The sequence below is a fragment of the Pholcus phalangioides genome, unplaced genomic scaffold, assembly GCF_987345545.1.
Source record: "Pholcus phalangioides strain wild (caught in Gottingen) unplaced genomic scaffold, Ppha-v1.0 ptg000039l_1, whole genome shotgun sequence".
Lineage (NCBI taxonomy): Eukaryota > Metazoa > Arthropoda > Arachnida > Araneae > Pholcidae > Pholcus > Pholcus phalangioides.
In genome coordinates this window covers 24,212,902-24,333,377 of record NW_028301625.1, presented here as the reverse complement: position 1 = coordinate 24,333,377, position 120,476 = coordinate 24,212,902, and the positions used below count along the sequence as shown (strand labels likewise).

The following is a 120,476-nucleotide window of genomic DNA, read 5'->3' as shown; positions in this document are numbered from 1 at the left end:
TGACTTGTGTGGAGGGGGTAATTTAACCAATACAGTGCCGTGAAAAAGAAATAAAATCTCTGGTAATCCAGTGTTAAGCATTAGAAATGTTTCATATTTCTTGTGTTTCAAAATGAATGGCCACGAAAGGAAACAGTTTTAAAAACAATCTGGTATTAAAATATGGCACATCTGTCTACAAACTTTCATCTTTCAACATTTTTAAAATACTGCACCAAGTTGGAATTTAAAATTCAAATAGTTATAGGACCCTTTTCCAGCATGACCCAAGTCGTCTTCGACTACTTGCTTATCTCTTCATTGAGACAGAGTGGGGGTGATTGGATCCCATAGAAAAAAACAATACACTTTCAAATTTTCAAGATGTGGATATAGCTGTTTTTACCAGTTACCAGCCCACTTATATGAGAAGATATTTATATGTAACTTATATGTAAATGTCTGTTTTATGAAAAATTTTTGTTACTTATTTACTCGCTGTACTTCCATCTTGCATAAAGAACACTAAGTACGTTAAGAAACAAAATATACAGGGTGGTTTAATAATAACTGATAGCCGCTCCTCCCTTCAAGCACTTCTAGATCCAACAAATAGAAACAATAGTACGTGTATTTGCGGCGTCTAGCCACCTCGTTGGGCAATTTGCCTATTGTGGCGTTGTATTTGTATTAGATAACCCAAAAATTGTCCTAGGTTTGACTAAGGCCTGTGTAGGTAATCTTGGAAACGAAAGAGAGCAGACTCTAGCCAAAGCTGCAATCAAGCCAAAATAGGTTTAGGGCGAGACGACTCGACCTGGCCAGTTATATACATGTATGTGAATGTATGATATGTGTATTTCTCTTTCCTCTATTCAAGTTCTTCATGTATTTCATGTCCACAACACACGTGCCTACTCATATTGTCGTATTCATATTGCTCACCGAATAAGGTGCTAAGTGAGATTTCATGGGCAATCCCTAATTGTATATATTTCCCTACACAATATTTCTATTTCATATTTTTTCATCAAATCCATTAGGGCGAGTGAACTCGGCCCAATAAAACTGATGCTGGCTTCTAGTCTGCAAGTTATCAAACCCATTTGCTCACCAATAAGGTGTTAAGCAAGATGACTTACTCCTATGGATATTTTTTATATTTCACAAGATTTTCATTTTGTATCCTGTATATATAATATGGCAAGTGATAGATGAGATGGTATGGGGGTCCCCTCAATTGCTTTTAAAACATACCTCCATCCTAATATGTGTACATTCATCCGTCTTAACGAAACCCCAAAATTTTTCTCCAACTCCCAATCCCATCTTGTCTATAATCACCACAAAATTTGTTAATCGGGACAATACGCAATTGTCCGGGGAAAATATGTTGTAAAAATTTTGTATGTTCTTTTTTGACACAAAATAGTGTTCCAGACTCTGCGACGAAGCTGGGCTGGAAGAGATCTCGGCAACGGGATAAGTCCAGTAGCAAAGTTCTGGCGTTCATTCATTCAGGGTGGTAACTATTGACCACCTAATAATTACGTGATTCCTTGCAAAAAACTAATATAGAAAAGTGTTTTCCGTTTTAGGATAGGACGAATATTAAGGGAGTTATTACGTTTTTAATTTTTGTGACGTGTCTCATTTTTCTAATAGTTCTGCACCAAAGACCCAATGAAAGTAAATTTCTCTGCCAGCAGCGGGTTGCCAATTCTTGAAGATAAACTGAAATATTCGATCCCGATAGAACCCAAGTTCTGCCTTTTTCTTTCACGAATGGCGCTTTCTCCCTCAATGTAGTATAATATTACCTTGTTATTACATGTAGCTTACGTGTAATTACAAATGCAAGGCCACGAAAATGGCCAATGAGGTAGATGAGAAAAAATCCCGTGACAAATATAGATGTTATATATTTCTAAAAATACAGCAACCCAATTAAAAATGCAATCTAAAAACTAAAGGCTATATATGTGCATGATAAAATATAATACAATGCTCACAGAAAAAATATTTATGGTTGTCTTATTCTAAGTATGAATAGCTTCTCAATTTACTCCATGTTTGTATTTCTTTTTTAAACGTGTCAATTGTGTTAGAATTTATTACCCCCGGGGGTAAGCTATTCTATTTATTAGCATCCCTATTAGAGAAAAATTCCTTGACACACCACAACCTAGAATTGTCCCTTACCAAAATACTGGTGTCCCTTTGTGAAAGCAGTGTTGATTGATGGCGTATTAATTCATGGTCCATCCTATCCATTCCATTGAACACTTCGATCATATCTTCCCGACACCTGTGTTCATCTAATACAAACATATTCAAAAAATGAAGTCTCTTCATAACTCAAGCGGACTGAGAAGGTTTGTGCATTACTGCTATATAACGAGGGCCATGACCTCCGTACGCCCCTAAAAGAGCTAAGAAAGAGTTTTGAGGCCATTAAATTGAAAAATAAGTTTTATTTATATAATTGTAAGTAGCTTTAACAAAAATTAACTCGTAAATAAATCATTTTTACTATTCTCCTTTCGTCATTAACATCAACTCTTTCAGCATGTATCAGTATTAAAATATGCATATATACAAATAAAGTAGCCAGGACAGAGGACAAGGCGCATGTCTGGTTCAGTAGCAAAGAATCTGTGGAAGAGTGGAACCTCTGTGGTCTCTCCCCAGGGGCGTAGCCAGAACGAATAGCCAGACATTTCGTTCGGTGGGGGGGTCCGAAGTGATAGAACAATACATTTGGTCTTCTTTTTTCCTTTTTCGGTAATTTTCTCACATTTCGGGGCAGACCCCAAGTCTCCCCCCCCCCCATGTTTACTAAAATACTGATACCCATAATTAAGTTTACTGTACTATGAGTTTCAATCTTCCAAAACACTAGTTTAGTGCACAACGTTGGATAAAAACTTATCTGGCTTGCAATAGAAATTTTTGGCGTAGTTTCCGATTCATCGAAAAATATTGCATTACACAAAATGTATATTTTCAAGATTAGGATGAGAGAAAAAATTAGCAAGTGTTTTATAAAGCCAAAGAGGGCTCGTGGTATTTATACTACAAATTACCTTAGGCGAAAACATTTATAGGGTCCATTATCAGAAGTCCCCCCCCGCCCCCCCCCCCAGAAAAACCAAAACTTTTTTCTAATTTAAGGGGCCCAATATTTTCTTTCGTGCCCGGGCTTTGACCGACTTTAATTTGCCACTGTCCCCTCCCAATATTTGTCACCATCTCCATAACACCTTTCCTAAACATCTATAGAGATATCAGATTTGGGGCCCCCCCCCAATATATTTCAAATACATGTAACTACACTTATGTGAATTACTATATATGAATGGTTCCCCAACTGTGGGTAGCAAGCCCCCCACCCTGGTTACATTAATGAAATGAGAATATAAATATGAAACGCATTTGAAAACAAAAAGAAAAAAAAAACTCTTGGATGGCAGTGCAGTCACCATTTTATTTTGGATGAAGTTAATATTGTGGCAGGAGGAGAAGGGGGTAATCACCGATGAAGTTCTTGTCAAAAGAGGGATCATGCTTAAAAAAGTTTGGATACCCTGCTATACATAATACTACTATAACAATAGGATCGTTTAAAACATCAAGTAAAGAACGCAAATTTTTAAGGCTTGTTTGGGGAATATTACGGTTTAAGAGGAGCCATATTAAAAAAAAAAGTTAAAAAAAGAACCCCTTCATATTTTTAAACCATGAGTGCACAAAGTTTTCTGGCTGGGAGCCATATTTCATGCAAAATTACTTTTATGGGATTTATAATGTGCACATATCAATGGTAAACTCTGATAGTTCTAATTCAAATGTACAGGCATATTTTCTGTATACTTGGTTATAGCCTATCAACAAAATCAGTAATGTGTTACATAATTTCTGTACATATTATCTTTAACCGCATGTCCTAAAGTGTATTTTGAAATAAAGTACTTTTTCAAAATTGTTTCATGGACTGATTAAAATTCTCGACAAGGCCTGCCAGTGGTTTGTGCATTCATGTGATTTAAATGCTTGCATTACTTGAATATACAGAGTATCCCACAATCGAGCAGATAATAGCAAGTCCCGGTACCCTGACAGAATCACTAATTTCTGCGCCTGTCTGATTTGTTCCTACTCACATGATTACTCGTTCAGGAAGGTTTTGTCTACGAACATCTCAAACTTTGCCTAGAGCGAAAATCCCTATGGTTTGGCCTATACTGTTTCATGTGCACATTCATAACATAAATGAGATGCTGTAAAAGTTTTAAACTGTAATTGTTAGACTTCATGACAATTTGTAACTGATCGATTTCATTCAACATGCTTATTGTGTTAATCAAGTTAGTAGTATTGCAGAATTTATTTTTTAAATAACGTGATCATCACGTATTCCCAAGACATCTTTACGATCTGTCCAGGGAATTTATAAACAAATTACAATCAAAAGCTGTGATGCAACACGTAAATCTTCCAAAACATCTGAATTGGAACTGGAAAAAAAGTCTAATCTTAAAATTGTGTGTGATACTTTATTATTATTCAATTAAGGGGTTCATGATCCCTCTCTCTCTGAAGAAAATTTTTCAAACATGACTAAAAAATACTTCATTCAACTGTGAAAATTAAATTCAAAAAATTTCGTGTCAATTTTTGTTTTCAAAATAAAATTAAAAATTATAGTGTAAACCTAAACAAGAAAAAACACTTTGAACATGATTTACTCAAATTGCAGTTTTTGAGCTCATCCATTAGATTACCAAACTACTTTACTGAAAATTCTGAACTTTTATGGAAATATTTTCATGACACGTGTCAGTAAAATGAACCTCTAACTTTGATATCTGATCATTTGCTTGGATTTTATGAATTTTAAAATTTCAAAAATCAGAAAGAGAATTTAATATTAAAAAAAAATACTTTCCATGGGTCAATTTCTAAATCTGAGGTTCACTTTACTAACACATGGTGAGTAAACAATTCTGTAAAATTTCATAATTTTTTTATAGGCAGTAGTTTTTTTTTTAGTTAATAACTAAACACTGCATATAAAAATTTGAATCATGCACACACACAACAGGAGAGGCAAAAAAAAATGGTTTGCTTTCTCTATTTTCTAGGGTTATAGCATTGTTGAGTTTAAAAAACCGCTAAGTTATATGTTTGGTGAATTTGGCAAGACTTTGAAGTGACGTCATCAATTTTTAAAGCATTGTAACTCATTAATTATGGGTCAAATCAAAAAACTGATAACACTTTCCATATCAGGTTTTCACAGGGAATTATGTGTAATTATTAGCGATCTATAGTTACCACCTTGTATATTAAAAAAAAATTGAATATCATTTAAAGTTAATATCGCCAAATTAAAACTGAAACAAGTGTTTCGAAAAGTGCTTTCCAGACTGCATATTTATTGACAAAAAAAAATTGAAATGTCCTGAAAAACTAGGACATATGATTAGCCTTTGTAGGGGTGGCACTTCAAAAAGTTTGGGAAGCACTGCTTTTTAGAGAAATTTGTTGCGATTCCTCAGCTTTCCACAATACTGATACAAAAAAAAGTAGTATGGGTTATTTACCTCAAATATGTTAAGTAAAACTTATCCAAAAAATGCAATGCCTAAGGCCAAGTTTAATAAAAGTTCATTTATAAAACTTGAAACATGCAACCAATAAGCATATCGGTTGCATTCAAATGAATGTAGCCAATTGTCTCATTGGTTGTTTTTACTAGTTTTTAAATGATCTTTTATCAAATTTTTATAGTGTAGTCCCAGCCTTACTCAAGTTCTTTTTGAAATTCAACTTCATTCTTTTTATTATCTAGAACATAAACAATTTTTTCATCAGAATAAAATTCCATTACAACAAAAATTTTTTTAAACAAATGTTAAAATTTGTGAAATTAGAAATTTCTTTATAACAAAATTTCATAACGATGTGATTTTTCTGTCTCTTGGAGTTTGTTATAATGGGATTCAACTGTACAGCTTAGAGGGGACCACATTGCTCAACAGTATCAAAAAAAACTTTCATGGAGCTCTTTCATCCTGGTTTTTTCTTGCCTAATGTAAAATTTAATGGAATCGTACTACAGTAGAGAGAATGAGTTGGTTTAGGAAGGCAGGGTCTTGTCTCCAGCGGTGTATATGGTAGTGCACCTGGGTCCGATGTCTGGCCAAGACCAGATGTTTCTTTCCGAGTTTACCTTGGCATAATATATATATATTATCCAGAAAAAAGATCTATTTCCATACTACAGTAGTACCTCATTACAGCACGTGTTCCAATATTATGTGACTTTTATTAGAAACGCTGCTAAAAATTTAACTTAAGAATCTAGAGTCATTTTCTGAACAAAAGTTCTAATCAGACCAAGACCTACAGTTTGCCAATTCTGTTTGGCCTAAATGGTGATCAGTAGAGCCCAGATTATATTTTGGACTTTTTTTTAACAGTAATGCATATAAATGCATAAAATCAAAGAATTTTCAGAATTAGTGCATATTTTTGAAGGGTTATTTAAGGCTCATTCACTTTTTATAATATTTCAAATAAATATTACTCATATTATTTTCATAACACAGGTTTTTTTTTCTGCAGGTGGGATTTAGTGAATTAATAGAGATGTTTGTAATACTGTTTTTCAAAATATCAACCGTTTTATTGTGAAGCTATTTTGAGAAATATATCAAAAGTGCTGTTTTCTCTAGAAATAGTGTCCAAGTTCTTTTATTACTGGTATTTTCTTACCGAAGCATCTACAGCAAACTAGAAATTAAAAATCCCTAAACAAAAATTATGTAGAAGTTATTTCATATGGCAGTTGATCATTTCTGTATCTCACTTGTAACAGTCTGTTGCGAGGTAACTAAGCTTTCCAACAAAAGATGTTTAAATTGTTTGAGTTTTTATTGACATGTTATAATAATTACGTTTTGGAAGTGGTTTCAAAATGTGTTCTTATCTTTCATGATAAAATATATCTTAAGGAGCAAAAATATATTGAGGAATAGTCTTTCATTATAGGTCGCGTCACAATTTCCGGTCTTTATTAATATATGATTTCTGAAACATCAAAAATGTGTCTTTGTTCTTAGCAGTGAAATTTGAAAACCTTACAATACAATATACCAGGCCTTTTTATACTGTAAAAAAAAATTTTTGTCAACAATTTTTGAGAAAAACAAGTCCAAAACAATGGGTTTTTTCAACTTTTTCAGATCATAATGAATGACCCCCCCCCCCCCACCTTCAGTATATTGTTATAAATTTCAAAATTGTTTTATTGTCTTCAGACTCTTATTTGATAACACATGAAAAATTTAATTAATTTTTAAGTTTTAAATTATGCTATACTTTTAAGTTTCATTAAGCACCATTACCAATGTTTTAGTCACATAGTGACCTGGGATTTGTCAACCACCATCAAATAATGTCCTAATAACATGCCTTCCCCCCAAATAATGGAGCAGCGATCTTTAGCAGGCCCTTCTATAGAAAATTCATAGCACGAAAAAAAAAAAGGTTGTTAATTGTCCCAGACCTCGGGGCTAAAGCACTGTCAGCCTCACCCTTCTGGGGCTGTGTCTAATAATATGAATTTACATTTCAACGAGTTATTTTAGTGACATATCTGAAATAATCACACAGATATTGAATTATTTATACACTGGCAGTGTTATATAAGAAACATTCATCCTTTCAAAATTTCATACTTGTTGGTTATCAGGATGGTCATTGACACAATTTTTTAAATTGGCATGATTCAGAATGTTTTTATGGTGATCTGGAATTTCTATTCATGTCTGGAATTTCAGTAGCGACATTTTTTCAACTGCCAGAACACTTCCACATTAGACTTGGCTGGTTTTTTCATTGCCAAATGGCGGTCATTTTTATAACCGACCAGTACGTAAAATTTACTCATTAATTTGATGAAATAGTTAAAATAAAGACACCTTCTAATGATAACTCACTTTAAAAAAATATTTTTTCAACAAAACTAATATATAACATACATAAATGTGAAGTTCTTGGGTTACAGAGTCATGGTCCAAGTGAAATTAAGCCTAAAATTTGGTCTACACCTGCGGTAGAAATCTTCAGTGGTGACAAAGTTGTAATGAACATACACAATTATAGAAAATAATATAAAATGCGAAAAATGAACATTAATGATAAAAACAGCAAATTAAATACAATCAAGTTTTTGTTTGTATAATATATGTGTCAAAGTTTAACAATATATCTAGTTACAACGGCATAATTTAAAATAATAATAGTACTGTAAAACTTTGCTACAACCATACTCGATAAATCCCTCTGCAACAATATTTTCTCATGATGTACAGAATATTGATATTTTGCTGTACAATGATAGAACAATAACTTAATAATTGGTCAATAATAAATACGACATCAATTATAAATAGTTTTTCTGCAATTTTCCATCAGCAACATGCAAATACATTATTATCAAATCAGTCAGCACAGCCAGTAAATTTGTCATTCACTACAATTTATTTATGGAATTTTGAGAAATTATGGATGTATAATATAAAAAATGATATACTGATCATATAAAAATTTCCTTAAATTCACATTTCTATCCCTTGAGATTATTTACATGCTATTGCATACCAGTTCTCAGGTTCTGTTATACTGCAAAGGTGTTTTAACAGCATCAACTTGATAGCTCCACTTCTGTAATACTATTTTTAACAGCTGATGATAGGGCAAATCAACACAACAAACAAACAGATCCCCCAATTTTTCACTATTTGAATGGATACATTGATTTGCGAGTCCTACTTCTAAACCCTCAGCAAGTCTTTCTAATGATAATGAAACACTCTCTTGAGGTATATTGGTGGCACCTTTCAAAATCAAAACAACAGATTTGATTTTTTCTGCAGGCAAAGCTTCCCATCTAGTTGTGTCGCAATACTCACTCGCATTTTCCATGCATTCTAAAACTGCTACATTAAGTTTCATCAATAGATTAACATAAATATAATTTTCATAATAGACACTATCAAGAGGAGCAAGCACTGCCCATCGTAAAAGTTCTGAAATCGGACACTGAGGTCCTGAGAAGTTGAAAGTCTTCGGTATGATCATATTCAATGGTGCAAAACAGAATGACGGTTTGATTTTCATCCACAATAAAACTAATTCGATAATATGATTTGGTGGGCAACGAGCTTGATAAACACTTGATAATGATGCTAATAGGCTAGCACAAAACAGCTGAGAATTCTTTGGAAGATTTTTCATTATGTCCGTGTTCAATGTACTAGTTCGAAATCTTTCTTGATGAACATTTTTGGCTAAAAACAAAGAATACTGCGAAGAACAGCCTGCTAATTGCATCCATGTACCGATATATGTTAGAACGTTATTGTTACCTAAAGCTATAGCGAGTGATACAAGTTTATTTAAAATTGGCAATCGCTTGTCTAGCATGGTCGAGCCAAATGGAAACAGAAAAATGAATGTTGCTAGTTTTTGTTCTGGTCCTGGATCCTTGAAATAAAAGCATATCTTTTCCATTATTTGTAACTCTTTGATCGCACTTATTCTTTGGTCACGGATACGACCCCATTGGTCAACCTCGAAGAAAACAAATTCTTGAGAGAGTTCTTTCATGAGAGATAATTGCTGTGAAGTACAATCTGATAACCATAGCTTTTGCATTTGACACAAAGCATCTGGGATTACTGATGGGAAGTCTTTTTTTCGGAGATATGCTTTGATTTCACTCATCTCGTATAATGTAACTGAATTAATTATTCTAAATTTCGCCGAAATTGCCAATGAGTTATTTTGTAATAATAAGAACGGCTGTAACTGATAAGTGAAATATTAGCACTGAAATAAAAACTTCAGCGCTACTACTTACTAGCAGCAGAAGTATGAACTAATGTAGAAGGTAATAATAAACTGACCATATTTGCTTAAAAAAATACGGGAGATAGGGCTTTGAAATACTGGAAAATACGGGACATTGCCAATTATTGCCAAAAATGATGTCAATTAAAATCGAGATAATAGTGACCATACGCCCCGTATTTTTCAGGACAATCCCAATTTTTTCTGTTTTTTAGGTGTCCCGACGTTTTTTGCAAAAATGTCCTGGTTTTTCATGTGACGTATTTTAAACGAAGCCAAATTAACCATTTATTCTTCGAATCAACGATTAAAATTATCTTTGAAACTCAGAAATTGAATTACGATAATTACGACTGCAAGAATATATTCATCTCCAACATTTTTTTTTTTTAACTCACTGAAATTTGAAGTGGAGCTTCATTTCCACGATTGGCGAATTTTCTGATTTTGGCATGAGTTGGCGACTTTGCTTACTTTTGGCAATAATTGACTATGTCCCGTATTTTCCCGTATTTCGAAGCTGAATTTCCCGTATTTTCCTCGAGGAAATATGGTCAGCCTAATTAATATCTAAAAAGATTTTAGAGAAAATTTCGTCTGAAATAAATGGACGATGTTCGACAATCACGATAAAATTAAAAAAGAAATTGTCTAAATTGGTGTGTAGGTGATAGTATATCAAACTGTAGACCAAGGTTCGAATCGAGCACTTTGATTCAGTAATTTTGGTCTTTTCCCGATCTTCTAAAGTGAGTCTTCCACTTTTCCAGGGCTTAGTTCGTCCTGGATTGGAGTATGCCGTCAGGTTATAGAGACCACACTTGCAGAGGAAGGGCCATAACTAGGACTTTTGCCGTCCCCACAATTGTAAAATTCGATAATTTTGTAATCGTGTTCTTTGTCCTCACCCCTAAAACTGCCGCCTACTAAATTTTTCCGCCAGGGGCAGTTGCCTCTCCAGTTCCAGCCCTGCAGAGAGACATTGGCTTGGTCGAGGGGGTGCAGAGAAGAGCCGCGCGTGCTCTTAATGGCACACGGGGCTTAAGCTATGAAGAGAGACTGGACTTTTTTTATGTTTAAATTGGAAGAGTGCAGATGTCGGGAGAATATGATTAAGTGTTTAAAATTTTCAACGGGACATATAAAATGGACCATGGGTTATTAATATATCGTCAATCAACTGCTTCAACAAGGAAGACACCAGTATCGATTGATAAGGTTCTGACAATTCTAGGTTCTGGCGTGTGTCTCAAGGAGTTTTTCTCTGATAAGGTTGTGAATAATAAATGGAATAGCTTACTTCCAGGGGTCGTTCCAGAATTCTAACACGATTGACACGTTTAAAAAGAAATACGATAAGCATATTGGGATAAATCGAGAAGCTATCCATACTTAGATGAGACAATCATAATTTTATATATGGGCAGCATATTTATATTTTATCATAATTATTGGTTTCTATTGCTCTTATTAGAATGCTGGATTTTTGATATAGTTCAGATTCGGCATCCATAATTTTTTATGGGCTTGATTTTTCAGCCACCTCGTTGGGCATTGTTGTCTGTTGTTACCTTCGTATTTATATATATTTATGTAAATAAACATCTATCAGTATCAGTCTAAGAGTCGTCATGTCCTCACATTTTTCAGCCATCCTGTAGCTCTAATAAATGAGCACGTCTTTTTAATGAAGCTGTCTCCATTGAAATAGTAGGTACAGCTGAACTATACTCACACATACTTATACAGGGTGCATAAAAAACAGAGGATATGGCATTTTCCGACGAACCGTTGATCCCAGTGTTTCCCAAAGTAGGCTATGGGATGGTCCGGGGGGGGGGGGAGACGATAAACGCTACTGGATCCTATGGATTCACTTGAATGGGGGGGGGGGGTGATGAGAGAAAAAATTCTGTAGGGGGGGGGGCGATGGAACAAAAAGTTTGGAAAAAAATGTCCTAGTGGTATACTTCCAATTAGAAAAAGTTTCCAAATAACGTGTAGTACTCAGATATGTCATTCATGTTTCAAGGGTTGGATAGTTATTAAAATGAAAAAAAATTAAATTATTTTGTCCACGTGTGCACCAAAACCCGATTAGAAAGTTGTTGTCCTGTCTCTCCTGATGCCGACAAAAAAATTCCATGTTTCTAAGTACAATATTCATTGATATATTCGAATTCGAAAAACGGAGGAAATTTGGGAAAAAAAGCGTTAAATGTGGGTAGTACGGGGTTTCCATTTAATTCATTCTCTGTAATTCCAGGAAGACAAAGAATGAATTCAATAATGTTATTGAAGTCTTCAAAATAAATATTTTTTGTTTTCATTTCAGAAAAAAATCGTACCCATCTATCAGGTACAGAAATGTTTTTTTTCCATTCCATGCATTTAATCGAATCAAAATTATGCATCTTACAACATTCCATCAATCAAATACACGAGCCTCATCTGTTACAGTGAGTAATAAAAGTTCCTCATCCGGCTGTCTTGTATATCTTAACTTATACCATTCAGGTACCTGGTTTAACAGCACCCACTTGAACTTCTCTGAGTTACCAAAACTCTCTTTACATTTTCTGATGTATTCCAAACTTGTCTGATAAAAAAATCTCTAACAATCTAGAAGAAATACTCTTCATCAATTTCTCCAGCGTTTACTAATATTTTTAGCTGTTTTTTCTTATTTTTTACATTACTTGTTACAAATGATTCATTTTCTCTTATGTCTAAGTTGCAGACGAGCTCTTCAATTTCGTAGCTCACTTCCGTAGCTGAAATGTTTTCTTTTTCAATGCACTTTATGCGTGTTTGGAATGTTGGGATGTTACAATTTGATCTTTTACGAAAGTCAACCTCAACTTCATACAAGGATCTTCAAACAATTTTAGCAACATAACAGGACATTGAAATAGAAAATATGAACGAAGCCCATCGAACATTTTCAATATTTTCTCTATTGATGAACCCAGGGACAAGAATCTTGCGTGTCCATGTTCTAATAATTGAGTGTAGTGGTTTTCTAAAAACTCACAAAAGTTATTCAGCTCCTCTACTGTATACACCCCTTACTATACACATGAAAATATTTATATACGTATTTTCACAGCGAGGTATTCGACAGCAATAGATAGAAGTCAACAGGACTATTGAGCCAATTGTACACAATACGTGCACTACAACCAATGCCAATGATTTGCCGCTTCAGTATTTCTTTGAATTTCCGCCAAACATTATTCTTCCCTTGTCTTCTGTATCCGCCATAATTGGAGCTGCAGTTATCTGCACACGAAGCGACAATTTTGTTTTTCAAGTCATATTTATCAGTGAACTCTTTTAACATGGCACTTTTAAAAAGTCTGATATTTTGATTTGAACACGCTGAATAGGTAGGAAATACCTCACAATGATAGGATAAAGTTTGATGTTCTGCTTGTTCGATGCATCTATACTAATTACGATATTTTTGGTTTCATTCAAAACCAGCTTCACTTCGTCTAGCATTTATGGCGATAAAACATTCACAATTATAGCTTCAGATTTTGTGGAAGAAAATTTGGTCTCGTACAATTTCCTAAACTTCGTTCAAAAAACGGAAAAAACTGGACTGTCCTGGGAAATGTGGGACGTATGGTCACTACAGATACGATGTATAATATTTATCTTGACTCCCACATTTATCCTGTGGAATAATTTTTTTATGAAATACATTTGATTCACTGCATAATTTCTACCGTAAGATTGAACTTGAATGGAACCCTTTGTTTCTCGATAATTTAAATTTTTTTGATAGTTAATACAAATACAAATACAAATACAAATACAACGCCACAACAGGCAAAATGCCCAACGAGGTGGCTGAGAACTTTTGTTATTTTTTGGAACAACAATAATAAATGTTCACTTCAAGGACGATTGACAATATTGTAATCCTCTCTGATATTTTTTTACCTGCACTGAAATGTTTTTTCTCTGCGAAATTTGTAAATAAGACGAGTTTCACCATTTTTGCGTCAATATGTTCAGTAGATAAAGTTTTATGAGACATTCACATATCTTTGTCCGTTCCGATCCGTTTTTGAAAATGCCCTATTTTTTCCGTTTTTCAATATAGCTACTCCGATTGTAATCTCTACCGAAATCGTCGACGATTATAATTTCGTAATTCATATGAATACATAGGAAAGGTAATAAGTCATGAATAGTCAATTTTACAGGGGACTCGAAAAACAGTTTTTACGCTACTAAAAAAATGTTTTATTTTCAAAACAGAGTCACAGAACATCCAAACTAATTTTAAAAAATATGTTTAATTCAATTTTTTACATTTTTTTATAAAGATATCAATATTATGTACAAAGAATACGATAAAATGCATGATATTTTGGGTCCATAAATTCCAGCGTGGACAAGAGGTCTTTTTAGGATTGCTAATGATTGAGTTTCTTCCAAGTAATGGTAGAGGGTGAATTTCAGAGAGGCCTTTAATGGATTTACCCTTCTTCAAAATTTCGTGTTTCCTCAGTGGTCCCATTTCACTGAACGATGGTCTTATTTCTATGATAGGCAGATTAGCCCTCGAAATTCTTATCCAAGAAGCAAAGCTAATCTTTATTGGTGAAGTATTTCAAAAGCTATCACATACCGAGGAGAAATCATATAGAAATCTTCTCTCATCATTCCAACATTGAATGGATATACATTATTTGCTTCTGTAACCATCTTATCTATTTCCACTAGAATCATGGGTTTAGAAACTTTTCTCGATAATGCCGAAATCTCTGTCACATGGAATATATGTATGGCCCGACACTAGAAGTTTCAAATCGATATAATCGAAAAATTTTTTTACTACAGCGTAGATTAGAACCATTAGAACCATCCGGTTTATATTTTGATAGGTACAGTTGTCACACCACACAGTCAATGTTCTCTGTAGTTATATTAGACCTGATTACCTTTAGAAGAACAGAGGCAACCTCATTTCCCTCGCGGTCACCAATGCCCTCATGATACACACATGAAACTCTTACTAGTATCCCCAACATAGATGCAAAGATTAAAGTTAGACAGCTGACGACAGTAAAAAGTAATAGAGGATGTGAGCGCGGGAGTAAATAACAATTGCTGCATGTCCATGTTAATGATGCATGTGGCACTTGAGAGCATACGTGAAGAAACATTATTATTGTTCAAAAGTTACAGAGCTTTCTCGGCTTTCTTGAGATGTGACTCTTTTTTCCAAATGAAGTTGTTTTTCTAGATCCACTGTAATGTTTATTTTATTTTTCATTAAGTCACGAACAAGCGTTGGTTCGAGGATGATGGAATAAAAGTTTGGGAAATGTTTTTTTAAAACTCTTCGATGAAGTCGCTGGTTAATATTTGATTCGCGGTAGGCTTTCATAAAAGAGCGATACATCATCTGGATATTAAGATCCGGACTCAAATATTGTTTGGAAGATTTTTGCCGAGAATACTGACTTTTATTTGCCTGTTATCTTCTGTGTATTTAATTTTATGGAAATAGGATCGTGTATTTTTATCCCTATTATTAAAAAAACCACTTCCGATTTTTTTCTCAATAAGTGTGTAAACACGCTTTTGAGATAATCCTAATATACCAGTAAATGTTTTTGCGCACACTTGAACATGTCCATTCTTTGCTGGTAAACTGTAAGTTGCAGATATGTCTTCTGATCAAAGTGGAATCGTCAATTTTATGCCGCCTCCTTTGCTTTATCCTCACTATGTTCACCAAACCCAACAAAAAATTTCCTTGACTGCTTTCATTCTGGTTCCAAAAATATGAGTGAAACTTCAGTCCTTCATTTTCCTCAAAGTCACGGCAGCCATATTTGCATTTACAAAAAGCCTGCATAAAGGAAATATACATAAAGAAACCAAAATAAAAAAACAAAACTATGCATTGCCTATCTATTTAAATAAAGTATCTATATTTTCGTAGCAGAAAACAAAAGACTGACCAGTTTGTATCGAAAAGGTTTTGGAGGCATAATGACATTATATGAATACCTATAAACTGAAGAAAGTAAACGTAAACACAGCAATACACGCACAAATGAATAAAATGATGATTTAAATTTCAGTCACAGGTTAGATTGTCTTACTTCTTTCTCCATGCCAGTTCAAGCTCGCTTATCGCTAGTGCCATCTTCCGTCATTCATAGCAACTAAGTTACTCTCGACTCTGACTTATTGCTCTTTCTATGCTATTGTCTGGCATGACTTCTTACTACTTTTTCTATCATTTTCTAACCACTGGCAATTCTTTGACAACTTTAGCAATAAACTGGCAATTTTAACGAAAATAGGTATTTTTTGGTGACAATTGCATGTGTTCTGCATTTTCCAAAACCTGTAATACCAACTTCCAATATTCTCTATGAAAGATGGTCAGCTTAGTTTTGAGTATCCCAATATCCCGTTTTCATCTCTACAAGATATGGTCAATTCCCGAAAGCAGGGCTTAAAGTGGTTTGTGCTGATGAATAATGCGACCATATTTCATCGAGAAAAATTCGAGAAATTAAAATGCCAGACACGAAAAAATGTAGATTGTCAATGTCACAAAATTTCAATTATTGCTGAAATCACTAAAAAATTGCTAAAGGTGAAATTGCTAAGTAAATAAACGGCTACTTCAAATCTCAGTCAATTAAAATGCATTTCTTGTAAAATGACCGCGTTAAATATGACAAGTATGTGAGATGAAAATTTATCGCCATGAGTATAAAAAAAATAACTTGAGTTATGAATGCAGTAGTCTTCATCCCCACACAATTTCACTAAAGACCACAAATTCAGGTCAGCTTCATTTAAAGAACGATATGTTTTCATAATTCAGGAATTAATATGGAAATGCGCCGTAAAATATGGATCATATGGTCATCGAAACTATGATGTTCATAAACAAAAATGAGATTTTCTGACATTTCGGATCACTGCTGCTCGTTTCAAACGAACAGCAGTTTGTAACTCACATTCTATGATGAAAACTTATGAAAGAATTTTTTCTAATGCTCATCCTGCACCTGAAAATTTGCAGGGTAATAGAACAGGCAAAAATTGATTTTTGTCTGTTTTGTATTAACATTAAGCGTACTAACATGTTTCAATATGTTTCTGGTGAAACAGATCGGATCGCAACAAGAAAATTCAGTAGCTTATAAAAGTTTAGTAGAAAAATTCATAATTTTTAACTTTTGAAAAAAAATATTCCATCCATTTAATTAATTCCATTCTTTTTGTTAATTACTTTCTTTTTCTTCATTATTATTATTTTATTGATGGAAGTTAAATTCATTTCATCATGTGGCAAGGAAAAAGGGGAGAAGAAAACCTTTTCTTTTGTAAGTGGAAAGATGCACGTAAATCCAAGCTAAGTTTCCTAGTTTTGAAAAGGTCAAGCGGAATGTCTTGTTCATCCATGTAAAGAAGGAAGCATGTCCATGGGCTGCTTCCTTTTTGAGCAGGCAGCATGATTTTCCCATCACCAGTAAAGTAAAGGAGGAAAATTATAAGGATGATGATCCGGATGTCACCAAAAACAGTTCGAACGATAAAAACCAATTTCTCAATTGAAAAAAAAAAGGTTAGTTTTGAGTTTACATTTCGAAAATAAAGTTTTCAGTTTTTCTGCGAAATAATTTTTCAAGAAAGCGATTAATCACAATTTCGCAGGGAAAATGTGTGTGTGTGTGTGTGTGTGAGGCAACTCTAAAATCCAAAAATTTGCTTTGCTTTCAGAAGAAAGTTTTCATGCGAATGCAGTTCACTCCTTCGGAAAATGATAAAGTGTCTGGAAAAGGAAAAATATGTATCAAAAAATCAAGAAACTTTTCTAGACATAACTTAAAATTGAAATTTTAAATGGTTTTTTTCCGCATTTGATAAAACGAACGACATTCTCTTTGCGGCAAACCCTCAAATTAATCCTTCTTCGCGCACGTTTCAAGTATATATCTAAGCTATATATTGGCTTTTTTTGACAACCAACATTTATATTTTTATTTGTACATTTATATTTGTGACGCTAGTCAATTTATTCGACCACTAGATATGCGTGTAAAATAAATAGCCATGGTTGTTTGCAGTGCATTTATGGTTTAAAAAATAAAATCAAAACAACATGGGCCCCCTCCTCCAGAGCCCTAAAATTAATTAAAAAACGATTTAAGGGATATTTTAAATGATTTAAATGATTTAAGGGGCACCCATTCCTTTTAAGGGGTATTTTGGCACACAATATAAACACAAATATCAATCAATTTTTTTTTTCTTAATAGTCAGTTTTGGTTCAGGGTTGAAGAGGCTACGGTTCATAGTAATGTTCATAAAAACGTATTGAAATTTTTTTTTTGAAAAACAGATGTTAATTGGTGCTGTTAGTATATTTTTAATTGAAGCAATACATCCTCACAGCAATTTAATTAATGAGAGTGGATTTCTTAATCAGACACCATGGACAATTAAGGGTGAAGCATTCAGGTTTCCACTGTTATTTGTAAACAATTGAAATCTTGTTCGGCACAGCTCTCAAAAAATGACACCAACAAAGGGTACTCTTTATAGATAAAAACTCTTTACACATATATCTCAATGAAAAAAAAAATATTGGACTTTTATAGCCGTATTTTGTTCTGAAATAGCGCTAAAAGAGATGAATTTTCAAAAATACCAAAAAAATTTAGAAAAGAAATTGTTATAAAATGTATTTCGTGACCATGTATTTGCCATGTACATTCAAATATACACTAGACAAGCGGTTTTCAACCTTTTTGTGACCCACGGAGCCCTTTCTGGTATATAATTTCTATGGTGGAGCTCCGTGTGTAGGACTATTTTTTATTTATTCGACAAAGTTATTGACTTATTTTTATTATTAAAAAATATTTATGATTATTTTTTTTCAAATTGACTGGTTTTTTTTATTTTCCTCGATCGGTCGCGGAGCCTCTGAGAGTTCACACGGAGCCCTTAGGGCTCCGCGGTGAAGACCACCTCTCCTCCTAAGACCATAGAGGGTAAAAAAGTTATTTTATTTATTTATTTATTTATTTCCATAAGAATATTAAATATGTCAAATTATAGCTTCTAAGAATTTGCTGGTCTGATATTTTGAAAGTACCAGATACCTTGGTAAACAGTTTGGCAAAACATAACAAAAATAATTTACCTTTATTTGTTTGGGGTGTATTTAACGAATGTATGGCTACAGTTTTATAAGAGAAAGCCAGACATAGATTTTGTTAGTGAAACAATATACTGTATACAATGATCTAAATGTTTGCGATCAGAGTATGCAGTGTGGTTTGACGAGTGTGTATTATTCAAACTCATTTCCTTTGTATGAATTCTTAAAAAGATTAATTAATTTCTTTCAGATGTGTGTGTGTGATAAAAATCTTTTTAGATCTTTATCAAACACGCACATCTGTGTCAATTAAAGCAAAAGAGTATTCATTACGTACAAGCATTCATTCATGTACAAGACATTCAAGTATTTCTTGTACTGAATCTATATGAACGGGGAAGTTAACTAGTTTCCTAGAAAATTTGTCATTTTATAATAAAAACATCGTTTAATTTCAGTCACACATTTTTCTCTACTGCAACGCTCTCAGATAATATATTTAGGATAAATTATTTTGATTGAAACTTGATACGTACATCAATCAGTTCTCCAGATTTTGAAACAATTTTGGGAAACAATATTGCTAAAAATAAAACTAATTCATTTCTGGCATTAAAAAAAATTGTTCGAGTTGTGGTTGATTGTTTGTTTAGGCACTAAAAATGGTCTGAATAGGCAGGAATAAAGGTACTAAAAAATGCCTTAAATAGGTATTTAAAAGAGGCATTTATAATTTATGGAAGGAAGAAAACACTGTAGGTTATAACTAAAAACTAAGGTATTATAAGGGTCCAAAAACAAGCTGAAAAATTGGTTGCACTTGATCCGTCTACTGTTTCGATTATAGTTTATAATTGCATAAAGTATTATTTATAAAGTATTATTGCAAGTTAAATTGATTTCAAGTCCAAAATAAAATGTTATCGGAACCTCTGGATTAGGTCAATTCCACGGCCACCATTACCAGACGTGGAGCCCGAAGTTGCGAATAATTCTCGTTTATTTGTTCTATTATTTGAAATAATCCTAGTCATTTCTATAGTTGAAACATATAGCTACTTTGTTCTTTGTTGTAAAAAAAATAAATTTTTTATATTACCACATATGCGGAACTCCTTCAAGCGCGGGGCCCCGTGTGGCCGCATCTGTCGCACACCCCCTGAGGGTGACGCTAGTCAATTTATTCGACCACTAGATATGTATGTAAAATAAATAGCCATGGTTCTTTGCAGTGCATTTATGGTTTAAAAAATAAAATCAAAACAACATGGGCCCCCTCCTCCAGAGCCCTGTCTGCTCCTACCAAGGTTGTGTGAGCCACGACGTCAACTAATGACCTCTTGGGACGGCCATCGGTCAGCTATACATATACAATGCAGTCGAATGCGTGAGCGAGACATAATGTGAAGTATGTGTAAAAAACAAAAATTACTAATTTTTCTCTGCTTTTCTAACATGGACTGCGTTAATCTGAAACATAATCATACACGTCTAGCACCATCCGGTCAAAGCAAAAGTTAATGCATTGGCAACACGAAATTCTCTATCTCTCAGACAACTTATTCACGTTTAAATGGGGTAAGAAAGGGAGGGGAACGGGCTTTCTAATACTGAGAGTCGGAAAATAAAAAAAAAGCAGTTCTTTTGTTCTTAATGCTCAAAATATCCAAATTTTGCAGGTTATGGATTCTGAAATTCACTAATAAACTTAAAACTATGTTAATGTAGGCATTTATGACAAGAAAAGTTCAAGAAAGCCATTTTTACAAAAAAGTTTGAAAATAGGCAAAAAAAGGAATTTATGACATTTTTACAAAAAGTTTGAAAATAGGCAAAAAAAGGAATTTATGGCATTTTGACTGAACTTCCGGGCTCTATTCATCACACATTTTCTATATTGCAACGCTCACATCAGACAATATAGGATAAAATATTTTTGATGAAAAATTCATATACATGTATCAATCAGTTTTCCAGTTTTTGAAACCATTTTGTGAAACAGATTGTATAAATTGATAAAATGAAATAAAGTAAAATATATATATAAAACTGCTCCATTTCTCTCTCTCTCTGACATTAAAAAAATTTTGTTTGACCTGTGATTGATCGTCAAAAAATGAACGAAAGTTTCTGAAAATGATTTTTCTATAGGCTTCCACGAAGGGGGGGGGAGAGGGTTGGCAGTAGTAGATAGGAGGCCCTGAGATCAAATTTATATCTTCTTACTCCATAAATTTGAAAATTCACAAGAAAATCAATGAAAAGGGGTGCGCTAAATATAGAGGCATATAGATCGAGCTCAAGAACGTGGGACCACGGTGCTGTTCACATATCTGTAAAGTTGTTGAAGATAATTGGTAATAATTTCGTCATGAAAACAGCAACTTGTGTTATAAGTGACACTAATATTTCTATCATTATAAATAACTTTTTGTTCTTATAGGAAAATATGGCCTTATACCATTACTTTTCTGTGTATTACGTCATATTAGAACAAAAGCGGGCGAACATGTAGTCAAATAGTTTTGATACATTAGAAATGAAATTAAAATGAAAAGTTGAAAGGTACGCCATTCGGTTGTCACTGTATTACAAGTTATTGTATGTTTATATGTTGTTTATTGTTGTTATTATATGTTTCTTAAGAATTTTCTTTTCTTTCATTTAAAACAAAACAAAAACAAAAACATTTTTTTAATAATGTTTTTAATGTGAAATAAAGGATGAATATATATGTGAAGTTGTAATAATTCAAATCTGAAGTTTATCCATTGAAACTGTGTTCAAAGAAATGTAGGCAATTGGCAATGCCTGTGATGTAAACTTTTGTATCTAACTTTTTATATCAGCACTAATATAATATGGAAAGATATATGTACGTCTCCTGCATTATTTGTTTTTGTCTGTTAGTTCCAAAAAGTTCACATCAACTTCTGTTTTTGCATCTTTCTAACGACTTCAATATGAATGTTATGCTTAATTTGACTAAGTTTCAATATTAATGCAATATCAAAGAGTGAAATTAGTGAAAGAAGATTAGCATATTTTAAAAAAGCTTTCTCCGATTTGCTTTACTTATTTATTCTGTAATCAATGGAACCTTTTACCCCACTATCAAGCAAAGTAAATATCTTAAAAGGGAAAGTCAAAGCATCTTTTCTAGCCATCTTGCTTATTACAAGCGAGGGCACTTGATGCTTCAATGATCATCACATTGATCTTATCCACAAAGCCTTGCACGTGTGTAAGAGATCAAAACATCTTAACTTCGAATGACCTGGAAGATGTTCAGCGCGACCTCTTTCTTTAGTTTCATCGCATTGCAGGAGCTCAAATACCTCGTATCATATCGAAATGCTACGAATATCTGCCCAATTTTCGGATGGAAACCATTCAGCCTTAACTGAATGGTTGATGAATCCATCGAATAATTCGTCTGTTAGTCTATCCAATCGCTGAATAATTTAAAAAGTGAACTTCTATTGACATATCATTGAGATTTTCTTTCCTCCAAACAGCATTGAATACCGAGTTATACGAATACCGAAGTTCTAGACCCCTTAAAAATCTCAGTATTTGGGAAAAAATAATCGAAAAAAAAATTGACAGGAAGAATATTTGTAAAAAATTAAAAAAAAAAAAAAATCAAAAAGAAGTGAAACCATCAAATAAAAAAATTAGTTTTTAGATCATTGTGCATTACATTGAAGAGCGATTCTATAATCATGGTACCCACGAATCATTTATTTATTTTTAATTTCCAAAGCCTGCTATGATCATTTGAATAAACCAATATTAAATCGATTGAAATGGATTAAATATTATAGCGTTATAGCGTATACAATGATAAACTTCTATTCGTTATTTATCAAGCTACAAAAGAAAGTAAACCGCATGACAGTAACAGATTTCCAATTTCCGCGTTAATCCATCATTCCTGTATTTGTATGAAAAGTTCGTTAACATTCATCGAAGTACATTGACCAACCAAAAAAAAAAAAATAAATAAATAAAAATATTTCCCAAGAAACAAGAATCCTTTCACTTCAAAATATCTATCAAGTTTTAGAATATTGTATCTATAAAACTAATAAATACTATTCTGTGCAAATCAAACACTAAATAAATCAAAGTTAATTTTTTTTGCACAGATGGACAACATATTATGGTAAGAAAAAGAAAAAAAAAAGGAAACACGAGTTTATGCAAATAAAAAGGAAATTATGATATCGCTTGTATATATATATATATATATACATATAAAATTGAATTCTTTTTCTGTTAACTATATTTACCTTATCTAAGAAATATGGATGCAGTTTTTGAAAGCGGGATATGAATTCTATTTCGTAAGTTTTTTTAAACGTATACGTAATTTATTTATACGTAAATTTCTTCGTTTTTTGAATTCAAAGTTTTAGTGTTTTTAAATTGTTATTCAACGCGACAAACATGTTGTTACTGGGAATGAAAAACAAATCTCAAACGTTTATAACTGGAATCGAGGACGCGGTAAGAGTATTCAGTAAAAAAAAAAAAAAAGCCACAAAATCGCACAACCATGAAAAGATAAACGAGAGAAAAAAATTTAAACTTTAAAAAAAAAAAGGGAAATGAAATCAAGATTTAACATATGAACTTGACCTCCAACAAGATGCAATTTCACCCGATAGTCTGTCTCCATTCCATCAGGGCACGTCGCAAATCATGCGTTTCATGCTTCAAGGTAAGAAAAAAAAAAATAGTGACGACATTTTCCTCTGCAATAACGTTACGGGACGTTTCCCCGACCGCAACAAAAACGCTTTACCTTCCGTAATTATTATGAAGCATTTCTCAGATTATAACATGTCTTTAGATAACATCGAGCAGGAAGAGAACTTGAAGATTATTTGTTTCATTGCCATAACTATTATACATCTGACCTAGTTTCTGTAATTCACGGTTAATGCTTCAACTATATTATTTCTATTAAAAACAACTAATGCCGTAATATTTGGGAAAGGAAATTAAAAAAAAAAAAAACTTTTCACGAAAATTTTCCGTTATATATTTTTTTTTAAAGAAAATTAGATGTAATTGATATGTACGATAGAGAATATGGATCACTCTCATATCGGAATTTTATTCACTTTTTTTACGACATTGAGATACAGTTTATACGTCTCTTATTTATGCGAAGCGACGTTTGGCTTCGGTTGCAATCCATTCCTATATGTTTTTTAATGTTAAAATATTTCATTTATGCGTCGTAAAACCTCAATTATTCGACGTTTTCACTTCGACTTGAATCATAAATCTCTAAAAATCGATTTAATTTTTATTCGTCGAATCTACGTAACTTTTACAGGTTGTAGAGTAGATACGCGTAGCTGAAATAGTTTTTCATACATATTGTCACTGCAAAAGCTATAAGGTTGAAGGTGATTGTTGACAGATAAAAAAGTTAGCATTGAGCCGGCCTAGTCATTCCAGAATGGAAACTTATTACAAATTATTGCTTTCTTTTAGAATGCAGCAAACGTAGTGAGTCCCAAAGAAATCAATTTCTAATTTCTCAAAAAATTTAAATTGCTTGAAATGCGACTATATATGTTCTTTTAGAATTATTTTCCATTGCTCTATAGCGTTATTCTTGAATGGCAGAAAAATACTTATAGAAACATTTGGGAGTGTACAGGTCTGCTAAAAAGAAACATGTGCTTTGTATTTGTATATATATATATCGGTTCTTTCCCTTAGAAAACTTTTAAAGAACTGGACTCAAAGCATCATCTGCTGTGTTAGATAGGAAAACAGATGAGCAAAACAAATGATGATCAGACCATTTAAAAAATTTTAAATCTTGAAAGGAATAGAGGATAGGAGACTCAAGATTTTTTTAAACATCGATAATATTATGACAATTATATATATATATATATATTTTTTTTCAAGGAATTTGTAATATGATTTAAAAAAATTAAATTTCATGGGTATAGTATTTTTTCTCAGCCATGGTTTTTATATACCAAAATTTAAAATGCAATCAACTCCATTTAATTACTGTAAAATTTTCTGCGAGGTCTAGGGGAAAGAAATTATTTTCAATTTTTTTTTTCAGTTTTACGATTTTCGCATGTATACGGAGTTTTGATGTGGCTTCTTAAACGTATAAACGGGGTCTTTTTTGCATATATTTGACAACACAGTAGGCTTACAGACTTACAGTAAGTCTAGTCGGAAAACCTTTGCCCTTATCCTAAGCCAATAGAGATTAATGTCCGTAACTATCCTCAGTAACACGTGTAGTAGGATAAATCAAAGGTCGATGTACGACGTATGTCAAAGAGTATTTAAATTTTCGATGGTTTGAAATTTATTATCATAGCGTGTGGGAACGGTCGTGCTTTGAATATTACCCCACTAACAAACGCATTATTTCTAATTACGTAACAGGGAAAACCAAAGATTAAAATTCGTTGTATTCATTTTGCTTTTATATAAAATAATCGTACATCAGAGCTGAACATATATACTCACTAAGAAAGAAAAACAATTATTGAACATGATACTAGTACCTAATTTCAACACCAACCATATAGCCATAAAAAAATCTAATCTGAAAATAAAATAACAACAGCTAAAGTAACAGAAAAATAGGAAAATAATGATCATGAAAATGTCATTCATATCTCTCTCAGGTTCATACAATTCAATTTAAAATCAAAAATCATTCAAGCTCATATTGTGGATAGATATTAGTAGAAGAGAAAAATCAAATCTGAAAATATATGTTTACTGTTTTTTCGTGATGATATCAATCAGACTTATATTTTCATTCCTTCCAAAACCATGACTTATCTTTTCCTTAAACATAAAAAAAAAAAAAAAAATCATAGTAATCTCAGCGAGACATGAAATTGAAGGAAAAGCTTCAGGGGTTTCAGACATGATCATTTTATTTTCCTTTTTGCTGTTTAACTCGAATGTATATTTTTAGTTTTTTTTTATGGAATAAACTAGATTGGCATGGATAAATGGCCAACGAGGTTCTAGGAAATAGATTAAAATATATATATATATATATATATATATAAATAATTGTAAAAATAACTAAGGATGAACTTCAATTCTTTTCTCTCAAAATGAATATAAATATGAAAATGAATATTTAGTTTTCGTGAAATTTGTTTTTTTTACTTATGCGTGTGCAGATGCGCTCTTTTAAACAAGAATAAATAAGAAAATTATTTGATTCTTTGTTAAAGTTATTGTAGTTATGATAAATTACAGTTAGTATGTGGTATATGAGTACTTGACGATTTCATTGGAAGTATTTCTCGTTTTCCACCTTAAAGGTAAATGAACCTATTTTTGTTAGAAATATTGATAAAATCGAAACCACAAAGAAAGAGACAGAGAGAGAGAGAGAGAAAGAGAGAGAGAGAGTTCATCGAACAATGTCTTATGAATCAATGATAAAAATAGAAAATTTTTCTTTTCTCTCTCGTAATTGTTTCATTATAAAAATTTATTCTCATTGAAGAGAGAAAAACTGATTCTCGATATTGTTTGTGATCGAACTATATTGATGAGATTCAATGATGGTAATGACATTTTCAGGCATTTCAAAACGATTCGTTGAAGAGAACTCTAATCTTGTTTCTGATTCAAATGCTTTTAAGAAAATTATCCTTTCAAATAATTTCGTATGGTTTTTATTTTACTTAAAATGTTTCGATACTAAAGATTATAAAATAAAAATCCATAGTTTCTATCTTATGTATGCGAAGTAGACTGGAGTATCCGGATTAATGGGGCAGAAGGGCAGGCCGGACAACGGAAAAGCCGGATAGGCCAGAGTTCACTAAATGTTCACTTCTTACCCCCATGCCATCAAAAACACCCATTTTATACCAAAACCTGCTCATATTTTCTTACCTCTTAGTACAGGCCAGCATTTTATAATGTTATGTACCTACTGTACGTTTTAAAAATTTATTACAGACAAATTGAAGTCCAAGAATAAAAATATTGTACACATTTTAGGATAAATTTTACAATGCCTAACCTAATTGCAGGAAACATAAAATTCATGTACACTGTACACATTCTCGCCCCTCCCACATCCTCCAGCAAGTCCCCCAGGCTCCGATCCGTGGTGGGGCCCTTCAACAGTGAATTTATAGGGTAAAAACTAAAAATGGTAAGAATCGTTCGGGCCCCGGGCTGGAGCCCCGTCAGACCCACCCTTGGGGGGAGCCATGATTTTACATTATGAATACAAACACTTTCAAAATGAATAAAACATCGACGTAAACGTAGACATAGTGCTTAAAAAATGAATTAAACTTATTTTATTGTTCACTGATAAAAATTATGTGAAAAGGTAGGCCTAAGGGCGGGGGAAATTTGCGTTCTCATCATGTCTGAACTTGCACACAGCACATTGGAGAAATGTAGCAGATGTCCGCTTGCAACGCATTGGGAAAGAAAATTATTTCTCATTTTATTACGGAAAATTATTATTATTTTATCTAGGCCGGATAGTACAGAGGCCAGATGGTCGAGAGTCTGCTTTATATTAAAACACCTGCATATTTGTTTGTATACATACAGGGTGCCTATTTTTATCGTTGTTATAGTTCATAAGTGTTCGATAAAACTTTAAATTATAAAAAAATGTTTCAAATGTTACATATCATCCTAGAAGCAGTGCAAGTAAAAAAAATATTTATGTAGAAGATATGAAATTAAATTTTTTATACGGCTACTGGATCCTATATGTAGTAAAAATTTCTTCATGTATTGACATGTGAAACATAAAAAAAATTAATTCTCTTACGATTAAAATTGACTGGGTTATGACACGTTGAATTTTGTGAATTTGTTATTAATTTCTCATCAGAAAACGCATCATTCCGGCTAAGCTATAAGCGGCCGTGTAAAAATTTATGTGATAAAAAAAATGTAAATCGAAATTTCATTCGATGACATAGCATCGAGAGTTGCTAGGGTGAATAAAATTTTAAATTGGTCAAAATTATGTTTTTAAAATATTCTTTTGCTTGAACCCATTTCTGAATAAAAAAAAGTCGCTTCAATAATAATTAGTTATAAAACGGAAATTTTTTAGCGATTTTTTTGTTCCACATGTTAGAATTCTAACTAATGACGGAATTCTTATAGGATCCGCGCGCGGACTGTATGAAAATACAAATTTTGTAATTTTTTTTAAGAAATATTAATTTAATGACAACTTGCAACATCTGCACATATTTGGCGAGAAGATGAATTCGAGCTAGGTCATTTTTTGGTTTGATGCCGTGGATTTTTGAAAATTAGTGCGTTCTCCAGCGAATATAAAACGAAAAAATTAAAAAAAATTGGAGCGTCTCATAACACTGGTAAGAAGTATTTGAATTTATACCAGTATCAACATCACCAGTATCGATTGGTAAGGGACAACTCCTTTTTTTTAGACATCTTGCTTAGTAGTTTGCCTGTTGTGGCTTTTGTATTTGTATTTTTAAGTAATGCAAAATCTATCATAAATCATTGTATCGCTTATCACAGCAAAGATCCAGAGAAGGGAGATGGGGCGATCACTCCAAGAGCTGAATAATATGGGAAAAATTGCTGTGTCCCGTATTTTACAGAGCAATCAAACAAACCCATGCACACACGCACGCACAAAAAATCGCTTTCCAACACATTTCTCTGAATCCGCTCCTAGTTTGTCATTGTTTGGCGCAGCATGTCCTTGATGGTGCACGATGGCACGAACCAAATTTCGGTTTTAAAAAAGTGTTTGGTTTTTATTTGAGTGAGGACCCTCAAGGTTATGTTGCGTCAAACAATGACAAGCGGTATAATGTCTACGGTAAATTTTGCGTTTTTCATTGCATCATGAGGTAGCTCACCCCATTACAACCCCCTGCACCCTCGAGTTCTTGATAGCACATATCGCGGCAAATAAGTCAAAAATATGATATTTTCTTCTGGTGAAATGCTGTGTTGTGCATTCCCTTAAAACATCCTCCATCGTGTTTGATATTGTGATTCGACTGCACATTGTGTGACCAAAAATCTTGTTTAAGTGTCTTATATTACCTCTTAAAGTCAGTCTCATGAATTTAGAATTACCCTGTATTATTGAGAAGATGGCTACTAAACAACTGACATAAACAATACTAATAGCCTTTATGTCATAAATAGGGCTAAGATATTTTTATGCTCTAAAAACTTCTAAAAAATGCTCTATAAAATATGCATTTATGCTTTAAAAAACTGTAAATATGCCCTATAAAACGAAAAATAAGTCCTTAAAAATTTTTCATTCCTATCTTAACATTAGTTTTAGCAAAATAATGCGATAATGAGAAGTGTGTTGATGCAGTCTAAACTATTTTGAACCACTATTTATTGTTTGAACAGAAACTCTTCGTTTTCCTAACTAACCTCATCAAGCCAAAATTTCCCACAAAAATTTCCCTTTTAAGAAAATGTTCTGCCATCTACAGTTAAAAATACATAGCCAAGTAGTGTATTTAGCTTAAAAAAAGCACAAAATTAAAATAATAATAATAATTATTATTATTTTTATTTGATAAAAAACTCAAAATTTCCTACAAACGCTAAAAAAAAAATTCCCCTATTTACTAATTTTATTAAATTTTTCCCACGAGTTACCATCACCGACACCATTCAGATGATTAATCTATTTACAGCGCCACACACCAGTCGTTGAAGGGCTAGTATTTTTATGCTCTAACAATTGAATATCATTGCTGATTGGTTGAAAAACCTGAATTTCAAGATTTTTTACCAATCAGCAACGACGTTCCATTTTTAGTGCATAAAAATCCTAGCCCTGAAAGCTCTCGTCAGAGTCGGGAAGCGCAAAAACCAGTCTGAAGCGGGATTAGAATAGCGAAGAAAAAGTTTACTTTTTATCGAAAATCATGAAACATGCAAAATATGCCTTAAAATTTTGAAAATATGCCCCATCACGTAAAAATAACGAAGTATGCAAAAAAAATAAAAAAATATGCAAAGACAGTAATCCGAGCCCTATAGTTATAAATTACACTTTCAATAAAGAAATCAAGTCACAGTCTCAGCTATTGAAGAACGGATAACACAGTACCATTTTTTTTTTGACAAATTATAATTTATATATTTCAACTAGTTGGGTAACCTTAAATTAAGTCAGCAAAAATTCTGAACAAAGACTCAGGGTGCAACTAGGGGAAGCAGGCAGGTCTGGTGCCCCGTTCGCTAGGTCAAAGGGGCCGCCGAATTGAAATTTGGACAGTTTTTTTTCAACATTAACACAGAAGTGCCAGAATACACGAATGCCCTGGTTGACCAAGTAGCTAGTTACGGCCCTGCAAAGACTTCACGTTTTTATAAACAAACATATTTTCATTATTGACACGATCATATAGTTTTACAAACATTCATTTTTAAATCTCATATATTTAGTATATACGGATAATATGGAATAGTCGAGTAATATGAAATACCGGATTTTCTCTGCTTTCAGGTATGGCCACCAAATGGAAATGATAAAGTACTTGAAAATGAACCCATGATGCTATAGAGTCAGTGTCGGTCGCTCTGTTGTCACCATCACCATGGCTGCTATAGGAGAACATTGTTTTACTATTTCCTGAAATTTATTCAAACAAGTTTACAAAGGTGTTTATTAATTATTGGAAATGTGCCCATTAATTTGAAACTAAGCAATCACAAAGTATATCACAAGTGTTTTTTATTTTATTGTGCTGTTCTAATTTTTAGGTTGCGATTTTCTGCGGTTAGATCAGTTTCCCAAACTTTTTGTTCCATCGCCCCCTTCTTCAGAAATTTTTTTCTCTCATCGACCCCGAAATCAAGCGAACCCATAGGATCTTATGTTACACCCGTAGCTTCTATCGCCCCTCCCCGGACCATTCTATTTCCACAAGCGGGCGATATATGGTGTATCGAGTAATATGGAATACTATAAGTATTATATGAGTTGGGCTAGAATATCTCTGCAAGATGAAAAGTTTAGTAAGATAAAAGAGGAAAGGTCAATAAAAATAATGTGTGGTCTGTTGTCTGTGGGCCCACCCTGAAGGTTTTGGGGCATATTAGGAATATTGCATTTGCGACTCTTGTAAATAGAATATGACACCAGCGCATCATGAACTACAAGAAACATAAGATGAAATTTTTATTTTTCATTGTCATAAACTCATTAAATCTTGTTTCTGATCAATTCGAATTTATCATTTTGAACCCCTATTATTACCCGACTATCTCTCGTTACACCACGACAATGCTTTTTCATTAAATCACTTTTTTTTTAGTTATAATATTTATTTAAAATACGATGCGTTTATCAATGAAAAGACAAGAAACCTAATTTTATAGAAATGCATTTTTCTCTACCGTGTTTCAAATTGGAATAATCGAAAAAATAATAGTGGTATTACATATTACTCGAATGCACTGTACCCCTTACGAGTGAATTCATTTTTCAAAAATTTATTTGCTTACATATTTAATAGATTTTGAAAAATTTCATTCGTCACAGACATTTGTTCTATTTTTTTTCATTTAAAAGTCAAATCAATCTTTCATCGATTTTTTTTTTATTCATTTCACTTTGATCTCAGTATAATTGCATGGTCTCGCTCGAAAGAACCGTCCTAAACAACTTTGCATCCGTTTTTTATTGTTTTTTTTTTTTTTTTTTAAAGTAATCTTCACATATGTCTGCTATCTGAAAGATACTAGCAAGAACTAGCATCATGATAATATCGTTGCGTTTGAGTGGAAAGTGCGCGCGCTCGTTCGCACGCCACCAGAACCAGAGTGAGCAAGGCGCATAAGCAAGACCTCAAGAGAAGAGTTGAAAGAGAAGAGCGCGGGAGAATGTGAAAATAAGGCAGTTGCCGTAAGGGAACCATTCAAGCTGGTTGTCCCTTGGCTCACCTGGTGACTGACTCACTTTCATTCATTGTTGTCTTCCTTTTCTCAAATGCCTTGTTGGCTTGTACCGCTACGAAATAATGATAGTGCTTCCACGGCGGCAGTTCGCACCGATTTGCGGTAAGTTTTATTTTTTTCCCCCGCTTTCTCTATAATTAGTTTTTAAATTAAATTTATACGTCATATTTCTAATTGACAGGATTTATAATAATAATTTTTTCTTTTGTAAACTGCAGCTTTAATAAATTTTACAACGAAATTACAGAATTTTACTGCGAGGTGAAATACACGTGAAAATTATTTGCGAGAAAAAAAATAATAATTTGCGTATTAAATTAATAGTGATTATTTATATACAGCGAAACCCCTCGAAGCGGTCATTCCTCTTTTACGGTTAAATAATAATTAAATTTTATTTTAAAGTCTTGAATGTACCTTTTTTTTACTCTTTACCCCTCTTTTATGAACGAATTTTTATGTCCCACCGGTGTCCGCAATTAGGGTTTTACTGTATATAAACATACACGCACACAAAAATGGCAGATAGAAATAATAAAATGAGATTTATTCGGTACTGGGATTATTGAAATTGATTAATAATTAAATTTGACTGAACAACTATAGACAAAATTGATTGATTGGATCAATTTTCGATTTGATTTGTTGAATGAGTTTTTAGAATAATTTTTTGTTCCACTTTATGACAACGGCTCATAGAAAATTAACGCAAGGTAAGTATTTTATTCAATATCTAATATAAAGTTCAAATAATAAAAAAAGACGAAAGTAAGATCTTTAATTAGTTCGACATCAGTTATAGAAAGGTAGGTGTTTGACTATAATGAAGAGAGAGATATTTGCATTGCGGGTGTTAAGAATTTACTGATGATGCGAAATATCTCGTCTCGTTCTTAAACTTATGCATTTCATTGGAAACATGGATGATATATGAAATTAGTTCTGTATTTTGTATGGAAATTTCATTGTTTCCTACGTGGTGAATATTCGTTCTGATTAAAATTTTTAATTTCGATTTTTATACTAGTTTCGCTTATAGTACCGTTTTTTTAAATACTTTACCATTTTCTTGAAGCTTTCAAGTATATTAACACATGAGATGTCCGGATACATTTCAATTCTTAAAATGTTAATAGTGATTCGTAATATACTGATTAGATATAGTTTGGTTACGATGTAATACATCGATCACTGGTGCAGCTTATGGTGTCTTTTTCTTTTACCAGATTTCACCATATTCACAGAAAAGTAAACCAAAATAATAAATAAATAGAAAGTGTGATTTAAACAATTATAGAAATGGTTTGATTCGAGAATTTTATTTTAGCTAAAAAAAGTTACACGAGAAAGAATTAAATAATGTAAAAAACATGTGAATTTAAGTATTGATTCATGTTTTATCAGTTTCAACCATAATATATAAGTGACGTGCAAAGGTGATGATGGTGTAAATAAAATGAGCTGTATATTTTTTGTTTGATCACAAATATTTTATAGTTAGATTAATATAATTGTTATAAATTACAGGGAACGTCTCACACAATTTACGTTAATCAATGATAGAAAAATTGTACTCTCATTTTTATTAATCTTTTCACCATAAATTGTTTATGCAAATCACTACTGATTTTCATCATTTCATAGTTTATGCTTGAAATTCAAATTGAATTATAAAAATTTCATATCCGGTAAGTCAAGTATTCATATTACATTCGATCGAAGATTTTCAATATACTATTCTTATCTCACAGTCATTCGTCAAAAAATGAAGTAATATTCCGGACATCTCGAAATATGAATTCAAAACTGAATATATACAAACCATAACCTTATCGTTCATCATCTTTTTATATTACAATGATTAGACTCAATTTTCGAATTTTCATTACTCAGAATGCTATGCAAGTCCCGGAACTGATCTTGTCACGAATTCCGCTCGCGATGGAATAACATCTGTTTAGATATTTGGAATAAGAAAAAAAGGGAAGCTGAATCATTATTATAGATCAAGCGGAAATAAAACAAACAATTCCGATCAGTTAAAAAAAGCTATAGAATTTGACCTTATCTATCATCTAAACATGTTATATACAAACGGCGCTTTTGAAATAAAATAGAGAAACCACAGAGACTTTTCGTGATCGGAAGAAATACGATGGTTGTCTCACGTCTTGGATTGATAAGAGTCCAAAAGCATTCATATCTGAGGAGAAGATGATTGAAATTCCTTGCGTCAAAACAAATAAGGCACCGGTTACCTCTGGCATGGTTGGTTGCTTTTCACGAATCGACCATATTGATTCCTTCAGAACAAAACTCAAGTGTCACGACCTGTGATGCCTTCACCACCGAAAACACAATCTTCTAAGTTTTCTTTGTGATAGCGGCAGGAGCCACGACCCGCGATAAAAATGACATGAGGTCTTTGATTGAATATACAACTCCATTCGGTATTTTTCTTTTCTTCTGAGTTGTGGAGTTACGGTATCCTGCTATTGTGTTCATGTCAAATCTCTAAAGACCCCTTCCAGAAGAAACATTATGACCAAAAAGAAAAGAGGAAAAAGCCAGTATTTTCTGTTTGCGTCGACAGACAATTGGCAATATTTGCTTTCAGTTATTCAGGGGCAATAAAACGTAAGATTTGTCCTTGAACCCGTTTTCATTTTTTTTTTTTACTTCGCTACTTTTCAGTTGAAACGAGATCTACGAAAAACGCTATTAAAACGCTTCTTTATGAGTGCTTTGCACTAATGAAACGACTTTGTTATTTGTATCTTTCTTCTTTACCTATATATTTGTTAAGTGGAAAAAAAAAAAAGGTTTCCACATTACATTGAATGGAGCTTAAACATTATAGTAGCCAAAACGCTTCTCTGACTATCTCACTAGACCAATTGAGAAAAATTCTTGTGAAAATGAAATGAATTATCCTCGTGAAAATTCTGGGTGCCACTTAATTTCTGATAGCCGGATGGAAGTTTTCGTGACATATTAGGTCCTTTGGACAATTCTCAGCGTTTCCAGACGATGAAAGATTATTGGGTGCATATTTCAGTTGCTGCTGTGTCTTTTTATATTAAAATGAACATTCTGTGGCAGAATGTTCATTTATCATGTGAGTAAGTTATTTTATTTCTTTCTTTCTTTCAAACCAAACACGGTCTATGATCTATCGCCGTCTGGCAATTTTAGCCATTTCCCCCAATGGGACTGGAACGTGGAGAACTTCATTAAATGAGAATAATAATACATGAAATAGAATATAAAACAAAACAATGCACAAATACAATGACTATATACAAGTAGAACATATCAATGCATGATGAGATGGCACCAAGTAAACGCAGAAAAATGTAAAATTAGACAATATATACCAGTGGATGAGGGGTGCGCAATCGTTAGAAGCACGTAGGAATGCACGAGTAAGTTCGAAGTCACTATTGTCTGTACGATGTCAAGACTGCCATTTGTCGTAATCTGTGTATTTTGAAAATTGTACTGGGTGCTTAATAGGACTGGTCGAATTTTTAATTTTAGACATATTGACCTATATGTTACGGTAAAAGTGATAAACCGGTAACTATATATTCATAACCACCAATCCTCACTGTAAGCTTTTATAAATTTCACATTATCAGTTTTTAACGGCGATTATCAAGTGATGTCGGTAGGTTTGGTGAATATGTAAGAAATCAAATGAAAATATCACCATGTATTAATTTTGTTCTCACTTGATATGTGCAATACACGTTTTTTGACGTAAAAATGAAATTAAATGAATATAAGTGTGAAAAAGAGATAAAAAATAAAAATTATCAATCTTCATGTGATTATCATTCTGTGTTAACGAAACCCACATTATAAATGGAATTCATCATGCTAGACTCAAATTTATGCGTGATTTCTAGTTAATTTGAATAATGTACCGATGATTTATCATATTTACCAATACGAGTTAAGGATTGTACATAATCACCAGCAAATGAGATAAATTCACGGTATATGAACAAAATTTATCAAACTTAGCGAAATAGTCGGCGATTACACATAATAAACGGATTTATCACATTTACCGTGTACGGGGAAGTATACAGAGATTAGCTTTATGCGAATTGGCAGCTCGGGAAATTCACGAAAGTTTACCATAAATTTTAATCTAAAAAATGGGTATCAAAGTGGATGACCTACCTGTTTTTACAGATGATGCAATAATGGAGGAAATCGAAGTAAACCCAAAACTGATCACCCGATACTTGGCAGAGGTTCTGAATAATCTTAAAAATGAAATTTCGTGAAATGAGTCTTGGAAAAACTGCATTGTGATCGACATTCAATTTGATATGCTTCTGAATGCGACAAAAAACACAATTTTTAAGGCAATGTTGGTCATCCAATGTTGGCAATTGATCATCCAAAACAAATTCCACGAATGAGATAGGCTGAAATGTTTTATCACATTGAGGCATCGTAGATTAACTTTTATTTTTTTTGTTCACATAAATATTCTTTACATGAAATATAATTCCCCGAATAACTGCTGACAAAACCCAGATTGGTTAATTTTTTTCTACTAAGCCCTTTCAGCTGCCAAAAATTAGTTCAAAGTTATGAGGTAAAAATTAGGTACACTCCGAAAAGTGAAGGTTGTAAGTCTTAAACTTATTTCTTCGCTTAAAAACAGCAAAAATTTCCCGATGACCCAATATTTGATTTCCATTATAGCTTCATAAAAAGCAAATAACTTAGGATTGAATCTTCATTAAAAATACTAGTACCGTACCATCTTATCCATGTAATGAATAATTAATGGAAACAATTAAAAAAAAGTTACTATAATGCACAAAACGTTGACATCGAGTAGATTCAGAAGTAATAGTGGTCAAGGCCAATTCCTAGTTTCAAGTTGAATGAACTTAATTGCAAAAGGCCAAATGATTAGTCATCCTCTTGTAATGGAGGAAAAAAAAAATCCTCTTTTCGAAGTCACGTACGAGGTAACGCAATACAACTGTAACAAACAGTATATTGATAAACTGATTGTTATAGAACATATCATATATAACCGAAGTATTACAAAAAATAAGTAATAATAAAGAATCCAGTACAGAATTAAAACTGACACCAAAAAGAATTAGTTTTATAAGGAAGTAGTGATCACGAAGGCAAAAGAATTAAAAATGAGAAGAAACTCCCAAAAAAAAACAAAAAAAAACACATGTCGAAATATTTGAAATCGTGGTAAATGCTCAAAGCAACACGAACGTCTTTAAACGCAAGAATAGTTGTTGTTGTTTTTTTTTTGAAGAAACCGCATTTTTTTAATGTATATAAAAAAAATGAGACGGAGCCAGTCATGCTAAGCTACACTCAGTAAGTTTTCTTTTATTTTGTTCTTAATGCTCATGGTGCTGAAGAATATGCATAATCTTTCATGCGGAATCCAAATACGACGTCTTCAATCTGAAAAAAAAAATAACAACAACAACAGCGTACGCGCATGAGCTGTCTGAAGAAGTCTAATATCGAAGCTGTCTAATATCACGAAACGACTGTCTAGTTTGTCTCACAAGAAAAATAACCCAAAAAACAAAATAACACGCATCTAGCCACGGGGCTAAACGAAAAGTAACGTGAAAAAAAGTTTAAATCCTCATTTTGAAGCGACATGGGGCAGTAAGATTTGACACCTCAGAAATTTTTACGTGACTGATTTATAAGATAAAATCTATCGATTCCACGCTTAGAAATGAATATTAACTAAGCATGAAATTAAATATCAGATATATCTGGCATAGGCAGTGAATGATTTGAAGCAATCAGTTGCAAACACTTTAGAATAGTCTTTTCTCAGACATCAGTTTTTGCAGTTTATGTCTGGAGAAAGATTATATTCTCCCGTTAATTATATGGTCTCTGATAATATATACATTTTTTGAAAAAAATGTTGTTTAACCCATTTATGACCGCTTTTCAAATTCATGACCAAATTACATAACTTTTTATATATGATAACTGCTTACTTAAATAACATATTTGAGAAGTTTAAAAAGACTGGATTTTAATTTAGTATGTTTTTCTTTGTAATAAACGTAAATTTCCAATTAACCAACTTCTTAATTTATATGAATTAATAAACCTTTCATTTAATTAAAATAATTGGTAATTATGATTATGATCTTTAACAAAAAAAATTTGAGAAAAATTTATTATTTCCATTTAAAAAAAAATACTTCTGTTCATAGTCATGGAAATGGAATTCCAGATCAAAAAAAATCAGGATAGAATTTCTAAAAATTTCATTTTTGAATCGTCGTAAAAAAAAGTAAATTTCTTTGTAAACAAAATTTTAAAAATACTATGCCACTCTTATTAGTCCTTTTAATTACCCAAAATGTTAATTTCATACAAAAACTTGCATGAAAATTTATTGAAATTTGTTTTTAACAAAGCGTTGCTCAAATGCATAGTACATAAAATAAATATAATAAACATAATACATAAAATAATACATTAAAATAATTTATGCTGCACGATTTAGCGAGCCAAAACGCTCTCATTTTAAAAAAGATTACGTTTCACTCTATGATTTTCTTCATCATCCGCTGAAATCTGAGCCAAGAATTCATGGAAAATAATATAAAAGAGTGACTTAGAGAACGACCGTTTTTACGTTTATTTATTCATAAAAAATATTTCCAGCAATATTCTGTCTAGGAATGTTTAGGAAATCGTGTGTTTTCGAAATGTTTACCTGTATTTTCATTTCTGCGCGGGTAGGATTTCAGTACCTTATCTTCTGAGATAGCATGTTATTAGACTGTTTGCTTGAACTCATTCGGTAACTCAATAATAAGAAATCCGAGGGAAATAAGAGGACGGTAAACTAATCCTTATATAATACACTATTATTAAGGATATGCAGAAAAACGAATAAGTTGATAATATCTTGGATTTTTATAAAGCTATAAATTTATAAAAATTCACCCAGACGGTCATTTTTTAAAATTCATATTGAAGAACATTATTGTATTGTGAGATATCAGTTTTAATTTAACTTATGAATCGTAATTATAGATTATGTGGTTTTTGATATCAATAATCGTAATTTTTAAGTAACAATTTCCCTATGATTGTGATGTTTTGGCCGTTTGGTTTAGAACATACATGCTTATAACCATGAACATACCCGTGGCCCGCGGTCCAGTTATGACTCTCTTAACAGCATCATATAGGACTTGGGGGCCAAGTGATTTTTCTGAGGCTCTAGCTGGCAAGTTTTCGAAAATTTCAATCTGTTCTCATTTTTGTGAGGCTCCCGCTTCACTTGAGGTCCCCGGGCCGTGTCTGGGTAGGAACATGCGTTAAGACGACACTGTCCCGGAGCCATCTGATGTGGCCCGCGACATCTACCCAAACCATTCGCGTGGCCTACGAGTGCTTACCAAATCTCTTCAGTGCACATTCCCGTGGCACATTTCCAGATCATTGAAGTTGCCAACTGCACATATCCAGGTTACTTAAGCGACTCCAAACACATTTTCAAATCACTTGAGCGGCACGACTATAGTTCACTTAAGTGGCTCGTGGTACATTTGCAGATTATTAAGGTGGCTGGCGGCACATTTGCCGATCACTCGAGAGACTCGCGGTTCGTTTTAAATAACTTTAGGGGCTCACAGCACACTTACAGTTCACTTAAGTGGCCCACAATACATTTACGGTTCACTTAAGTGACCTGCGACATTTAATAAATCATTTTAGTAGCTCTTGGTGCATTTCCAGATCATTTAAGTGACTCGAAGTGCATTTTCAGATCATTGAAATTGCCCGTGCTACATTTCCAGATTACTCAAGCTCCCTGCGTCATACTTTCAGATCACTCAAGTGGTCGGCGTCACACTTTCAGATCACCTGAGCGACTCGCGTCACATTTCCAGATAACTCAACTAGCCCGCGACATGTTTTCAATCTAATGGAGTGGCTCGCACTCCCCAAAAGGTTGAGTACCCTTGGTTTAGAACTTTACATTATGTAGGTCCTGGTTTAAACAGTTCTCGTGTGTGCGAAAAATATTATTTAAGGGGGTTGGTGCACGAGAGATCTTGGCTTTCCATTTGCTTTCTTATAGGAAAAATATGCTTCCTTTAAGGAACATTTAAAAATTGGCACTCAAATTTTTTATTCTCAAAGCATTTGGGATTTTAATCATTTGTTATTTTTTTCTCGCATTTTAACTTCGACAACATGCAACATTTTCAAAAATCACCAAAAATTTCCCATATATTTCGTACCATAAATTTTTTTTTAAAGTAATTTTAATAAAAACTCCTCACGTTAAAGTACGTAACACCATAGCATTGAGAGACACAAAGTTTCAAGACATTCGAATGAGTGGTGTTCGAAAAAATGTTCATCTAACAAAAAACTCAGTTTTGAAAAAAAGGCATTTTAGTGGAAAACATTAGCATATATATAACGCCTGCTAGCAGTTTATATTAAAATATTTTAAAAATATTTCTACTACAAGGTAGAACAAAAACGTGAACACAGTTAGGCGTAGGAAATTTCATAGTATTTGAAAATTTGCGTCCACCGCGACCCCCTTAATGATATAAAATATAACTACTTACCGTATTGAAAATTATTTGTTACCCCACCGGCTGAGATGACACACAATTTTATCTATTATTTTGACATAACGTCCGAAAATAACGGATAATAACAATAAATATAACGCCAGTCTCTCATCTTTCAGGACTCTGATTGCTTAAGACAGTGTTTCTCAAAGTGTGCGTCGCGGCGAGCTGGATATATTGATTCGTGTACCTATTTGTACTATGAAGTGGTTCTTTTATAAGTGGAAATATGTCCTAAATTTCCCTGGGCAGCCGCGGATGAACCATGAATAGGACAATGAAGCCACGGGGGACGAAAATTTGAGAACCACTGGTTTATGTTACGAAATCGAATGAAAAAAAGAAATTGAAACACAGAGTGAAACCTCGCTACAACGATACTCCATAGAAGGATAAATCTATCTACAACGATTTTGTTTTCAAGTCTTGTTTGGAAATGCCTATAATCTAATGTTAAACTGCTGTTTCTCGATATAACGATAATCCCTCTACAACAATATCTTTTCTTGGTCCGTAGAGTATCGTTATAACGTGGTTTCACTGTATACTCATAAACGACAAAATATGCACCGTTCTAGACTATTCAGTTCGAAAAACAAGAAAATAAAGATTATGACTAGCTCTTTGACTCAGTGTTGTATTTTTGCATCAGCCGGCGTGTGGAGGAAAAAAACCTTTCATGTTTTGTATCGTTCGGAGCGCAGTAAAATTAGTGCATGTAGAGAATACAAAGTGATATAACGCTGAGCGCGGTGCCATTGGAATTATATGATCGAGGACATGAACAGAAATAGTTTTAACAGTAACGTGAGTAGTAAATAATCGTGTGTGAAGTTACAAAATTTGAGTGTTCTAGGTGAAAGAACGCTAAACATGCTCAAAAGTATCGTAAAGGCAAGCGGGAGAGTGGAACACACACACACACACAGGTGCTGAAAAAAATTCATAATGATCCGTACCAAACACCTGAGGGATTACCGACAACGTATTAAACACATGTGCCGTACTCCATAAGCGAGTATAACTGGGAAGAGATATAAAGATCCTATAAAATATATATCTTTACTCGAGTCGACAATGACTCAAACCAAGTTTAATCTTAATTAAACTTTCAATAAAACTAGAAGTTCAAACAAAAAATTGGTATCAACCGGAACTTGTTTTTCATCCAGCAAATGAAATTTTTTAGTTCGTGAACAAAAACATATTCATCGTCTCTGTGAATTAATACGTTATTGCAAAAATTTGTATATCGTGACTTTTAAAACCAAAAACAGCTCACGCGACGTATTCTATGCCCAAAATGCATGCGTTCATGGCTCCGAGACATCCTCCGTCGTATTCTTTCTCTTGAAATAACCAGAAATACATCATTTGTCTTTTTTCTTCAGGTAAGTAAATCTGACAGTAAATATTTCCAATGTAAGACATCTCAACATTTATATTCATCCAAGAAGTAATATTTCTTAGTAAAATCTCACTTTCTCCTCCCCAAGAGGTTCATCGTGGTTAGTTTCTCCGAACTGTCAAGACATCAGTTCATCATCATTACTCTTTCTCGTTTTGCTGTTTCAGGTAAACATTTGTTTTTCAAGCATAAGTAAAAAGGATGAACAAATACGATTTTCCGTAATTAATCAACTACAGGTAATTCACGTAAAAATCGTTCAACCATGTTATAATATGGCTAAGCGTGTGTGTGTGTTCAGGAATCGCAAAATAAGCATTGAATTTTTGATAAGGACCAGATGTTATCATACTGGGAAAATCTATTGAAATTGACAAAAAATGACGGGTGATCATAATATTCGAGGTAAAATTTAAAAAAAAATTCTGAAAAAAACCAAAAACATAAGATTTTTAGGTTATCGTATATGATAGATTGTGTGCGTCTGTTTCTCGGAACGATTTATTTTTCAATTGAAGTTGCTGTCGGCCTCAGGAAATACGGAGCAACAACTTTCTAATTGTGGAGTTTCTCAAGGAAATGTCCTTGACCCCATACTTTTTTTCACTTTTTATCGATAAACTCGATCAGGCTATTGATGGGATTGTTAGTAAATTTTAGTAAATTCGCAGATGACATGAAGCTAATGGGGGGGGGGGGTAGTAGGGAATCAAAGCAATAGGGAGTTGCTCCAGACCAACTCAAAAAGGAGTTTAGAATGGGCATATGAATGGAACATGACGTTTAGTGTTGACAAGTACATGGTCGCTCATTTTGGTTCGAACAACCCACGTTTCTCTCACGAGTTGAGTGAAGTCACTATTCCGGATGCAACTAGGGTCACCGATTTGGGAATTCTCATTGACGAACGGCTTAGGTTTTCTGAACATTGTTCAGCGGTGGTCAAAAAATCGAATAGAATGTTCGGTGTCATTTTCAAAAAAGATCTCTTCGCGTTCTCCTTAAGGCATTCTTCCGTTTTTTTTTGAGGCTTAGTTGGTCCTGGACTGGAGTACCTCTGCGACGGATGGTTGATGAGATGAAGGTGGCATTAGGATTTACAGGACACCCCGTATAGTGTGATGCACAAACGCTATCATGTTTATTAAATTTTTAGATTGGAAATAGCATATAGCTGAAACATAATTGACTGACAAAGGCGAGATACAGAATTTGAATGCAACATTTGTAGCAAGAATTTGTAGGAGAATATGAAAATTTTCGAAGTGGCGTGTGTGTGGAAAAGTTGAAGCCCATTGGTGAAAAATTTTCATGTTTTCGGAATTTTAATATTTCCAACTCTTATTCAAATTCTGTATCTTGTCCTCGTCAGTTAATTTTGCTTTCAGCTATATGCTATTTAAAATCCAAAATTTTAACAAATATGATAATAGTTAATCATATAAAGGTTGCATAACAAACAGCGGGGTATGACATTTTACTTGTTGAACCGTTGATCCTAGAGGCATACTTCCAATAGAAAAAAGTATCCAAATAACGTGTATCACTCAGATATGCCATTCATGTTGCAATGGGTTGTACAGTAATTAAAATATAAAAATTAACTTTTTATACAGTCCACATGTGCTCAAAACCCAATTCAAAGTTTTTGTCTCTCTTGATGCAAAAAAAATTGCATGTTTCCAAGTGCAATATTCACTGAGGTATTCGAATTCGAACTACGGAGGAAATTTGGGAAATAACATCATTGTGAATACGGGTAAAACGGTTTTTCCGCATTTAGAGCTGTTTTTCAAATGAGTTTTTTGATTACCTTCTGCATCGATCTTTTCATTATTGCTATTCTGCATTACCGTCCAGTATTCTGTAGTTCTCGTAAATAACTTATCATCAAACTTTTATTCGTTCATTTTAAATGAAACTGATAATTGTTTTCATTTACCTATCTTGAAGCGAAGTAAAGCTAATACAGGCAAGAATGACTAGACGAATTAAAAATACAGTCTCGAGTGAAAACGAAAATGTGCCACCTTTCTGAATAACTTGCCACTGGGGGAATTTGTTATCCCTATCGCCAATCATTCATCATATCAATTCAACTATCCCCTTCAGTTGAAATTCCTAGCACCCGTGGAGCTGTATGTTTTAAGTTTCACAAGGGCAGAGTGATTATAAATACCAGAATCCCACCGTGAGGTGTACAGTGTGCCTATATCTTTACCAGGATTGCAGAAAATCACCTTACAACTGAGAAAGACGTATAAATGAGAGGGCGCATAACTGAGAAATTACTGTATTTTTTATCATAATATTTCCTTTTGTTTTCGGAAATAATAACTCTTTTATTGGGTTGCTGTTTAGATATACTTAGAATATATATTTTTTTGTGGGCACCTCTTTTCAGACACCTCGTTGGACATTTTGTTTATTGTGGCATTTGTATTGGTATATTTAATCACGGTCAAGACCAATTTTTTATGGTCAACTCACAATTTCATATTAATCAGCTCTAACGTCATAACTGTACTATGGAGAGATTAGTACGAAAAGTTTAGAAATAGGCAAAAATTGCGATATAACTGATTTTTAACGTGGAAGTTCGAAACAATGGCATGAGCGTCAGTGAAAAAGCTAATCTTGTGAAGTGTCTAGACATCTGTTCAGACTAACAAAAAGAAACAGCAGTGTGTGAAATCCCATAAAATCTGAGAGTCGGGGAGAATTTTGATGACCTTTTAACGTACTGTTTTTTGTACTTGAAACACATGCCTGTGTGACTGTTATAATTAATTTATCTCACACAAATCAACATAATGTGGAAGATTAACGCTCCGAGTTTCATCTGGTAACACTGAAATGTTGTCTTCTCCTAAATGTTCACAGGCATGTTTTCTACTGATCTTTCTTTTGCATGTTTACTTTCCATTTATTTTGAATTACTCTGCACAACTTTTGGGATATGGAATCAAAACGGACGCTTTTACCGTCTGCATCTAATATAATCAGGTGTCCTCAATTCAACGAAATCACAAGAAATGTACGTTAAACGATTGAAAGAATGTGTTGCACTTCGGCACTTCGACGGAGGAGGGGGATCACGGTTACACTGTGCAGATAGAGAAATTCACAAATTTGAAAAGAACAGCATGAAAGCTAGGACTCAATGTAAATTTCTACTACACTTCAAGCTGGGACAGTATTGTTGTTTCGGGAATCTTTTCTTGCCACTGGGAAAGCCTTTGATTCGAGTAGAACAACGTCTGAACTGAATGCCTAATAGTGTTTACGCATTTTCGTTGATTCTAACATTCATTGATATCAATTTTATTTTTTTTTTTGGATATTTTCTTTTATTGGACAGAACACAACACATGAAAGTCATGCCAGTGGGTGTGGTTCCCTATTTCCATTAGAAAAATGCTCTATCCCTGTGATGGGTAAACTGTGGTCCGCTGAGATGTACTATCTGGCCCGCTGCAGACTTTACAATAACAGTACAGAAAGTTTCAGTGTTTGTAAAAAATTCATTTAATAGGGTGCTCTTTTTTTATGCATATGCAAAATATAGTTGTGAGAATTTGAATAGAAATTGACTTCAAAACTTTTTCTGAGTTTATTGCATATTTATTCATGTTTGCAACCTTAGGTGGCGCCACTGAAATATTTGTACATGTAACATGGTTACGAACATGAACAAATATGTAACAGAGTTAAAAAAAATTTTTTGAGTCCTTAATTTGAATTTTTTACTAAATTTTATTCTCACCAAATTTATTTCGTTTCGGCCCGTTCTTAAAAAAGTTTGGCCATCACTGCTCTATTCCATGAGGCTGCTAATTGCAGAAGCATCGAGCAAAAATCATGTGGTGTTAGAACCTTCGAGCCACCTACAAGCATCTTGAGTTCATGCCGAGGACGATCGAAACAGTTTGAGGGGGGGGGGGCAAAAGTAGCCTCACCAAATATTGTGTAGGCATCATAATAAATTGGCCACTGACTTCACTATATTCAGCTAAACTATGCAATTGCTCTATTCAACCGCTATTCTAAAGGGGGGGGGGGCGGGAAATGAATTGTTTCCGCAAACGGAAGTGATTTATACAAAAATTGCTTGTGTGTTCCACAGTTTCAAAAGGTGGTTTCAAAGAAAATCGTGATGTAAAACCCCATGGTTCATTGTTCCCAGTTTCAGAGAAATGTGAGGTACCTTTGTGTTACGGGTGACTTGTCGGTTCAACATGATTCCTGAAAAAACAACTAGGTCTGTCTTGCTCCGATATGATGGCACTCATTTTTGATCGATAACTGAATAAATAATTATTGGTAAATATATTAAGATCTAAATATATATTTTTTCGACATTTTCCGATGAAATTTTTGTTTCCGTATTAGAAAAATACCTTGTTAATTCATATTATGAAGGAAAAAGAAGCATACTGTACTAGGACACTCATAAAAAAAGATCAATTCGTTTTGACTTCTGGAAATCATGAGATCAAATTTATGCGTACTTTGATGCGCACGTGAGCATTTTATAGTGCATTAAATTTTTACGTGCCGTCACATTTTATTGGATTTGATGTAAATTTATTTATTTTATTTGGTTAAGTACAGTAGAGACTTTAGGATAATTCGAACTTCTCTTGAGTTTTCTATTTAATTTAATGTTAAAAATTCTTGTTTAATTCGAACTTTTCTCGAATTTTTTGGATAATTCGAAGCTGGTGGAAAAAAAAATCATTATTTTTGTCTGATCAAATTTAGTTTGTAAAAATTCTACAAAAAGCCGGACTTTAAGTAGTTCTTCTATTAGTTTTTAATTTTTAAAGACTAATAAAACTTTAAAAAATTCTATTTTTCTCTATTTTTTTTTTTTTTTGGTAATATTTGAGGCTCATTTTAACATTGTTCAGCAGGAGTGCATCGAAACCGTTCACCACTTAATACCGAGTTGCTTTTCAACCTATAGATGAAGGCGTAACATTAAAAATCTGAATCTTCTTGATGTCATTAAGAGTATGGAAAATATCGGAAAGTTCACAGATCGTATAATTAAGTTAATAAAAGTATATTTTCTTCATAGATAGCTTAAGAGAACGATCGGCAAAATTTGGGAAATAGTTTCATAACGGATGATCACATGAACTGTTACCATTAATCAGACTATGAACATGGTCCAGAAATTCCGCAGTGATGGGGATTTCGGAACAGTCGAATAATGTAGCAGCTAAGATCAATTATTATAATTATTAAAATTTGGAAAACACTTTCGTAACTGATGATAAAAAATGTTAATAATTGATAATTATTATCCTATGTGAATAATGATGATTAAGTTGCAATTTGTGATCATTTTACAGATCCAGGATAGATTAATTGAATAATTCATATTTCGGATAATTCACACTTTTTTTCCAGTGACTGGACTTTGAATTAACCAACTTCGACTGTAATAGGTAGGTAAAACGAGTAAGGTTGGACGAGTTTTACTTTTTTTACTTCAATCAAGTGCAATGTCTGGTACTCGTAGAAATTTTCAGTAAACAACTTCAGGAATCTAAAATTATATTTATATAATATATATAGACCTATTTATTTGACTAAAATAAATTTTTAGCAAGTTAAAAAATTTCAATTTCTTTTTAAATTTTCATCAGGGTATTTATTATTATATTTATAAAAATTTATTTATGAATTGAATGGTGTCGTGGTTGGGAGGTTTTAGACTCGTAATTTCTGCTCCACACTGCTGCAATTCTACGTACAGTGATTATGTACAGAATAATGCATACAAAAAAATGGTTAACAACTGTCGGTAAGTTTGAGAAGCCAATATAATAAAACGTTTTTGTGCGAAGACATAATAGTTGGGAATTGGTGAGACGTGAAAAGGTTTTTTATTCTCTTATTTGGACGCTCAATCAAAAGAGAAAAATGGGCAACACATTGCTATGACGAAATATAAAAAGAGGAACCAGTTTACATGTCCAAATTAGGGAAATGATTGTTAAAAAGCATTGATTGACGAGCTAAAAACACGCACCCTAATTAGGGATGTTCGGCTGCCATCTGTTGGCCCGTTTCAAGTCCACTTTTCCTTTCATTCATTTCTCTCTTTTCTTTCCATCCATAAAACCATCAATTTTGTTTTGTTTCGAAAACTCAAATTTCTGTCCACGTCTAAATTAAGATGGAGTCCAAGCATATAATAATGAAAGTTCAATTATATACGTAACGAGAAGGAATGATGATTTTATCAACTGACTGACTGACTGACTAAATGAATATATTTGAAATCTGAGATCAGTTAGTGTGAATTTTCTAAGAATACGTTTTTTTTCGTTCTAAGCTAGAATTTGGTAAATAAGGGTAAGCATATTTTTCTATTCAGGTAAAGAAACGGAATTCTCCGTAATGTCAAATTACTTGCTCACCCTGGCATGTAAATAAGCCTTAGAAAAAGCTTCATCGTTGTGTGAAGAAGGCGGGAAGTTCTTTGTTGGTTGAGTGCACAAACACAACTGAAGAATAGCGTGTATTGGTTGCAACAGGACAACAGTGGCTTTCTTTTTTCTTGTGTATAAACAGAATAACTTACAAGTTGACAAGAACTCTTGTAGATACAGTTACATACGCACTGTATGAAACCAGAATGTTAATAGAATTAAAGTATTTTGGAATGTGAAGGCCGACGTTTATCTTTTTTATATTCTTCATTTTGAAAGCTCCGGTTGAGACATTTCAAAAAAGAGGTAATGTACATCCACATTAGAATAAGGTGTATCGGCGAACAAGAACAATATCATCAAGTTTACATAACACACGATTTTGTTCTTAATTCAACGACTTAGTTCAGTGGTTCTCTACCATTTTCAACCCAATTCAGGCTCCCCAGAAGAGTCTAGAAAAGAATCACTTCAAAGCACTGAACAGCCACAAATCACTACACCAACCAGGGTTCTTCGACGCATAGGCCGCGGGATACTTGTCGCTCGCCGAGCTTTGATGTAACATATGTGTAGTATAGCTTGGTGACCCGCGGCTCTGGCTGAAACTGAAAATGTTGCCCGTGGTGTGTCAGCGGTCGAAACACCTACATTGCATCAACTTCTCGCGACGCCTTTAGGAGACGCAACGTACACTTTGAGAACCACTGACTTTCGATTAGATCTGTCAAGACCGATGCCCTCTTTATAAGAAAGGCTGACGGGGCCCTCATCTCACTAGGCTCCGATATGAATATGTTATTATTTTTTTACATTATAAACTTATTCTACAGGGTGTTCTGTTAATGGGCCGACAAACTCAGAGGGTTGTTAGTAGACATCGAGAGGAACAAAAATTGCAATGCAACAACCTCCTTAAAACTAAAATTACTCGCATTCGTTAGAAGAATCAAACAAAAGAAATAAGTAAAGCGATGATTTTGAAAAACTTCAGCACCACCCCCTCCGCGGATTATCCGGAACCTCGAACTTTTGAGACTGCATATATTGCAAATTTATCAAATTTCTTTCTATGCTTTCAATGAAAGCACTTGCTATGAGGTAATTGTAACAAAGCATTATAAATGCAATGCCTTGAATGAAAGAGAAACGTAAAATTTCGCTATATTTTTTAAGACAGTTACTGCCAACAACATTAAAAAATGAGAAAGGGAGATCCAAAAATCTCTTATCTATATATATAAAATTGATTTTCTGTCAGTGCGTGTGTATGCTCTCTATACAAATCTACAATTTTAGATTTATCGTTGCCAAATTTTGTATATATACCAAAAATGGTCCGGATTGAACGATAGGCTAAATCAAAAGTTCGTCATAGCTGGGTAAATGCCCGAAATGGACAAAAATCTATCGGGCAACAATAGTTTCTGGGCCTCAAAAATCACTTTCGGAATGTTTACTTTGGTTACCGTGGTTCCCTAGCAATGCGTTTCTGACATGCATATGTCTTTACAATGGTTTGTCACTTGTTTAATATGCTGCCAGTATTATTTATAATAGATTATTCCATTATAATGGTTTGTACCTTTTTCAATCCTCCCAGCAATCGAAGAAAACCCGGTCGGCGCCGAGTATTATAGCTAGTATTATACATTAAACGAAAATTTATTTCTCCAATTTTTTTTTTACCAGTGTTCTAATAATATTGATATGTTGGCGAAGAGTTCAATGTTTCTATTTTTAAAGGCAATCATTCAGCTTTTTACTTTTTTATGCCATTAAATCTCTTCAGCAAAAGAGGGAACCATTTTTTCATTGTTATTTTGTATGTGATGTGGCGCCCGAATGTCCATGGGGGGCCCTCTTTAAGGATCCTTACCACAGAGAACCCCGTTGAGAAAGAAAGAGAAATGGTCACGTACTATTTCGATTCGCCTTTTGCTTCCGTTTTTAAGAACCTTAACATGCTTGGTCACAATGTTTCTTAAAGTGATAGTCCCCGATTCTAGACAGGACACTTTAACTGCACATCAAAGACTATTGTCTTACGAACTTTAATAAGATTAAATACTGTTGTTATACCGATGCTATTACTGTAATGATCAAGTACATTTAAGCTGTCATTTTTATATAGGCAATTATGGGTTTTATATAACAGTTGCTTTAACAATGAGTAAATGTATTACAATAGGACGCGTGTAATAGAGAATTATTTTTTAACAATTAGAGTGGTTATTGTTGATATATTTCCGATAAAACGCAGCTGTCGCACGAACCATTATTACAGATTTACCATTGAAAAAAATGTCGATGATTATCTTATTCGAAACTGTTTTAACATGACAAAAATAGTAAAAGTTTTAGCAAAATGTCGATGATTGTTTTATTTGAAACTGTTTTAGAGTAAAAAATAAATATGAAATATCCAAAATATAGGAATATTTATTCGAAAATTCTTGAAATCAGACAGTGGTGTGACACCGTGACATATCTTACAATCTAACATTATTCGCAAGAATCGCTACCGACGAAAACTTAATTTTTTGGTCACATGATGCATGAGGTCTCCAATATCATAATCACCAATTATTTTAATGAAATTAAATTAATCAATGTCCATTAATTAAAAAATTATTAATTACATTAATTACAAAGAAAAACATGCTAAATTAATGTTAAATTTTTTGAAACCTCTCAAATATGTTATTTAAGTAACCAGTTATCATATATATAAAAAAATTGAATTGATCATGAATTTGAGGAGCTGTCAAAAATGGGATATACGTGGAAAGGTTGCAGTGGCCAATCGGTTTATGCGACAATACATCGAACTTTATTGACAATTTTTGTTTCCGAAACAGTGGAATATCAAACATAAACTCTCGATGCATAAATATTTGGGACATATTTGTAACTGATGTCACGTTACTTAGTTGACTACAAATTTAAATATTTTGCTACGTAATTTTTGATCGACTCATGAATTCCCTCTAAAATTTTAAAATTGACTATCTCCGTCAATATTTACCACACGGTAACTCGTTTTGTTTTACATATTTCCGAGACAAAAACTTTTTCTACACACAACTATAGTAGAGACTGTGCGAGGGAGAGCATATAATAAGTTAGATTTTTCGTAATTTTGTCCAAAAAATATTTTTTTTTTTACGTAAAAGCACCTAAAAATATAAACGTTAACTTCATTGAAAACATTTTTGAAATTGGAAGTTTTTATCTACGTTGAACGGTTTGAAAGTTAGAGGATTTTGGTTCGCACCCTATATAAATTATAACGCGAAACTAGAACAAACACACTCTAGCTTGTCTCATCAGTGCATTACACTATTTTTTTTTTTTCAAGCGTATTCTTGGAAATATGCGCTGGAAAAATTTCGTACGGAGCTGATGATTTCTCTTCCGCTATGTCATGTGAAAGAGAAGAAAATGAGAAAAATAGTTTGATGTCAACAGGCGAAACTTGTAATTTCGCATCACTGAAGCACGTCAGAATCTTCAAACATTGAGAAGGCGGCTATTTCACTTCTTAATGGGGTGTCGCTCTCTCTCTCTCTCTCTCTCTCAGCAACTGCAATTTCCTTCCAAAGAAGACAGAAGAAAGAAAAAAAAAATCCTATAAGTCTTCCCCCCCCCCCCAACCTTTAAATCGGTTTTTTTTGGAATTTTTTTATTTATTTTTTTACCTGTTTCACGTGAATCGGTTTCGTAACTTGTCTCTTGAAGGGGGGAAAAATTCACATTTGTGAAATCTGAGACTTGTTGAAAGAGAGAGAAAGAGAGAGAGAAATCGAATTTTAATTAACATACTGTCGGAACTGAAAAGCGTAGATCGATGACTCGTAACGGATGTCTTAAAATGCTGTCAACAGTCACTATAATAACTTTTTTTAAGGGTTATTGACTTGCTGTATTTGAGAAATGACTCGTATATTTTATTGTAATGTTAAAAAATATTTGCATACAAACATGTATAGGAAGTGCGGGTGCTATGGAATGGGCAGGTAATCTTGAATATACCGGGTTTTCTCCGCCTTCAGGTATGGCCTTCAAGTGGAACAGTGATACAAATTCTCAAAATACCCACATGATGCTATAGAGCAGTGTTTCTCAACCTATGGTCCGTGGACCAGAGTTGGTCCAAAGGTAGACTTGATAATTTACTTCAAAATCAATTTTAAAATTGTTCAATTGGTGTAATTGATATCAAGTATAATATCCTTTTGGGTTCAAATAAAGATTACAGCTTCATACTTGGCGTCACCATCAAGGAAAATGCGGGAAATTGTAACTAAGTACGGGATATTACTAAATGTAGTCAAAAAATGAAATTTACGACAAATTTGCTAAATATTGCGAAATTTGCTGAAATAAAGGGCTGCTGCAAATCGCAGTAAACAAAGATGTATTTCTTAAAAAAAAACATTTGTCATATGACTTATAGTGACCGTATTTCATTAGGTAAAAACGGTTGTCACCATCATCACTGCTGCTATAGCAGAATATTAATTTGTTTTTCCATTTCCGGAAATTTACTTCGGCAGTTTTTCAAAAGTGTATTAATTATTAGTGTAACTATTAAAGTGTATGTGCCCAATAATTTGAAACTAAGCACAACGTACATCACAAGTGTTGTACTAGCATTTTATTGTGCTGTGCTGATTTTTAGCTAATCCGGTTAAATAGAACGCAATTTTTGCACAGATGTGGTGTCGGTTTAATATGGTAAAATCGTATATGTTTGTTTTAGTTGCCATTTACGTTTTTAAGCCGCGTGGCATACTCTGTGGAACACGGAGTGGTTACGGTAGGATCCAAATAATAATAATAATAAATTATGGAATATTACAAGTACTACCCGTGTGTGTGTGTGTGTGAATTAGGCTAGAATATCTTTTTTCAATCATTATTGAAGCACCATGGTCATCTTCTGCACACCAGGACTGATTAGACCTGAACCTTTAATTTTTTGCCGATTCCGAACGGCAGCCTGTTTAATACTCACCGAGAGGTTTGGTCAACCCCTCGATGTGTGACTCCCTGCGGAAGCAATCTTTTTCTGTTGTACCTCCGTGTTAGGAAAGTTTCTAACAAGGATGAACCGGGTATCGAACTCGCGACACCTCTAAACATCCTTTGGTGCTTTAGGCGAGTAACTTATTGACCTGGGCTACTGCGACCACTCATCAAGTTAGAAAGTTTAGTGCGATAGAAGAGGAATGGTCTGGGGGTATTAATGTGTGTCCTGTTCTCTGTGGGCCCACCTTGACTGTTTTGGGGCAGAATAGGAAGATTGCGTTTGTGACTCCTGTAAATAGACCATGGCACCACAGCATCATCAGCAACAAAAACGACGAAATTTTCGTTTTTAATTGTCATAGACTCATTAAATCTTGTTTTTGATCAATTAGTTTCCTTCATTTTGAACCTCACTTACGGTAATAGAAGTGAACAAAATATACATGTATCACAAAAAATATATACATTTCTGTTTTGTTGTAAACAAGGAGTCTGAGCTTCAACTGATTTATAATTCTAGAAACATTTCATTTCATCCATTCTGGAATTTTCACCAATTCTGGAATTGTTTCTTTCATCAATTCTGAATTTTCATAAATTCTGGGATTTTTCTTTCATTTTAATTCTGAGATTTTTTACTCTGATTAATTCTTAATTTCTATCAATTATGGAATTATTTTTGTCGTTAATTTTGAATTTTCATGACTTCTGGGATTTTTTCTCTCGTCAATTCTGATTTTTCATCAATTCTCGTATTTTTTCTTTGATTAATTCTGATTTTTCATCAATTCTCGTATTTTTTCTTTGATTAATTCTGATTTTTCATCAATTCTCGTATTTTTTCTTTGATTAATTCTGATTTTTCATCAATTCTCGTATTTTTTCTTTGATTAATTCTGATTTTTCATCAATTCTCGTATTTTTTCTTTGATTAATTCTGAATTTTCATTGCTGAGGATATTTTTCAGCTTTCCTGTATATTTGTGATAATGCACAAATCTTTAAATGCCGGTTCCCGTCCCCCACCAAATATATCAAATCTAATAAGAGCCCTTAAATAATTTCTGCACCGGGCCGGGCGTCTGATAAGTGCGGCCCTGAATTTCTAAAATATAGGTTCAAGTCAGTTAGATCGATTTAAAGACTCACAAATAGCAGTAGTGACCCTCCTTCAAGACTATTAAAGATATATATATATATATATATATATATATATATTTTGACAGCCTACCGTAACGAATGCTTTGTGAACTATGTGAGCCTGTGGAGTTTACACCGGTCGAGAAAAAAAAAGAGAAAAAACAGTTTCTTAAATGTTGTTTCTTGAAGAAAAAAACAAAAACCAAACAGTATGCGAGAGGGACGGCCAAGACCTTCACGGATTCGTGAAGATGGAGCAATGTAGCGTGCTAAAACCTCGTCAGTACTACGCCCGCCGTGAAATGGAAGGTCTTCACCGTTGCAATGAGCTTATTTTATTTTTTAGTGTTTTCTTTTATATTTATTACATTTTTTTTTTGTTTCCCGTCTAGTTTCTCGATCAGTTAATCCCCGTTATCTTTCGCGTATGACCATTCCGTTTCCTCTTAATGATGACGGTAAATTGCGTGGGGGAAAAATAAGTAAAGTAAAAAGAAAGTACCGAAACAAAACCCACAAAAAAAAAATGGATATAGATGTACCGAATCTTAGACGAGAGTAAATAGGCAAAGCCGGATTCGTGTCTACGTAATCATTGTTAAGACAATTCACTACTTGACCTTCTCTCGCTCGTCTTCGTATAAGATATCTATGTTATACGTAAGAATTAAAAAAAAAAATACATATATATATGTAATTTTGGTGACCTTTTATACAGACCGACCGTTATGTATATGAACTTTGGTTCATCATTATCAACTATTTTCGATCCACTGGCTGGATGTAGGTCTCTCCTCTAGTTTGCCGTCTCTAGTTGATTGCAACAATCTCTTTCGGATTTCGTGGCTCTATCTTGTTTGGGGGGCACCGTCTTGGTGACGGTGGTATAAACGGGAGTGTACTAATTTATATAATATCTGTTGTCCATTTTTCTCGTGATATGTCCAGCCGGAACGATGCGATATGAAAAGGGATGGTGATGTTTTTTTTTTTTTTGCTCGGCCAAGATACATGAAATCAATAGGAAATAACTTCGGAAAAGAAACGTCATTCTCTACACCGGACGTCAAACTCGGGACCTCTTGCATACTGTGCAAGCGCACTGACCATTATATCACAGAGAGAGACGATTCTTTTTTCCTTAAAACATGCACAGTAGAGCGACTCTTGCTGAGTAGAGACATATTTTAGCCTCTTTTTAACTTCAGCTAACGCCCTCTAGGTGGTGGCATTAGCATAGATGGATGATGATTTCAATGCGATATGAGTTACACAGAATGATTGAGGGTGGTGGGGAAATATTCACTTACTTATTATTATTTAGAACTATGCCTCACATAAATTAGAATATACGTTTTCAGATTCCTTGCACAATGTCTCAACATGTACACACGTTGCGTGGGCTGATCTGGAACTCACTGTTGGGGAGGAGAGTGATTTTAAAAGAAATACGATAAACATGTTGGGGTAAATCGAGAAGCTATCCATGCTTAGAATAAGACAACCATTAGTATTCTTTATGGGCATTGTATAATATTGTATCATGTATATATATGGTTTGTAATTGTGCATTTTTTTTTAATTGGGTTGCTGTGTTTTAGAAACATGACATCCATACTTGTTGTGGGTATCTTTTTTCTCAGCCACCTCGTTGGGCATTTTGCCTGTTGTGGCTTTGTATTTGTATTTGTATTTCATAATTCCCCTTGCCGCATTTTACTATAGCGAACCGTTAATCCGTTAAAAGTATCTAAATAACGTGTAGAACTGACACGTCATTCATGTGTTGTATAGCAAAGGGTTACGTAATTATTTAAATACAAAAATTTGCTTATTATACGGATAAGCTTTCCTCAAAACCCAGATAGAAAGTTGTTGCCCTGTCCCTGAGGCCAAAAAAATATCCACGCTTTTAACCCCAATATTCTCTGAAATATTTGAATTCAAAAATGGGAGAAAAGTTGCGAAAGAACAGCATAAAAATTAACAGACAACGCTTCTATTCTTAGTTTATGTTTAAATTATGTTGTTCTTTCTAAACTTTTCTCCGATTTTTGAAATTAAAATATTTCAGTGAATATTGCACTTGGAACGGGGAATTTTTATTGTTGACCTGAAGAGAGAGGGCAATAAATTTTTAATTGGGTTTTTGAGAACAGGGTATCCCTATAAAAAGTTAATTTTTATATTTTAATACTATACAACCCTTTTAAATATAAATGACGCATCTGAGCTCTACACATTATTTGGATACTTTTTCTTAACTGAAAGTATGCCTCTAAGATCAACGGTTTGCCGGTGAAATGCGGAAAGGGGATTTATGGAATTGCCCTGTATATGTTGCGGTAAATGTGATAAATCCGGTTGTTATGCACAATTACCGTCCATTTTGATAAGTTTTGTGAATTTATCAAACTTACCAGTGATTATGTATATCTCCCAGCTCATATTGGCAAATAAGATAAATCGTCAATTAATAACTTGAATTTATCGGAAAGTTTGCTCAAACTTCAGTCTAAGATGGATGGATTCAATCAGGGCTGTTGATTACGTTTAAAAACGTCGATAAATGTGAAGAAAGCTAACATTAAACGATGATAATAATTTATACGTTTCTTATAACACTTACTTTCATTTAATTTAATCTTTATGGCAAAATATGTGTAATGCACCCATCACGTGCAGAAGAAACTGATATACACAATATATGTAATTGTAAATATTCAACTATTTACCACATTTTGCCGTAACATACAGAGTCACGTCTGTTTTGACCATCTCCTATTTTCGATTTCAGCAGCGTGTAGGTAAAGAACAGGGGTAAACAGGGTAAACCGAACACAACTAGGCTGTCACCGAAGTGATTTTACCTTAGTGTCCCGAAAGACAGGGTTGTGTCGGCAAAAATTCCAGCCGTTGACCTGGCAGGACGAGTCTTACCCTCACCAGTCAAGCATTCCTTCAACAGATATGAGACAGAAAATCAAAAAGAGATATGGGTTATATTATACAAATGCGCGACGTGAAACGAATACAGTATGCTGAAGAATCTGAAAAATCAGTATGCAGAAAATCAGGTAAAGAAAAGGCAAGAGTCTTAGTGTAAAGAAAAGTTAAAATGTAGGCACTTTGGAAAAAAATGTAAATCAGTCGTTACTGCGATGGGTTAAGAAATCTATTTATCAGATTTTTTTAAAGGTGATGATTGTTGGCTTTTCAGCCTAGCATCAGAGTATGTCTGGAACTGAACAGGGGAGTCTTGACTATTTCCGTTGCCTGTGCTGAGAACCAGACATTTCTGGGGGACTTTTTTGAGCCATGATTTTAAATGAAGTACTTTTGAGGAGAAGTCAGCACCCAGAAAGGCATAGCATTATTTGACCATTTTTGTCGCACCACGGTCATTTTCTGCACACGAGGGCTAATTAGACCGGAACCTACAATTTATTGCCGATTCCGAACGGCAGGCTTTTTTTTTATACTCATCGAGAGACTGGTGCGCTAACCCTTCGATGGGGGACTCCCTGCGGCAACAATTTTTTTGCTGTAGTCAAGTCGCCGTTTCTTGTTGTACCCCTGTGTCAGGAAAGTTTTCTGACAAGGACAAACCGGGTATCGAACTCGCGACACCTCTACTTTAGGCGAGCATCTCATCGACCGGGCTACCGCGCCCCTGCATAGCATTATCAACATTATTACAGAATGCACACAAGAATGCCGAAAAATATATCTATACAAAAATACGAGTACACTAAAAAATTAATGAAAATTCAGAATCTATAGAAATTTGAAATTAATGACAGAAAACATAATCCAATGAATTGATGAAAAATAATTGAAATTTTATGAGAAATAATTTTAGAATAAATAGAAATTTAGCATTTATTAAAAAAAAACAATTTCAGAATTTTAGTGTAAAGTTTTAATAATTTGGGACCCCTTATTTGATTCGGGGACGAAGCCCTGTTGGCCCACCTGTTTAGAAGTCATGGACTAGTTTCACTAATTTCGAAAATCAAACACTTTGTTTATTTATTGCACAAGAGGATGCGATTGACAGTGACAAAGACATTATTTAATATTGGACAAAAAAACTAGTGATGTTTTTGACAATAGACGTGGGGAGTTTGTTCCATCCACCAATGGTATGAGGAAAGAAGCTGTATTTAAAGCAGTCAGTAGAAGCAAAAATAGGTTTTATTTTAAGCGAATGGTCGAGTCTTCTGGAGATGTAAGATGGTTTGGCCAAGATACCAGAAATATCAAAGTTGAGATGAAAATGGAAAATCTTATATAATAGGGTTAATCGAGAAATGAAACGAAGAGTGGAGAGCGAGGGAGGAGATTGAGTTCGTTTTTTTAAGTTCGACACGGAAACGAAAGATGACCAGCAGTCGTGGACAAATCGGGTGGATTTATTTTGGATTGATTCGAGTTTATCTATATTACTGGAGGTGTAGCGGTCCCAGATTTCAGTGGCGTAGAAAAGAATGGGAGAGATATAAGATTGGTAGTCTGATAGTGAAGTTCCAAAGTGACATTCCCAAGTGGAATGTTTAAGGTTACGGCGGAGGAAGAAAAGTTTGTTGAAACATTTCTGATAAACATAGTCAACATGTTTGTTCCAACGTAAGTCGGTTGAGATTATGACACAGAGGTATTTAATTTGAGAAACTTGGGATAACGTTAAATTATTGATGGAGTAAGAATATTCCAGAGGAAGTAATTTACGGGTACTTCTCACGGGAAATGTTTTTGAGATATTGACAGGTATCTGCCATAATGAACATCAGTCAGCGATGGAAGCCAAGTAATGTTTAACAAGTTCTTGATGAATGATACGGTAAATTACACAATCATCTGCAAAGAGTCTAGTGATGCAGTTGAGGGATTCTGGGAGGCCATTGGTGTAAATTAAGAATAATAACGGGGAGAGGACCGATCCTTGAGGGTATCAGACTTTACGGAGTTATGATCTTTAATATGGACAAACTGTTCACTATATTTTTATTAATCAGTAATATTTTTTTAGAATTCTGAAAAAGTAAACCGATGGGTCTCGAAGTCGATCAAGTTGTTCATGTTGGGTGGTGGGTGAAAAAAGTTAGGAACCGTATAACCATATTTTTATGGGCTCAATTTATTTTATTTTTTAAATTTTTCAGGTTTTTGTTTGTTCTATAAAATTTAGAATTGCTGAATACTAATATAACTGACAACATTTTTAGTCTGAATAGTTCTCTTTATTCTTTTTCATTCAGACATCTCGTTGGGCAATTTGCCTGTTGTAGCCTTTGTGTTTGTATTTGTAAAAAGAGAGATTATTGGTATAAATTCTCATTTTTGGAGCTTAATGGTTATTGCTGCATACTTGATCTTCAAAGAACCCGCTGCACATTTTATAATGCAGTCTTAAACTTTCTTACTCAGTCTATACATGAAGAAACCGTAATGCTGCGCGCACATCGGTTACACAAGAGAAGACAGCTTTAGACAAGCGGAGTCATACGAAGTACAAAAGCCTGGCTAACCAAGCGGAGATGAAGACGAAGTTCAGAAAGAAAATGCACATTCCTCTGCGGGGAATCGAACCACCAACCTCTCACTGTCCGGGCGAGTGCTCTACCATTGAGCTAGAGAGAACAGGTACTCTCTGTCCTTAGAGCATATGTATGAACACGGAACGGGACTGCGCATGGGTAACCTCAGCACTCGCCCGGACAATGAGAGGTTGAAATTTCTTTCCGAATTTCATCTTCATCGCCACTTGGTTAGCCAGGCTTTCGTACTTCGTATGACTCCACTTGTCTAGTTGTGTCTAACCGGTGTGCGTGTATTATTTTGTCTGCAATGTCTTCCACGATGTAATTCACATGCCTGAGATCTCGAAGGGACCCGGTATTTCGACATATTTGAATCCAGTTGAAAAAGATGGAAAATACGATGATATAGTGAAAACTCTCCCTTTGCGGACACTCCCCGTTAACGGACACTTTTCTGTGTGATCCCCAGTCCCGCGCAATAGGGCATTAATGTATTTCACTCCCCGCTAACATTTAAAAATTTTCTACGCACTTTAGGTACTCAATTTTTTTTTCTTAAATACTATGGATATTTTTATACAATTTATTCAAGCATTTAGGATTTTAATTGTTGGTTATTTTTTTTCGAATTTTAACTTCAACAACATCAAATTTCTTTTCCAAAATTTACCCATAAAAGTTAAATAATTTTAATAAAATGGAAATAATTTTGCGCCATACATTTTTTTTGAATAATTAAAAAAAATATCCTCGTGGTAAAGTATATAACACCATAGTGTTGAGACACACACAAAGTTTCAAGACATTTTCTTATCTTCTCTTCTCGTTTCTTATCTAACAAAAAACTTTTAGTGGAAAACATTAGCATGTTAACATTAACATGGCTGCCAGCAGTTTATATTAAAATATTTTTAAAATATTTTTAGTAAAGGTAGAACAAAAACTCGAATACAGACGCAGAAAAAAATTTAAAAAATTCGAAAATATGTTTTTTGGAAAATTTACGTGCACCAACCCCTTTAATCAAACTTTCTTTATCGAGATGATTGGTGATTATGCATAACAACCGGTGTATCACTTTCACAGTAACACACACAAACATATTAACGTTAAAATGTATAGGAACGAATTGCGTCCGAAGAAAAACTTCATATAAATGTGAAAGTCGTATAAACGAGGTTCCACGGTGTATCGTACCTCCCCATTAGCGGACAAATTTTTTGGTCCTGTGGGTGTCCATTATCGAGGCCCTACTGTAATTTTTTTTCTGATCTATCATGAGGTTTCTTTTCATACACCTGTCTTTACCTACTTACAAGTCCATGATACTTAATTGACGTTATTAGAGCATTCACGATTGTCACTTGTATGAGATGTTCATCTGAAAACGACTCATTACTTCTTCAAGGAAAGAAATTTTTTTTCCATGTACAGATTCTTTCTTTATTTATTTCTCACGAGTCATCAGATTTTAAAAAATGACTGCTTCTATTTCCGTTCCTTTTCTTCTGGTGATCCTAATTCAGCATAAGAATTAATAAGTTTTTCATAAGTAGATTCTTCATGAGTAAATAGTCAGTTTTTATTTTACTCGCTTATCTTACATAATTACCAAAAATATGATCGACGTAAAACAGAAGTACTTATGAAGTACTTCTGTTCATTTCTGTACTTCAGTATTTTTTTTACATTTCTCAACCTGTTTGTGTAATGGCATGGTAATCGTTCACATGAGTTGTCATTGTTATGAATCACTATGTACGAATCCATGCAGATGTTTCTTCAAGATCATTTATATACCGTCACGTGATTATCGTTCAAACATTTCTAAGTTAGTGGAAATGAACTCTTATCAATTACTTTAGCATAAGTTGTAGAAATAAATGGAAATGCGTGACTAGACGAAAACAAAAAAAAAAAGTATTTACCTTCCGGGTATGATTTATGAACAAATACAATGAATGCTAAAATGTTATCGATGGAAAAATAACGATAACATAATAATAATGGAATAATTTTTTACGAGAGCTCTGAAAATGACACATCCAGACCATCATTACAACGCAGTTCACATGGTACCATCGGAAAAATAATAAGCAATCTTATCGTATTTTAATCATTTCTTTCCGTAGTCATCCAAATTTATCTTTTTCTTGAAATTAAAAAACTTTAAGGAGAGAAATAGTATTTTGTATATATATATATATATATATATATACACACACCAGAGAAAAGCAATAGATTATTCAATTTTCCTTAATTTTTTGTCTCAAAATGATTTCATCATTCGGCTCAAAAACGTAATTGAAATTTTTCATTTAGAAAAAACTTTCTCAGGCATCCAAGTTCAACAGGAAAATCCATCTTATAGGGAAATCTCAATCAGTAACAGTAATTTTTAAGAGCGAATCCGTTCAAATACGAGCAAAAATGAATAGCAATATAGAAATTGGGCGACAGTTTCCACATGAAAAACTATACGGATAGTTGATGTATAATGTTCATTTGTAACACCTTCATTCTAATTCATCGATCTTTATTATCTTAGGACTACTCTTGCCCATTCTCTCTCTCTCTCTCTCTCTCTCTTCTTGCTTCGTTTTACTATTTATTCTCATTATGTGCACCAAAAAAAAAATCTAAGTGGGATGTATAAGCTTATAAGAAAAGGCTCATGCCAATCACGAAATATTTCCGTCATAAATATTTTTAAGATGAAAAAGATCATAAAAGTTCCTGCATATGGTAGAAACATTTAAAAAGAACGGAACAATTTTTTTCATTTACGATAATAAATTCAAAATTTATAAATTCTCTCATTAGAATTACCTTTCTCAAAGAACTTTTTTCCACCTGAGTGACGAGATAGTCAAATAATATGAAAAAAGTTTTCGTCCCATAAATCATCGACGGGGTGACCAACAGCTGACCCGTGAGGTGATTTTGTGTGGGCCGCGATCAGATAAAATTACTGTGCATCAAATTCATTTTCTGATCATTATATGAGCTATTGGTGTTAACAGCAGACCTGATCCACTGACTATTCACATTCATTATTTCTATTGACGACAGTAATTAGCTATATTCTCATCGTACTGCCTTTTTGAACACATAAATTTCTTATAATGTGTGTTTGTGTTATAGGTATTTTTTTTTTCTGTCACTTCATTCATTTTCATTGGGAAAATTGCTTGTTGTGGTCTCTATATTTGTATTTCTGTGCATGTTTGGTATGCTGCTCACTGGATCGAAACTTTTTTGAAGTGATGCTAACTCACTTCAAAACATCAACTGACTAGGCTACGCAGACCCCGATAATTACATAGAGCAAAAATGCGTCATATTGGATGGTAGGGTTGATATTGTATCGTTGAACAAGGAAGGTCTACACCTGGACAGGATAATTTTTGGTGTCGAAAACAGTGAAGCGTCTTATCTCTGAATTTTAATGTGGCAGATTGGTGACATTACACGTTGAAGCTTACACACTTCTTCAATCTAGTACCGATATGCAGTTTAATGAAGGTAACTCACGTAATAAGTATACATGTATCGCAAATATTGTTCCATGTAATCTTATGGACGTACAAGAGCACCAGGATTAGGTAATGGTGCGTGTGCGCATCTATTGATAGTTTGTTTGGTCCATGCGAGGCTGGTCCTTCTTATTTTGTTATCATCACGCACTTACTCATTCCAGATGGTCAATATCATCCACGTGACTGGCTTTTGGGGTGATATACAAGGTGATTTACATATTATACAGGGTGATTATAGATACTTGTATTATAACACCTTTTTGAGCAGCTTATAGTCAGTCATTGACGAATGAAGGACTATATAGCATTTTATCGTATAATCCTAATAAGTGTGGAGTTGATATTGCCGCAACAACTATCCTCGCTACGAGATTCTCCATAGAGTCCACGGGTGTCTCGTACACCGATGTCTCCATGTGCACCTAGTATAATAAGGCGAATAGTAGAATTCTCTCCAATGGTTAGATAATTCTAAAGGTCCAGGAAAGGTGGAGCCCAAGCCAGAGGCCTACCAATTTCATTTTTCTGGAGCTATGAATGAAATGCGGTCGCAGGCTCCATCCCCAATACTGTCTATCCCAATGCGTACTCTCTCTCTCTCTCTCTCTCTCTCTCGTTATCGCTCCATTTTTTACTGAAAGATTACAATTACTCTGTGTATTTGATAACTCCAGTAGAAACTTCAACCAAAATCATAAAAATGAAATAGAATTTTTTGGGACGAAATTCCTAAAGAGGATGAATGTTTCTCTCTCAAGTTTCGTTATTTTGAGGTTTAAAGAAGTGAAGAGAAAGAAATTCTAATAAGTAAATATTTCCTTTGTAAATTCTAATCTCAGTGGAAGTCTCCACATTTTTTTGCATGTGAATCAGTCGAATGTTCACGGTTTGTTGCTCAGCTGACAGAGTTTTTCTTGAAGAAAAATGGTGTTAGACACCCACTGTGAAAATCTCCTGTCCAAACAAGTCCCACTGCTGTTTTTACGATGTTAACAGTAAAAAAAATACCATATTTCTCATAAAAAAAAAAAAAAAAAAATACACACGAAGAGTGTTATTTAAACACTTTCGTGTCAGGTTGTGAATAAAGTTTTTACGTCCTTTCACCCCTTTTTACGCTTTTTGCCATGATATTAAGCTGTTACGTTATTGAAGTATCACGATCGTGCTAAAAACCTTTCTGACAGAATTTCCTGCTCGCTCTTTTTATGGGTATTTGCATTTGAATACTTAACATGTAATATATTTTCCATACTTTTTGCCATATGTTCGTCAGAAATTAAAAGAAAAAATGTTATTGAAACATTCCGTGTGAATGAAGTTTTAAACGCCGTAGAAATATATATCGATAATGATTATTGTGTCTATTCAAATTATGCTCACAAATGTATAATATGTATTTATTATTAATGTAAATTTTTAGTGGTATAATCGATATGAATCAGAATAATCATGATCGTCTCAGTTTATATAATCTCAGATTATAGAATATAAATAGATTATTTATCTCCAGTTTTTTTGAAAAATTGGTGAGGTAATATATATTCGTGTATTATCGACAAAAATAATTGAGTTAGTCCATTTGGTTGTTTCTACTGCTGTGTAAACTGCACGGTGGTGTTGAACAGCATAAAGTTAGTTAATTTTAGGTTTTTACGCGTCACTCTTTATCAGTTGAGCGCAAGAAAATGCTATTGAACTAATAATAATAATAATGAGAAAATCTCTCGAGTTGTGCTTTGTGGACCGACGTTATATGGTTCTCGTTCTATATTAAGTAGAGTATTTATGGATCTGAAGAAGAAGGGTAATCTTATTTGTCGCCAAGAATCTGTGAATACGTGACAGAAAAGCTGCGTAAAAAACCAGAAAAAAACGAATATATGAACCGTGTAAGTATGTGGCCTGGACATAGCACCTGACTTGGATATACGAGAACTGATTGGTGCTGAACGGAAGTTTCATTTATACGGTTTCTGATTCAACCGACACTTGTGAGAATATGGATGGGTTTTTCGAACTCATGATATGGTTGTAGCAGTTCAGTCGGTTGCAAAAACTTACTTAGGTGTCTGTATGCGACCTGTTTTCCGTGGCTACCACTTCCCACGCCTAAGCGTTCTAAGCTCATGCGCACGTACTCGCTTTCTTCTGGTTACAACAATATTTTCGCTTTGTTTCGCTTTGCTGAGTTTAAAAGACACGATAGTTCGAGATGAAAAAGTACCTGTTGATAGTTCCGCTGCGAAGCGACTAACAAGAACGTACAACGGCTTTGCATACTGCGACATACGCACTGTATTATCATCGCAACAAAAGAATACTACGTCTTGAAAATGCATCTGTCAACTCTAAGTTTGTCATGCGTGATCTGTTTCCTAACAGTAAAACAATGCGTCTTAGTGAACTTTTCTCACAGGTTATCTTCGTATTTACTCTATCTTTAAGTGGTACTTTCATCCATTTTCCTGCAAATAATTTTGTATTTTTATAGTCAAACATCACGTAACGAAATTTCGAATTGCATGACGCTATGACACGTTATCGTAAGGAACATAGAAATATAGTTGTTCCGTTTTTTGACCCACGGTATGTATTTTTGAATCAAAGCATACTATGTGTTTTAATTTTCCTTGTGCTTTGTAAAGCCAGTACAAATACAAAAATAAAGTAAATACACCGTCACACGCATAAACCCCGAAAATCAAAAGTTTTCGTATGACATATCCACCAATTTTCATTAAGAATTCTTATACAAAGAAGATATCTCTCAAGACCGTTTCTACAAATGAACATGAATCTTTGAAAACTATTAAGAAATATTTTTTTTCTGTGTGCTCATACTACTAGAATGCTTGAGTTGTTTTGAAGACGATCGTGAGATATAGAAGGCGATCGTACGATAACAAAGACGATAAATAGTTAAATTCAATTCGATGTTCTCAACTTATCCGATGATAAAAAACTGCACAATACTTAATAATATATGAGATTGCTTAAAAAGACTCCAATTACATTTTGTTTTCTAATTCAAAAAAAAAAAAATACACTAAGATGCCGAGAACGTAACAGCTGCTGTGTTTTGCTTTATGATGGAGGTTAAAAACGTCTTCGTGATGTCAATCTAGAATTTCCGGAAGAATTTTCTTTCGTTTAAGAGAAATCTGATAACATATATTAAATCTCCATCCTCTTGCCTCAAGGAGAAAATGAAACTGGTATCTTGTTATGTGGTCATTACTAATTCTGAAGGTTTTCCATTTCTTATGTTGATACCTTTAACAATTGGTACCCGGTAACTAAACCTCAGGAAAGCAACTGGACAGCTATTAATAAAGTTCGAGCGCTTATTACATATTTAAAAGCTTCCAGTAAGCTACTATACGTATAAAGAAACATGAATATAAGGTATGTTACAGTTGAGTATCCGTATTGATCATGTCGCAGAATTGGAATGGTTTCACCTTGAAAGGGAAGTAAAATATTGAATTCATATGAAAATTAGATACATTTAGGTCAAATTTTGACGAATTAGAAAAAAATGTAGGCGAAAAAAGCCCAAATTTCTTAGAAGCCAAACATGATTTTGAAATGATACCCTGTCATGAAAGCAGAAAATTTTGTCATTCATAGACTCCAATTCAGCAATCACATACAGAAAATTTCGCTGCCAATACCGATTTTCAAGCCGCCGTGGTGACCATTTGCCTGGGATTTGTCAAGTTCTGACTTAGGCATTTCGAACAATTTTATGGAAATAATATATTGAATTTTATTGAAAGTATGTGAAATTAGACCTTCCGAATCGATGCATCTCGATCGAAAAAATCGTCGGAAAGCAGCAAACCATCCTCCAGCTCTTGCAATTGCGGGCGAAAACATAGTAAATATGCAAAATTATGTATTTAGTCTGGCAGAGTTTGATGTCAGAGGTAAATAGCGTTCGGTTTGATAAAATCTAAAGTGAAATAATCTCTTATGTTAAGGCAACAGAACCAATCACGTTTCTCAACTAAAAATGTTGTTATTACTACAACATAAACGATTCGGTCCGAAGATTTCACCAAAGTTATGCAGGAGTGGTCAGATTACAGGTAAACAACTAAGGCTGGACGTAATTGTTCTAAAGATGGAAACACTTCTCATCGTGTGTGGTTGGTTGACCTGTTGGAGGTATTCACAAAACCATGGCTATCGGTGCTGACGGTTCTTCTTTTTTATTTTCCTCACTACAACTAAGAAGTAATTGACGTTTCGGTTAATGGGAAAATTGCCTTATTCATGAACGTTTATGTGATATTTCAGATCGATGGTTATATCTCGCATAACAATCAGTTAGTGAAGCTATTTTCTGAAAATAACACATATTAAATCATGGACTACAATAAAATGCTGAATGTTTGTGTCGAAGTTCTCGAAAATACCTCGATTATAAATACCATAAAAAGCAAAATAAGTTTTAGTAAATAAATCATTGTAGGATCGATCGGTAAAAAAATATTTTTGTTATTGCCTGAATCTGATTCAATTTTGCCATATCAAGCTTATTAACGATGGAAAATAAAAGATAACTTTTTTAAAATACTAAATAACTGTTACTTAATTGTTATTGAAGGCAATTCACCTTCCATTTTTCATTTGCATTTTATAAAATTATAGTACGAAATATATCTGCAAAAAGACGGACATTTTCAAATGCATTTATCATCGCCGAAGCGATATTTATCTTGGCGACGAATACGAAAGAGTATAAAAAAAAGCCAAAGTGATTATAATAATTTTTCATTCATATTTATTCTCTACGTAATAAACGAGGAAAAACGGCTTTTAACATAAAATACGTCCCATCTCTCTGCCAATTTCGCCGTTTGAAAAATGACTCGCATAATGCTATCATAAGCCATTTTACGTCATTATTAGAAAACCATCCGCTGGTTTTTTTGTTTTTGTTTTTATTTTATGGAACGATGTTATAAATTATTTTTTTTTAGATGAGATGTGACTCGAGGGTAAAAAGAATGGCCAACGGTTTAAAGGAATCCATTGATAGTAATGGAGGGTGAATGCGACTCTATGATATGAAAGGGTTTTTATTGCCCGACCTCAAATCAGAGATGCGGTCAAGTGATTCGATTTCGTTTTAACAGTGGCCAGTTATTCGAGTCGGTTATTTCAAGTAAAAAAAAAACACAACACAGTGCAATAAAAAAACTCAGAAACATTTCAATCAAGCGACGAAAGAAGATTGCTGTGGGGTCATAATCTCAGTCCATCCAGTTCGTCTCCAACGGTGCGTCTTTTATTTTTCTTGTTGTGCGGCTCGGGGTCAAGAATGGAGATTTTAATAACGCGGAAGAAATATGAGAGAGCAATATGTTACTTTGTTGTTGTTGTTGCTTTTAAGGAAACTCATTGTATTCTTAGTGCTATCTGTGAACCATAGATGTTACCGGATAGTGATTAACTAAAAACATCCTGAACAAATAAGTATGGCCTGACAAATAGCAAGTTCTGGGTTCTGTTGACATCTATCTTTTTTTATGAGATATTTATTCATATGTCACGTGATTTTAAAGTGTACAGTACAAAAGCATTGTTCAATATATCAAATGGTACAGCATATTCAGATTACATATTGGTTATATTATGGATTTTATGTGGTTTTTTATAAACTGAAGAGCCAAAAAAACTGGTAGAGGCATGCGTATGCAAATAAAGAGATATGGAACCAATCAGAGTACGGCGCCTATATAACACAACAAGTGTCTGGCATAGTTGTTAGATCGGTTACTGCTTCTACAATGGCAGGTTATCGAGATTTAAGTGAGTTTGAACGTGGTGTTATAGTCGGCGCACGAGAGATGGGACATAGCATCTCCGAGGTAGCGATGAAATTTGGATTTTCACATACGACCATTTCACGAGTGTACCGTGAATATCGGGAATCAGGTAGAAAATTAAATCTACGACATCGCTGCGGCAGGAAAAAGATCATGCAAGAACGGGACAGACGAGAATCATTAAACGTGACAGACGTGCAACCCTTCCGCAAATTTCTGCAGATTTCAATGCTGGGCCATCAACAAGTGTCAGCGTGCGAACCATTCAACGAAACATCATCGATATGGGCTTTCGGAGCCGAAGGCCCACTCGTGTACCCTGGATGACTGCACGACACAAAGCTTTACGCCTCGCCTGGGTCCGACAACACCGACATTGGACTGTTGAGGACTGGAAACACGTTACCTGGTCTGACGAGTCTCGGTTCCAATTGCTTCGAGCTGATGGACGTGTAAGGGTATGGAGACAAGCTCATGAATCCATGGACCCTACATGTCAACAGGGGACTATTCAAGCTGGTGGAGGCTCTGTGATGGTATGGGGCGTGTGCAGTTGGCGTGATATGGGACCCCTGATACGTCTAGATACGACTCTGACAAGTACGTAAGCATCCTGTCTGATCACCTGCACCCATTCATGTCCATTGTGCATTCCGACGGACTTGGACAATTTCAGCAGGACAATGCGACAACCCACACGTCCAGAATTGCTACAAAGTGGCTCCAGGAACACTCTTGTGACACTTCCGCTGGCCACCTAAATCCCCAGACATGAACATTATTGAACATATCTGGGATGCCTTGCAACGTGCTGTTCAGAAGAGATCTCCACCCCCTCTTACTCCTACGGATTTATGGACAGCCCTGCAGAATTCATGGTGTCAATTACCTCCAGCACTACTTCAGACATTAGTCGAGTCCATGCCACGTCGTGTTGCGGCACTTCTGCGGGCTCGCGGGGGCTCTACACGATATTGGGCAGGTGTACCAGTTTTTTTGGCTCTTCAGTGTACTTAACCTTAATAAAATTTTAATAAAAACAACGTTTAGACCAAATATAACCTTATAACATTGATCTTAACGTGTTTATGACCACACTTTTACTTCAGATGCCGTTTTGAAACGTCTGGTCAACGCAAATGCTGAAGATGCAATGTAGCAATGTTTGTACTCTCTGCCTTGCGTCCCTACTGACAGCCGTGTATTGATGTCATTTATATAAAGAAGCGGACATTATGTACTGTTATTTACGTTATCCCCGGGACGCACTGCAGAGCACAAACAATATTGCAATAGGTGCTGATGCTTCACTTCGTCTTAAACATTGATATTTAGCAGACATTTTTATTCCTCCTTCTAAAACAATACCAAAGAGCGTCCAAACGCGTCACGATCAATATTACAATTAGGTTTCTGCGAACATTGTTTTTTAATCAGATTTCATTGCGTTAGGCAAAGTTATTTCGTTATTTTCAAAATTACTGATCCATATCTCAAACGCAATCAGAATGTTTATAATAATATATCCTGTACAACTCTTTCCCAGTGGATTTCATGCCTCAATGTACCATGAAACTACAAAACTGCATATTAGTACACAGCCACTGTCATATCTCAATGTTGTTAGACTATTGTACTCGGCTCCATTACTAAAATTCAGCTAATTTTCAGTGTGCATGTTGTATATTCAAGAAAAGTTTTTATTACCGTACATGCTCAAAACAACCAGTTGTCTGTGTTTTGAGATTGCTCAACTAGAAACAATATTTTGTTGGATAATAAATTATGCACGTTAGGTAAGCGTTGACAGTTTTATTATTGAGCTGAATAATCAATAGAGGATTGGAAACGGATGTTGAAAAGCGTTTCTTAGAGTCAGTGTGGTCATACGGAAGAGAAGCGTAAGAAGATTACAATCCACGAAACGTACAATAAATAAATTAGAAGACGGAAGAGAAAAATTGATTATATATATAGAACAATGAGGAATAATATATTATATTATATCAATAAGGATATCTCTCGTACAAATACTGTGTGATCTCTACCTGATGAAAAACACGATACCTTTGTTTTTTGAAATTTCGTCCATCTACTCTTCGTTAAGTGTTTTCACCTGCATCGTGATTTCTTTATGGGTTGGTGGAATTCCACCTGCGAATTATAAAGGGTTTCATCAGCAGGTGTTCCTTGTGGGGGGTCTTCGAGATAAATTTTTCTTAACGATTCCTTGATAGTAAATCAACGCTTCAAGATTTTTTTAGTCTCGCGAGTCTGATGATATACATGCTGCTTAACGGTGATGAAGAAACGTGGCTATCAAGAAGAGGACGCGGAAATGAGCATGGTCGCAGAAGAATGTGAGGAATCGAAAATGGATGGCACAACATCAGAAATTGTATGCCATATGCCAGACGTCAGACAATCACTTCTTAATCGACGGGCCATGACGAAGTGACTACACCTTACGGGTTTCCGGATATCTGTATCTATCCTTCTCTTTTGGCCTTTTTTTTTTTTCTTGGCTCCTTTTTCCCTCAATTTATATAGCTGGGTCCACACTCACAATTACAGATCCAACGTGTTGAAACCTTTTTTTTTTTCCATAGAAATACCGTATTTCCGACCGAAGAAAAAGTACCGTATTTTTTTATATGGTTGTCCAAAAGCTACCTGTAGGAAGCAATTCACGGTTTATTGAACCGCACAAAAACTGTTAGTTCCGTTTGGTGTGGTTCTCAATGTTCTCAGTACGTTTCTATCTTCCATTCACTTCATCTAAATTCTGTTCTTTTCTTTTAGTTCTTGTGATAATTTTTTTAATGATCATCTCGATTTTTTTGACATTTTTATTAAAACAGGATTGCGACAGATTAAAGGGCATGAATATGTACATATTACGATTATGCTCATAAGTAGGACCGACAAAGGCAGAGGGTTGTTAGTAGACATCAAGAGGAAAAACAATTGCAATGCAACAGGGTGTCGCTAACCACGTGGAGAGTGTGAAAATCGAATGGGTGAAATCATGCAGGTTTCGACGTCACGCTGGAACGACAAAAAGTACAATAATAACTACAAAAAGATTTATTCAATTAATTATTACAAGAGTTGTTGGAAGTGGCGGCGGCTGACGTCATTGCACAGTCTACAACGACGTAAAAAAGTTTGAACGGACGCGCTCGAAGATACCAGGTATACTTTTGATGTCTGCCGCAGCGACGGCAATCGGCGCTATGAGATTCTCCTGTGTGTCCCATTTCCATCTGATCGACCGTAAATCAGATGCATATCAGCGTGTTCCTCGTTCGTGTAGTCAGCCATCACGATACTCATTGAAACAGACAACTAACTGCTACACGTGCTTACTACTTCAATAGCGCTAATTTTCGTCGTCCGCGTGATCATACCCAGCGCATGCGTTTCGCGACGCTGCTTACGTCAGATATGGTGAGCGAACCCACGAACGCATTCAGCGATCAACTGACATCCACCTTTTGTCTCCTCTGGACTCAGAGCCTGCATGCGTTTTTCACGATTTTCACCCTCTCAACCTGGTTTGCGACCATGTTCCATTGCAATTTTCGTTCTTCTCGATGCCTACTAACAACCCTCTGAGTTTGTCGGCCCATTAAACAGAACACAATTTAGAGAGATATCAATTTTAGTCGCACACACACATTGACATTTTTTTATCGTGACCGTATCAAAATTTAATTTTTGTATTCACCCCAGTAATAATTATTTTTGGGGAAAGGGTAAACTATCACAGAACATCCTGTTCTCTGCTGGTAATTTTTCACATTTTACTTGAATTTTAAGATGAAACGTAAAATTTGTATCTTCCTATGTGAGACTTTTTATGAAACACTCCTTATATTACATGTCAATCAACGTTGAACCAATTAACTGAATTTTAATATTCAACGTGTAATCTGTATATTTCAACAAATATGAAAACAAACGATGCTTCATTTAAAGTTGAACATGGTTACGCATCGCGAAACCAAAAGGGTTGTTCCTTAAGTTATATCCGAGATGAAATACCATATCATTTCGCATGAGTAAGCACTTACAAAATCAAAAATTCATGGTCACGAGCACGTAACAGGAACTAATTAGCGAAGAATCCGTGTTCTTCAAATGTAACAGAAAAACATTTTAAGAGTTTCAATTCATAATGATGCCAATATTCAACAAATAATTCATAATAACAGGATGTATCGGCCCAAAGTAAACGTTTTAACTTCGGTTGTATACGAAGATACAGGGTGATCAGCGAATAAGCCCTTATTTCAAAATTAAATATCTTTACAACAAAGATCAATAGAATTATGCGGTAAACGGTACGTTTATTAGCAAAACTGTAAGATTGTTGTACAAAAATTTCGCAAATTTAGTTTTTTTTTTGATTTTTTAAAATTTAAAAAAAAAACAAAAAAAGCTGGAGATTTTGGGATTCCGAAAATCCTCATTTGTGTGAAGAGAAACCACTGCATTCGCCTAAAGTTACTGCATGGGCTGCAGTATGCGCCAGAGGCATTATCGGCCCCTTCTTCGTGCGAGAAGCGATTACTACTGAACGTTACGTTACAATTTTGGAACAATTTCTCAGCACACATGGCGCATACCGCAGCCCATGCAGTAACTTTAGGCGAATGCAGTGGTTTCTCTTCACACAAATGAGGATTTTCGGAACCCCAAAATCTCCAGTTTTTTTTTTTTTTTTTAAATTTTTAAAAATTAAAAAAAACTAAGTTTTCGAAATTTCTGTACAACAATCTTACAGTTTTGCTAATAAACGTACCGTTTACCGCATAATTCTATTCATCTTTGTTGTAGAGATATTTAATTTTGAAATAAGGGCTTATTCGCTGATCATCCTGTAGTTATATTGTATACTAAATTAAGAAATATCTACAAAAAATAGACCGATTTATACATTCTTCTATTTGTAAACAGGGTTACAGTATCTACCCTCTTTAACCCTCTCTTGTCTAGTGTATGTTTGAATATGCATGACATATATACATGGTAAAAAAAAGGCACTATACCAATTTTTTTTTTTTTTGATATTTTAAAAAGCGCATCTTTTAGTGTCAGTATTTCAGTATTTCTACAAAATACGGCTACATAAGTGCAATACTATATAGAAATAATATATCTAGAAAGCGTTGACTCCTTGTTGGTGTCATTTTTTTAGAGCTGCTGAAATTTTACTTGCTCAAAGATTTATAACACCGCACCAAATTGAGGGAATTGGAAATAGATTATAAGGTAAAAAAAACTATTTCAGTTTGCTTAGCTAATCTTTTTTTATCTATTTATAAATAACATTAAAATCAGGGCGAACTAAATAATTTACACTCAAAATTAATTAAATATTTGTGCTAATTAAAAATTCACTCTAATTAATTAAATTGCTGTACTGAGGTAATATTTCAATTGAAAATATGCTAACAGCACCAATTTACATCCGTTCTTATATAACGGAATTATATAAGCTATATTAATTATATTGAAAAAGTTGTTTTTCAGTACTTTTAATGGGGGTGAATCATAGAGGGTTAAATTAGAGTTTCACGATGAATCATGTTCATTGTTCAAAACAAATTATTAATCTTAAGACAATGTTATTCAAATTGTAATGCATGCGATAGCAATTTTTTTCATGAAAATGGAATTCATTCCGTATAGTTTTCAAGAAGTCCCAAAAAATAGATAGTGCACCAAGTTACGCATGCAAAGTCGGTATGATAGGAATCCTTCTCAAAGTATGCAGAAAAATTGTGGAAAAAAATAGATAAAATTGATCTTCCACTTCCTGATGCGCAACGTTGAATATTCGATATTTCATATTCATAGCTTCTTATCTTTCTCTGTCTGAGAGTTTACGCTGCAATGAAAAACGTTTTCGATAAAGTTCCTTTTGGCTTCCCTGAAATCCAGGAAGCATTTCCTTAAAGCAACATATTTCAATAACCTACTATCTATACATTTACATCATGCTTATTCAAGAATGCTGAATCATACTATCGCGCAGTCTAACAAGACAAATAACTTTTTTTGACATTATCCTGACGGAAATCAGGTACTGCCGAATCGACTGCTGATATATTGAATATTTGAAATGAAAAACCAAGTTGTGAAAAATCAGTAATGTGTTTAGATTATAAGTCATCTATTTATATATTTTCATATGGGGATAAAGTATTTTCTAAGATAAATATATCCGATATATTTAATATATAACAATTGTGTTTTCGTCAGCAGAAAATGTGTCAGAAAGCCGAAATAATTAGGTGCAATTAAGGGATGTATGGCATTGGGATTAGGTCCTTTGACCTCAAGCCAATGCAAGATAAATATTTCAGCTTGTTTAAACTGGAATTTCTCAGATGTGTCGAAAACGACTTTTTAGAAATCATTTTGACCTCCTCCCCCACAGCAAAAAATTCCAATTTCGGATTGTGTCAGCATCGTTTTTACGGATTATATCTTTTTTATACCAAACTTTTCACGCATTTACTTTTTATTTTGATGTTCAACGTGGTGGAACAAATCTTCGGTGCTTTGCGATGCCTTCAAATACTAGTCCAATATAAAACGAATCTACTTAGATACGTAAAATGTATATATGTGTGTGCGTATATATATATTCTGCTACATTCAGAATGAGAGGTCTTTGTGCCCGTAATCGTTTCGCTAAAAACCAATATCTTTTTCTAAAGAAAGTACTTGCTTGTTTTCTTCAAATCATCTAACGATGATGCAAGCTCTGATGCACATGCTAGAAAAATATGATAAGGATGTTCTCTCTTTTAATTCATCAGGTCGTAGAAGTGTTAGCTAATTATTTTAATTAACACGGATAAGGTACTGGTATGGAAATGTTTCACTTAATCCCTCAAGGCCGGGAGGATTTAAATGAATCCCATATCGTAGGTCGGAGGAGATTAAATGCCGGTTTTCGCAGATGTTTAGTAAAAAACTTTTAAGCTAATCATTAAATAAATTTAAATTTTTTTATTTTTATAAAATGTCTTTTCTATGATATTATATAGTATCACTTGTGTGTGTGTGTATTACCTAAAAGATTATATGATATTTTCTTTGTGTGTGGTAAAATTGTTTTTTTTCTCTTCTACCGTTGCCAAAAATCGGATTTATATACTTTAGCTTCTTTATTATTAACTCAGTCTCGTGGCTGTAACAAAGAAATACTAACTCAGTTATACAGGGCATTTTAGCTCAACGGGGTGCTCAACGTGCTCTTTACAATAATATCTCGGATCCCCACGTGTTAAGCCGCAAACGTTAACCACTCATAATAAAATATGATAAATGAAAATAATGTAATAGTTGTGATTTTTAAAAAATCCCATTATATATTATTCCTCTTTCGAATGATACCAAACATGCAGAGATAGTGAAATAATATAAAGGATTGAAAAATTTCGATAGCAGTTGGCCGCCACGACGTACTGAGTACGTATGACGGTGACATACGGTGATTTAGTCGTACGTACTGGGAGACTAAGTAGAACGGCGCTGGGAGTTAATATCTGTACCGATAACCAACTTTGATTATCTCAGGGATCCCTGAGAAAGCAAGAATCGGATGTCCTGTGACTACAAAGATGTAGAGTTAGTGAATAGATGTTGTTTAAATTTCGTTCCCGCAAAATTTGGGCTCTGGGCAAATGACACACTTGTCCATGCAAAAATATAGTCCAGGGCGTACGTCAAAAAGAGCTTTAACCCTAAAATGCATAGCTTTTTATATGTGCAAAGGGTCCTTTAAACGTTCATTACTGTAGCCAGTTTGAAGATAAAAGTTCAGAATCTCCTTTACATATAAGGTGAGGTTATATTCTTTCCATTTTATGTTTTGAATTTGCTGGTAGATGTTCCAATTAACGACAACAACTGTTTGTTTGTTTGTTGCAGAGCATGTGCGTCTGTGATTTCGCTAATTTTTCAAAATATCTTGTTTGCATTTGTTTTTTTTTACATTGAAAAATTTGCAACCCAAATTTTTTTCTTTCTATAGATTGAATCATAATGAAGGTAGTTATATATATTTTTGGAAAGTAATATTACTTCAATACAATTATTTTTTTGTGCAATTTTTGAGGCTCTGCACGTACTCTCTAAGTCCCTGTATAAACAGTAGAATTTGAAATAGATTTTTTTAAATGAACTTTTTCTAGCTTTCTATCCGTGTCAGTAACTATGAAAAAAAACTATCATCTCCTAAAAAAGAAGATACCTTTAAGGGCTAAAACTCAAGGTGATTCAAAACTCTTGATATCACCTTTAAGGGGCGATAGAGAACAAGCAAAAAGCAGTTTTTTGTCATGGGCAGTCGAGTCTCAATAGTAAAGGTAGTACAGGGTGGAGAGTGTAAACCAAAACTTGCCCATAATCAAGTACTGTATCATACACTGCATGCATTTGTGTGTACATGACTCGCATCGAAACACCCGAAGATCTCATCGAATAAAATTGGTGTCGTTAATGTGTCATTAAATGTGCCTTATTGCAGTGTGTGCATCTCAAATGCTCTTCATATCATATTACACATTCCATGATGAAAAATCCTTCTTTAATCCTTTAATTGTTTAATCATCTATGAGGGATCGACACGATATCGTCGATGTCGTAAAAATCAAATATTTGATAGAACAAATGATGTGACTTCTTGAAAACTATATAACGCAATTTACATGCGTGTGTGAATATGTTTTAAACGAAATTTTCCTAAACTAAATAAATAAAAGTTGAAAGGTTAAGAGAGTGTGTGTGCTATCAAGACGAATTGTGTAACAAAATTATCAGCCATTAGCCCCAGAACAAGTGAGGAATTCGTGAAAGGAAGTGAAATATTTAGTATAGATGATAATGTGACTAAATTTCAGTCATTCTTATTTTATTTATTGAAAAATCTTCTTCTAAACGTATTGAATTTTTTTTAGAAAATACAAATGTAAATGGGTGCTGGCATATTAGCATATTTTTAATTGAAACAGTACACTAGCACATAAATTTAATTAGAGGTTTTATTAAAGGTATAAATATTTAATTTCTACCTTTATTGCAGTGGAATGAAAGTATTTTTGCCCCTCTGGTGTTTTACGTGGTTAAAAGAGACGGTACAGAGCTGTACAAAAGCTCACAAAAAACAGTAATTTCGATTTTTTTTGGACTGAAAGCATTCCCCCTCCGACCCACCAGTTGTGAAAAGAGATAGGCATAGTGGGGTTTTCTTTAGAGACCATGTGTGTTTGCCACGTATATTCAAATATACACGAGACCACAGAGAGTTAAAAATGCAATTTATTTTATCAGTTTCATCAAATAGGCTAAGTATCAAAAATCAAAAGATATTGCTCATATACGCAAATTCAAAGTTACGCAGCTAGCACTGACAGCAATCCCAAAACTCAACGACAAACTTCCCAAACCCCACGAAGGCATGATGGATATAGTCCTCCGATTTGTGAAAAGCTCTGCATGAGTGTTTCGCAATGAAAGTGCGAGTGGCAATGAGGCGTGCTATTGTAACGATTGCAACTTTCGCTTTTCAGCCTCTTGCAGGCTGATTCCAATTTGTTGTCATACTTCTATTTGGCACTCTCTCGCTCTCTTTTTCTTTCTTTGTTCTTTTTTTTTCCAACACATGGCCTTGAAAAATTACATAGCACGTCTTGATGAGCGAAGCATAGAAATAAGAGAAAGTTATATATATATGAGGTGAAAGAGTAAAAAATAAAAAGGTAAAGAGAGGAATGATCGTGAAATAATTTCAGTTTTTTCACTGGCTTCCGGAATGGCAGCAAGTAATGAATAACTATGCCTCTTCCCTTTTCATCTCGATAATGATCCCATTTTCTCAAGGCCATTTACCTGTTGTCTACGATGAGGACTGCAAGGTGCTGCGCGATCGGGTTGTTGTCGTATGACGACGTTGAGGACCTCTAACCTTTCTTCACGTGACCGGGAAGAAAGACCGAACATGCGCCCTGCACAAGCCTGTCGACTCTCAGTGAATGACCGATCACCTCCGGGCAAGGAATGCTGCATGCACGCGCTGGTCACTCGGTTCGCTAAAGAACCTGGGCTGTAGTAAAGAAACGCATGAACTACAGTGTGTTGCGCGATTTGTTTTCTTCTCCGTAGAGACAAAAAGAAATAAGCGGCCACTGGTGTGCCACTTTGATTTGCGGTATTATTAAAATCGAATGATATATGGGCTCAAGGATGAAAGCACGAAAAACTAACGCTAGGTAGTCATCAAGTCTAATTTTCATCCACGGCAACAACTATGGTCATTTGAAAAACAAAAAAACAATGTAGTTGTAGTAAATTATTGGTTCACAAGGAAACCTATAATGCACCATTCCTGTAGAAAACCACGAGATACAAATTCCAAGAACGCGTTTCGTTGTAATTTGTCCTCATTATATAACTTCAACCGTATTCAAGCTTACTGTGGGCTTCAAACCTAATTTATTCGAAGAAACGGAAAAAATCGATCATTCATATACAGACAGATAAGCGTCGACAATCAGTTTCCTTCATCTCCAAGCAACACGAATGTAACTCCAATTTTTGTGTTTATTAAATTGTTTAGTTTTATGTTTTTCCAACCATATGAAACATTAGCTCAAATATCAGTATCACGTATTAGAGTTCCCAAACTTTTTAAGCGCGACCCCCTTGTGATAAGAATTTTATTGGCGACCCATTCCCCCTCCCCCGGCTCGTTCTCCTGACATAATAATCCACATCATTCAAAATAAAACATTGACTGCACTGTTATTTGTTACCAAATAAATTTTCTTGATTTATTTCTTATTGTTTCTATGTATGTAATATTATTATGAGCATATATTTAATACTATAGAGATGCAGAATTTTCTTATATTGATATACAAATATATCATGCATATACAGGGTGCATAAGTAACAGGGCGTATGGCATTCTACTGGTGAACTGTTGGTTCTACAGGCATACTCGCAGTTAGAAAAAGTATCTAAATAACGTGTAGTACTGAGATATGTCATTCATATTGCAAGGGATTGTATAGTTATTTAAATAAAAAATTAACTTTTTATACAGTCCCCGTGTGCCCAAAAACCCAGTTAAAAAGTTGTTGCCCTGTCTCTGATGCCCTGATGCCAACTAAAAAAAATTAAACATTTCTAAATGCAATATTCACTGAGATATTCGAATTCAAAAATACAGAGGAAAATTTGGAAAAAACAACATTAAATGCGGAAAACCGTTTACCCGGGGGAGAACGTAAGACCGATTTTGTTACACACTGTATTTTCATTCTCAAAACTGGTACAGAGTAATTTTTGAACGCCTTTTTGAGCATTTTTTCAATATAAACTATACCTCCACGGCAGACGGTTGATGGAATAAAGGTCGCATTAACACTTTCAGGACATCCTGTATATATCATACATAATATGATAGCTCAGTCAATAGCTAAGACATTATATTGGTTGATCTATTTTTATTTACATTAAGTAAAATGAAAATAAACTTCTTAGCAAGGAATTTTTATTTTGAGAATTCTGTCGCGACACCTATAGTTCATTAACGGGGCTCCCTGGGGGCTGCTCACAGTTTGGGAACCACTGATTCAAGATATAGAGTACACACAGAGAATTTTCTTCGTCCACTTACTTTTACGATATTATGTACAGCGAAACCTCTGCGGTCACCCCTGTTTTACGACCTAATAATAATCTTCTGGCAAAAATCCTATTTAAAGTGCAAGGTGCGTTCCATAAGAACTTAGTGTATAATAATATAAAAAATCACAACAAATATACGTACAGAACAAAATAATTCATTAAGAAAACACATATTTTTTCTGAATATTATGCTGAGGTGAACTCAGAAAAAAAAGTCATCTTGTCTCCGCCGGGACCTTATCCAGAAAATATCTGTTTCCTTGATATCCGGGATGAGAAAAAAGCCGTCTATCTCTCTCTCAAAATAATTCATTCTTTCTCAAATTAGGTCTTTCCTCAGGAGATATGCAATGATTCCCATCGTTCAATCCACTTTTCAAAGCAAGTGGAAAAAGCTTTTTCTGCAAGCTGTCTCAGTGAACCCCACACAGCTGAAATAACTAATAATTCCCCAACGAAGCTTCTCCTTCAACATCGGAAACAGCCTGCATGAATGAATGAACGTCAGAACTTTGCCACTGAACTTATCCCGTTGCCGAGATCTCTTCCAGCCCAGCTTCGTGGCCGAGTCTGGAACACTTTATTTTGTGTCAAAAAGAAAAAAAAATAACGTACAAAATTTTTACAACATATTTTCGCCGGACAATTGGGTGCTGTCGCGATTAACAAATTTTGTAGTGATTACAGACGAGATGGGGTTGGGAGTTGGAGAAAAGTTTCTGGGTTTCGTTAAGACGGATGAATGCACGCATATTAGGCTGGTGGTATATTTTAAAAGCATTTGGGGGGAGGGCATGCCATCTCATCTGTTATCTTACATTTGCCATGTTATACACACATGATAAAAAAAACGAAATGAGAATCTTATCGTGAAATATCCATAGGGGCCAGTCATCTCGCTTAACACCTTATTGGTGAGCAAATGGGTTTGATAACTTGCAGACTAAAAGCCAGCATCAGTTTTATTGGGTTGAGTTCACTCGCTCCGATGGATTTGATAAAAAAAAATACAAAATAGAAATATTGCGTGGGGAAGAATATATACAAATTAGGGATCACCCGTGCCATCTCGCTTGGCACCTTATTCGGTGAGCAACATGAATACGACAATATGAGTACGCACGTGTGTTGTGGACATGAAATGCATGAAGAACTTAAATAGAGAAAAGAGAAATACACGTATATATCATACATTCACATTCTTGTATATAACTGCCAGGTCGAGTCGTCTCGCTGTAAACCTATTTTGGTGAGCAATGTGGGATTAGTTTAAATGAGGGATTGTCTGGAGAGAGCCTTAGCTAAGAATCAGCTTCGGACTTGTCGTTTTGGTTGACTCACTCTGGCTGGTTATATTTATATTTAAAAAAAAATGAATATATATAAAATAAAAATAAAATAACAGTCAGAGCAATCGCATGGTGCAAGATCTGGACTTTAAGAGGGGGTATGGAATGATTTTAATATTGCATTTACGTATTATGTTTCAGTTTTGAAAAGTTTAGAACAACACATTGACTGAGGCTACTTCCAGACAAAGTCTTCTCTACTTGCTTTGAAAATTGGAGATGGAACGATTATATCATCCGAGGGAAGATACTTAGAAAAAGAATAATTTTTTTGTACCTTTTATTTCATTCTACCTACATTTCCTGATTTTACTCTTAAGGTTACTCTTGAGTTCTTATGTAATGCACCTTGCATGAACTTCGAACCCCTGCTTAACCCATTATTTACCGTTGTCCTTTTTTTTGGGACACTTGTTTTCATTTCTAATTAAGCAGTGGTATTTTTAGTTTTCGTAATTGTACCTAAATTTTAAACTGAGTGCTATAAACGTTACAAACTCAATAAAAATGTTCTAAACTTTTTAATAAATAATGATTAATTAATATAATTAATAGTTTTAATTGAATAACGCTTTTCTCTCCAAATAGTTTTCCTTTCATATTTCATTCATGTTATCATTTTTATGTAATTTTTTTTGAAAGTTTAAATAATAGAGTTTTGGCATATAATGGGTTAACGGTCACTCTCAGATAATGGATTGGAATCCCTGTACGGAATTTGACACACATTTGTTTGGATATTCGTACCCCGTAATTCGTCCCATGATTTTCCCGTAATGAAATCACGGCTTATACAACTTCAAAAGTTAATTTTTAGCTTCTGTGGGTAATTCAAAGCCGCGGACTATTGACTAAAAAAATTTTCTGACTTCAACGGATTGTAATGAATTTTTATATTTAAAAAAATTGTATGTAGTAATATTTATTACTCTTAAAAAATATTTTTTACTCCGAGATAATGCCCACACAATGCCTATTCAATATTATTATAAAACACTCGAAAAAAACTTAAATACTAAATTTTTCGTAAAAAAATGAGTTTTATTAGTAATCAGTTCTTGAATGAAAACTACATGCAGCTCATGAGAAGCTGCACTATGTAAAAAGCCGCAACATTTCTACGAAAAAATTTTTCTTCAGCCATTTTTCAAGGTATTTCATAGTGAATTAAATTGCATATTTGCACGAAAGTATGTGTACTTTACTAATTTGACAGACAATCTTCAACTTACGTTATTAAAATTGCGTTTATTTCAAAATGAAGAATTATTTTAAAGACCCCTTTTTACGGTCACCCCTCTTTTACGGACGAATTTTGTCCCACTGGTGTCCGCGAAAGAAAGGTTTCACTGTATAATTTTCATTTTCATGAATCACTTGGCATTAAAAATATAACTTATATTTATTTATAAAAAAATTTCTGTGATTTTCAATTATCAATTTTTTTTATTTTTAGTTTCAACACTGAGCTTTATGGTAGCCCTGCTGTACCCTGTTGTTTCAGCGGCACAAAAAGGTAAGTTTAAATAAGATTATTACTCATGAATTCATAATGAGCAGATGTGACTTAGTTTATAGACTGCAAAATTCTAGTACAAGGGTGCTCAACTTTTAAGAGAGTGCTTGCCAATTCATTGGTTTTTAGAACGTGTCATGAGCCACTTAAGTAATCTGGAACAGCACCGCAAGTCACTTACTTGATCTGAAAATGTGACGCCGATCACTTGAATGATCTGGACCGCAAGAAATATATGGAACTACACCGAGGGCCACTTAAACTCTGTGAAACTGCGCCGCAGGTCACTTAATTGATCTATGAATAGGTCGCGTGGGTCACTTAATGCATCTGTGAATAGGTCGCGAGTCACTTAATTGATATGTGAATAGGTCACAATAAGTGATCTATAAATGTGCTTCCAACTGCATGAGTGCTCTGTAACTGTTTCGTGGGTTGCTCAAGTGATCTGTGAACATGCCACTCGGGTCACTTAAGTGATCTGGGAATGTGCCGCGGGCCACTTATGTGTTCTGGAATTATGCCGCTGGTCACTCAAATGATCTACAACTATGCTTCGGGTTCTTTAAATCATTGTTTCTCAACATTTTTGATACCGCGGACGGCCTATGGTGAACCTTAATGCACCGCGCGTGCGAGCGCGCGCGAACCCTCTTTAGCGCCAGTTAATGCTTTGTGGGCCTCATGGCCCCCACAAGAATGGGGCTGACAGGGTTCCAACCCGGGGAGCCAGAAACGATTTTCTCTCTTATTTTTTTTGTTTCATCGCACTTTGTTTTAATTCACTATTGAGGGCCTCGTGAAAAGTCTTTCTTGAAACGCAGTAAAATATTCAGCCTAGGGGCTCGACAACAGGGTTTCGGGGCAATGACGGACCCATAGTAATGTCGGACGATCAATTTCGACTCACCCCTTCCCCCATAAAATTAGAAATGTATTGCTTTTATAGTTTTTATATTATAAAAATTGAGTAAATTACAATGTCCCTGCACAAAAAGTGTCATTCATGCAATGGCAGTAAATGAAAATGATCCCGTGGACCCCTTACAAAGTATTCACGGAATTCCCCCCCCCCCAAGAGTCTGCGAACCACCACAGGTTGTGAAACACTGCTTTAAGTGATCTGGAACTTGTACCACGAAACACTTAAGTGATCTAGGAATATGCGAGGTCCCATAAGTGATCTGAAAATGTGACGCTTAGTACAATTTTACAAAATTAGGCTTGAGGTCACAGGCCATATCAGATGAATCCGAGGGCCACATTCTGTCCGCTGGCCGTAGGTTGAGCATGTATGATGTAGTACAGTGTTGGTGGTACAATATGTGGTCCACCACAAATTTTTGGTACAAAAATTGTACCTCTAATCCACCATACCTCACCAAGGAAAATGTGGGAAGTTTCAATTCCAAATACTGGATACCACTAATAGTTGCAGCCAAAAAATGCCATTTGCGACAAGTTTGCTAATTACAGCTAAAATTTGTGAAGGGTGGAAAATAAAGGGCTGCAGTAACAAAAATGTATTAAAGGAAAAAACAATTCAAATGAGATGACCATATTTCATTCAGAAAAAAAAGGAACTGAAATTTCAAATACAGCGTAAAATACGGGACGTCGCCAATCGTCATCAAAAATGTTGGCATAAGTCGATTAAATCACCAATCGTAGTTGAAATCGCCAAAAAGTTGAGGAAATAACATATAATTTAACACATATGCAAGGCGAATATTTTTATTTATAGCTATAATTACATAATAATTTATAAAAACGCTATTTATTCATGATTTTAGTAAACATTACAAATTGAAATAAGCATCGTTGACAAAATGGGACAAATGCATAAAAAAATTCAGAATTAAAAATACAAAAGTTTTCCGTAATACGGGACACAAGTGGTCCGCCACATTGTTTTAGATATTTTACTGGTCCTTGGCTTCATAAAGGTTGAGGAACGCTGCTCTGGTATGATATTGATATAGATGATCATGTAAAACTTTACAAGTAGAGTATTTCAACCTGTTCACCATAATAAGTATCATTAAAAGAATTAACTCGGACTATATAGACGAAACGTATCGATGAATATCGAGTTATTTGGCGAGGAAAACTAATCTGGTATTCATTTTGCAGTTGATATCCTTCGCCATTATCTCTATTTAGCTTTTGATGTACCATGATCAGTGACGCGGTCCTCAAAAGAGCATTATCATAATTATTATGAGGATCAGCCACATGTAGATTTCACTGGCCTGGAAAAAGTACTTCTGACCCTTAAGTTTTTATTGAGTTATGTTTTTGAAGGATTATTCATGTTTTATGTTGCGATTCTTTATCGGAAATCAGCTCAAATTTTTATTTTTACATGAGTGATTAAATGGCTTTTTAGAGCTTTCAGTGATTCCTTCCGTTTCGACCATGTCCTTAATTAAAGAAAATAAATTTCTGTAAGTCCTGAAAACGCTTAGATAATGACATAATTGGGCTGTTTCTTCTGCATGAGAGATTTTTGCGGACTGTTTTCAATGGGCTTTTAGTATGTTGAGTTTTTATCACTCTCAAATGGGAAGATTTGTAATTTTACTGTTCTTTTTTCCCATCGTATATAGAGAGTAAAAAAAAAAAATACAACCAGAAATTGATGTGCGTTCGGTGCTTTCTTCTCTGCAGCCGAGATTCGCCATCATTAAAGCTTGTCGTCATTAGAACTGATAGCTAATAACCATCTTAAAACCAGGTATTATCATCGCGAGGCGTTTGAGAGAGGCGATTCGCTAGGATGAGTTTTGCCTAGATGTTCACGCTTTTTTGATCCTTAGCGATATATACCAAAGGCAAATTTCACAGTTCACAAAATAAATCAGTTTGTTCTGAACTCGCTATTTCATTTCCGACTGCTAATTTTTCTTCCTGCTGTGTGTGTATGGAAATTTTCCTATGCATGCCTCTACAAGCATTCGTGTATTCATTTTCTCGTAATATATCATCTCGTGCAATATTTTCTTCCGAGTAGGAACTATAATTGAACATGACATCAATCAATTATCTGAAATACGGTCAAGCTCGACCATAACGACGTCGAAGATTCCGTGAATTTTTGTCGTTATAACCGAGTTGTCGTTACAACGAAGGCTGACGTTTTCAACCCTTTGCGTATGAAAAATATAATCGGATGCTTTGAGAATGAAAAATACACTGCTCAAAACCATTACGGGATATATGTATTATTTATTTAAATTTATTAAATTTATTTATTTAAATTTATTAAATTTATTTATTTAAATTTATTAAATTTATTTATTTAAATTTATTAAATTTATTTATTTAAATTTATTAAATTTATTTATTTAAATTTATTAAATTTATTAAATTTATTTATTTAAATTTATTTATTTAAATTTATAAAAATTTAGTTCATGATTAACTCTTGTGAGACACAACTCTTTGCGAGTGCCTATCAATGTTCTTTGCCAATATTTTATCAATTAAAATGTTCAAAAAAAATTACAAATAAATAAAAACTCCATTTCCCCTAATTTTTTTAAGCAATGTATAATCAAGTGCTTTGAGAATGAAAAATATAATCAGATATATATATATATATACTTAGAGATAATGAAAAATGTAATCAATATAAAATACTATACAAATGAAATTGAACTTTCTTTACGATAAAGGATGCATACTTTATATCGGGAAAAATGCTTGAACGTGAAATCATAAATACGGGATATGGCCAATTATCACCAAACACGCTATCAACTGTCAGCGAAGTTGCCAATTATTGCGTATAAATACCGTTGACGGGAAATAAAGAGCTACAGCAACTCTGCGGTGAATTAAAATGTATTTCATGGAAAAAAAAGTGGGGTGGGGGGAAACATGACAATTATATAGGTTGAAAATATTTATATTTATATAGTCACACATATTCATTGTAATGTAATTTTACAAACTATTCAAATTATCTTCATCCTCGATTTCAGTAAAGATTGTGAATTAGAATAAGCTTTTTTATCGAAAAATGGGACATTCTTATAAAAATAAATCGGTCAAAATTTAAAGAAAAATACTCGGATGTTCCGTATGTGACCGTCGCAAGTTGGACCGTCAGATATGTAATGCCCCAATGTGATCAGCTCTAGTTCCAGGAATTGTTGTAAAACGCCGTAAAATCGAATGCAAAATTGTAGTTATATCCGAGGTCGTTGCGCTTTCATCCACGTTATAACCAGTAAAATTCAAGTACAGTTAACCCACGGTTTACGAACGTCTCGGTTTACGAACAACAACAAAAATTATTCGGTTTACGAACTAATCTTGGTTTACGGCCACGAAAAACGGTTTAAAACCCGAAGGGAGCAGCATGTTACAGAAGTCACGGGCTATAATTTTTTTTCGACAGAATTTGGGTGAAAAGAGTTATATTTTATGAGATTAAAATTCCGGCCACCAAATACGGCTCCTCTTATCCAGCCCATGAATCAGCAAATCATTTCAAATTTTATGAAGCTCAAAAGGAAAACAACTTTTTCAAAGGTTTTTTTGCAATGATATCTGACATAGAACTAACCGTCAGTGTAATTTCTGGAAACATTTTATCATCCTACATTGCACGGTTCTTATTCATAAAGCTTGGCAGCGAGTGTCTTACAGAACAATAAATCGGTGCTCAATTCGAGTGCATTTTGTGGCCAGATAGTGTTGGGGAAGTGGATCTTTGCTACTGAAATCATAGATGATAGGCCTACATATTCGCGAAACCAGACCTCGACCTGGCACCGTTTTCATTCCGTTTGCATTTCACCTCTTTCGAATAATAGTTATAACTATTGGTTACTCTATAGTTTCCCAAACTTTTTGTTTCATCGCCCCCTTCTTCAGGAATTATTTTCTCTCATCGTCCCCCCAACTAAAGCAACCCCATAGGAGATCCTATGTTATATTTGTAACTTCTATCAGCCCCTGAATCATTCCATCGCCCACCAGGGGGTTTGGGAAACACTGGGTTACGCACACGTGCCGTTGTAAAAGAAATCCGTTCACGCTCGAAATCTTTGATGTCACAGGAACGGATTGATTCATTATGCATTGATTGCTACAGGAAAATTGCGAACAATAATTATTAATTCGGTTTACGAACGGACTTCGGGAATGAATTATGTTCGTAAACCGTGGGTTCACTGTATTAAATTTATCTTCAATACCAAAATATTCAATGAAGTTAGACAAAGACTTTGGAGTTATTAGCGAGTTAAAAGACTAAAGAACTGAAACAAAGACTAATTTGGAATTCTTGATCGATAGTGAATCATCATTAAGTATTGATAAAAAGTAATAGCGCGTTATGTTCTCATTTTTTACCTAACTACAAAAGTCTTTCACTTTCCCCCTCATTCCGTGACTTCTTCAGAAAAAAAAAATTAGTTTTAAAAACCGAAAGTAAATATTTCAAGTATCTCTGAGAACTAATCAGTTTTCGTGAGAAAGTTATTATTTGAGAAAAGACTAGAAAAAAAAATAAGAATAACCTTCGCTCTAAAACCGTTATAGTGAAGTCACGATTCAGAAATATCTTCTTACTTCTAGCTATAGATACTCAAGATACACATTTTTTTCCTTCAGTAAACTTAACGTGGAAAATTGCCGTTATTTGAGGACTGCTACGTACCATCCAGAACCATTTGCGGTTTTTACATATACGTCTTCGTTCAACTTCATTTAGGAAGAAGCCAGTTACTTTCTATGGGCTGTTTCATAATCATGCATTTGGCTTTATAGCGTTTCAGAGCTATACAATTATATTCGAGAGACGAAAAATAAGAAAATGGGTCTTATTACCACCCTGATGAAACCACCGTGTTTTTAAACACCGGGGGTTTCATCTATTTCTCTTCTATTTCATTTTTATTTAATGTATTTTTTTTATCGGCAGAAATTCCACTGCCTGCCCATAAAGTTGTTTCAATCTTTGTCGTTGAGTCTATGAAAGATATAAAAGAAAATCAATTGCATTGGATTCTTTATGCAGTGTTTCTCTTTTTTGTTTTGATAGAAGATTGCGACAAAGAAGACAGAACCTTTGCACGAAGGACACAAGTTGGACTATCTGCAGAATATAAGCCAGCTTCCGAAGCCATTCAAGTTCATGAATCACCTCCTTCAGAATGTTATGCCAGATGCTACGCCAATTCAAATTGCACTGGTTACTTTGTTGATTATCAAACAAGTTCCTGTCTCTTGATCCAAGAAAATCTCAACGAAAACTATTTTGTGCCTAATGACGGTTCAAGTTACCATTGGAAAATCTGTTTATCAGGCAAGTGTCTGAGTAGATGGTGAACTTTTATTGCTTTTTCAGAGAAGATATATTCGTTTATTATACAGGGTAATTCATCAACAAGTACACAGTTTTCATATGCCATAAAAGAGTAACAGTTGATGACGAAGACCACAGTTCATTAGGTAGATGTAATCATAAACTTTATGTCCTGCTACTGAGGGAAGGAACATACGTGGATAGCATGCAAGTCACGTGACTAGTCATTCAATATGTCTATGTCTGCAATGGAGAAGGCATTGTGAGTTTTGAATCGAGCAAAACTGAATCTGTAACTGTTGGGCAACGAAATTTTCGATCCAACTGGAGAATAAAGTTGTCACTGTCATCCTGTAACTGGGGCATCAACCAGGCTAAAAATTATCCAAAAAAGAGTGATCCGATGCTTGTAGTGACGACATAAAACGTAATGAAAACTTAACGATTTAATATACGAAAGAAACATAACGAGAAGGATGACACGTGTATACAAATCGGTGGTACAATTCCAACTGACATTTTTTTCTTTTTTTTACAATCACCCGGAGCGTGAGGAGGGTGCGCCATCTATACAAATAAGAACGCACTACAAGAGTAAGAGTGTTCATTTTGTATAATCAAGAACACAAAATTCCTTCTCCATTGCAGGTGATGCCATTCTAATTGACTAGTCACGTGACACACACGCTATCGCCAACATCACTTCCATCGGTAGCGGCGCAAAATCTTCATGAGCACGTCTGCATAACTGATCGCAATTGCGACCTGTCTTCAACTGTTACTGTTTTGTTACAGCTGAAAACCGTACACAACTTTATAAATTACCCCTGTATAATAATTCAATTTCAGTGAAGTAATCACCGATTTTGTAAAACTCTAAAGAATTAAACGCATATATAACTATTGCTCTTTAATTTTATACGCTCTATCACTAATACTCGCAGGGAGCTCTAAAGATATTCACCAAGAACGATGTAAATCTCATGAATGGGCATACGATGTAGTTCCTGGCATACAACTCTCTCGTTACAAGGATAAGACTGTTGAAAACGTGACAAGTCTGGAACAATGTATGACTTTATGTACAATCGAAAGCACTTTTGTTTGCCGTTCTGCGACTTACGGTGATGAAAGTTTCACTTGTATTCTTAGCCGACACGATCGAAGAACTGCACCAGAGGTGTTCCACAAAAATCCACAAATGTCTGTTTCTTACGTGGAACGTCAGTGTGTAGAAGGTGAGGAATGTATTGGATATTAAATATGATACATAGTTATATAAATGTAAAAAAAAACATATATACATGTTATCGAACTCTTGTACAACGGCTATTTCTTTGAACCGTTATTTTTAGAGACAACTTTCAATTAGGAAAAATATTTCAAATTATGTCACCCATCATCTTATATGCCGTTCAAACGAAAAAAAAATTATTAATAAAAAAGTTACAAAATTTAAATTTTTATACGCTCCCCCGTCCTCTAACGTCTAATAAGAAAGTTGTTGCCTTGTCTCTCCTGAGGCCAACAAAAATTTGCATGTTACATCATTTACATACTTGATGAGAAGACGTGAATGGTCCTAATCGCAGTTATAAGATTATTGCCGCAAAGTCATCTAAAAAAACGTGAACTCTTTTAAAAAAGTAAGGGCCTGAGTCTCTATTTGTCTAATTGTGTTTGGATACGATTGTAACTGGTAAGACATGTCGACAGAGGGCGCTAAGAATCACTGGGTTGGAAATGTTGCGTGTCCAAAAGAGCACACCCAAATAAGATGACTGATAAGATCACAAAATGTTGAAAGCAGTTAACTAGAAGGTAAAAGCATCCGACAACAGAAAATGGTAAAATTTAAAAGATATCTAGATACGGCAAGGAACTGAAATTGGTTGTAGATTCTAATTGAACTTTCTATGATATCAAATGTTGTCATGTGCTAAGTTTTGAATTGCAGATTTTTTTGAGTTGAAGATCCAATCCAAGTTGAAAATTGAAATAATAAAAATGTATTGTTGTTTGGTATAATTGTTTTACATGAACATTTTGATAAACGTTGATTTACGAAAACATGAAACTGATAACTAGACTTTCTTTCTTCATGCAGAACCTGCTGGTTGCCATTTCCGAGCTCGTGGCCCACGCTTTGCTTTATCCTTTAGGCGTCAACATGTGCAAGTCGTCGATGGTATCTCAAGTAGGGATTCGTGTGAAAAAGCTTGCCTTCAAGGTGCGCCGTTTCCATGCAAGTCATATCAGTTTGTAACAACCGGTGATTCCACATCTGCTTGTCTTCTCAGTCCTGACGATAGCAGCAATTTCGTTCCTCATACAACACCAACAGTGGAATCGAAATCAGAAGTTGACGTTTACGAAAAGGAGTCTTGTGTTGAATGTAAGACGAAAATAATTGTAATTCTCATGTTCAATATATTTATTTCAAATACATTTAAAGCTTTGGTGGTGTGTGAGAAATGAATAATAACTGGGAGAAAAACGTTAAATTTAAATACAATTAAAAATTTCAAATTATGATAGCATTCAACCCTCTCAACGGCATTGAAGAGATGTGTATTTATCGAGCTTTGTATATTTCAGCAATTATGAGGTATCGTGTCTCCTTAAAACCCTCTTATTTCTAATGACGAGCCCACAGATACTGTGCGCTGTGTTTTTTTCTCACTCAAGCACCCCCCGCCTTGCCAGTGGGTGAGAGTGAGCCAGCTTTTATTCTCATTTTGATAACTGAAAAAAAAGAGAGACTGTGTTCGAAATACAACTTTTTTCCTCCTTCGGGGTAGTATAGAAATATGCGTATAGTATAAATATAATAGGAAAGATTAAAGTATTTCTCTTCCTTTGTTTATTGTTCTCCAAGATGGGGGAGAGCACTGTCACCTGCGTGAAATTGGGGGAAAAAAGTCTCCTTGAAAAACCCTATGGTATTTTTAAGAGGGTTTAATGATTTCTACTGAGTCATTTATAATGCGAATCAGTGAAATTTATAAAACCACGGAAAGGGTCAATGAAGGCCGTTGAGCTTTTCAGTGATGCGAATAGAAAGAGGAAATATTTTATTTTTACAAAAAAAATTATGATATTGGAATCAATTATCTTAAAATAGGATGTTATATTACTTTATATTCTTCGAAAATGACAACTGCCTTTCATTGAATATGAATTGATTGATAGTGACGTGGAAACCTGGCTCCTTCAGTGACCTCACGTTGTCCATTAATTGTTGTTCATTTGATGACTAGGGCGTGGTGTCAATGTCCCCTTTGTTTCTGTACTGTTTCCAACAGCATTATCCAACAATTTCCAACAGTATATATAACATTTGAACCAGGGATATAATATGTGCCAGTATTAATTCTCCATTGTTCGGTTCAACGGAATGGAATCCCGGTCAGAGCACAGAGGTTTTTAAAAGCAGTTCATAATCGGCTTTGAAACTGTAGGTTAATGGTCTATAATTAGCTAAGGTATGCATAAAATTACCATAGATCGACGAAACAAAACCTGAAAAAAAAAATATAAGCATAGTATAAGCAATGGTATGAAACATGAATAAAATAGAAGCGAATACCAACGACCACCAACGCCAACACTTAGATGGCATTGTTTCTTTCATTGGATCATTTTTATCGCACCACGGTCATTTTCTGCACACGAGGACTAATTGGATCGAGACCCTCGATTTATTGCCGATTCCAAACGGCAACCTGTTTAATATTCATCGAGAGGTTGGCGCGCTAACCCCCTCCATGTGAGACTCTCTGTGGTATAGCAATCCTTTTTTTCTGGTCGCGTCACCGTGTCTGTGGTACCCCTGCGTCACGGAAAATCTGACACGGACGATCCGGGAATTGTTTCTTTTAAAAACTGTATAATTTTAAATACCGTTGACTTTAGAGAAACATACGTTCAATTACAAAACGTTTTCAAATGACGAGCACTTACTTAAAATCTCAACATTTTTTTGAGGGGCCTCCGTGTGATAAAAATTCCAATTATTGAAATGTAGATCTTGCTCTGAAAAAGAGTCATTTGTAAAAAAATCCATACTCTTAAATGCAATATTTATCGAGATATCAAATATATAAAATCATTTTGTTTCTGCAACTAATCACTGTGTTGGCAAGTTTTCATTTGCTCACACAAAAGTTGCCATTTTTAGGGTACACAAGTAGCATGAACTCAACCACATTTAATTATTTTATTCATAATAAGTAACAACTACAGTAGACTCTCGGTAACTCGACACCCTAAAAGTATCGACAAACATGTCGACTTAAGCGGATGTCGAGTTAGCGGGGTTTCGCTCTAAATTTTTGTCCGATCATTTTTGTGTACGTAATTATACGCATTCAAACAATTCGATTAAATAAAATGCTAATTCTCTCATTAATTTTAATTTGGGGTTGTTTCATAATAGAATCAAAACATATAAAAAAATTAACCTCATGAAAAATAATCGAGTATATTTGCTTGTTTTTCTTTCCGCAGAGAAAACAGAAATTCTACACTGTTCAGTTTATCCCGCGATTGTTCGGCTTTTTCCTGAGTGCGTAGGAATCGACGTATCACATCTACAGCTTTCAATGCATCATGGCGAGATGATGTAGATACTTCATCTGAACTGCGAGTTTTTTGATTTTCCGATAAAACTAACGGTTTCAATTTTTCTACAGTTTGCAGCCAAAAGAACTGTCAAACTTGTGTTTTTACCTCCTTTACATTTTTCGCCTTTGAAGGCAAGCGTTTGGTTAGGTGAAAAAATGAACCTGTCTCATCACAATTAAGCACATCTGCATCTTTATACCCTTCTATCATTGGCTTCAGAATATCATTCTTTCAATTTTCAACAGTTTCTTGAGATGCAGATGTGCTCTCTCTGCAAACTTTCCTAAAAACAATGCCATGGCGCTCTTTGAAACAGGTCAACCATCCACTGCTCGCTGCAAAATACCTTGATTGAGATTTTTTGCGAAATCCTTTGCTTTCTCTTGAATTATTGGCCCGAGTAATGGGATTGAGTGAGATCGAGTGGATTTAAACCACAAAAGAGTTGCTTCTACGTCACTGAAGTCTGATTTTCTTATGCGTTTTCTGCTTGGTTCATAAGATTCAAATGCTGACAAAAAAATTTTCTTATTTTTCGCAAATGTTGAAATAGTGTTCCGTGCAACTCCATATTCTTTGGCGAGTTCACTCTGAGTTTTACCCGATTCTACTGTAGTTTTTTAATTTAAACTTTTGATTTTAAACTTAAAGTGTGATGTTTGCGTAGAGCCATTGAATGCCATTGTATTCACGGCCGTCGATAATCAAGATGACAACCAAATGACATATTCAGCGTCTAACTAGGCTTTAGCTCTATTTCTTTTACTCTTTTTCCAAGAAATCGTGAAACTGAGTACCACCGAAAACATTCTTTACAGCAGACGATATCAGAACTCCCAATAGATAAGATTTTCATCTAATTTTGGATATGGACAATATCCACACGTTTTTTTGACCATGGAAAGAATGAAAGACCTTTTTTGGAAACTTCACTAAAATGATAAGCAAGCCAACAGATTTCAAACATTCATTCTTCACATACACGCCCCCAATGCAAAAAAGGGACCCATCATAGAGAACAAAGAAACAAAGGATTCTCAAAGTACCCATGAACAATGTCAAAAAATTCTTATTACTGATAATAGAAGGCCAATTATAAAAACCAGTCGTGGTGAAGGGACAAAAATCGTACAAAACAGTCTACTTAAGCGGAGTTAAGCCAAACATGTGTCGAGTTAGAGAGGTTTTTCTACATTGAAATTAGTATTGTGCCAACCAAGGGAATAAGAGATGTCGAGTTATCCGGATAGTCGGTTTATCCACGTGTCGAGTTACCGAGAGTCTACTGTATATACATTTTTGACAATTACAGAATTTTTGAAACTTCTAATTTAGTTTAAGTTTCGTAATTTGTGAACCACACCCTCAATTATGGGTGATAAATACTGAAAACTGCGAAGTCAAATATGTCCGTTAATATTGCGTTTAAAAATACGCAATTTTCGTAAATGACTTCTCAGAGCCGCATTCACATTTCACAAATTAAATGTTTTAGCATACAGGGTCTACATAAAAAGTTAATTTTTCTATTTTTTTTATATGTACGACCCCTTGGGAAATTGAGGTCATTTTGAATAACCCCACGTCATTTGAAAACTTTTGTAGTTGAATGTATGTTTTTAAAGTCAACGGTTGAGGAGATATAGGCCTACTCTGTGCAAACAATTTGGGACAGCCTGCATTGAATAATACATATTTCTTGAAGTATTTTCGTCGAATTATTTTTCGGAAGACACCCAAGAGAAGACAGCATACACGCATACACGTCATGGTTTTTTTTCTGTTTTAAATATTCTATGATTTTGTCCATTATGTTGGAATAACACAGGTGTGCCGTTATTAGATTTTACATTGACCAGGTTCATAATTTTGCAAGTAAATAACGTATCACCCCAAATTTCGATTTTTTTACTCTCACTATATCATTATATACGAAATCATCGCACACCTATCATCAAGGTGACTAGAACATTAGCTTTTTTGTTGGTGGTACGTAGATACGGGGTATAAATTCTGCAGCACGTCGTCGTTTTCATCAATCTGTTAACCAATTACCTCGTCTATCAGTCATCTACCTAATATTAACCCTTCAGATTTATTTATCGACTTCATTCATTCTAACACTTCATTCATCAAACATTCAGTAGCTTCTTGTAACGTACATGCCGAACACGACCACTGATACACTACGATAGAATTTTACCGTAAAAGATTATACGTATTTTACTCTGGACAGTAACTGTTTGAACAAAGATTTAAAAATGTATAAGTGTCCATCCTTACGGATATATTACACCATCAAATTTTCCCCTCCACGGGAATAAAACCCAACCCTATCATATTCGTGAAAAACGACTTGTCCAGCTGCATTCCTCAGTTGTAATTGAACAAGGCAAGAAATCTCGGCGCTCCCTCAATGCTCAAAGATAAAACTGATTTCACCTTTTCGTTGAAACTCCGTAGAAATGATGATTACGTATGGCACCACAGGTTCGCCACCTTTTGCTTTTTCTATAGTCTTATTTCTCAGTTGCGTGTTTCTAATCCCGAGAAAAAAGCAACGATGACTGCTCCTTTGGCTTGTCAAGAGCACTGTTGATTACACCTCATCACCTTCAGATCAATATCTGACAATCGCATGAGTATGGGTTGGTCCATAACCTCACTCGCGATAAGTTTTATGTAATTGAAACAAGATTCGGAAAATAAGGATATCAATCGTTGACGATCTCTTCAGCAGCACACCGGTTATTAACCATGACAGCCATGATGAATGATAACGTTGAGGGTGAAAGTTGAAATCGCGACGTTTTCCATCCCCATCCGAATATATTTTCGCAGGGAGTGAGGGAAAAGAACCTGTCGTGAACCCGAGGCTGGAAAGAGTTAACTCTGCACCGTTCTCCGATATCCTATGCAGATGAGTGCCGTGGTCATTTCACTGCCCAGGGCTATTACTTTGACGAAATATAATACGATACTCCTTACGTATGATTAAAGCAATTTTCACAGTTAACAGGTCTTTGACCGTAAAATATATATATATATATATTTCCACCTATTTCACACACACATTCTGTTGTCCTCTTCAACATTAAGATTCTGGAAACACTGGATGTATTAGGTCTGTAATTGTTGTTGTTCTTACAGAAGAGACCAAAACGAATAAAAAAATGATTACCGAAAGAGAAGTCTCTCTCTCGTAAAGAAAACACCGTCTTAAACTTTGTTTTATGACCTACCAGAGCATTTTTCTTCGGTTCGTTTCAGAACAATTACAGCTTGCGGATTGAGTCGTGTTTACGTGTTCCGAAGTAATTCTTGAATAAATTATAGAGGGATAGGCTATTTTAACAAGTTTGGGCCATAAACAGAGCATCGTTACGAAAACATGCGGTCTCTGGGTTCATTCGTGTTGAATTGGTTTGGCGATTGCAGTGATTCGTTTTAATGTGTCCCGTGAAATTGTGATACTACAAATAAGTTATTGATTGGAATAAATTTTATCTGAGAGTCTTCCAGTTTAGGTGTCTTCGTGATATTCCTGCAAACTTAAGACTTGTTTAGCATCTATATCAAAACCAGTGCAGTGAACCACGGCGATTCTTCAAATTTCTAAACTTATAATCAGAAAAGAAAGTCACGCGAGGGCTTGTATCCCTGCATCGTTGTATACAGGGTGATTATTTAATTTCCCTTGCCGCATTTTATTGCGAACCATTGATTCTAAAGGCATATTTGCAATTGGAAAAATTATCCAAATAACGTGTAGAACTCATACAGTATACGTCATTTATATTGCAAAAAAGGTGTTGTATAGTTATTAAAATGAAAAAATTAACTTTTTGTACAGTCCAAATGTACTCAAAACCCAATTGGAAAGTTGTTTTCCGTCTTTTCTGGGGCCAAGAAAAGGAACTTCCCCTTTTCTAAGTGGAATATTGGCAGAGATATTTGATTTCGAAAATCGGAGTAAGTTGGGAAAGTGAAAGTACAGCAGAAAATAACGGGCTTCTTTTACTTTACACTATCAATACAAATATACAAATGCAATTCAAGGACCACAACAGACAAAATGCTCAACGAGGTGGCTGGAAATGATGCCGATAAAATATGGTTGTCAAATATGTATCTAAACTATATCAAAAACACAGCAACCCAATAAGAACGATATAAAACCAATAATTATGATAAAATATAAATATACATACTGCCCATAAAAAAAGTTATGGTTGTCTCATCTAAGTATGTATAGCCTCTCGATTTATCCCAACATGTCCATTGTATTACCTTTTAAACGTGTCAATTGTGTTAGAATTCACAACCCTCGGAAGTAAGCTATTCCTTTTATTCATTACCCTATCAGAGAAAATTTTCCGGCGACACCACAACCTAGAATTGTACCTTACCCATCGATACTGGTGTCTTCTTGTCGAGGCAGCTGATTGACGGCGTATTAATAACTCACGGTCCATCCTATCCATCTCGTTGAAAATTTTGAAGACTTCGATCATATCCCCCGACACCTGCGTTCATCCAATGTAAACATATTCGAAAAATAAAGTCTCTCTTCACAGCTCGAGCTCAGTGTGTCATCAAGAGCACGCGTGGCTCTTCTCTGCACATTTCGACGAAGTCAATGTCCCTCTGTAAGTATGGTCTCCAAAACCTGACGGCATACTCCAATCCAGGAAAAAGTAATCCCAGGAAAAGTGAAAGGATCACTTTGGGAGAACGCGAAGAGACCTTTTTGAGAATGAAACCGAGCATTATATTCGTTTTTTGACCGCTGTTGAACAGTATTCAGAAAACATAAGCCGCTCGTGGCTCATGGGATTTGAACCAGCAACCTTCGAAATGAAATTTCATGCGCTATTCATTATACCCACCACGACACAACTTTCTCCAGATTTTTGAATTCTATATAACACCTCTGCGAATATTGCACTTAAAAACGTGGAATTTTCCTTTTCGTCCTCAGGAAAGATAGAACAACAACTTTCTAATTGAGTGTATGAGGAGAAGGTATCCGTATATAAACTTTCATTTTATTTTAATAATTATACAACCCCTTGCAATAAGAATGACGTATATCCGAGTTCTATATATATATACACGTTATTTGGATAATTTTTCTAATTTGAAGTATGCCTCTAAGATAAACGATACACCAGTAGAATTCGGAAGGCAATTAAGTAATCACCCTGTATACAAGGTGACACAAATTGTATTTAGCAATTTCAATCGGAAACTGTCAAAATGAAAGTGCGCATGCGTGGTATACTTACGTTCTCTTAGAGCTGGGCAATGGGCAATCAGTATTCCATAGTCCGTTATTGGTCAGTGTAGATGCGGATTGCGTGAAAATAATCGACTTTTACACGAAAAACCTCAAACAAAATAAAATGGTGGGGCATATTGTGCCAATTTGCGTAAGGAGAATTTATTAACTTCTAACTTTTCGAGCATAAATGCCAGACGTGCAGTTACTGTAGACTGTGTGCGAACCACAGATTCACGGATATCGCACGTCCAAAATTATCCTCGAAAAATTAGGGATCATTGATTGACCATATAATATTGATAATTCTACGCCACAACACAACCTTCTGTTTCGGTCGAGGCTTCTCACACGAAAGTCGAGGTTTTCCACAAAATAGGGATCTGCACTGATCAACGGTCAACACTAATTGCTCAACTCCCAACTATTAACGGATAAGGGTAAACAAAGTATGTGCAAACACATTTGGAGAGGAACGACAATTGAAATGGGTAGATAGTACCATAAACTGGATTAACTTTGGGACTGAGAGTGCAACTTTATGGCAGCGGATTATTTTCGGGTTTTGAATTTCCAGCCAATGTCATGCGTTTTATTGGTTCACTGCTACCGAATTCGGAAGCCGAAAAATATTCCGCTGTCCCAAAATTGCATTCCCAGTCCCAAAGTTACCCTGATTTACCGTACTAATAGAAACGTCAATTTTTAATATGAAACTCTTCTGTTTATCCAAAGTATCTGCATAATTAGAAGTATTCGCAACGCAAAATCAAAGACTCAGGTCTGAAAAAGAAAGTTTTGTTTCTAACGCGAATAAATATAGAACACACACCATAAAGAGTATAAAAATGTTCTAAGCATGGCTTCGAACCGAAATAAATCCATACCATCCAGAATAAGTACGTAAATTCCACTCAAGTTGCCTCCGGAGTAAGTTAAAAGGTCTTATAGAAACAAGGTACTTTTAGAATTTATATCGACGCAGAAAACAAAGATTTATGTCCGACTTTCCCGTTAATCCTACAGGAGGTGGTCAAGTGTGTTGTTATTAAACAGCCTTTTTCTTATATAACGGAATTAGACATTGAGTGGCCATTCTTCAAGCGCAAGATTCCACTGAAAATAACACATTCGGAATTCCGGTCACGCAACACGATGTCTACGGACCTTGAAGGGTCTGATGTTAAAAAAGAAATAGAGAGAGATGAAAAAAATTCAAACGTAAGACAAGAGCAAAAAAAAAAACATTGGCCGCGTCAGCAGTTTCGTCAAGGCGTTGTTGCGGTAAGGTAAGTTTTTATATGAAACTGCAAGTACCAAACGAAAACAGAAAACGTAAAAGAAGAGAAACTCAGTGGAAATACTTCCGCATGGCATTCAACGTGGTGATGAATACAGAAAACTTTTTAACCATCACCAATGAGCAGCTCCGGTCAAATGAGGTGAAGGAAAGAGACGCAGATGAGCATGAATAACGCTTAAATAACGCTACGAGAGAGAGAGAGAGAGAGAGAAAAAGATAATTCGTAGAATGTGCGCAAGCTTTGAACTCTCTCAACTATAAATGACCATGCAACAGAAAGCTCTTTGGTCATATTTGTGGCCTTAAGAAACGCGAACAGCGTGTGAAGTTCAACAAGTGAAAAACTGATGAAATATTCAACTTATAATAATATTCATCTAAATATATTATTTAAGATTTCAATAGAGCGTGTTTGAATTATTGAATATATATACATATGGATACACTAAAAAATAAAACTACCTTTTTTTTTTGTAAATTGCTTTTGACCAGCGGTGTTTCAGTGATGGCGATCTCTGCCACTGTACCGAAATGATGAGGTTACTTTGTAGTTAAGATCAACGAGGTCAAGAGATTTTTTCTTTCCTTTTTTTTTTGAAGATGAGAAAGAAATTCTGCTTATACATAATTCAGGTTTTCCCCCCAGAAAGCACAATGTATGCATACATGCTGAAAATTTACCTTTGTCGAAAAATATCTAAAATGACTGCTTTTCATCCCTAACCTTTGCCAGAAGTATTTCAATTATAATTTCGCTGACGTTGATTGGACATGGAAATTTGGCTACTTTCTTGCCTTGACAAAGAAAGTTCAAAAGATCGTCGGATTCAATCAGAAGGTCGAGTGTAAAGAAGTGCCGAGATTTTATAATGGGTCTTTGGGTGCATAAAAAAAACGACGTCGCATTTTGCTTATGAAATTTTGAAAGCTTATTTTTTCCTCTTATTTTACGCAACTAATGCCCTTTTCTATTATATGATTTTTTTTAATAATTTAATGACAAAATATTTATAAATTTAGTTGTGATATAATTTGGTGAAATCGAAACACCGCAAACTCAAAAAGAGCATACACAGTCGAACTTGGTTAATTCAAAGTGCGAAGTCACTGGAAATAAGTTCGAATAATACCTTAATTTAAAGAACGAACCGAATTAATTGCACCGAACCTTAAATTAGACATAAAACTCTAGAGCAGTTCGTAAAAGTCGAATTATCCGAAATTCGAACTAACCACGCTCGAATTAACCAAGTTCTACTCGTACTTACAGCTTCATAGTCGAAAAAATATACATAAAAGACTGCCGAAAAGTTGCGAGACATTTGGTGTTTCATTATTATTATCTTTTATTTTCCAGCCGAAGTCCGTTGTGGTCCGACTTCAATGAGTGTTACAGTGAAAGTTATGACACCCTTCAGAGGGCGTCTTTATGCGCTCGGCCACCCTTACGACTGTTATTCTGTGGACGTGGGCACTGACGGACATCTGACTCTGGATATCCCTCTTCATGGTAGACGATGTGGCACTAAGAATTTCGTAAGTGTATTAACAAATACTAAGATTTTCCTTAGAATCGCATTTTACCATTATAAACTCTCTTTCAGTCTGAGACAAAATAATATATAGTCATGGTTACACACAGTCAACTTATTATGCCTACCAGACCATTTTATGAGAATTATTATCCGCAAAAATGATGATTTTACAGAATGGGTAGGATAAAGAAAACTAGGAAAGCAGGATCACTGACATAAACAGATTCTATTAATTAGAGAAAAACACGTAAGAGAAATCTACGTCGAATTGGGATTTCTCATGATCTAGCATATTACTAACGCATAAGTGTGTATTTGTGAATTTTTCTCAAAATTTTTGGCAAAAATATTCTCTACTTTCAGATCGTTCTCGCTCCTTTCCTTTTTTATCGTCTCAGATTTAACTATGAGGAAACGGAAAGTTCCATTACAATTTCTGCAGTAGGCTAAAATATACTCCAGTATTAAGTTACAGGAAATTACTTATTGCCTAAAATACATTATTTAATCATGTTAAAAGTATATAAACTGCACCAGATTTATAGACCAGTAGACGATATAGAGTGTAGATTGTAAATCATACCTAATTAAATAAAACAGTTTATTAATTTACCAAGTAGTCTATATTTATTCGCAGTATCATCATCATCATCATCATCAACAATTTTCAATCCACTGTTGGATGAAGGTTTCCTATAAATTTTTCCATTTTGCTCCGTCTGATGCTTTAGCCTTCCAGTTGACTCCAGTCACTTTTCTGTTGTCCTGTCTTCTGGCAATATGTCCAGCGATCAGCAGTATTACGTTACGAAAAAATATGAGGCTTCAAAACTCTATACTTTCTTTTAACATATTATGTTAAAGGAAAAAAAATGCGAATATATTCATTTTAATGTAATGTTTTCCAAAAATTTTCAATTTTTTGTTACTTTTTCTACAACTTTTTTTGGAATGAACGCGCGTTTCATTTAGCTTAACATAATTTCCTGTGTATGGATCTTTGGTAAGGTATAATCTTTAGATGGAAATTTCGTATTTCAAGAAAAAAATTCCTTCGCATAATCCAAGTATACAAATTTCTTTTCCCAATGATGAAATATTAAGGAATGGAAGAGGTTACTAGACAGGTTTTTGTAGGAAAAATGTTATTGTGTGCGTGCGTGCGTGCGTGTGTGTGTGTTATTTTCTACTCGCATTCATACATCAGATTTACATCCTGGAAAAATGCATTAATCATTTAATTTTTTTTCATTCAAAATTTTTTTATGATTTTTTTCTTCTCCCAAATTTTTCAACTCGCATCTATCCGATACCTATAAAAAATTTGTTTCGGCAAATTATTTTTTTTTAAATGTTCATTTCTATTTCAATCTCTCAAGAAAAACTACAGATAAAATGTGCAGTGGCATATAATCCGCACTAAGAAATTCAGAAAATGTGTTTCTCTGACGTATGAACCCGTGAATTATACGCCGATAATACGCCGAAGAAAGTACAATATGTTAAATACGAAAAGAAATTGAAGTTAAACATTCGTTTAATTGAACTTGACAGAAGTATAGGATGAAGTAAGCTGATATGCAGCTTTTATTTGAAGCTCTTGAGAGTAAAATAAAACAAGATTTAGCGACCAGAATCATCCGTTTATGTATTCGTATAACTCGGTGGTTATCGTGTATCTATCGAAGACCAGCTAGTAATTCAAAATTCGGGTGGAGTGTAGCTTTATCTTACCTCTTTTTTGACAAGTGATAGCGTGTGAAATATGATAAGAACTCTAGAAGCCTCTCTCTTTCTTTAAACCCATCCTTTATTACGATTCGGTTATCTCTCGTCGATCGCCATCAGTTTATTTTTCCATCACGAAAACTATTTATTGTTTGACCATAGCTTATTGTGAAAGTTCCTTGCGGATCGCAATATCGTAGAAACGTGTCATATTTTATATATAAGCTTCATACAACTACGTGATTGCGGTATCATACGAAGACGTTAAAAGATATAGAAGATAATATAACTATTCATTACTGTCTGAGAAAGAATTGCACAACTCTATCGATTTGGCACGGGCGTTTACCATGAAAAACGTGACAGAAAAAACAAACGTGTATCTTCGATCAAAATTAAACTCAACATAACAAATTATTTGTTGGGGTGGAATCGGCTATAAAGAATGCAGTCAACATACATATAGCATCATGCTGCCTGCGATCGATTTACTTTTTCGATGACCCAGCATTGACTTTCGAGCATTTGGTCATTTTACATACTCACATAAGAAAGTCCAAACAAATCCATTTCTGGCCTGAAACTGGACTCGAATGCAGACTAGTATAATCAGGGCCGGACTTGGTCGTTTAACGGCCCGGTGCGAGAACAGTTTTGCAGCTCTCTTCAATATTACGAGAGAGATGTGATAGGGCAGTGAGATTCTCAAAGTGTGCGTCGTGGCTTACAGGGGCGTCGTGAAGAGATGGAGATATTGATCTATGTGTCTATTTACGCTTCGAAGTGCTCATTTTATATCTACTAAAAAACTGTAAAAATATCTACTAAAATATTCTAGGGAGTCGCAGATCAGCCAGGAATTGGGCAAGGGAACCGTGGATGATATAAGTTTGAGAACCACTATGATGGGAGGTTAGGCCCAGAGATTAACTAATTTTCCTCTATACATACTAATTTAGAGGGCCGGCTAAAAGTCTTGGAGCTCGGATCCATCAAAATGCCCTTCCGAGGAGGTTCAAGCAGGTCCGTCCAAACGCATGGCATACTGGATAGTGCAGGTGGTTATGAAGCGTAACGAGAAAAATGTTTAATACATGAAATAAGATTTTGAACCCGGGTGACTGGCACTTCAAGTCTGAAAGGGTGACGGGGCCCAGAGATTCTTTTTTCCCGAGGGCTCATGGCACTGTTAAGACCATGGCCCCATCATGGGAAAGGCTGGGCTCTGAGGACTTTAGATATCTGTCTTATATATATTTTCCAATATTTAAATTTCCTTGAAAATAAATATAAGAAGCCAACTTAAAATCTTAGTCTAGGGTCCTGTAAAAAATCAAGATCCCATTCAATGATGTGGGGGGCGCGAATTTACTATTGCTGTTAATAAATCGACAAATTCTTCATCAACAGATCAATAGGAACGTCAAGATCTGCTTTTGAAAAGCAGTTATTGTAAAATATTATATATATACGAAATCGATGCAATAAGATCCAGTTTTACGGCCCCAAATATTTTTCTTCCCTGTGCGATCGCACCCTTCTTACCTGCCTAATTTCGGCACTGAGTAAAATCGAAGTAATCGAAAGTGTGAACCTCTATCTCCCCTTAAAAAAATTAAATGCAAAAGATCTAATGTCTTCAAACGCGTAAATGCCATACTCATAATAATTTATGTTAAATTATTTTTTTTTTTGAGAGAGAGCGTGCCATTTCAAGTAAATTACGTTCAATCTTGTCGTTTAATTAATCTAATGGTTAGGAGAAAGCAGAAAATATTACAGGCTGCATCGCCCGAGGATGAACAAGTTTTACGGCACAATGAGACTAAACCATAAAAACAAAACATCGAAATAAATACGGCTCAAAACGTTGCAAAGAAGTGCCTACCAATATTGCCTTTGGGTTTCACCATGACTAGTGCATCAAGTTTCTTTTTCTTGGATTTTTTTTAGCTCAAAATTGACTTTTTACTTGGGCATTCACGGTGTCTTCTTCAGCGAGAAGACGTGATCAGCATGCCGCCAAGAAATGCAACCCGATGCACCGAACACCTGAGCATGCCGATTTAGTATAGAAAATAGTTAACATATCCGGTTCTTACGAGTTATTATTTTTTTTGAATTTGCATCTGACGTCTATGAAAAAAATTACTCTATCAGTAACAATTATGGTGACGATAACAACAATAATGATAAATGATTAAGATTGATTTCACGTCAAAACGTTCTACTCCGATGAAACCAACCGAACATTATTTCAGGATTAGCGTTGCATTACAATGGATTTCTCTTGAATTTATTACCTCGAGTTATGCTAAAATTCACTTTTTATGGCATTAACATTGGTTATACAACGTACATGAGCACCGTGAGGAATGACCTGACATTACAAAAAATATATCCTTCAGGCAACATGCTGACCAGATGATGGTTTGTAGAAGTATACAGAGTAATTTGGTGATGACAGTCTGTCACATCACTGAAAGAAGTTCGAAAAACCACTTATACAGTGAGAAGATTGATCTTTTTATGGCAAGGCTTAGCGTGTAATTGGCTTTTGAGCCTATGTAATTTTTTACTTCATTTTTAAAAATCGCTCAACTTGCTAAACAAGTCGGCATATGAGTGAATCTTTTGGTTTTGATCATATACGGCTTTAATCGGTGATTTTCATCTGTAACTCTAGTTGAGATAGCTTGGAATAGAAATTGTTTTTGATTAATATAAAAATTGATGGATGTTGGATCAGATTGCCATGGTTATTTTTACAAGAATCGTGAATACAAGGAACAAAACTACAGACATATTGGATATGGTACTATATTTTGTTAGAACCATGAATTATCGTGAAAGAAAACTTCTTTAATTTTTTTTATCTAATTGTGCTTAGTTGGAAAAATACTCAGTCTCCTTTGATACCACAATAACAATCTTTCGCTGTTTTTCTTCACTAATAAGTACTATACACAAAGAATTTTTCGGACGAGGGTGTACGTACAGTGACCACAGTTAGAATTATAGGGGGAGATCCATGGCTTTTAATGAAGGTAAACATATGGAAAGAATTTTTGAAACTAGTCATTACGTTCTTAAAGCAAACTAGGCTTTTTACTACAAAATACGCCTTTGATATAAGGCCACACATTTGATGTTTTGCTAAATGGAAAGCCGCAGAGTTGAATATACGATGAATGACTTCAGAAGTTACGTGTTTTTATAAGCTTCAAAATAAAATAAAAAGAAAACTTACTATATATTGGTTTTAATTATATTGGTTCAAAGAAAATAAAGTAAGAAATCGTAAATATTCGAAATTTTTCCGCCATCGCATCCCGCTTCTAAAATGACGCATCTCAAAGCAGTAGTTAACTAGAGATATGACATTGCTCAGGTTTCTAACTTGTGCATTTCTCTTACCATCATGAGAATAGCACAAGCTATACAGGGTGATTCTGCATTCATGGGATAAACTTTAGGAGGTGATATAAGACGCCTAAAGAAGCATTTTTAGTCATAGAATGTGTGGTCGAATCGCAGTAGCAAAGGCGGTAGAGGGTGTTTTTAGAGAGTGCAAACAGCACTTCACCAAAAATATCATATATTTTTCTGACGGATTTGCTGCAATAAGTGCAATTAACCATTCGAGGGTGCAGGGTATTGTATTGTGGTGGGCCTGCTCATGGTATAACATGGGTAAAGCAAATTCTACCAAAAGTGATTATACCGTATGATCATTGTTTGGCGCAGAATAATCTTGATGCTCCTGCACCAATAAAAAAACAAACTCCAATCCAATCCGAAGGTCCATTCTTTCCAGCTATAGTTTCGTTAGTGCTAATTAAGTTTGTTATATTACCAATTTTTCTGACGAAATTCGACTGTGTGCATAATCAGAACTAGCGTTATACTAAGATGTACAGTTTATTGAGTTCTGTTGAATCTTTCGATTGAGTGCGTATGTTTCTGCAATTTATACGCGGCATCCATTTGTACTAGACGGGTTTAGGGTTACAAACCAAACGCGTTTGTATCAGCAGCCTAACTGATGATAAAGATTTCTAATATTTCTGTTTTTATAACGTCTTCACGTATATGTCCATCTTTATCAACGTATGTCTAAATTGTCAAAATGTGTTCACGTATTTCGAAGCGTGACGCCATAAAAGAAAGCGATCGAAGTGATCCTTATTTTCTGTTTTATGCTCTTGTTTTTCCAAACTCGCTTATTATGACCCCCCTTCTCTTTCGTAGAGACAAACTAACAATGTATAAAACGCCAATCCACGGAGGTATATCGTGACTTGATTTAAATTGCAAATTACTTGACTTTTTTTTTTTACTATTATTTTTCCGATTGGATAGTCTCATTTTATCAGACGTCGTAAGTAGGCAGGGCACGGTAACATGTTCTGCATACATATATTCACGGACTTATGTCTGAAAAAAAAGAAAGAAAAAAAGCTTATCTAACTACTTAGAAATTCCGAAGGAAAACAGCATAAAACAAGTGTCAACAGAGAGCGTGAACTTACAAATCTTTAAACTGACAACATAAAGAAGGATCAACGTGTCTTCACTGAAAACGCCGACTTGAAAAAAATAAAAGAACGCTAAGAGTGTGACCTAACTGGAAAATGAAAACAATCCTCGAAGAACAATCCTATTACTAAGCATACTTTCCTCTTTTTACTGTTGGTGTGGAGCTTCTTTGAAGTATTAGGTTCATTAACTTTGGTGCTATAAAATTCTGAACATTGTTAACTTCAAAACATAATACTTTTGATCTTTTGATTAAAACGAGGTTATATCTAGGAAAAACTATAAGTTGATGGCCTACGCCTATGATAATAATTTATGCGTAAAAATAAAATTCTGTTTTAGTTGAGAATGTCGACGGTTATCTTAGCACAGCACATTTTTTCCTCAAAACGTTTTTTTGGAAAACTTGGCGCACTCGCTGTTGAAAGCTTTTTGTACTTTGGAGTGGAAAAAAAATGTCTTGGTATAGAAAAAAATTGCATTTTGTATTTTTCTGTAGAATTTTCCCAAAATATTTATAAAAATACAGTTAATATGATGTTTTTATCACGAATGAGAAGAGTTCTCTACTATTACAATCTATGCATATAAAAAATGAAATCCGGAAAAAAAATTACTAATCCTCTATGGTTCACCCCATAAAAAGTATGAATTTTTTTTTCTCGCAAATACGGATGTAAACGTTTGCTGTTTTCTTAGCATATTTTTAATTTATACAATACATCAACTCACAACAATTAGATTAATTAGAGTGAGTTTTTATTTAGTAAACAATGGGGGTAAATACAGTTTTCCTTTATTTTACTGTTATCTATAAACTGCAGTAATAAAACCTTGCTTAGGAAAGTTAAATACTAGTTGTTTCCTTGAATTTCATTTCCAATTCTCTCAATTCGGTGCAATTTTATTAACCTTTGAAAACGTATAATTTTAGCAGCTCTCAAAAAATGACACCAACGAAGAATCCTCCCTTTTTAGATGAAAAAAATAGCATTCTATTTTATACACTGAAATGACCACTAAAACATGTACTTTATAAAATACCAAAAAGTTTAGAAAAAAAATTAGTATAATGGATTTTCCTTACCATATATTTGCTATATATGTACAAATAAACACCAGATCATAGAGCAGTAGTTCTCAAAGTGTGTGTCGCGTCTCCTAAGGGTGTCGCCAATTTTTGTCAGACGCTGTTGATATTGATGTGTGCTTTTTTGGTGCTTTGGAGACTATCTGGGGAGCCGCGGACGAACTTTGACCAAAGCAAGGAGGACGTGGGTGACAAAAATTTGAGAACCACTGCCATAGAGCCATAGAGAGTTAAAATTTTGCGAAATCAAACCCGTAAGTTATATGAATGATTCGGTTGTCATTAAAGAATATAATCTAGATATCAAAAATATTCATACTCTAATATCTTACTGTAGAAGTTTCGGAAAACTTACGCATTTTAGATAAGAATGTATAGGCATCAGAAACGATAATTCTTTGTCTTATTTTACATTGAAATTATTGTAATACCCATAGTAACTTTCATTATAACAACGCGCATGGGATCTTTGATCTTCTTGGCTGTTTTCATTTTTACATGTTTTTATTTTCTATTCTTGGTTCTAATGCGAATAAATTTTAAAATGAAAAAAAAAAGAGCAACAAATCCAGCTCAGGCCAGCAAATTCCCACGAGCTACTGCAATATTAAATACACATGTTCCTTGCTTAAATTTTGGAATTCACACTGACTTATCTTTTGCATAGTCTAACATTTTTAAGCTTTTTCTTCAGTATACTGGATCATTGGGGCATGAGATTAAGAATATCCATATGTTCCGTCAAGGAATATTCATCCTTAATTGGATACCAGTTCCCCCATTGTTATGGTAGCCTGGTTGTCCATAGCTATTCTCTCTCTCTCTCTCTCTTTCTCTTATATATCTGTTACTATTATTTAAAAAAAATAGTCAGTATAATGAGCCCCCTGTAGTCGGAAAACACAAACAACAGAAAATGAAGGGGGGAAAAAAAAGTACAAAATGAGAAATAATAATAATAAGGAGAAAAGAGAGGAAGAGAGTCAGTCGGCTAACGAGAGCTATTTCGATTTCTTTACTTTCTGTTTTCTTTGTGAAGAATTAGATGCAAACTAGTTGGTCCCCGTTAATGAAGATAATAATGGGGTAGAAGAAAAAATAAGAAAAGGACTGAGGGCAGCGCTCTTTCTATACATGGTAGTTTAAGCCATCCTAAACAACTAGTTTGGTCCGTAGTTGCTATTCTTTTAACGCTCCTCCTTGGGTTGCATCCGTCGCGGCCTGATGACTAGAAATAAATGCGCCAAGTGCAAAATTAAGCAGAAAACGTTTTTCCTTCAACAGACCAATTCGAAGATCTCACTTCATGATGAAAAGCGGGTGGATTTTTCTTCGAAATTTTTCTTTTATAAGTAAAAAAAAATGTATTTGTAATGAATAAATCTCGACGGAAATAAAAACATCTAGTAAAATAGGATTTTTTGTCTTGCTCATTTTCTAGTTGGTGGAGTAATAATAACTTTTTTTTCTCCGGGTTTATCCGAGCTTAACAAATTAGCGCAGGAAACGCTTGAAGAACAGCAAAATAATACGATGTTCCCCGGGATGGAAAACGTCTTAGAACGAAAGTAAATTGGTCAACCATTAAAAGAGAATGTAATTGTTTTATATTCGTTGCGTAGGTAATACTGCCTTGTGCTCATAATCCTGTGTTCAAATGAATCCACGCGTTGAAAAAACACTTAATACGTACGACGCTAATAAAAATTTGAATGAACATAACATCTTGCTCCACACTGCAAGTGTGCGTTAGTTTGGCTTCGGGAAATAAAATACTCAGCAGCTTTCCCTTTAAAAGTTATTATTGTTTCAACATCAATAGGTGATCATAGAACCCGGAATATGTCCCCGCTATTCATGCAGATAATGTTTATGGATTGGCAATTCATTAAAAATGTTGCGGCATTTGTGGTCCTCCCTCCGTAAATTGTTGCAGATGAAAATCAGTTGGAAACATCATAATAGTACAGGAATCAATTTAAAGCAATAAAAAGTTTTTGAAATATTATGTAGATATCAGCAATCATAATTAGTTATTTGTGTGATAAAAACTACAGTTTTTTGTATTCTATACTTTAGACCAGTGTTTCCTCAACCTTTTTGAATCGAAGGACCAATAAAATGTCTAAAATATTTCGACGGACCACTATGAGTCCACTGTTGATTTATCTGTAATCATACGACCCGCAATAAACCGAACATCCTTGTATTTTTGGTAGGACCGAATTTCGTAATATTGTCCTGTTTTTTCAACGGGCTTTCTTTTTTTTTTTTTTTTTTTTGCTAGCTGTACTAAAATTATAAATGAAGATATTTTCCATAACTTATAAACTGTGTTATGATGTTTATCACTAGAAATATGAATATCCATATCGTATACCACGTAAAAGGTTTTTCCCGGAATTACTTTTAAATTCACCGCGATTTCCAGCAGCAACCCTTCATTTACCCCCGACTGATGATTTTCCAACAGTTTAAGCAATAATTGGTGATTTTGCCGTCTTATGGCAGTGTTTCTGGTGAAAACTGGTGATGTCACGTATATTCCCATATTTAAGACTCCAATTTTCCGTATTTTTACCATATTTAGGATTCCAATTTTCCGTATTTTACCATATTTAGGATTCCAATTTTCCGTATTTTGTCATATTTAGGATACCAATTTTCTGTATTTGTCTTGAATGAAATATAATCACCATGTTGACATTTTTTTGTGAAATACATTTGTGTTTACTGTGATTTGAAATAGCCCTTAATTTCAGTATTTTCAGCGATAATTAGCAATTTTATTGAGAATTGCATGTTTTGACGTCAGTTTTGTGATATCCCTTATTTAGGACCACGATTTCGTGTTTTTTCACCCGATGAAATATGGCCATCCGAAGTATGAAGGTCTAACTTTTCATTTGAACCCAAAAGATATTACTAATATCAATTTCACAATTGAATAATTTTTCGTTCAATTGGCATTGAATTATCAAGTCTGTTGCGGGCCACTTCTGGTCCGCGGAACATAGGTTGAGAAACACTGGTTTAGACCTTTTGATGTGATAGAAAAGGTTAGGGAGCAGTATTTGATTTTTAAAAAAAAACACGTGTTTAGGCTATGTCGTGTAACGCTATGGAAACGTTTAATTTTAGACACATTTATTTCAGTGATGTTCATTACAAGACATTTTACATGTTTGAAAATCGCAATTATTTTCTTTATATTCTATATTCTATATTCTTAAATTCTTTATATTCCATATATTCTATATGGTTTCATTACAGGGTAATGGTACATTTATAAATAGTGTAGTTGTCCAACATCATCCTTTCGTTTTACGCACTACTGACAGACGTATAGAAGTGGCTTGCGATTATCATCAGCTTAATCGTGTGAAGATACGAGGTTCCAAAGGAGTGAGGCATAGTGATATCGATGATGGGTATGTATGTAATTGAAATCGATAAATTGAAAAAAAATTGTTTTTATACTATTCATACCGTACATACAGCCGTAAATATTTATCAGAAAGTTATGAAAAATTTAAAACGCCTAATGTGAAATGATGGAGAAAAAAAAACTAAAAGGTTCTGTTCTCACACACATTCATGTCTGTGTTTTCAATGCAAATTAAAATCCTCATACTAATGTTTTGCCAACATGAGAACAAACTACTGCAATAAAGGTTCATGGCAAGGTATTTAAACAATTTTACAACAGACCATTTCCATATTTGAATTCAAAAATCGATGAAAATTTGGGAAAGAACAGCATAAACCAACGAACAATTATTCTTTACCTTATTTATGCTGTTTTTCCCAACTTTTATCAATTTTTGAATTAAAATCTCTATCACTCTCTCTCTCTCTCTCAGCGAATATTGCACTTTGAAACGTGGATTTTTATTTTTTGGTATCTAGAGAGACAGGACAAGAACTTTCTAATTGGGATTTTGAGGACAGGATGACCGCATAAAAAGTTATTTTTTATTTTAATAACAATAAAACCACTTGCAATATGAATGATTTATCTCAAGCCTATACGTTATTTAGATACTTTTTCTAATTGGAAGTATGCCTCTAGAATCAACGGTTCATCAGTAATTTGCGATGCGAGGAGTTAGCTATTCCCACCCTGTATATTTGTAATACTGATAAAAGAATACTATGCGATGAATCATGGTTGGTTTATTCATTTTAATTGCGTAATAAAAAAGTAAACATTTTAACCAACACAGTGATTTTTGTCTGGAATTATAAGTATAGAATGAGCATTCACTCTCAAAAATTCGATTCCTTTTCCTTTCCAGAGATCTTCATTCATTTTCGCAACAGACAGTAACTGCAGTAGCCCCTACGCCTCCAATTAGGTTACGTGTTGTGAACGCAAGTGATCAAGATGTATCTGGAGCTGAACTTGGAGATCCTCTCTTTCTTAAAGTGGAACTAGCAGATGAAAGTGAGTAAAATGACTTCTCAACATGGGGGGGGGGGGCAGCATAACTGAGTTAATGTCTTACCAAAAGATAGAAAGATAATTAGGTGACCATTCTTGACATTTCACGATTTATGCCTGTTCTAAAAACACTAAAACGGCCAGAATTTCTGAATGCACAGAGCAGTAAGAAAAGCAGTTCGCAATAACAAAACGGCAACTATCCCCACAAACAATGATTCATGATATACAATGCAATACTGCTATGCTGCTTCTGAGTACGCCTTGAGTGTCGTATATACAAGATGACCAGCGATTTAGCAATTTTTCACCCCCCCCCCCCCATATTGTTTTCTTCGTTTTGGCGCCTCTTGTGTGTCACAAAATTTGGAATAGGCAAGTAGAGAAACAATTTCAACACTTTAAGCGGTTTTTAAAATTTTCCTGATCCAAATCCACATTATTATTTCCACAGTAGAAATAACTAAACCTTCTAGAAATGCCCACCTATTTTCAAGAGGAATTTTTTTCCCGATTTTGAGCTGATAAATGCTTCCCCCAACACCGAAAATAATAATAAAAAAAGTAAAGAGGAAAAATACTACCGTTTTCTGTTATTTATGCTATACGCAAGAATACTATACTACGTCGAAGGGGAAAGAAAACCATCGTCTCGCTTCCCTTCGGTTATCAGACTTTGAACAAAAGCTGACTCCGCCCACTGACGGTTTATTGACAGAACAGGGGGAGTAGAGGAAAACATGTTATCAAGGAAAGACTGTTGTACGGAATTAGCTGGGCTCGTCAATGTCGAAATAAGAGAGTTTTAAGAACCTGAAAAATATTTCGAGATTTCCAACATAAAACGGACCAAGTTAGACGAGATATCTCGGGATTGCCGCTGTAAGTGTTAAATACAAGAAGTTTTTTTTTTACATAAAAGTAGTTGAAAAAAAGATAGTAAAATACAAATGTATAACCGAAGAATCGAAACATTTATGTATTTATTTTATTTTATTAAAATATCTGTTCATACCCATTTAATTACATTTGAATTTCATCAAAACGTTTTAGCCACTCTGTAATATATTTTTCAGATATTCATTGTTTCAGTCGCAATGTTGGAAAGTTTAATATCACAACTACTTGACTTTCACATACTTCGTTATCTTTAATTCTAAATTATTAAAATATAAACAAAATGCACTCTTTACTTATTCACCGATCCTTATTTTCAAAGGTGTTTATGGCATTTTTGGCAGTGATCTCGTAGCAAGAAGCAGTGCCGGTTCAGAAACTGTACTACTGATCGATGACAATGGGTATATAAATTTTCAGTTTCAAAGTACATTACTTCATTTCGATTGATGCTTATTAATATTATACCCTGATTCAATATGATTGAATGGTTTCTATATATCTCGTGTTTTCAAGTATCATCTCGAATATTTGTGTCAGAGCTGAGTAGCAATGTGCAAGGTATAAAAACAAGGAACATTATGAGTGTATCACCAAAAGAAATTGAAAAATCAATTGAATGCATGAATTGCCTCAGATTAAACTTCGTGTTCATCGAAAAGTCACTGAAAATCATCATTAAATTATTTATTCATTGCTTTTCTTAATGTAGATGTTCTGTGGAACCGACAGTCATATCATCATTGGAAAGACTACCGGGTTCAAAAAGTCTTGTTGCGCCATTCCAAGCATTTAAATTTGCTTCAGACTCGGCAGTTAAATTCCAGTTGACAGTTTCGTATTGCTTAGACTCGTGTGCACCGGTAAGACATCTTATTTGCTAAAATATGTTATTCTTAGAGTTATTTTATTCAAAGACCATATATTTATGTTATTTTATTCAAAGACCATATATTTATATTATTTTATTCAAAGACCATATATTTATGTTATTTCATTCAATGACCACATAAGTTTTTCCAAACATTAGCAAGGAAAAATTCCCATAAGTTTACCACTATTCTAAGCAATTTGCACCAAAAATGTAAAAGTCAAAAAACTGCCTGCATCAGATAGTCAAAAGTGCCGTCTACGGCCACAACTGGGGGGGGGGGGAAGCAGGCTTATTGGGCTTATTGCGAAATAAGCAACCATTAAACTTCTTCAACTGCAATCAAGCCTCGGTGTGATTAATAGATTGGACACTTAAAATGAATCTCAAACGGACATAACGCTTACAAATATGAACCTTAAACGTCTTTTTTTTTACTCGTTTGCATAGATGAAAATTAACACGATTTATTTTCATTATATGCTACAATTCATATAAAATTTCGAAATTTACAAAATTTTTAATCATATGTTTCCGCAGGCCAGTTGCGACAACGACACAACAACTTCTAGCCGACCGCAGTCGTATGGTAAGCGGAGAAAAAGAGCTACTGCTGGTAATTTCTTGGAATTGCAACCAGGCGATATTGTTGGGGATGTTCATGCTGAAACTGCATATTTCGTTGTAAAGAATTTCGGACCTTCGTGGATGGCAGACCAAACTCACCGCCTCATTCAACCACAATTTTTAGAGCCTCCCGAAGGTAAGCGCTGCTTTCATATTTATTACTCACAAAAAAGCCTAAAGTGAATACCTAAGTCCGTTTCAGCTCGAATAAGTCCATATACTTCCAATTAGGAAATTTAATTTATTTTACTAGGGGCCGTATATGTACCAAGATACATAACAAATTTTTTATACGATCTCCTTGACCTCTTACTTTCAATTAGAAAGTTGTTGTCCTGTCTCTCCTCACCTGAAAATGATAATAATAATAAATCTATGTTTCTACATGGCGTTAGTGCAATTTCTACCTTAAAATATCCAATTTGCGTCAAGTTGTTGATATGAAATAAATTGGCACAATTCTTTCTCTGACTACTTTAAAATATGTTTTGGGTCCAGGTTCAAACTTTAGACTCACGACATAAGTGCAATATGAGCAGAGATATTATAATTCAATAATAATTTTGAAAATGAGAGAAACAACAAGCATACATGTAGGAAAAGCTCATTTTTATGCTGTTCATATGCTAAAAACATTGGCAATTGGAAACATATTTTTTTGGGGGGTGGGGTGTCAGGAGAGGCATGGCAAAACCTCTCTAATTGGAAGTAAAGGAACGGGAGACAGTATAATAAATTAAACTTTGTGTCTCGGTACATGTACTGCCCTTTGTAAAATAAATATGGCGTATCTGAAATAAGCAAGTTATTTGAATTCTTTTTCTAGGTGAAAATATGTTTCTATATACCCAACGGTTCGTGAGTTATTTGAGCCGAGACAGACTTAAGTTTTCACCCTAGATATAATCAAAAATCTATTAGTAGAATAGTGGAAACTTGTGTGCCACATAATTATATAAATTAAAACCTCCATTTTCTTGTAATGATATTAAGAACATTGATATGCATACAATACCTATGTTACAGTACATGTATTAAATCAGTTATTATGTATACTTACCAATCGTCTTGGTAAGTTTGATGAATTTATCATTTTTACCAGCGAATATGCATAATACCCAAGAGTCGTTGGTAAGTTTGATAAATACTTGAAATTTATCTCCTTTATCTGTGATTATTCATAATAACCTAGTGTAATTGGTGAATTTGATAAATATGAAAAAAATGAATCGAGTATGTATGTTGGGCACCGATATAATGATAACAAATTTTAAGATCCTACCCCCGACATAATGATACAATAAATGCATGAATTATCATGTATCGTGTATCATATAGCAGGAATGATATACTATACATGACAATACATTATAAAGTAGAATTTATCATATTTACTAATGTTGCGATGCTTGGTAAGCATGCATAATAAGTGATTTTGTATAATAACTTCATTTATCACATTTATCGTAAGATCTACACTTTTGTCTGTTACAGGTAAAGTCCGAGTAAGAGTTGCACCTGGTTCATTTTGCGTCGACTCTACCACGATCTATATGACAGCGGTCGCTGCTGGAATTTTACAGTTGGCTATCGTCGGTGCGTGTGTTTCATTGTTCCTTTTTTCTGGTGGCTGTAGGTGCTACGAACCATCATGGGCTTCTTTTAGTGTCAGAAGAAAACTCACTTCCAGTCATTCATAGTAACTATCGCTACTTTAGAGGGTAAAATTATGGGAATGGGTTCGGTAAACAAGAAATTTCGGGAAAAAATGCGGTCCTGATCGATGATACAATAGGCAATATTTTCCCCAAATCCTAAACGGTGTGATGAAAAATTTCATAGGAAACTTTGTAACCCAACGCTTGTAAAAATATAAACTTCGAGAACATCGTCGAGTTGCTAAAACTGCTCATATCGCTCAATTAGGTAACATGTTAGACGATGAATAACAGGGTGAATGGACCAAACACTTTTTCATGTATCTGAAATGGCAGCTATTACGTTACATTTTTTTTTTTTCACTAGTATTTTTCAGTGAACTATTTTATTATATAATGCATATGTTTGTGCTAGTCACAATTAATGTCTTCTGAATGGTAATGCAATTCTCATATTTTCATGTTTAACATTTCCTAATACACGAAAAAAAAATCTTATTGCATACAAAACTTTCGTTACCATATTTAAGTTGCTTAATGTGTCAATTTTATTAGTATTTCCTTTACCTTTTTTCTTCTCGGTAATATTAATAATTTATTAATTCTTTATATAGAAATATGGTGATTAAATTATTGAGGAGATTTCTAAGACAAATATCTAATATAAAGAATTTTTGGATGTAATATAATTTAGATAATTTGCTCATGTTACTGTTCTAAATAATTGATCATTTTGGGATTAAATATTCACTTTTATTTCCTGCGGGTCAGGCTAAAATAAATCTCTTACCATTTTTTTCGTGTTTTTAATGCATCGCCAAAGTACTAATGGTTTTCTCTTAGTAATGATACTTTGTTTTAGTATCGTGTGATGTGTCAATATTGTGTCAGTATTCTCTTCCAAAAAACTCATCTAAGATTTATTATGTTGTACGTGTCAATTTTTGTTGGATTTACTTGGGACGAAGATTTCGGGGTCATTTGGAATCGTGATTGTCTCCTGCAGTGTAATTGTTGCTTGTATTTTGTAGTTGTACGTAATTGGTAAACGTTTTGTAACATCAATAAAAATTTTGGATGAAAGTTTTCTGTTTCGTTTTATTGTTTTTATATTGCTGCAATTTTTTAAAGAAATTATGAGGGCGAATATTGATAAATATTTGTCCGATGTGTTTCAAAATGTCCATAAACATCTACTTCAACTACTCTCTGTACAAACAGCTAGCTATGGTTCTCGATCGAGGAATAGTTTGCAGTAATGTGATATTTATATAGGGTGATTCAAAATTCATGAAACAAACTTTAAGAGATAATATAAGACGCATAAACAAGCATTTTTGGTAATAGAATG

At 34.3% G+C, this 120,476-nt stretch overlaps 2 protein-coding genes across 2 annotated transcripts; one reads left to right on the top strand and one right to left on the bottom strand.

The window, feature by feature from the left end:
* Positions 1–7,289: 7,289 nt before the first annotated feature.
* On the bottom strand, positions 7,290–9,843 carry LOC149065736 (integrator complex subunit 15-like). Its single transcript, XM_089253861.1, has one exon. It carries the CDS (start codon positions 9,772–9,774, stop codon positions 8,656–8,658), a length of 1,119 nt encoding a protein of 372 aa, XP_089109987.1. The 5' UTR covers positions 9,775–9,843; the 3' UTR covers positions 7,290–8,655.
* Positions 9,844–31,925: 22,082 nt separating this feature from the next.
* LOC149065735 (uncharacterized) lies at positions 31,926–120,211 on the top strand. The gene is made up of 12 exons (XM_089253839.1): positions 31,926–32,143; positions 84,148–84,207; positions 90,263–90,526; positions 91,471–91,764; positions 92,634–92,921; positions 103,094–103,272; positions 113,902–114,059; positions 114,927–115,075; positions 116,292–116,373; positions 116,682–116,832; positions 117,381–117,603; positions 118,962–120,211. Exons 1-12 carry the CDS (start codon positions 32,104–32,106, stop codon positions 119,165–119,167), a joined length of 2,094 nt encoding a protein of 697 aa, XP_089109965.1. The 5' UTR covers positions 31,926–32,103; the 3' UTR covers positions 119,168–120,211.
* Positions 120,212–120,476: the final 265 nt, after the last annotated feature.

Bases quoted from the DNA above. Each gene is read 5' to 3' on its own strand.
- LOC149065736 (XM_089253861.1), bottom strand. From the start codon at position 9,774: ATGAGTGAAATCAAAGCATATCTCCGAAAAAAAGACTTCCCATCAGTA.
- LOC149065735 (XM_089253839.1), top strand. From the start codon at position 32,104: ATGATAGTGCTTCCACGGCGGCAGTTCGCACCGATTTGCG. The intron at 32,144-84,147 runs GTAAGTTTTATT...TTTTATTTTTAG, and splicing joins GCAGTTCGCACCGATTTGCG to TTTCAACACTGAGCTTTATG. The intron at 84,208-90,262 runs GTAAGTTTAAAT...TTGTTTTGATAG, and splicing joins TGTTTCAGCGGCACAAAAAG to AAGATTGCGACAAAGAAGAC.